Below are 140,183 nucleotides of genomic sequence, written 5' to 3'. Positions count from 1 at the left end.
GCCCGCTGCCAGGTGAGATGCCGCCCGTTTGCTTTTGCTTTTTACCTCAGCGCCTCGGCCGGCGCTCGCTCGTGGAGGGCTGAGGGAAGCCAGGCCAGGCTGGGTAGGCCTCGCGCGGGACTAAAACTGCTGCGTATTTATATATGCAGCGCATCTTTTTCAGCTCCCGAGACATGTACGGGTGAGGAAATGCTGGATTGAATACATTGCATGGCGGGTTGGTTTGTTGTTGTTTTTAAATTAACCAAAGCTCAGTTTTAAAGCAAACTTTAATCTGTGGTGTTGGCTTTTTTATTTGTATTTTTGGGTAATCGTTCTTGCTTTCATTTCCAATACGCAAAAAAACAATGGTCACAACGATATAGGGGAAAGGGGGGAGGGAGGGAGGAGGGTAGTATTACAACAAAATAGCATTATAATTCCAGACTATTGTTCTTCATAAGCGTGTTATCCAATATGTAATAGTTTTTTTCCAAAGGAAACCGTGAGAAGAGGGCGGCTGCTGGTCATGTTGCTTTAATTTTATGTATTCAATAAACAGATGCCAAACTTCAGAAAAAGTTGCTTTGTTTTTTGATAGTGTAGCATTCAGGTACAATTTGTTCACTTTCCATTAAAGCAGTGGTCCAGATCTGCAAATCTATTGCATCATAAGGAGACTCGTGTTACTTCCACACTTAACATTTGCTCTGCATTTCTAGGCACTGCTCCACAATTGAAAGCTTCCTGTCCAAACCGCAAAAACCTGCTCTTTATTGCTGAATCGGAGCAAATCCACTTAAAACCCGAATTGCTGTTTGCTCCGATTTAGGGGTACAGATTGGGTTTTCATGTGGAAAGTGGCAGAGGGGCGGGGGTGCCTGGACACGGACCAGGAAAGTGCAGGGCAAAAGGTTAGTGTGTTGTTGTTTAGTCATTTAGTCGTGCCCGACTCTTAGTGACCCCATGGACCAGAGCACGCCAGGCACTCCTGTCTTCCACCTCCTCCCGCAGTTTAGTCAAACTCATGCTGGTAGCTTCGAGAACACTATCCAACCATCTCATCCTCTGTCGTCCCCTTCTTCTTGTGCCCTCCATCTTTCCCAACATCAGGGTCTTTTCCAGGGAGTCTTCTCTTCTCATGAGGTGGCCAATGTATTGGAGCCTCAGCTTTAGGATCTGTCCTTCCAGTGAGCACTCAGGGCTGATTTCCTTAAGAATGGATACGTTTGATCTTCTTGCAGTCCATGGGACTCTCTCCTCCAACACCATAATTCAAAAGCATCAATTCTTCGGCGATCAGCCTTCTTGATGGTCCAGCTCTCACTTCCATACATCACTACTGGAAAGGTTAGTGTGGATGATCCCAAAAATACATGTGCCATTAACTGTCAGTCTTCCCAATTAAAGTTGATCCCTCCCAGCAATATATTCAACTGGGGCTGCAGCGCTTGTTTTCAGCCCTAGTTTCAAGTGAGGAAAAGGTGGGATATTCAGTAAATAAATGAATTACCTGCTGCCTTGCAGGACATATTTGGGAAAAGAAAAGGCCAAGAAGTAAACCCTACACAAATCCAGAGTGGAGTCCCTAAGGCGGTTGGTTGGATGTCGTCTTGTATACTTTCTGGCAACTCCTGCAGCCAAGCTGGTGCCAAACATATTGTTCTTCTTCTCTTTGTACCACATCAGCAAGGCAGGGGGGGTGTCTTGTCCTCTGGGCAGTCCAGGACCTCCATGCACACTGCCCAGGCTTGTACCCTAGGGAGGTCACTTTGGTGCTGCTAATGCAACAATAAGAATGGGGGGGCAGCAGTTGTTAATTGCTGGTCTCTGCAGCCGCGGCAGGTGCTGTGATTCTCCAGCACTTTGACTTAACCCCCGGAGGCGCACTCCATTTCTCTTGAGACAGATGGATGACAACAAATAAATAAAGTATGAAAGATATTAAAACATTTGCCTTTAGTGGTGTGTCAGTTTCTTTTATGCAGGTTCTTCTCAGAAGCAAATGGCAACTTCTACAATGGTGGGTACTGGTCTTGTTTCAGTGTCCAATGCTTTGAGAGAGATGTTTATTGCTTAACTAATTTTCTCTGTGTGTGTGTGTGTTGGTCTGCATCCTGAACAATTCTGTCTTGTATTTCAGAACTTTGCTGAATTTCTTCGGTCAGAAGCTATCCTGCAATTGAAAAGTTTCTGTCAAGAGTCTGCTTGAATGTATGAAAAGAAGTGCTTGATGGTTTACAAATAAATTTCCAAACAAGGTAGACCTAAAGCCAAGTAAGCTTTCAATGCAAATTAGAAGAGCTTGCAACTAACTCTGGAGCTGTAAGCATTGGCTTTATGTGATCACTTCATGACATTTCCTTGTGTTAAGATGCTGCCCATTTCTGGGTAGGACCTTATTTCAAGTGCTGAATATTCCTTTTTTTAAATGAAGCTTTAGTGATAAGGAGCTTGCAAGATTGAGTTTAATTTTGTGAAGTTGTCCATCAAGATCCTGCTCTGTGGTCATTGGGAGATCCCTCAGAACCACAGGGAGCCCCTCAGAAGGCAGCCATGGAGAAAATGGCTAGAGTGACCACTGCCCTCGGTGGCAATACCATCACTGGACGGACCATGTTCTGCCACCTGGATGCCCCTGCCAATGCCATTAGTGTATGTCGTGATGCTGCCCAGGTAGTGGTAGCTGGGCGTAACATCTTTAAGATCTACTCTATAGAAGAAGACCAATTTGTGGAGAAGCTGAACCTGCGTGTTGGCCGTAAGCCATCCCTCAACTTCAGCTGTGCCGACGTGGTGTGGCACCAGATGGATGAGAACTTGTTGGCCACAGCAGCCACCAATGGCGTTGTCGTGACCTGGAATCTTGGCAAACCATCTCGTAACAAGCAGGACCAGCTCTTTACCGAGCACAAAAGAACAGTTAACAAGGTGTGCTTCCACCCCACGGAGGTGTACATGCTTCTCAGTGGCTCCCAGGATGGCTACATGAAATGCTTTGACCTGCGCAAGAAAGATTCTGTTAGCACATTCTCAGGTAAGGAGTCATTTCTGAATTTGCCATGCCTGACTCTTAACACTCTCACCAATGGTCAAGAGTACCTTTTACTAGTTAAAGGTAAAGGTACCCCTGCCCGTACGGGCCAGTCTTGCCAGACTCTAGGGTTGTGCGCTCATCTCACTCTATAGGCCGGGAGTCAGCGCTGTCCGCAGACACTTCCGGATCACGTGGCCAGTGTGACAAGCTGCATCTGGCGAGCCAGGGCAGCACACGGAATGCCGTTTACCTTCCCGCTGGTAAGCGGTCCCTATTTATCTACTTGCACCCAGAAGTGCTTTCGACCTGCTAGGTTGGCAGGCGCTGGGACCGAACGACGGGAGCGCACCCCGCCGCGGGGATTCGAACCGCCAACCATGCGATCGGCAAGTCCTAGGCGCTGAGGTTTTACCCACAGCGCCACCCGTGTCCCGTGTTTACTAGTTACACCTAGTCAAAAGGCAATGCTATGAGTTTGTTGGGGCTGGGCCAAAAGCAAGGTGTGACCAAATTATTGAGAGAGAATCTGATTTGGCCCTTGAGCCTGAAATCTGTTGTGCTAGAGTATGATTACAAATGGTGAGTGTCATCTAGATGAGCTGCCAGATATGAAACTTGCTAAATATGCTGTCTGTTGCATTATCTTTCAGGTCAATCAGAAAGTGTCCGTGACGTCCAGTTTAGTATACGTGATTACTTTACCTTTGCTGCAACCTTTGAGAATGGAAATGTTCAGCTGTGGGACATCCGCCGGCCTGACCGCTACGAGAGGATGTTCACAGCCCATAATGGGCCCGTATTCTGTTGCGATTGGCACCCGGAAGACAGGTGTGGACTGCAGGGGTTAGAATTCTGCACTAAAATTTTGTTCTTTGTCTTCAAGCATATCCTCATCTGACTTTATTCTTGTGCACACTCCTTTTTTCCCTTTGGCACCATCTCATGTTGTGCACTAGGATTCTCTGTTCTGTAGCTCATCTTTCTTTCTCTGTACCCTGCCCATGGAACATTCTACCTTCCTAAATATGCAGTTTTCCCTTCCTATTTTTAAACATTATTTTAGACAGCCATGGAGAACTTACTGTTCTTGAGATTGCCTTCCTCAAGTAAAAATCTTCTGTGCAGTGCTTTGTTTTTAAGCATTATATTATAGAAATGCATCTTAGAAAACTCAAAGCTCTTCCTCCAAGAGCTTGTTTTTGTTAGTATGCTGTATAAATTATTTTCCTAAATTTGAAATTCTAGGCTAAGAACTGCAGCACAGGTTCTTAACTTGTGGCCTTTCAGATGTTGCTGACGTCTAGCTCCAGTCATTCCTGACTAGGGGCCATGCTGGCTAAGTTTTATTGGAGCTGTAGCCCAACAGCATTTTGGGATGTATGAGGGTTTTGTCATGCAGATAAGAAAAGAAGACACACAGGTGTGTGAGAGCAAGGATCGGGATGTGTGCTTACCCCACCCCTCACTGTCACTGATGACTTCACTATAAGCCCTCAGGAGTAGAGACATGGGGGCTCCAATTCCCATCAGCTCCAGCCAGCATGACTGCTGGTCAGGCATGAGGGGAGTTGTAGTTGAACATATTTGGAGGGCTACAGGTTAGCCCCTCATGCTTTAGCAGTATTGTGAGTTGGTAGCTGGGTATAAGGTCAGTGTAGATCATGTATACGAAAAGTGGTGGTTGCTGAACTGTTTACTGGCCACTTAAGCTTCTCTTCTCTTCATCTAGGGGCTGGTTGGCCACAGGGGGCCGAGATAAGATGGTAAAGGTCTGGGACATGAACACCAACCGGGCCAAAGAGATATACTGTGTGCAGACAATAGCCTCTGTGGCAAGGGTCAAGTGGCGGCCTGAATGCAAACACCACATTGCCACATGCTCCATGATGGTGGACCACAACATCTATGTGTGGGATGTACGTCGGCCTTTCATCCCCTCTGCCATGTTTGAGGAACACAAAGATGTCACCACAGGGATTGTGTGGCGTCATCTCCACGATCCTTACTTCCTCTTGTCTGGCTCTAAGGATAGCACTCTTTACCAGCATATCTTCAAGGATGCCATCCAGCCTATTGACCGGGCTAACCCTGAGGGGCTTTGTTACAGCCTCTTTGGAGACCTGGCTTTTGCTGCCAAGGAGAGCCTCATCTCCTCTGATTCTAACCGTAAGCGTGATCGGCGCCATCCTATCTTCTTCAAGCGCAAGCTAGACCCCACAGAACAGTTTGAGTTCATCTCCTCTTCCAGTGCCCTAAGTGTATTTGAAGCGGACACAGAGTGCGATGCTGGTAGCATGGACTGGTTTGTGCGGACCGCCAAGCAGTATGTGCTGACAGGGAGACCGCTGGCAGAGCTGTGTGACCATAATGCCAAAGTAGCCAAAGAGCTCAAGCGCAACCAGGTAAGGGCTCCCTTTGTGCAGGGGTTATTCGCTTATACTTCGGTAGATTTGGGGAGGGGGCAACAACATATCCTAGTCCCAATGGGCACCCAGGAAGGAGATGCCGTGGTTGACTGTATTGGAATCCAAACCTTCAACTCAGGGTACAAGAAGTCACTTTGCTGAAGTTGGTGGCCTGTGATGAAGCCAGAACACGGGCCTGAATTAGAGCCTTGAGTCAAGTGCAGGGAAACTATGGCTTTTCTGATGTTGAACTCCCAGTTTCCATCAGCTTCAACCAGTGTGGCCAGTGGCTGAGGATAATGGGAGTTACTGTACAGTAACACGTGGGGTTCTATTCAAGTAACTTTTACTTAGAATAGGCCCATCGAAATGAATAGTCAAGACTAATTTTAATTCCAATGAGTCTGCCTTGAGTGCAATTGATGGAGGGCCATAAGTTTCCATTCCTGCCTTAAGTGGCACAAGCAGAATGTGTAGTGAGCAGAAGTCTATACTTGTAGTATTTTATAAGAGATCTTACCAATCCAGAGATACTGTACTTCCTACCAGTTGCCGATCAGAAGGTCGGTGGTTCGAATCCCCGCGACAGGATGAGCTCCCATTGTTCGGTCCCAACACCTGCCCACCTAGCAGTTCAAAAGCACGCAGTTCAAGTAGATAAATAGGTACTGCTCCAGCGGGAAGGTAAACGGCATTTCCGTGCGCTGCTCTGGTTTGCCAGAAGCGGCTTAGTCATGCTGGCCACATGACTTGGAAGCTGCACACTGGCTCCCTCGGCCAGTAAAGCGAGATGAGCACCGCAACCCCAGAGTTGTCCGCGACTGGACTTTACTTTACCAGTTGTAGAGGCTGATGTTGCATGTGTTATTCCTCTGCTGTGAACTAAGTCTCAGTCCTGAAATTCCTGAGAGAGAGCTAGGAGTTTCCTGGCATGTAAAGAGGAGTCAGCCCCTCTCCCATAAGACATTACCTGAAATTGTTGTGGTGGTGTGTGGTGGCCTCCAGCCCAATACCTCACTCTTTGTGTCTCATTTGCCTCTATTCCTTTTCTTTAGCTGAAAGATGTGGCTGTTGATAGTTTAACTCTTTCTGTTCTTTCTCTTATTTGTCAGGTTGCTCAGACATGGACCATGCTCCGAATTATTTACTCTAGCCCTAGCACTGTGCCCTCTTCAAACCTTAATCACAGCATTGGGAAAAGTAGTTCCAGCCTTCCACTCATGAACAGGTAAAAAAGGCTTCAGCATCCTTGATCTTGGTTGTGAGATGGGAGGTAGAATGTTGACTGTGGCAAATGTAGGTGGGCTGGTTGCATGAGAGGTCTTATTTACACATTACCAGCACCATTTGCATTAGGTAGAGTATTCATCTGGATAAAAGTGAGAAGACTCACATTTCCACTCTTGAGCTCTTGGAAATAGGGCATACTCCAGGGCAGAAAAAATGCACCTTGCTGATAAGTTCAGAAGTGCTACTGGTCTTTCAGTAGGTTCTCATGTGAGCCGTGAGAAAAATTGAACTCAAAATCTTAATGATACAATATTTGTGTGGTTACTTGATTACCAGGAATTGCAACCAGTGGGGGACTTGGGTGCCGGAATGTAGAAGGGAAGCTGGGAAGCAACAGGTTTTACCTAACACAGATCTGTGTTTCCCTTCCAGCTTTAACTTGAAAGATATTCCTTCTGGGATAGGCAGTGAGTCAAGGATGGAGAGGAGCAAGGGAGAGAACCGACCTGAAAACATCCTCATGGATTCTTCCTCCACACTGATCAATAACGATGGTGAGAATGGTGACAGAGGAGGAACACATACCTTTCCCCCAACCCTGCATAGAAACCTAAGAACCATTTCTCACTTCCTTCTCTGCTTCCCTTTTTTTTTTACTCTTGGATGTCTAGAGAATGAAGAGACTGAAGGCAGTGATGTCCCTGCAGATTATCTCCTTGGGGATGTGGAAGGAGATGAAGATGACCTGTACATGATAGACCATGAGAATCCTCACAGTGAGTGTATATACTCTTGAGAACTGTTGGTCCTTCCTGTTCCCCTTTCTGTGTTGGGTGGAATTGTTTATCTTTCCCTGTCTGCCTTCCCTCTCACGGGTCCATGTTTTCTTAACAGCTGAGGAGCAAGAGTACATCCTTCCCCAGGAGGCCTTCCCTTTGCGTCATGAGATTGTGGACAATCCCTCTGCACTGGATCACTTACAAGACAAAGCAGACTCCCCACATGTCAGTGGCAATGAGGCAGAGACTGTGTCGCTGACACCTGTGGAATCTTTCTCCCTGATCTCCATCTCTCACTCTCTTTATGACAGCCGTCTGCCTGCTGACTTCTTCAGTCCCATTGTCTGTGACATGTTGCTCTTCTATGCTGAGCAGGGGGATGTGCAGATGGCGGTGTCTGTACTTATCGTGTTGGGGGATCGTATCCGGAAGGAGATTGATGACCAGGCACAGGTACCTCCCTGTTCTATATTTTAGGATTAGGATTGGGGGTCATAATAACCAGATACCTGCTGAAAGCTGCACACGCAATAAGGAGCCCATCCCAATCCACAAACACTCCTATCCTGCTGCGCCTTCTCCTAACTGTTGCTGCCTATTCACCTGCCTTCCCCAAGTGAGCAAGCAGCAAGAGATACAAAGAGAAGGAGTAGTAAGCTCTGCACAACTTATCCTCTGTCTCTATCAGAGCTGGTGCTGATCAGGCACAGAAGGAGAGGCATGTGGAATGGGCAGTGGCCATGAGGAGGTCTGGGTCTGGTGAAGGCCTGGGTGGGAGTCTGCCCAGGATCCATTTATACTCCGCCTTGAATTCCATGTTTACTGAAAGGCAGCAAGTGTGTGAAATAAAATAGCGCTCTTCATGTTAATACTTGTGGTAGTATATTAAGTGGAGTTGGTCTAGATTGTCTGGCTATCAAAACACACCTGCCAGTTATTTCCAATTTGACGGGCCAGGGCCAACTTAAAAATATCCATCCGCGGAAGAGGAACATTGAAAGATCCATATGAATTTTGCGTTCTATTTCACCTGCATTAGAAGTTGTTCATAAACTTCTTTTTTAAAAAAGTAGCTGAGTGCATCTTTTTTTAAAAAAAAGAAAAGGCAATATATGAGCATTTCAATAAAATAAAGGGTTTGAGTCTCAAGAGAGAGGTTGAAAGAGATTTCTGGAGACGAATACTGTATGTGACTTGTGTGCAATGCCTTAAAACCCCACAGGAACACTGGTATACTTCATACATTGACTTGCTGCAGCGCTTCCAGCTGTGGAACATCTCCAATGAGGTGATCAAACTGAGCACGTGCAGAGCCATCAACTGCCTCAACCAGGCCTCCACCACACTGCACATCAACTGCAGCAATTGCAAAAGACCCATGAGCAACAAAGGCTGGATTTGTGACAGGTGAGCGGCCAGTGCAGAGACACACTGTGTGCATGTATGCACATATAGAGGTTTTAGTTTTGTGACATACTGAGAATAATTATATGAATCTGCCTTATTCCAAGTCGGACAACTGTTCATCTGATCTGAAATTGCTTACTCTGGTGGAAGTAGCTTTCTGAGATCACAAGCAGGGGTGTTTTCCAGCCTTCAGGACTGGGGATTGAAACTGGGATCTCCTGCACCCAAAGCATCTTAAATTATCTTTCCTCTTTTAAGTAACCTTTCGCATACATACTTCCTGATAAATGAAGCTAGAAGTGATTTTGTTTTCTAGGAGCTAAAAATCATTTTACCACCCCACACTCAGATTACATGAAGGCTTTTGAAGCTAGGTGTTCCTTACTCATTTTATAGGAGATCATATGATGTGACCTATGATAGTGGACTGATTCAAAGAAGGATGTAAAAAAATGCCAGAATGGCCAGTTCTGGTGCTTTATTTTTTAAAAGTGTAAATTTACAACACAATGTGCAGAGCCTCACTGCCTTTACAGATGCGGAATGGACACCACAACAGTGAGAGGTTGTTATGATTTGTCACTGCCGAAGCAAATGTGTATATACATCCTTTATGCACAAAGCAGCATAGGTCATTTTACCCAGAACCTCCCATAACACCTGGCTGGTGGGGCCATAGGTAGCAGTTATCCAAGGCTTACAGATAGCTCCCCTCTCTGGGCCGAGAGCCCAGCATTCCAGGGTCCACAGATAAGCATAGCATTAAAGCAAGCCAATTTGCATATATCAAAGCAAGTGAATATAAACATACATCAGCTCATTATTGCAACAACTACCAATTAATTGTAGTGTTATCTTTACTACCAAGATGGTGTTTGCAGAGCTTCTGGAACATCTCGCCTTTGGTTCAACACAGTGGTATAGCAAAAGTGTTTTTAAAAATTCCTGGGAAACAAAATCACTTCACAACTGCTTACATCCTTTTTCAAGCAGTTTACGAAGTGTAATTAATTAATTTTATAATGAATGATTTTAGAGTGTTGTTTGTACTATTTTATTGTTGTAAGCCGCCCTGAGCCCGGCTTCGGCTGGGGAGGGCGGGATATAAATAAAATTTATTATTATTATTATTATTAATGGAATACAGAAATTTAGAACAGACCTCAACAATTTATGGTACATCAAGCCAACAGAGACATCCCAGACACCTGATTACAACGCAGTTATAAGAAGGCAGCAAAACAGATGTTTTTTGAGCTCCCGATTCATGACTGATATGCTGGTTCAGGGGTCACAAGTTGTGTATATGTGGTCTAGAATGGATCTCTTATCTATACCTCTTGCGAACTTCATGCATCCCAGTAATGCACCTCCCAATAGTGGGGGGAAATGAATTGGTATATAATTTCAGGTGAGCCATGCTCCTACCAGCTGCAGAGACTACAACTGCTTATCACATTCTATTTATTTTTTGTATTTCTTACAATTATATCCTACCTTTGCTCCAAGGAGCTTAGGCTGGCCTGCATGTTTCTCTCACACATGACCATGCACCATTTTATTCATGCAACTAAGTAGGTTAGGATGAGTGAGTGTGATTGACTGAAGCTTCATGGCTGAGTGAGGGACTTGAACCTGGGTCTCCCTACTCCTTCTCCATCAGTAATCATGTTAGCTCTCATTGGGACTCTTATGTTCCAGGATCTGTGTTGCATTTGACTGCAAAGATAAGTCATTTTCTTCTGGTTGATTCATTCTGTGGTCTCGTTTCAGATGTCGGCAGTGTGCCAGCATGTGCGCTGTGTGCCACCACGTAGTGAAGGGTCTGTTCGTGTGGTGCCAGGGCTGCAGTCATGGTGGCCACCTGCAGCACATCATGAAATGGCTGGAGACCAGTTCCCATTGCCCTGCAGGCTGTGGTCACCTCTGTGAATACACCTGAACCTAATGGGAGTCTTTGTCCGCTGGAAAGCAAAACCTTGACGCACTGGCTGCTTAGAACTGGCACTGAGCTCTGTTTATGGGAGGCATTAGAGGCATAGTTGCACAAGAGAACTTAGTGAGTAGGATACTGTGAAGGAAAAGTGACTTTCATTACTTCACAAAAAGCAGTGAAACTTTAAACGCTCAGGCGATTCTTCTTGAAAGCTTGTGGTCACTTACATCCTCCCCCTTTTTTACTGCTGCATAATATTTTTTTGTTTTGTTATCACGATTCTGCACAAACCTACTTCTTAATGAGCCAAGATGGCACCATGAGACACTTTTGAGTTTCATTCCACTTTTTATACTGAATTAAAAGAACACAGTGAACTTTACTGCTTGCTGCTTTCTATAGAGTTCCCGAATCCTTTTGCAGAAATGCTCCTAAAATTAGTGAGCTATGGCGCAGCATCTGAATTTCTTCCTCAAAGAGGAAATCTCTTTCCAGGATATGTATTCAGCTGTATAATTTTAAGCAACATTTAAATTTCCTGCTCCCAGATGCAGAGCATAAACCACTGGCCAGCAAGGGAATACTATATTTGTTACCACTTTTAGAACTTTGTAGTAAATTGCAGACTGATAAAATGCAAGAACTGGAGTTCTCTAAAGATCATCTTAATGAGCTTCTGCAAGTCAAGGAACAAATGGTTATGACTATTACTTAGAAGTAAGTCCCATGATGTTCAGTGGAGTTTACTCCCAGTGCATTAGTTTGGCATATTGGTCTTCCTAGCAGCAATAAGAAGACAAAAAGTACAGCTACATCTTCTGTGGTGGGAGCACCTAATGATGTCAGTGCCTAGTCTCTTGAGGCGATAGGCGATCCAACAGGATCTTGGCCCTAAAGGGCTTTAAAGGTCAATACCAACTTATAAATTAACATAAGGCAAATTGGAACTACTGCACATAATATCTAACAAGTGCCAAGTCAAACCATATTGTTGTTTTCGCCCTGGTCTTTGGTATTGCTATTCTTTCCATTTAATCTGAAACATCAGCCTTCCATGCTACAGGATAGCATAGTTGGTCAAATTCAGATTATTGATCCAAATGATCCCTAAATCTTGGTGCTGCTTGCCTGGCCAGTTATTCCTACCTTATGCCCATGCTGCTGCTCTAAGCTTTATATCTCATACCATGCCCTTAGGAGATGTAAAAATAATCTGTTGGTGAGTTGAAAAATTAAATATGGATTAGGTCAGAAGCAGCCAGCATTCATATCATATGCAAAAGAACTGTTTCAGTGTTCAATATAATGTGCTGCCATTTTATTTAAATGGTTTTTAATATCTCAGGATGTAAATTAGGACAATCATGAACAGATTACATTCTGGTTCACCCTGTTTAAATCGTGGCCCACTGTGAGTCAAAAGCTGTCTACGCATAAGTTTATTTTAAATTGTGTGGGAAAGGGTATCCAAACCTCAGATGCTGCTATCGACTGTGAGCAGGACCACTTTGCTTCAGAGGACAGCCAAGATTCTAGAACCTGGTCATGTCAAGGGTCTCATTATGGGAGGGATTCTGGAACCTCTGAATCAATCACACCCTTTTTCCAAGAGGAGGGTTAAGTGGAAGGCCTGGCAGCTCTTTGTGCTGCCTCCCCCCACCTTGAAAAAATGGATGATGCCTCTGCTTCGGCGGGGTACTCCCACCGCCACATGGAGAGGAAGATGAGTGCGATGGCTTGTACAGTCTTCAACGAACTTCGACTGGAAGGGAAGCTCTGTGACGTGATCATCAAGGTCAATGGGTGCGAGTTCAATGCCCACAAGAACATCCTCTGTAGCTGCAGCTCCTATTTTAGGTCAGTGCTTCAAACAGGCAAGAGTTGGTTTCTCTGGCAAAATTCCCATGAATATGTCTTGATTTAAGGGCTCATTTTATTCAGTAATAGAAGCTTGAGTTCCTGCTGTCTTCAAAGATGTGGTTGGCTGCTGGTTCACCCTCTCTATCCCAGATTGCAGTTGTGTGGAAGTCATAACCACTAATTAGTAGGTTGACAGGCAGTTGAAATTTATTAGTTGTTCATCTGCCTTTTAACTGATCAATTAAACTCAAATAAGTGATCATATTGCCAAAACCACCGAATAGGTTCCCATTTAAATGTTAAATTTAGTAAATCAAAAACTACCAGAATAGGTTTTTTATTTTTTTGTTTTTTTAAACTACCAGAATAGTTGAGAACCATATTGTAATGTAACTTTCATTCTCTGTTACAGCAACATTTAATCAGATTGTCTTAAAAGGTAAATGAGTGTGTTCTTAACTCATGTCCACCAATTAATAGTTTCAGGTTGTGTCTTCAAGTCAAGGGGATGCCAAATGGCATCCAAAAGCATAATTCAGAAGCAGAGTCTTTTATCAAAGCCAAATAAGTCAAGAAGAAGGTTAATGAAATACCACAGGATAGGAATAAAGTAGAAAAGACAGGAGGGGGTAAGATTGTCTAGGTTTCTAATTTGTTTGAACAGTGGATTCCTTAGCAAGGATTTGCTTGAATAATGAGACCCTACCATCCTTGGCTTTTCATGCCCATCTAGGATAAAATACAGAGCCCACGCTTCTTCTGAGTCATTACTGACTTGTATTGGGAGACTCATGGTGCTCTTTGAGCAAACAGGTTTTTTGTTTAATATCTGGTTGGCTCTGTTGAGTAACAGTTTCTGAGATTTTGCTGATACAGTCAAGTGACGGTACTTCTTGCCTTAGGAGCAAAATCTTGTCGCCCAGCAAAATCTTATCAGCCCAGTAGCTAAGGAGGACCCAACTCTTCTAGCCCAAGGAAGTTATCAAATGTGAGCTGGAATATGTTTCAGTTGAGGTATGTAGAGTACTAAAATAATAAGTTGCCAATGCACCAGCATGACTTAAGATCTGTCATTGTCAACAATAGTTTACACTGGCAACCAAGTCCACAGGTTGAAGCCATGATGTGCCTCTTGATGTGCATTCCATCTGTTGCAACTTTTATTTCACCCCAGACTTGATGTTAGACAATCTGGTCTGGATATTTTTTGTTTAGTTTTTATTTAGTCTGGCCTAAAGATGGGTGTGGTTACAGTGTCAGCATTGTAGACAGGTGCTGCCTGTTCATAGGATTTAGTGCAAGGTTGCTCAATCTTGCATTGAATTCCTAGTCAGGCAGGTATGCCCTAAATACTAAAACAGATCACCTCAACTTTCTAAGCATCTGGGTAGGCATGTCTAAACAAGAATGTTTTTAGCAGGTGCCAAAACAAGTACCATGAAGGCGTTTGCTTGATCTCAATAACCAGGGAGTTCCAAAGTGCAAGCGCTGCCACACTAAACAATTGAGTTCTTACAAATGCCGAATGGGTATTACGCGGCACCTGTAGTAGTGTCAATTCCTGTTCAACTTTTAGAAGCAATATGAGGCTTTCTGCTGTCATGAGCACCAAAAAGTTGTGGGGATTGCTATAGAGGTTCAGCGGGTTAGCTGGAGGATCCCGGTGGACCCAACACCATCCCCTTGAGGAACAGGACCCCAAGATGCAACAAAGACCAATGAGAAATAGTTGTGTTCTTTTTCAGAGCTCTGTTTACCAGTAGCTGGAACAACTCAGAGAAGAGAGTATATAATATTCCTGGCATAACCCCAGATATGATGAAACTCATTATCGAATACGCCTACACAAGGACAGTGCCCATCACCGTGGACAATGTGGAGAGGCTTCTTGTGGCTGCCGACCAATTTAATGTGATGGGCATCGTCAGGGCTTGTTCTGACTTCATGAAATGCCAGCTGTGCCTGGAGAACTGTATTGGTATCTGCAAATTCACAGAGTACTACTTCTGTCCGGAGCTGCGGCAGGCGGCCTATATGTTCATCTTGCACAACTTTGAGGAGATGGTAAAAGCGTCTACTGAATTCCTGGAGCTCTCGGTCAATGAGTTTAAAGACATCATTGAAAAGGACGAACTCAATGTGAAACAGGAAGACGCCGTCTTCGAGGCCATCCTCAAGTGGATTGCCCACGATCCCACAAACCGAAAGCAGCACATGGCAGTCCTGCTCCCTAAGGTTAGCCCTTTTAAATATCTTGGGGGTCCATCAGGTATCTAGGACCAGATTTAACTAAATACTTGTGCTAACAGGAGCCAGTGCAAGGACTCCCATTAGTGCTACAGGGCTCCCCCCCCCCCTTCTCCCCACTGTGCCTTCCTCTATAAGCTCTGGGGGTGGTTTGGGAGAACCCCCAAAATGGCACACAGGGAGGAGAGGGGGAATTGTTCCATCTGGCAAGCAGAACTGTGTGAGCTGACAGAACGATGGTAATAGTGTGGTGTTGAATCCTACTCCTTATGTCTCCAGATCTACAGTGCTGGCTAACTTCCCAACCAGCTTCATATAATGGCTGTGTACTACCTTTGGTGCAAGAGGCAGTATGCCTCCTGAATGCCAGTTGCTGGGAATCACAAGTGAGGAGAGCTGTTGCACTCGGGCTCTGCTTGCAAGCTTCCCATAGTCCTCTGGTTGGCCACTGTAAGAGCAGGATGCTGGATTAGACGGGACATGGGCCTGCTCTAGGAGGCTCTTGGGCTGTTATGTATGTCCTGAGTTTCATTCATGTATTTATTATTGAAAGGCTGCTGTTGCTACCAGTCACTGGGAATCACAAGTGGGGAGAGTGCTGTTGCACTCAGGTCCTGCTTGTGGGCTTCTCGTTGGGGCAGCTGGCTGACCACAAGGATACAAGCGTCATGATTTGGGGGAGAGCTGTAGCTCAGTGGGAGGGCACCTGCATCACATGCACAACACCCCACTTCTCAAAACAGTTCATTCAAAAATCAAAATATAAATACAGTAGTACAATAACAATATCCAATAAGCCATGTAGTGTCACTGATACATAACATCGCAAAACTAATAATCAGCAATTAATGCAGCTGGTGGAATCTTCTGTTGGTGATCCAGTGAATCCTTGGCAGCCAGGGTTTCAACCGTCCCGGAGATGCTGCTGAGTCCCAGGACATCAGCTGGACAAGCACCAAACAGTTGCTGTCCTAATGCCTGTACTGCATTAAAATTATTACGTTGGTAGAAGGAGGATTGCTGCTCTCTGGATCCTCCAGTGGCAGCAGTTAATCACAGTAAAAAGAAAGAGTTCGTAACTGGTCTCCTAATTGATTAGGATGTTATGAATCATATCATCAGCTCTGCATAACATAGTTTTTCTTCATGTCATCATGGAGACCTTCACCGTGATCTCACAGCTAGACAGTTAAATGCAGTTTTAGTTATACTCCTCTACCTTCCTGAGAGGATACCACTTCATAATAAGACTCCTGTAACACAGTGGCCAAGGTTCACAGGCTGAGTGATGGTGGGGAAACAGACCTGTCTCATGAACTTGAGAATAACAAGGCAGGAATGTGCCTCATTCCTATTAGGCTTCTTGTTTAGCACCAGTCCTTTTCACTCCCCTCTCTGTAGGTACGCCTGGCCTTGATGCATGCTGAATATTTTATGAACAATGTCAAAATGCATGACTATGTGAAGGATAGCGAGGAGTGCAAGCCCATTGTTATCGACGCCCTGAAAGCCATGTACGATCTCAATATGAACGGACCATCTAGCTCCGACTTCACCAACCCGCTGACGAGACCCCGTCTGCCGTACGCCATTTTGTTTGCCATTGGCGGCTGGAGTGGTGGGAGCCCAACCAATGCCATCGAAACGTATGACGCCCGTGCAGACCGCTGGGTGAATGTCACGTGCCAGCAGGAGAGCCCCCGGGCGTACCATGGTGCCGCCTACTTAAAGGGCTACGTCTACATCATTGGGGGTTTTGACAGTGTGGACTACTTCAACAGCGTCAAGCGATTTGAGCCCGTCAAGAAGACGTGGCACCAGGTTGCACCCATGCACTCACGACGCTGTTATGTTAGTGTCACCGTCCTTGATAACTTCATCTATGCCATGGGTGGCTTTGACGGCTATGTGCGTCTCAACACAGCTGAGAGGTATGAGCCCGAGACCAACCAGTGGACCTTGATAGCCCCCATGCATGAGCAGAGGAGTGATGCAAGTGCCACAACCCTGTATGGAAAGGTAATGAGAATGAAAGTAGGCCACTGTTTATAAAAGGTAACCAGCTGCTAAGGCTGACAGGTCACAGGGATAGATGTGAAACTTTAGGGGGGTTGCCTCTAAGAGAAGAAATTAAATATTAAGGGAAGATTAGGAAACGAGGCTAGACTGATGTCCACAAGGCCCCTCACCATCCTGAGCTGCTTTCTAAACTACAACTCTTTTCCAGCCTTTGTTCCTTTCTGTAAAGATGACAACAATACAGATAACAATTCTTAAATAGCTTAGACATCCTTAAATAGCTTAGAGCCCCAGTGCAAAAACCTGTCCAGCCTTTGAGATCATCCCTTCTCTGCCATCAACTGAAGTAATAAACATCTTTATTTTATTTTCAGTAGCAGATGAAAATCTGTCTAGACCTTTTAATGCTGTATGTATTTTATGTTAGATTTTAAAAACCTTCAGTATCTGTTTGCAATGCTTATTATTGTGATAGTTTGCTTGGCAGTATTGTTTTATTGATGGATATACTTTTTTATTGCTTATATTGGTTGCCGCTCTGGGAACACTGTCAGATAAAGAGCAGAGCAAGATAAATGGTGGCAACTTGTGGTATCTTAAACCCTAACAAACGTATTATGACTTGAGTGGTTATGAATTAGAGCCCTACTTCATCAGACACCATAAGACTTTCATTGTTTTTGTACAACAGCTATGTCTCTGGAAATGAAATGAAATAAATAAGCACTTGAGATCTTTTTTAAAAAAGAAAAAAGATAACAGTAAGCACTGCCAGCCACACATGCTTTTTCTAGTGAATCTCACAGTCAGGCGTCCTGTGAACCCCATCAGTTTCGGTGCAGTATCCATACTTGAGCAGTTCCTCTGATATAGGGTCATAAACTGAGCACGAATATTTAAGAATCTTAAATAATTTTAAGGAATAAGGCTGTAACTCAGGGGGTAAAGCATCCATTCAATCCCAGGCATCTGCAGGTAGGACTGGGAAAGACCTCTGAAACCCTGGAGAGCCACAGCTAGTCAGTATAAACAATACTGAACTAGATGGACCAATAGTCTGTTTCAGTGTAAGGCAGTTTCCAACGTCCTTTTAAATTTGGCTTCTTGTAATCCCTGTGTGATTTCTGCCACGTCTGGCTGGAAGCAGCCCACCGGCCACATAAACTGACCTTCCAGGTGCCAGATAAACCCAGCTGGCTTTGCAATGTCAGGCAGGCTGTAACACAGAATGTCTATTAAGCTGCTGGTGTACCATCATATTAGGCATAAAAGGCAAGTTGTGCAGACCTGCTCTAACATCTTAAGCAATGAGAGGTTATCCAGCCAGATATTCCAGCAGGAAAAGCAACCTTGGTTTCTGTTACTATAAACCAGTGATGAAAAATCTGTGGTCCTCCAGCTGTTGTTGGACTCCATTGGCCATCATCCTTGGCCATTGGACATACCAACTGGGGCTGATGGAGTCCAGCAACATCTGGAGGGCCACAAGTTCCCAAATCCCGATACAAACTTTTCAAGTGTATCCAGGGTAGGAGCTGGTGTGGGTTTGGTGGTCATAGTAGAACTATGGAGAGTAAGCTTCAAATCCCTACACAGCCACAAAGCTCACTGAGTGTCCTTGTCCCGTTCCCTCTCTCTCAGCCTAACATAGCCTCACAGTGTTGTTGTAAGAATTGCATGGGAGGTACGTCGTACATTGCCTTGAGGTGCTTGGAGGAAGGCCAGGATTAAAAAATTAATCACACTTAACAACAGTCATTCCTTCTCCCAAGGAATCATGGGAACTGTAGTTTTACCCAGGGGCCTAGGAAGCCTGTGAGAATTCTCAGTGCTTTCACCAAACTACAATCCCCAGGGTTTTTTTGGAGGATACAATAACAATTAAAAAGCCATCAAACCAATATGTGTGTAAAGTGGACAGGGCCAACAATTCTCTCTACAATGGCACCAAATTTATTTCAACAATATTTTCACAAACCTATTTTTTGCTTTCCTTTTTTAAAAAAGGTCTATATATGTGGTGGGTTCAACGGAAATGAGTGCCTGTTCACAGCAGAAGTGTATGACGCCAAGATTGATCAGTGGAGCTTGATCGCACCCATGAGAAGCAGGCGAAGCGGCATTGGCGTGATAGCGTACGGAGAACACGTCTACGCAGTAAGGCCAGGGTCCTTTTGTGCCCGTAATGGCAGGCAAGCCTGCAGCACCCTTTGGCGGTAAAGTCGTTGGAACAATGCTTCCCCCCTTTGGTTTGGTGTAGACCAAGTCCTGGCCAAGCTGTTGCTCATGAACTGTATATATTTAAGGAAGTGAATAGGCATAAAATGGCAAGAATGCTGTATCTTAGTGGTCTTCTGAGGGGTGTGGCGATCTTTTCAGCCTGGTATCAACACCAGGCAGCTACTGGGGTCTCAGTGCCTGGCGCTAAGACCTCCAAGCTGCAGCCTGTCCTGGTGGTGATGGCAGCAGGGCCTTGTGTTTGACACCCGTGGTCTACATTGACTGACTCTGCAGGGTTTCAGGCAGGGTTCCTTCTCAGTCCTACCTGGAGTTACCTGGGGTCTTCTACATGCAATGCAGATGGCTCTAGAATCCTTCTCCTGATTGCTTGTAGCCTATGGAATAACCATAGTTGCAAGCAGTTGTACACCAATTTAAGCATTTAGAGTGCTGTATTGGTAACCCATACAGCAACCCTCTATAGCAGGTCTTTGCTTTTATCCCACAGTCAATTATGGCTACAATTGTAGTTTGTATATAGGCCATCTAGTGAGTCCATGCCAAGGTGTAATTTAAAGTAGGGAGTCAAATGCCTCAGTGAAGTCTTCTACTGGAACAATTTGTGTTGATTTAAACTAGTGCTATGCAAGCTTTCAGTGTGCACAGAAGACTTGATCAGATGACAACAACTCTCTTCTCTGGTCATTGGCCCCTATGGCAGCTTCCCTCTTGCGCCATCTTGACCTTTATATTGGGCAATAAAATGTCCTTCTGCACCAGCCCTGATTACTGCTATTGCATGGAACTGATGGGAGTTTCGGCCCAGCATCTGCACGGTGCCTCCTTGATCTACCTGGATCAGTGGCTTGACCTGGTGTGAAGCAGCAGCCGCCACCTCCTCCTCCTCTAAATGACTCCCTGTCTTTTTGCTGCCTCACAGGTGGGCGGATTTGACGGAGCCAACCGCCTTCGGAGCGCAGAAGCTTACAACCCCATCGCCAACACCTGGAGGACCATCCCAACCATGTTCAACCCTCGCAGCAACTTTGGCATCGAAGTGGTGGACGACCTGCTCTTTGTGGTGGGCGGCTTCAACGGCTTCACGACAACGTTCAACGTTGAGTGCTATGATGAGAAGACGGACGAGTGGTACGACGCCCACGACATGAGTATCTACCGCAGTGCCCTGAGCTGCTGCGTGGTGCCAGGGCTGCCCAACGTTGGGGAGTACGCTGCCAGGCGGGACAACTACGTGGGGTCAGCTCAGAGAGATGAGGTCAAGTACTCCTCATCCACAAGTACACTACCTGTGTGAAAAGCTCTCCTTGACTAATAAAGCCCTCTAGCAAGAACTATATGCACAGGTGGATTCACCTTTTTTCTCCCCCTCCACCTTAAGCTGTGAGACTGGTCCTTGTGGGTGAGCTGGTGACATATGTCCCTCCCCTGCCCAGGACCTTAACCAATCCCATTCTTTTATCCTTTAGGAAGTCATAGAGCTGACCTATAGGATATGAACAAAGCTGTTGAGAACAGTGATGGGATTCAGAGAAGAGCCACGAAGGGGAAAGAGGGATTTGCCATTGTGCTGCTATTGCGCTGACACACAAAAAAGAGTAGTAGGGGAGACCTCTCAAGGCACTCGGAAATGTTAAAAGGCATGCAAAGGCTACTACTAGGAAAATGTTGATTGTGGGTTAGTCTTGCTTTATATGTATCCAGTGATATAGTTCCTACCCTCCATTCTGCCAGATGAAGAGCCATTTGTAAGTAGAAAGCTTGCATATTACTGCTGCAATAGAAGCTGATCCAATAAAACCCATTAAGCCAGACTACCCATTTTCCATTTCTTATTCAGAACAGCAGTAACAGACCTTGCCAAGCAAAACAGGCATTCCACAAGATGTCCCTGTTACAATCTGTAGTTTTCTTTAGACACTTGGCTTACCTAGTTGCACTTAACAGATTTTATTTTTTAAATTTCAAAATATAATAATTTTGGCATGATGTGTAATTTCTTAGGAGAATCTTAATAAACAGAAAAAGTATGGAGCACTGAATGTTTCTAATAGTTATGCCAAAACATTCCTAGGAATGTGCATCTGCCGCTGAAACAGCAACCCTGCGCTCTGTCTCCTCTTCCCTAGCAATATGCATTGCTGCAGCCTGTGTGACCTCCCCATCATGAGTAGGTGGTGGAGTTGGGCTATATGTGCTGGCCCTACCGGCTGTATCTTCATCCTCTGTCCTTCCACTCTTCCCTCCAGACCTCCACGCCTTAGACAGGAAGTCTGATTAAGTGGGGAGCTTGCAGGTGCATATACCATTCCCCCCTTCAGACCTTCTGCCCAGTGCATAGAAATGGGCTTTCATTGGGTCTATTCTAAGTAGGACTAACATTGACTATAGAATCTAATAACAGATCAGCAAACACAAGTATGGCATTGTCACCCCTGCATGGCTGTGGTTCTCTAATTTCATGCATAGGTTTTTCGCATCACCTGTCAGCTGATTCTTTTAGCACAGCAGGAGAAGGGTTTTTTTGTGACAGGTGGGGGGGGTTCCTATTTCCTTCCCTTCAGGGCCTGGAAAGGACTACAGAGCTTGTGTTTCAGTTGGTTGGGCCCCTGAACAACAGCTCTCTGCTTAGAGCAAGGATAGGGAATAGGTGGTCTTGCAAGTGTTGATCAAGCCAACGTGATCTATGGTCAGCAATGAAGGGAGTTGAAGTCCATCAACATCTGAAGGGACTACAGTTTCCCCATCCTTGACTTCAAACGGTGGGAATGCCCTGCAACATTTTGCTGCAGGCCCTGCTTGTAATACCTAGTTCTCTAAAGAGACCTTCTGCAAGTTTAGCTTTAGTTCATCCTGCCTCTTTTCTTCAAATAGCACCAATGCAAGCACAGAGTGGTCTTCCTACTGCAGTTGTTAACGTTCTAGGTGACACGGCACACACTCGTTATTTGACGCATGCTTTTGGGAATTGTAGTTTAAAATATCTGGAGTGCTCCCCCTTGGAAAGCTGTTACAGATTGTAGCCTTGGCCTTTTGCATCATGCCCAGGAACATCTTTTTTTCTCTCCTGCCCACACTTCTGGCTTTGTGTAATATATCTTAACTGAGGAAGACTTTTGTGAAACTTGAAAGCTTGCTCTCTTCTGTGTTGTGACTTTTTGTCTGGCCCTACTAAAGCCAATGGGGGAACATTTTAGTTTCCCAGGACAGTCTGCAGCTGATCTGAAGGTAACCATTACTGGGAAAAGGAACTTCAAAGGCAGACTGTGAAGCCTTTGAATTGCAGTATTTCAAGAGGTTCAGTGCTATCACTTGTGGGCTGAAGGACTACAGCTACCTGCCCACTATCCCTTTAAAGCACATTCAAGGCACATTCTGTCCTCAAATAATTCAGGGCTCTAGTTTATATCTCACAGAGTTACAATTCCCAAGAACCCCTTAACCAACTACAGGGTCCATAATTTTTTGAGGGGGGGAAATGTGCTTTAAAGATAAAGGCTGTGCACACACTATATCATGCTACATGTCTTAAATGAGTTACTGATGAAGGATTGTGCTATCAAATATTTTGGGTGAGAATGGTTTGTTTAGGTTTATTGCATTTTTAATTGCTTGCCACAATTAAAAGCCTCCAAGTGATCTACAGAAAGAATAAAATACATAATAAAAATGTGTAAGCATCCAGTCACTGGTACCCGAATGTCCACTGCAGGGAGGGGGAGATGTCTTTGCTACCAAAATGATAAAGTTGGTTCCAGGAAAGCCTCCCTGGGGAGAGCACTTCCTACGCCTGGGGATCTACTACAGAAAAGGTTTGTTCTATCATTGCTACCCTCTAGACCTCCGTTGGAGGAAGCATGCAAAAAATGGCATATGACAATTTCAGGGTCCCTATGGATTCATAAAGGGAATGGCAGCTCTTTGGTTATAGGTGTTCTGAACCATATACGGCTCTAAACGTCAATACCAGCACTTTTGAGACCAGAAACAAATTGGTGGAGAGTGCAGTCAGACCAGAACCAGAGTGAAGCATTCATGTTTTGTCCCCATTAACAGCCTAGCAGATGCTTCCTGCACCAGCTGTTATTTCGAAGCCGCCCTCAAAGGCAGCCCCATGTACAATGTGTTGCAGTAGTCTAACCTGTTAATAAGGCAATTGTCACCACCTGTACTTTTCTGTGCTTCCTTTTCCCTCTGACCTCACTTTGCAATCCTCACAAACATGTATATTTGTACCTTCATTCATCAAGTTATACCATAAATGTGTTAGTCTTAAGAGATCCCAAAACTATTTGATTATACTTCAGTGTTTGGATTTCTCCCCCTACTGGGCCAACACTTGTTGTTTAGTTGTTTAGTCGTGTCCGACTCTTCATGACCCCATGGACCAGAGCACGCCAGGCACTCCTGTCTTCCACTGCCTCCCGCAGTTTGGTCAAGCTCATGTTCGTAGCTTCGAGAACACTGTCCAACCATCTCATCCTCTGTCGTCCCCTTCTCCTTGTGCCCTCCATCTTTCCCAACATCAGGGTCTTTTCCAGGGAGTCTTCTCTTCTCATGAAGATCTGTCCTTCCAGTGAGCACTCGGGCCTGATTTCCTTAAGAATGGATAGGTTTGATCTTCTTGCAGTCCGTGGGACTCTCAAGAATCTCCTCCAGCACCATAATTCAAAAGCATCAATGCAAATTTTATTTGAATCACAAATTACCAGGAGGTGTGCATTAGGAAAAACAAGCCCACATTGAGGTAACCTGACTTTGGGCTTTCCAGTCGTGGCACATTCTAACACGACGAGCTCTCCAGCAGGGCAAAAAATATGTCTGGTTGGGGATGCTACTTTCTCTTCCATACAACGCCACCCTCTCTGGTAAGAGTACAGAGGGGGAAATCATGTGCGTCGAGAGAAGAAAGGGTGCGCGTTTCAGCTGCAATGCTTTGTGGGTGATGTAGTCTTAGCCCTTGTATCCAATACCAAAACAGCCGGCTTTCTACATTCTTTTGCGGGGGGGGGTTCTCCCTTTGGCTTACCCCTGTGCCCTCTGTGCCTGCTGGGTAATGTAGTCCTTCCTCCTTTCCTGCGCTGCTACAGCTGGGATTAATTTTTGCACATTTCCAACTTGGAAAGCGGCCAGCGTCGCGAGAAATAATGGTGGGTGTTGCCTGGCTAGAAGGTTGAGATGTTCTCACGGTGAGGACTCCGTTTCCCGGAATAGCTGCAACGTACGGACTACAATTCCCAGATCCAAAGGGGCGAGGAAGAGTTGCCCGTTCCAGGGGGCTTGGCGAGATCTCCCAAGGCACGAGCGCCCGGCGCGGTAAAAGGAATGCGAGGTAAAGCGGGAGGGATGGAGACGCAGGTGGGTCGAGCAGGTGGAGGGATGCAGGGAGGAGAGAGGCGGGCGGAGCGTCTAGAGACCGTCTGCTCGCCATCAGTCCGATGAAGCCGCTTACGTGTCTCTAAGGAAGAGGAAATGCAGCGCCGGGAGTTGCGCGGGGGCAAACGAGGATACAGATTTGCCTACAATTTGCAAGTAGCAATTTATGCAATTTATGCATATATATGCAAATTTAGAAATAATTGCTGTAATTTAAACCAGGGATAAAACGCATCTCGCCATAGTGGGGGGAGACTGGCCAGGTCAGTTGTCTGCCTGCTGTCTGGGGATGGGCAAGTTCAAGCCCTCCCCACACTGCTCTTGCTTCTGATGGGCTTTGGTGTGTTTTTTTTTACCTTTCAGCTGCAATGGGACCAGGCAGCCCTTCAGCAGAGGGCTGTCCTTTGTAAAGTAGGGGACACACACACACACTATCACAATCTGAACACTCTGGCATGGGCATGAAAATGTAATGCACTTACATGCACTTTATAATTTTACATCATTTTGAATCCCCCTCATTATGGGGAAAGGAAAGGTGTTAAGCAGTGTACTGAAGCAGCCAGAGTTGCTGGATGAGTATTTTGGAATGATCCCCTGAGGTGGCCAGTTCTCATGCAACAGTGATCCCATGTCCAATCTTATCAACCACCCCTTGTGGTACAATATCAGCTGAGAGGGTTCACCTTCCTTATGGCCTTCCTTATAGCAAGTTTCGCAGCTGAGTGTAGATATGAACCTGGATCTTTTAATGTGTAAAAACTGCTTCCCGCACTCTACCATTTTCTAGATGCAGCTGAGCACCTGGCCTTAAAGCGTTTTTCCTGAAGGAGGTTCCTCTCAAGATTCCCCCACTGCAACCTCAGCCTGCAAAGGATCACTGCTTGGAATGACAGATGTGTAGGATTTTGGAGCAGATGTTACCCAGGGGCCAGTGCTTTTTGCTCTTCCCCTTTTTGATGCTCTTCCTTCTGCCTGGATATTTAGCATTGCAGGACACTGATGGAGGCTGGTGAGTAGGTACACAGTCAAAAAATGGATCAGTGAGATCCATATATAATCCCTTCATGCATGAACTCACATTTTGAAAGGTTCCCTTCCTCCTGTATCACATTTTTGCCTCAATTTCAACCAATGCCCTGTTTGTTTGTTTGTTTGTTTGTTTGTTTAATTCGTTCATTGTTGCACAGTCTCCTTTCCCTGCTTTAGGGCCGTGTCTTTATTTGTTGTACTTTAATTGTGATCACTTTAGCATGTTACTGTGTTAATAGCCTTGAGAACTGTGAAAGCAGGACCTGTAGAATGTAGAAACAAATGAGCTGGAGCTGGTTTTCAAGTGCTCAGGTCTGATTCATTCAGGGGGAGTCAGAGAGGGGAAGTGAGAGTGGGGGTGTCAGAGAATAGGGGGTGTCGGAGGGGAATGGGGAGTGTCAGGGAGAGAGAGAGAGAGAGAGAGAGAATGCTCTGTCTCCACCCTTTGTTGGTTTGGCCTTGCCCCCACCCCAGCATAAAAAGACCAGGACCCTGCATTCATCATCTGAGGCCCTTCTTCATGTGCCTCCTCCACAAGAGGTCTGGCAACACGAAAACTGGCCTTTTCTGCAGTGGCCCCCCATTTGTGGAATGCTCTCCCCAGGGAGGCTCACCTGGTACCTTCATTATACACCTTTAGGTGGCAGGTGAAAATGTTCCTCTTCAACCAGGCCTTTGGCTGCGTAACACTCTGTGTCCTTTTAAATATGTTTGGGGGAGGGGAGGTTTTTGTTTTGTTTTGTTTCTGTTCTTGGTTTTTATTATGTACTCTGTGGGGGGGGGGGCAGTTCTGTATTTTTATGCTGTGAACCATCCTGAGATCTTTGGGTGAAGGGTGGCACACACATTTATATATATATATATATATATATATATATATATATATATATATATATAATAACAACATGCTGCCCCCAGAAAGATTACCCTTGAGAGAATGAGGCCCTCAGCTGTAAAAAGGCTCCTCACCCCTGCTATAAATGGATATGAAAAATATCCTGTATTTTAAGGACTGCCTTTCTCCACTCCTTCTCCCCTCAGGTTGACAAGCAGCCACTCTGCGTTATTGGAAGAAGACAGCTGTACCATTGAGAGGAGGGACGCCACGCTAACCTACTCCCAGTTCATTGAACAGTAAGTGGCAGGGGTGCAGATCTGAAGGCGCAAACCATCCCCCGACCCAAGCTAGTTCGTTAAGAAAATCCCCAAACTCGGTTCCATGGGTGACCCTGGGTCATCTCTCTGCGGTAGCTTTTCTTAAAGTTTTAAGTGTCTATACGCTTATCGCATTTATAAATTTTAAATTTATTGTTGTACATTGTTTTAAATGTTTGTTTTCCTTCTGGGATTTTACCCCCAAGTGTGTTTTATAAGCTGATCTCCAACCGTAATAAATTATCTTTCTATCTAAGTGGCAGGGATGTTTTTTCTGCTTACCTGATTTTGTCATCATCAGAGGGCTGGGGGGGGGGTCCACATTATTGGAAAAGGAGGGAGGGAGAGGTCTGTGAGATTATCATCTTCATTATACCTGCACCTTCCTTCGAAGGAGCCAGGGCAGCAAACGTATCAATAGATAATTAAAAAAAGAAAAGAAACAGTGCAAAACAACCTTCTAAAAAGAAGTCTATAACTCCTAAAAGCAATCACCTATTCTTAGACTCCTGCCAACCTAGCAGTTCGAAAGCACCCCCGGGTGCAAGTAGATAAATAGGGACCGCTTACCAGCGGGAAGGTAAACGGCGTTCCGTGTGCTGCGCTGGCTCGCCAGATGCAGCTTGTCACGCTGGCCACGTGACCCGGAAGTGTCTTCGGACAGCGCTGGCTCCCGGCCTCTAGAGTGAGATGAGCGCACAACCCTAGAGTCTGGCAAGACTGGCCCGTACGGGCAGGGGTACCTTTACTTTATTCTTAGACTAATAATTTCAAGGTTGCCAAGGCAAAAACCTTAAAATGCCTGGCTATCCATCCTTTTCCACATATACACAAGGTTATCACAGGTGACCTTTTTGCTGTTTATGAGCAGCACAGTCCTCTGCATGCCTGCTCAGAAGTAAGACCCACCGAGTTACCCACATGATACCCTGCTCTATTCCTTGGGCAGCATCTGAGATGCCACAGGTTCCCTGTTCCTATTATAAATATAGTGTTGAATCTTAGGGAACTTCCAGAATGATGTGTTGGCTGAGCATTCGCCCTGATTTGTTTGCCGGGAGATTAGAGGATGTTGGCTATTTAATTAGCATTCGTTCTGATCTGTTTGGTGATAAGCCAGATAAGCAAATGTTATCCCATACTTTCCAGTACATTTCCTCATCGCTTTGCTTATCTCAAAAAGACTGAACTTCCTCAGGTCTGTTCCACAAGACCTCCCAATCAGCTATATCTGCTCAACACGAATTTGCATGCAATTGATTGAATTCCAGCCAGGAATAACGACAGGCGTGTCTTTGTTGTCGTTATGGTGCCTCTTCAAAATCTTCCTTTTTCTCCTTGGAAGTGGAGGTTCTCATCCCCATCTGCATCTGTACATAGGAAGCTACTTTATGTCTAGTCAGTTTCCTTGGTTCATCCAGCTCCATATTGTCTACACTGGCTGGCAGTGGCTCTGCTGGGTTTCAAGCAGGGGGCATTTCTAGCCCTCCCTGGAGATGCCAGTGGGATTGACCCTGTGACGTCTTGCATGCAAGGCCTTCCCATTTGACATCAAAATGTTTTAATACAGTGGTACCTCGGGTTACATACGCTTCAGGTTACAGACACTTCAGGTTACAGACTCCACTAACCCAGAAATAGTACCTCGAGTCAAGAACTTTGCTTCAGGATGAGAACAGAAATCATGCTCCGGCGCCGCAGCAGCAGCAGGAGGCCCCATTAGCTAAAATGGTGCTTCAGGTTAAGAACAGTTTCAGGTTAAGAACAGACCTCCGGAACGAATGAAGTACTTAACCCAAGGTACCACTGTATATGCAATTGCTTTTTTAAATGTAAGATTGTTGGAACTGTGTTTTTATTGTTAAATCGCTTTGAGATGTTTTATAGGCAGTGATGCATGAATGAAACTAAATCAAGAGCTCCCTGTTATATACAACAGTGGCTGACATTGGTGTCTCAGATTTCAGTGGCACCTGTGCAGTGCCAAAATCTGGCAAGCCACCCCCCCCTCCATCTCTTGCCTTCTGTTGGATCTCATAGTTGTGGCGCCCCCTGCAGCACCCCAGAAGCTCTGCACCCAGTGAGATCGTACTGGTCACTTTCCCCTAGATCTGCCTTTGCATACAACAGCTGTACCTGTCTTATTTGCTTCTTAGGTATGCCTTCTCTCGACCAGTTATACTCCAAGGAATAACAGACAACTCGGTGAGTGTCTCCACAACTGCACATTCAGCTAAACATTAGAAAGATGGCTCCCAGTACGTTTCCGAGCACAATTCAAAGTGCTGGTGTTGACCTTTAAAACCCTAAACGGCTTCGGCCCAGTATACCTGAAGGAGCGTCTCCACCCCCATCATTCTGCCCGGACGCTGAGGTCCTGTGCCGAGGGCCTTCTGGAAGTTCCCTCATTGCAAGAAGCAAAGCTACAGGGAACCAGGCAGAGGGCCTTCTCAGTAGTGGCGCCCGCCCTGTGGAACGCCCTCCCATCAGATGTCAAAGCGATAAATAACTACCTGACATTTAGAAGACATCTTAAGGCAGCCCTGTTCAGGGAAGTTTTTAATCTGTGATATTTTACTGTATTTTTGTTTCTATGGAAGCCGCCCAGAGTGGCTGGGGAGGCCCAGCCAGATGGGCGGGGTACAAATAATAAATTATTATTATTATTATTAGAAAGAAGACTTGGTGCTGGCCCAATTTCATAAGCTGGATCTCCAAGGTCTCAGGCATGTGTCTCTCCCAGTCCTGCACCCGGAGATCCCCAGGGATGCATGCAAAGCAAACAGATGCTCTGCTACTGAGCTGTGGCCCTTTCATTTAGGAACACAGGAAGCTGCCTTATTATGTCAAAGTAGATCATCGGTCCATCTAGCTCAGCACTGTCAATGCTGTCAACAGCTGTCCAAGTGTTCAGAGCGGTGTTTTCCCCCAATGGTATCTGGAGATGCAGGATTTGAATCTGGGATCTTTCGAGATTCCTTCCAACTCTGATTCTACTCTTATCTCCTTCTGTTACCTACAGGAGTTCCAGGCCCAATGTACCAAGGACAAGCTGTTGACCAGGTTTGGGGACCGCCCTGTCCGTCTTAGCACCGCCAACACCTATTCTTACCGCAAAGGTGAGGGCAGGGTGGCCAAGATGCTTTCTGGAAGGAACCAGAGTGGGCTGGGCTTGAGCCTGCAGAAGGCCAGCTGCTCCACTGTGAATGGAAAATGGTCAGTAGTTCATAGGTGGGGAACCTGTGGCTCTCTAGATGTTGTTGGACTGCTAAGTCCCATCATCCCCAGCCAGCAGGGCCAGTGTTTAGAGGTGAGAGTCTCCTCCATCTCTGGTCTCATGCCAAGTAGGACAGCTCTTTGGGGGAGATGCATGCCCATTGGCTGCATTCAGCATCACTGACTTCCTTTTTGCAGTTGACCTGCCCTTCCAGGAGTATGTGGATCAATTGCTGGAGCCGCAGGACCAGACCTCTTTGGGGAGTGGTGAGTAAGGCTTCCCGCAACACTAGAACTCGGGACCAGCCGATGAAGCTGAGAAGACGCTGGAAGATTTGGGACAGATGAAAAGAAGGACTTGCTCATGCAGTGCCTAGTGAAACTATGGAACTTGTCCCCATAGGAGGCAGTGAGGGCCAGCAACTTGGATGGCTTTAAAAGAGGACTGGGCAGATTCCCAATGGCTACTAGCCATGGTGGCTCAGCTCTGCCTCCACTTTTAGAGGCAGTAATGCTTCTGAATACCAGTTGCTGGAAATTTCAGGAGGGGAGAGGGCTCTGGGGTGTTCACATAGGCAACAGGTTGGTCACTGTGAGACGAGGATGCTGAACTACATAGGTCATTGGTCTGATCCAGCAAGCTCTTCCTATGGTCTTTGGTACTGTTTTGTTCTTTGAGCCTAAGGGGAGAATATAGGGATATCTCAGATGTCACAGGAGAGTTGGAGCAGCCTCCTTGCTCTGCCTTAGCCTCCTTCAGCTAATACTGCCCCTCAATGAATCCTAGCTGCCCTGTCTGTCTGCTGCCTTTAGTTTTTCCTGATGCTACACAAACCTATTTTGCACCCAATCCAGCCACTTTGCCCATGCCCTGACTTTTCCCTTGCCAGATAGATGCTATCCTACTCTAGAATTGCTTCCCCTGCTTTTTAACCCCTGCCTCAGGAGCTGAGCTCCATCCTGCCATGCAGTCCCTGGTGGGTCGTATTCAGGGGCCGATTCCTTGCTTCCCCCCTCTCCTCCCTGCACAACTGGCAGTGCCACCTTTTTGCTGTTGAGACAGCAAGGCTCCACTTGCTGCTGGCGCAACAGGAAGGCTAAGCTTCTCTTCTCAGCCCAGCTCTTTGTTCAAGGGATTGAACATGTCCCACCGTCATGAAAATCCAACAGTTTGCTTTCGGAACAGGACACAAAATTGGTTACAGGATGTTTTTTCTGTTAAGTAAAGGTCTGCGGTTGTGCTCTCTCTCCTCCTTGCAGAAACCCTCTACTTCTTTGGGGACAACAACTTCACGGAGTGGGGCCCTCTCTTCCAGAAGTACACTCCGCCACCGTTCCGGATCCCAGGCACCACTGGAGCCTACAGTTTTGGGATTGCAGGTCAGTCACTGGCGCATCAAAGGGATGGAAAGGCAGCCGGCACTCGGGAATTGTTATTCAATGTGTGCTTTGAAGGGGCCTGATCCTCACCCCGAGCCTACTCATGTAGATATTTTGCCCCAATTGCTCTGTTTATTTTCATTTTATTTATACGCCACTTTTCTTCCAAGGAGGTCAAGGTGGCATGCATCTTTCTCCTCCCTCTCCATTTTCTCCTCACAACAACCCTGTGAGGTAGGCTAGGCCGAGAAGCAGTGCCTGGCCCAAGCTCACCGGGTTTCATGGCTGAGTGGGGATTTGAACCCTGGCCTCCCGGCTCCTAGTCCAACACTCGAACCACTACACCACACTGCCTCTCAGGCTCTATTGGGGTTTTCATTTCTGTGAATTTCAGCTGGTTTCAAGGCAGACCCCAGGCCTTCACCCTCGATTTATTTCTTTAGTGGTCTTCCATAGGGATAGGGAAACTCAGACCTTGGGGCCGAATGTGGCCCTCCAACACTCTCTGTCTGGCCCTTGGGACTCTTTCCAGGTCATGCCCCTTCCCTCCAGGCCATTCCTCTCACCGACGCTACTTTGCACTCTCCCTGAATTTTTTTGCCTGGCTGTGGAATGTGTCCTTGAAGGCTTCTTGCTTGCTTTTCTTTTAATGGTCATGGGATTCCGGGCATAGCCTTTCTGAGGGAAAAGTGCCAGTGAATTGGTTATCTTGCCACCTGGGCAGAGAGACGGCTGCAGGATTGCTCAAGGTCATAGTGGTGCAGCAAAACTCAGCAGCTGCAGCTGTGTAGCCCTAACAGTGGGTACCCTCTCCAGTGCTGGAAAGTGCTTGGCTAAAGGAGAAATCTACCCTCCTATATCGAAACCTTACGGTGTGAAGAAGAAAACAAGAACAAAACATCCAAGTCTGGTAATGGGAGCAGAGAGAACCTGTAGCAGCAGCAAGATTATTCCCGTGGCATTTGCTGCCATCAGCCTTCCTCTGAGACAAGGGAATGGTCTGAACACCTGGATCCTACTCAGCCCAGGTTGGAGGCAAGTCCTTGAGTTTCGTAGCAGAAGAAAAGCAAGATATGTAGCTCTTGCATTTACAGTGTAGTGTTCTCCACCCCCACCTCCATTTTGTCGTCACAACTCCAGGAGGCAGATCTTTTAATGTTGTGTTTTAATTGCTGTAACCCGACCTGGGACTGTAGGGAGATGGGCAGGTAATGAATTAACTAATAATATCAGTAAACGGACTGAAAGCCAGTGGCTGGCCCAAGGCCAGTCAGCAAACTTCATGGTGGAGCATGGATTTGAACCCGTGTCTCCAAGGCCCTAATGCAACACTCCAATCGCTGCAACCACACTGTCAATCAGAAATATAGTCTATAAGCAGCCCAGCCATTTGGTACCGTGAATCAGCCTGCATAACTCAGTTGGTTAGAGCATGGTGCTGATAATGCCAAGGTTGCAAGTTCGATCCCTGTAAGGGTCAGGTGCATATTCCTGCATTACGGGGAGTTGGACTAGATCAGAGCTTTCCAAACTGTGTGTCGTGACATGTTAGTGCAGGCATAGGCAAACTCCGACCCTCCAGATGTTTGGGACTACAATTCCCATCATCCCTGACCCCTGGTCCTGTTAGCTAGGGGTGATGGGAATTGTAGTCCCAAACATCTGGAGGGCCAGAGTTTGCCAATGCCTGTGTTAAGTGTGTCGGCTGCAGTGTGTGACACGAGCGCTCCCTGCGCTCCTTCCAGGACTGGGAAGGAGTTAGTTTAACCTCTGGTTTGCTAGTACAAGTGTCTAAAAAGTGTGTCGCCAACATGAAAAGTTTGGAAAGCTCTGGACTAGATGATCCTTCCAAGTCTACAATTCTGTGATCCATGTCTTGATGGTAATGCTCCTTGAAAAGAAATGCTAATTTCCTCCCTCCCCCCCCCCCTTCTGCGGTCATTTGCAGGCCCCGGCTCGGGAGTCCCATTCCATTGGCACGGCCCAGGTTACTCAGAGGTGATCTTCGGCAGGAAAGTAAGTGCTTCGGCTAGAGCAATGAGAGGGGCTGGGATCGCCCACCTTTGCATGGTCAGCCTGCACCTGCTAGGTGGTCTTGTTCGAGACATCAGCCGTGGGTGGGGTGGGGTGGGGGGGCTCAACTGGACTGGATGCTCTTCAAGAGCCTGTTCACCCACCATCTGGGTGGCCACAGGTTCCCCATCCCTTTTACTGTTCCTGCCAGCTAAGCCCTTCTCTCTGTCTCCATAGCGCTGGTTTCTGTATCCTCCAGAGAAAATGCCAGAGTTCCATCCCAACAGAACAACACTGTCTTGGTTGTTGGATACATACCCCTTTCTGCCGTCGTGGGAGAAGCCGCTCGAGTGCACCATCCACCCCGGAGAGGTGAGTCACAGCTGTGGCCCGTTTTCCAAAGTTCCGGCCCTTGCCTACATTACTCTAGGGCCAAGTCAAACTGTTGGTCCATCTTGCTCAGTGTTGCCTGCACTGACTGGCCGTGTTTCTCCAGAATTTCAGGCAGAAATCCTGGCTGGTGCATATCTACACAAATTGCTGCACTCTAGGGTGGCGCTGTGAATTAAACCACAGAGCCCAGGACTTGCCGACCGGAAGGTTGACGGTTCGAATCCCCACGACGGGGTGAGCTCCCGTTGCTCGGTCCCTGCTCCTGCCAACCTAACAGTTGGAAGGCACCCCAAAAAGTGCAAGTAGATCAATAGGTACCGCTCCAGCGGGAAGATAAATGGCGTTTCCGTGTGCTGCTCTGGCTCACCAAAGCGGCTTAGTCATGCTGGCCACATGACCCGGAAGCTGTACGCTGGCTCCCTTGGCCAATAAAGCGAGATGAGCACTGCAACCCCAGAGTCGGTCACGACTGGATCTAATAGTCAGGGGTCCCTTTACCTTTACCTAGCCTTCCACAAGCTTGTGTGGCATCTTTGGTCAGGTGTCTTGGGCCCACTGCTGTCACCTGCTCTGAAATTGGCTCTGCAGCCTCGGAAGGTTGACTTGGATTGTTCTTTAGGAGATCTGCTTTGTCTCGGACTGCTTGCTTAGCTTCCACTTTTGCTTCAAGTCTCCAGTGTTCTTTCATTGCAAGGAAGCTAAACGTGATAGCACAGTCCCCTGAAACCTCTCACAGCAGGGGTGTGTAACAATAGGGACTTTAGCAAGGCATGGTGTTGCCAGGCCCCTTTAGTCCTTGCTTTGTTCTCTCCCTCTCCTCTACCTTCCCTATAGGTCCTGTACTTCCCAGACCGATGGTGGCATGCTACCTTGAATCTGGACACCAGCGTTTTCATCTCCACGTTCCTGGGTTAGCAGATCTGCATGGTGGCTCCTCCTTGGCCTTCTTGCCACTACTCCTGCGATGGTGTACGAAGAAGCAGGATTTGTCGACAACATTTGGGGAATCTGGGGCTAGTGATGGTGGGGCCACCCCAGTCTCTCATTGGATCATAGCACAGAATTAAGGAGAAGGCAGGTGGTGGTCTGCTAGTGGACTTCCCAATGTTTTGGACTACAACTCCCATGATCCATGCCCACTGACAATGCTGGCTAGGGCTGATGGGAGTCTTGATCCCCTCCAGATGTTTGGACAATGTCACCTACCCCTCGTCTGAAAGATGACTTGCTGTAGCCTTTTCTAATCTGGAACCTACTAGAATGCAACTTCCAATAGCCTTGACCACTGGTTCTGTAGGCTGGGTTTGATGTGGAGGGTTGTTGTCCAACATAATCTGGGTAGCCATGGGTTTCCCCATTCCTGGGTAAAAAATGGACAAGATGATGATGAATCAGAAATTTCCAGTGACCACCCTTTGTAATAGGCAGGTCCTCTAATTATAGCCTTACATTCCAGGAAGGAAATGTGACTTCCAAATGACTTAAGAGTTGAAGATTTGAGAGTCCTCAGAGGAAGTTAAATAGGCTGTTTGCATGTAGTCACCTGTGATAAACAACAGTAGGGTGCTCTTTACAGCTGGATGCCCATTTATTTTTTAAATAAGCCCTATTCCTATCTGGTTTAGCTGGTGCAAAAAATTAAGCTGGTGATGTTGTTTCTCTTTCTTTCCCACCAGCTGGGTCTCTGCTAAGAAAAGCTTCACTGGTGAATTTCTGCCTATCAGGCTGATGTTAGATAGGGGAGTAGGGCTCACCCACAAATGCAAGGCTTGGGGAAACTCGAGTTTTTACAGATCTTCTTTGTACCACAAAAATGTAAGCTATTCCAAGTTTTCCCCGTTGATTCCTCTCGTCTTCGCTTCCTGCCATGAAGCCCCAGTTCCATTTTTTGTCTGTCATTCATCATCTCTGGCAGGGAACCTCTGGCCCTCCAGTTTTTCATGGGCCTCCCATCTGCATTGCCGATGGTCTGGGATGATGAGAGAGCTCCAACTCAGCAATACCTGGAGGGCCACAGGTTTCACACTTCTGTCCAAGGCAATCAGGGATCACATCCAATGCACTTGCAGAGGTATAACTCAGGGGTGAGGGGTCTTGTGCCCTCCAGCTGCTATTGTGACTCCTCCAGCTCCATCAGTTCCAGCCAACATGGTAAGCGGTCAAAGATGATGAAAGTTCTAGCCAAATGACAGCTGGAGGGCCATGCATTCCCCAAGCTGCAATTTAGTGCTTTGTGGACAGATGCTGCCTAAATGGTTTTTCCAGCCACATGAGACTTTCCAGAAACACGTTTGCCTCTGAAGTTCACTAGTTTGCGATAAAGGCAGACTCAGCCCTGCTTCTGATGCCAATTTGGATTTGCAGGTTTAGGTCACTCACATGCGTTCATAGGAACATGGGAAGCTGTTGTCAGGCTGTGTGCCCAACCAGCCCAGGATTGTTGAGTGATTGGCAGCAACTCTTGATCAGTCAGATAAGAGCCTTTCCCATCAGCCCTTTTAACTGAAGGTGGCTGCCATGGAGTTCCTACATGGCTTCTCAGCTTGATCATGGTGCTCATCAAGTGATAAACTGCAGGACCAGAAGGGCCTCCGCCGTTCCAAGAAGGCAGTTTATACCAGGGGTTGTGAACCTGTGGCTAGCCAGCTACCGTTGGACTCCCAACTCCTAGCAGCCCCAGCCAACATAGCCAATGGTGAGGGGTGATGGGAGATGGAGCCCAACAAAATCTAGAGGGCCGCAAGTTCCCCAGATGTGCTTTACCCCTCTTCAAATTAAATTAGATCTGCTAACACCATTTTGCTTCTCAAAGTTTTACCTTTTTATAAAAAAGAAAAAGGGTTTTGTTTTGCAAAGTTCTTGGAACAAAGGCAGCAAGTGGAACATTTGCCAGCAGAGTGCCCCCATTTTACAGAGAACAGCTGGGCTACATGTGTGTGCTTGTATGGGGGAAATCTCCGCAATAGAGATTGAGAGCCTTCACTGTCTGCATTTGCTGGATGGTCCTTGTTGTTCATGCTGACCTCCTAGGAAGAACAGTGGAGGGATGGGCAGGGAGTGGATGGGACCAATTTCCAAAGAAGTGCTTTTGAAAGTTGAGTCTGGGGTCACGCTGAACTGTTTTTTCTTTGCAAGCGATACAAAACAAATGCAATTGTTTCTTGAAAGCAGTCAACTTCGTTTTTGGATTTAAAATATGTTTCAAAAACCTGAACTGCTTGTAAAGTGGTCTTCATGTAGTTTTATTTTGGGAGGTGGGATGGGGGGAAGGATATAAATGGGGAAATACATGAAAAACAAGAGAGGCTGCACTGCTAAGGTTTGTGTGGGCGTTTTAAAGGAATGCTTTCTCCTTAATTCTGATTTCCAAGTATATAGTAAACAGGTTGTGACTGCTGGAGGTAAAGCTTTCTAGACAGGCAGTTCTTTTAATAATGCAGAATTGCATGTGCTTTTTTTGCAGCAGCGATGGGGAACCAGTGACCCCTTTGGATATTGCTAGACTTCAGCAGCTCCAGCCAGCACACACAGTGGTCAGACATAATGGGAGCGCTTGCCCAACAAAACCGGGAGCGCTTTACAGAAGGGGTGAAAAGGATAAAGAGATAGGGAGGGCTAGTAGATGATGCCTACAAGAAATTCCACCCCACCTTCCATTTCCATTTGCTTCATAGAGTGTAAGAGCAAACTCATTTCCCCCCACTGAAGCACAGTCAAAACAACAGCACCCGGACCAGAGAGGTAGCAGCAGGTTTGGGGGAACCCCATGGATTGCAGAAGTACAATTGTACCCCCCTCAAAAAACCAAAACGGCAGTGGGCACAGGATGCAGACTGCTGAGGGGGAAAATGGGACAGTGGGAAATGTAATGGAGGCCCCAAAAGACAGTGTGGCTGACGGGCACCTGTAACTAAAGCCTGTCACGCACTGCAGCAGTTTGTCTCAAGTCTCATTCATAATGTTAGTGGGGAAATGTGGGATATACCGTGGTACCTCAGGTTACATACGGTTCAGGTTACAGACTCCGCTAACCCAGAAACAGTGCTTCAGGTTAAGAACTTTGCTTCAGGATGAGAACAGAAATTGTGCTCTGGTGGCAGCATGAGGCCCCATTAGCTCAAGTGGTGTCTCAGGTTAAGAACAGCTTCAGGTTAAGAACCGACCTCCGGAACGAATTAAGTACTTAACCCGAGGTACCACTGTACATTAAAAGCTGGGAGATACCTACCACACTAACAGCTAGCCAAGAGATCCACCTTAAACAGAAACTGCCCTCGCCCACAAAACCACCACCCTCCTCAAAATTTCATGCTCAGATATTTATTTACCAGTGTAACCAAAATTGGAGAGATTGCATGTTAATCCCTGCCCCCTTTTAAAGGACCAAAACTCCCCGCAATAATATGCTTCAAAATATCCCTTTGTTATTAGGGAGGAGTTTTAAATAAAACAACAAGAAGAAGAAGGAACTTTCAGTGGTTTAATGGGAAAACAACTACCTGGAACGGAGCCGGGGGGCTCAGCTTCCCACACAAGCAGGTGCTTCCCCCAACCAAACCCAAATTCCAGTCGTCTGTATAATAATTATTAGATCTCTGTGCCCACCTCCACCACCCAGCCCCAAATATGTGGCTATTTATTTACAGAGTAAAGAGGCCAAACAATAAAAATAAACCCAACTATCCTGGGCAGGCAGGAAAATGGAACGACGTGGGAAGGGAGGGGCGAACCTAAAACTTTGTACAGAGAGAGAAAGGAGTGGGAAGAAAGCTCAAAGCCAAGCTGGGGGGGGGGGCTGGGGAGAACCGGGGGGGGGGGGGCAGTCTAGCCCCTTCAGCTTGTGGCTTGCCGCAAAGGCCGAGCCCAACAACTGCAGCATAGTCGAAGTGGGAAGGGATGTGTGTGTGTGTTGAGGGAAATGTGTCCATCTGCCTGGAGGGCTGTGGGGTGCAGTTTGCGGGGCCGACGTGGTATCCTTCATGTGCCACTGTGGGGTGTCTGCCCCTCACACAACGCATTTCGTGGCCCTCAGGGAAAGTGCTGCTGCGGGCCTCCCTCTTCGCCTCTCTTCTTGAAACAGGGCCGGTCTTCCCCGCCACCTCAGAGCCAGGCCTGAGGCTCCCAGATTTGCCCATGTTGGAAAGCGGCCTGGGACCAAGCCGACGCCAAGGAGGCTTTTCTGCAGCCCTGGCCCACCCCAGGGAGGTGACATACGGGCCCCGAGCTGGCACAGGATGAGGCGGCCCGGCCAGCCGGAGCAGGAAGAGGAGGGAAAGCGAGACAGACAGTGAGTAAGGCATGGCGCTGGCCCAGCAAGCTCAGAGAGCCAGTCTCTAGCAGTCCGGTGGCCTTGGCTGCCGCAGCTGGGGGACGCCACGAGGAGGCTGCAAGCACAGCCTCTCCCCTGCGGTGGTCAGTAATCTTCTACCCAGCCGTTTTCCGATATGAACGCGTCTATCACCTCCTTCATGGCAAGGTTGGGGATCAGCTGGTCCTGGGTCAGGGGGCTGCGGGTCACAGGGTCAAAGTGGCCGACACGCTGGAAAGAACCCAGAAGAGAGTCAGTCAGGCGGCTGCCCAGGAAGCCTCTCGCGTCTCCCCCAACAAAAATGCTCCCGCCAGCCCCCAAATGGTCAGATTAAGGGCCCCCTCTGCCCCCAAAATCTGTTGCATAAGGCAGCGTTCCCACCCTACCTGGATTGAAATCAAAGACATTTTTTTAAAATCCCTAAAATGGTTTAAGGGTGTAAACTAATGTTTCATCAGAGTAAGCCTGCTGAAATGAGTAAACCTAAGTTCTGTTTGTTCATTTCAACAGGTTGACCCCAAGCATTGGACACCAACCCTATTTTTTTTTAGGCCTTTGATGACCTTTCAAAAACTATGTCCTCTCTTTCATCTTTGAAACGACTGGAGGTGCAATTCTCAGAGGGAGGTGAGAACTATCTGAGGGCAGAGAGCTCTGCTGCATTTGGATCGCTGCACTGTGGATAACAGAACGATCCCATCAAACCTGGTGCAAAGTTGGGGCAGAAGTGCCTGCGTTCTTCAGAGGCCTCCTGGAAGGGTTCCTGGCCAGAGCAGTAACTCATCCAGAGATACTGCAGGCATTCTCCAGGGACAGGCACTTGGGGCTCCTGCCTTTGCTTACACAAGTGAAATATTTCTCATACCACCTTATTATCCAACACCCATGTATGCGTGTGGAGCTCCTTGACACAAGATTGGAAGAGACACACCCTGCTCCAATCAGGATCCCCTCATGGGGGGGAACTTGACACATGTACAGCTACATTAGAACTCTTACATTAGAACTCTCTTGTATTTGCTCTGGTCTTGCCAGTCGGGTTGGTGGGGCACTGAGGCTCACCCTACCAAACCAGTCCCCTTGTCCAGCCCCCTCCCTTTTCCTTCCAAATACAAGCTGTGGGGCTTAGGAAGCTGTTGTTGCATTTGTTCTATATTAGGAAGTCAATGCACCTCCCCTTCTGAACCCTGTCACTACCATCACGCCTGCGCAACCATCGTGCCAAGAGGCCTGAATTACCTGGAGGTGCTCTTCAATGTCTTTCCTGTCATACGTGATCCCGCTGGGCGTGATACAGGGTTCTCGCATCAGTTCAAAGCTGATCTTCCCACACAGGTAGTCCGGGATGTCACGCTTCTGGCTCAAAGGAGAAAACCAGAGTTAAACTTAGGCAGATTTCAAGTAGGGAGGGGAACCCTCTGGCCCTCCAGCTGTTGGGACGCCCAACTTCCATTAGCTCCAGTCAGCGTGATCAATAGTCAAGGCTGATGCGAGCTGTAGTTCAGCAACATCTGGAGGGGCCACAGGTTCCCCATCTCCTCTTATAGGGTATGTGATGGGTATTGGGTGGAACAGCGAGATGGGGAGTGGAGGAGCTTGGCTTCCAATTCCTGTTCAGCTACAGATGACCTTGGGCCAGTCATTCTCTCAAACCTTTTGACTATTTAAAAAGGGACCTCCAATAACATAGCAGCTTTAAAAATTATTTTAGCATAAGAATTTCATATAATAATGTGGCTAGCAGGCACACACTCTTATTTCTCTCATACGAGGGAATGCCTCTTGAAAGAGAATGGTCCCTGAGACATGTGGGCACATCATCTAAAGTCAAGCTCGCTCTTTTCTAACAGTCAAATTAAATCAACTATCTGTTGTTTGGTTCAGACAAGTGTGCAATGTTTAATATGACTGAATTAGCAGTGAAGGCAGCTCACCTTAGGCAAGGTCATGGGGCCGCTCTCGAGAGTTAAGATTCTGTTTTCTATGAACGTTCTATTTATTGTATAGGTCCAGTTTTTCAGGTATAATTCGTATTATTTTATGTATGTATATTTTATGTTTGTGTTTGGCTATATCCTGTATTTGGCTGCCTTAACAATAAATTTGATCTTAACAGCCTGAAATAAGTATGTTGATGATAATATTCTGTCCTTCTACCAAGAAGGCACCCAGGGTGACAAACTTATCTTATATATATGCATTCTAAAAACAAATTCTAAAATCAGTTAAAAACATTTTCTCATGGGTCAGTGCATCTGGCTGTTAACCAGAAGGCTGGTGATTTGAGCCCCCGCCCCCCCCCCCGGGAGAGCTGTGGGCAGGATTCCTGCATTGCAGGGGGTTGGACTAGATGACCCTCAGGGTCCCAACTCTATGATTCTATGATCTAAAGGTTGCCATAAAACAGTGTCCTTCAGCCATCGAATCCCTGGGCAAACAAAAATGTTTTCAAATTTCTCCTGGAAGTTAATAATGATGGAGACAGAGGGCATTCCACAACTGGGGGAGTTAGCACTGAAAAGGCCCTGTCTCAAGTCAGAGCCACACCAACAAGGCTTCACTGGCCGATCATAGGATCTGAGAGAGCTGATGTACAGATCTACCCCGGTTGGGCCAACCAAAAGTCATGCTACTAATCAACTTCAATTAGGGGGCTCCAATGAACTTGGATGAATTTGAACTTTGAATGAAACATGAACCAAATGAGTTCATTTTGTATAGGGACAAAAGTTAACTGGAATTTGTTCCCTTTTTTTTTTGACATGTCAAACTCGTCCCTTTTAAAAATGAACTTCCCAAGCTGTCTGGGAACCCCCATGAACACTGCCTTGGGTTCCATAATAGAAGAGTGATGGAATATAAAAGCTGGGGAAATACGCAAATGGAGCCGAGGAGCATGGCCCTCTGCTTGAGCTTGCCCTCACCTTCCGCTTCTCATCCACCTGGGAGAACAGCTCATCCATGTCTGCTAGGTACTTTTCCTAAAAGAGAAACAGATCCCTTAGCAGGAAGGAGCAGAGGCTCAACGCAGAAAGCAGGTGGGGGAATTAAGCAGTTAGCTATAGATGGGGCAAACAGTCATATCTAGATGATGAACGCAGACAAACAAGAGGGACAATTGCACCTCTTTATAAAACAGCAGTTCAGGTCAAGTTTATGAATGGTCCATAGATCTCCAAATTTACACACACACGGGGAAAAACCTAAACAACACATTTTCCCATTGTTAAATATTTGAACAAGTACAGAAACTGAAACCTCTTAGCACTTCTGTAAAAACAGGGGCAGGAGAAACCTGTAGCCTTCCGGATGCTGTCAGATTCCAACTCCCATCATCCCCAACAGCAGTCAGAGATGACGGAGTCTGACAACATCAGGAGGCCCACAGGTTCTTCCACTCCTGCTGCAAAAGTTGCTTACAAAGCGTTTTAATTTGGGATGCAAACACTGCAGCCAGCTCAGTTAAGCCAGCCTGTGTATACATCCCTGAACAGAACAGGAAGTCCATGTGCCGCTCTAGACACCTTCCTTGGGAGCAAACAAGAGACAGGTATGTCCGGTTCTTCCGTATCAGTACAAATTGCGCAATAGTAACCTGTTCCGTACAGTTTTGAACTCGTGTTCCTAAATTGCACGTGGAATGCTGTGACACCTTTCTCCTGAGGATATCCTGGACTTTTCAACAGCTCCCCGTACAATCCTGCTAAGTTCCCTCTGACTTTCAGCTGTGGGGGACATCTCGGGGCCAGGGAGCTGGACAGCAACCCAGGTGGGGCCTCCAGTCCTAGGACAGGGATTTACCTGATCTGTTGGGTTGCAGCCAAGATTAGTCTTACTCAGAGTAGACCCACTGAAATTGAGGTTTTTAAACAGCAGTGGGGTGGCCATCTGTCAGGGATGTGGTTTCTGCATTGTAGGGGGTTGGATAGCTCAGTCGGTAGAGAATGAGACTCCCGAGTGGTGGGTTCGAGCCCCGCATTGGGCAAAGGATTCCTGCAGTGCAGGGGGTAGGACTAGATGACCCTCGTGGTCCCTTGCAGCACTACAGTTCTAGAATTCCATCATAAACATTGAATAGCCACTTCAATAGGTCTACTTGGAGCAAACGTTTAGCAAGAGACATCCCACTGGCATTTCTGGGACACTGGCAGTGTAGAAAACGGCCGAAGGGTCCCGATTCCCTTGCTCCTCCCTCTGAGGTTGAGGTCAGAGCAGGGCTGAACCCTGGCAGATCCCCCCAGTTAATGGAGGCGAGGGACAGATGTCTCACCCCAGCACAGCTGCTGACACCAAGCAGTGACAACCCAAACAAAACAGTCAACCGAGGGCCCTTAGATAGGCTGAGCCCGGGCAAAGATTGACAAGGGTCCTCACGTGTTTGGCTTCGATGTTGGCCAGCTGCACGCGGCTGCGACTTTCCTCCACGTTCTCCTCTTCCTGCGCCCGTCGACATTCATCCAGCTCCCTAAAAGAGAAGTGGGGATTGGGCAACTTCACGGAGCTTGGCAAGGCTATCTTTTTTTTAAAAATTATTTCAAAGCCAAAAAAATTTACAAACATCAAATTCAAAATCCATATTCATTTTCTAACAGCCTATTACATAGATTACCTAAATTAAATTATATCTAATTGCTCTAGGCTTCCCTTTGCTATATGTAAATACAACGCAATTAGCAAATTATATTATAAATGATATCATAGGTTCCCATATACCCCCCACTCCCCTTCACCCATGTGTGATCTCAATATTTGACTTCTCCCATCTTGTTGTGTTGTTATAATTTAATAATTATTCAGTTGATTCTATTATTATTTTCTTGCTTACCCCTGCACGTTTTACACATTCTCTATTAATATTTCAATTCCAGAACCATATTTTTTCATGTATTCCTTCACTCCATCCCACTCTCTAATTATTCTTTGATTTGAGTGGCCTCTAATAATTGCCATCAATTTTGCAATTTCTACAAACTCACAGAGATTGCTTTGCCATTCTAATAGTGATGGGATTTTCTCCACCTTGAGCTTGGCAAGGCTATCAAGGGCTACCAGCCATGATGGCTATACCCTGCCTCCACCACTGGAGGCAGTAATCCTTCTGAACAGGAGGGGACAGGTCTCTTGTCCTTGGGTCCTGCTTGCCAGTTCCCACAGGAATCTGGTTGGCCACTGTGAGAACAGGATGTCAGACCACTGGCCTGATCTAAAGTACCAGTCTTATGTCACTTATCAAGAAACACAGCGATCGGGAGAGGGAGGTCAGAAGCCACTGCAAGTTGCAGGAAGGCACTGTCGCTCGGGGTCACAGCACATGAAAAGGTTTCAGCTTCAGTCCCTGACACCCTCAGCTTAAAAAGAGCCAGGCTCAGCGGCTGATGGGAAAGAACCTCATCTCCCTGAGAAGCCAGATAGCTGCTATCAGTGGGAGGAGACAACTCCTACGACTTCCGAGGCAGCTTTTAAGTCCTTTTCACGTTGTTGTGAAAGACCTGCTTTACTTTGGTTTCACTCTGTGCCACGTTAGTCTGTTCTAGATTTCCAGTTTTTACTTCTACTTGTAAACCACTCATCAGAGAACTCTGGTGACGGGCACAGAAATGTAGTTAATAAGCAAGCTGTGTGGGGAAGAGGCACTCAGGCCCACGGATGAATATGGCCCTTCAGACCTCTCAATCAGGCCCTCAGGGCTCTCTACAGGTGACAGGTGGGGAACCTCTGGCCCTCCAGATGTTTCTGGACTACGGTTTCCACCAGTCTTGGTTACTGGCCATGCTGGCGGGGGCTGATGGGAGTTGTAGTCCCACAACATCTGGAGGACTGAGGATCCCCACCCCGCCCTTGCTCATTCCATCTCCCCCGGGCCACTCCTTCACTGATGTGCTCTGCAAGGTCCTCAAGGGCCTGGAAAGGGGCTTTGGATTGTGACGGTGCATCTTGCTTCCCTGGATGGAGAGCTGGGTGTCCCGGTGGATGTGTAAAAACCTCTGGCTTCTGGGTGGCTGTAGCGCAACCTGCTGTACAAAGGCTATGCATTGCATCCATTGCTCTGCCCACCCCTGGCATACGGCCTCTGAATGCTGCCCAACAAAGGAGTGTGGCTGAAAAAGCTTCTCTACCACTGCAGTATATAAAACAAGCTATGCACCCAACACACACAAAGTCCCCTTTGTTCTTCAAGAGTTTCTCCACCCATATCTGCCATCACTCCCTCCCTTTCATACTCTCTTCTACCTCTCTTTCTCTGCCATGATGAGCTTGGTGAGATAGGAGTGCAACTCGTTTTCCTGGTTGATCCGCTTCTCCTCAATGTTGTTCCAGCGCTTCTTCTTCGCAATCCGCAAAGCGCTTGGGATGTCGTCCCCAAAGTTCAGTCGCTGCTCTTTGGCTAAGTTGTAGGCTGGAGGAGAGGGGAATATATATCAAGGAGGAGGAGACGAAATAAAGACCTTGCAATGCGGTGTGCTCTATGTGGGCCTGTACCAAAGGCTCCAGCTGGGGCAAAACTAGGCTGTGTTGATGGGGACAGACCATTGCTGGCATGCCACTCTAGTGCTCCAAAGTCTGCACTGACTGCCCATACACATGAACAAACCTGAATGACTTTCAGGTTGATACCTCACTCTTTCCTTCTTTCTCAGCCCTGTGGATTGCTCAGTAGGTACAACAGGAGACTCTTAATCTCGGGGTTGTGGGTTTGAGCCTCGCATTGGGCAAGAGATTCCTGCATTGCAGGGGGTGGACTAGATGACTCTCATGCTCCCTCCCAACTCTACAATTCTAAGGAGGAAAGAAACCTTGACTTCTACTTTTAGTCAAACCAACCAAACCTTTGATTGATCCTATGCCCTTTTAAAATGTGTTGGGAGGCTGTTACAGGGTTGTTTTTGTTTTGATTATGTATTTTGTGGTTTTATATTTTGATTTTATCCTGTGAAACACTCTGAGACTTGCGGGTATAGGGCGGTATATAAACTTAATTAATGATTATGGTGATGGTGGTGCCTGAACTGAGGGAACTGAAGCTTGTTTAAGCTGTGGTTTCGGAACAAGCCAGACTGGAAGCATGGCTTGGTCCTGGCTCATTCTACGAAAACAATATGAACAAACCACAGTTCCTGACTGCGTATAAGTTGGATCCCTAAAGGCTAGGCCCCACAATTGCTCTCAGGTCAAAGACATGTGGCTGTTCTAGACTCCCTGGCTAAAACTGCTATTCAAAGACAAAGCTGTCCTTGCCGGATTGTTAAGCGATACAGAATTCATTTCGACTTGGGCAGATGCCTGGTTCAAACCCTGGCAAAGGCTGGGAGAAATCCCTGCCTAAAATCCTGGAAAGTGGCTGCCAGTCAGTGTAGAAAGTAGTGAGCTAGATTGACCAATGGTCTGGCTCAGTGCAAGGCAGCTATGGTGGATTCTATTCAACTGATTGGTCAACTTGTGACCACCTTGCACTGAAAGGCGGTACCTAGAAAGACACACCCCTACCCACTCGGCTAGCCTGGAAACGAGAGCCAGCTTACCTCTCTGAAGGTTAGCAATGGCCTCGTCGTAGTTCTCCATCTCCATCTGGCACTGCCCCAGGAAGAAGTGCGCCTTCACGGACTGGCTGTCCAACTCCAGGGCATGCTTACAGTCAGCCAGGGCCTTGTCGTGCTGCTGCATCTTAAGGAAGCATAAGGCGCGGTTGGTGTAATAGACTGCCACTAAGGGATTCCGGTTCTAAAAGAAAAGAAAGAGAATATAAGCATGAGGGGCCAGATGGGAGACTAAAACAGCCCTCAAGGGATCTATGGGAGAAGGTGAGGCCCCAGATTCAATCCCTCCAATCGCCAAGCAGGACTGGGAGAGACCCTCATCTAAAATTCACAGGAGAGCCATTGCTAGTCAGGGTGGCTTAGATGGGCCATTGCTCTAACTTGGTATAAGGCAGCGTCCTGGGTTTCGGGTTAATACAGCCTTTTCTTCATGAGGACTAGAAACTTACTTTTTTTGTTAGTAGACATATCATAGCCCAGAAGCAGAGCACATGCTATACATGCAGAAAGTTCTGGGTTCAAACCCCAGCATCTTCAGTGGGGGGGGGGGGGGAATCTCCAGAGAAATCCTAAAGGAGCCACTGCCAGTCAGTGTGGGCACTACCAAGCTAAATGGACAAACAGGGCAGCTTCATATCCTTGGAAGAAATAATTTTCAGGCGGGTCTCTACTTCTTAAATTATTATTATTGTTGTTGTTTATTACCCACCCTTCACCCTAAGGTCCCAGGGCAGGTTATAGAATTAAAACACAACATTAAAAACAATTGAAAACACCTTACAATTTCAAAAATAAGGAAAGTTCTAAAAATAGACACCTCAAGTGTCAAAAGTCAGTATTAAGAGGTGTTTCTTCAGCATTCACTGGGAGCTGTATATTGAAGGTAACACACACACACTTCTAGGGGAGTAGTGCAACCCCATCCAGCGCAGGCCACCTCTCAGAAGTGAGAACTCAGGGCACATGACACCTCTGTCTTTTCAGGATCCAGCTTCAGTTTATGGGCCCACATCCAGCCCATCACTGCCTCCAAGCACTGGCCTAGCACCTCAACTCCCTTTGCTGATTCAGATGGAACCGAGAGATAGAGTTGGGTGACATCTGCACTCCCCTCCAAATCCCTGGATGACAGTCCGCAGAGGCTTCACATAGATGTTAAATAGCATGGGGGACAAGAGGGAAGCTTGCGGGACACCACAGGACAACTCCAATGGCGCTGAACAGCAGCTTCCCACGACCACCTCTTGGAAACAGCCCTAGAAGAGTGGAACCACTGAAGTATGGGGCAAGGCTACAACGGCTACAGAATGAGAGGCAAGTTCCGTCTTACTGATCTCTCAACTTGGACCAGGGAGTGGTTTAAGGACATTCAGATTTTGAGTTTGCCCCACCCTGCAAAGAGTAGCGTTTTGTCTTTTTGTTTTGTTTTGCATGGGCAGAGTGCATTTCCTACATTCCATTTAGAATCAGAGAAAGGGCTGCCAAGTCTAAGCCATGGCTTTCAAAAAGGCTTAAACCCCAGTATATCTTCAAAGAATCACCGAACTGTAGAGGTGGAAGGGATCACAAGCGTCACCTAATCCAACCCCTGCAATCTTCTGCCCTACATGGGGCGGGAACCCATGACCCTAAGATTAAGAACCTCATGCTCTACTGACTGAGCTGTCCATCTTGTCTGTGAGGTTGTATCATTTGAGCAGCTGATTATTTATCATTATTTCTCCAGGCAGGCGACTACCATTAAAAAAAAAAGTAGCATGCAGCAGCTTAATCTGAAAGGTAGATCACAGGACTCAAAACAGTGAAGAGAACTGTTGCAGATCTCAGGGAAACCCCTGGAGACAGAGTGATTGCAACCAGAGAATCATGTCTTCTGAGTCCCAATAGAAATAATGTGCAGCCACATAAGTGCCACTAAGTGCTAATTGTTAAATGTGCACCTGTGGTGTTATCAGCCTTGCTGCATGGATAGGGGCACATGTAGTGAAATCTGGCTGAAGACAACCTAAGAACTCATTTTTAATTCCTCAAACAAGGAAGGCAGGTCCTTTATTCAGAACTGTCCAAAGTAGGAAGGGTTGAGGCTTACAGAGAAGGGTGGCTGGCAAAAGGTCGCCAAGTGAGTTTGCAGCGAAAAACAAGTCTGGAGGTTCAAACAGGATGCTGCTTTATACTGAGTCAGACCATGGGTCCATCTAGCTCAGTACTGTCTCCACTGACTGGCAGCAGCTCTCCAGGATTTCAGGCAGGGTTCTCTGCAAGCCCAACCTGAGGATTGAAATTGGGGCCTTCTGCATGCAAGCAAATGCTGTACCACTGAGCTATGGCCCTTTCCCACTTTGCGTGCTTCCTCTCTGTCGCCTCCCAAATCGATGCCAAAGGCAGCATGCTCTCTGTCCATGCTGAGAAATGCTGCCTTTCCTCACTGCCTCCTATCACACATTACTGGAGATAAAACTGAGCATTCAAATAAGTTTTTTTGGCAGGGGGAAGAGAAGGATGAGCTTTGGCACAAATAGAGCCCTAGTCACACATCCAGGTTTGCTTCTTAATGTCCACTGTCCTCCCTACCTTGCCCCTGTCAAATCAAGGGCCAGAATCATAATCTGCCCATGCTGAGAGAAAAGTGCCCTTGCCACTTTTCCCTGCGTTGCCCCTTCACAAATTATTTTTAGAGTAAGCCTATTCAGGCTCCAATTGAACTCTGGCATTGGCACCTCCCAGTTTATCTCCTCTCCTCACCTCACCCCCATCTGTCTCAAGAGGGCAAGCACTCTGCTGGTGCTCAGAGGGCCATTTTATTTGGTCACACCTCCCTTCATATCTCGGAGGAAAAGGCTCAGCGATCCAAAGGACACTTACCTCCTACACCACGATTGCATCATCTGAGTGTCCTCCTACCCTGCAGTCTGACACCAGGCTCTACACAGCATGCACTTTGCCCATGTTCAGAGAGCTCTTTTCTTACTCCCCTTCAGCTATTCTTGGGGTAAACCCAAAACACTGGGGAGCGGCTGGGAGGCTCCAACTGAGTCTTGGTCACCCTGCAGCTTGCTTCCTATGCCACCATACCTGAGAGCAGGCCCTCTGCCCATGCCCAGAGAGGTATTCTCTCCACTTATCATATATTCTCCCAGGATAAGGCTCACGGGCCTGAGCTTCCTCCTCCTGCTCTCGCTCCGCCCCTCCAACGCTCCGCCCAGCCTCTAAACAACAACACTCAGCACTCGGTCCATGCTCAGAGGTACACACTCCCTATCTTCACGACCCGCCCCCCTCCGACTCAGGATAAAGTCCGGGGCCTGAGCTCAAACGAAGCCCCCTCTCGCCCCCTCGAAAGCGAGACCAAGCCTCTCAAGTGAGCGCACTCTGCCCATGCTCAGAGGCCACTCCGTTCCTCCGGGCCCTCTCGCCGTCCTCCTCCGCCCGCCCTCCCCCCAAAACAGAGGCCCAACTCACGATGGCCCGCCCGTAGCAAGCGGCGGCCTCCGGGTACTTTCGGCTGACGAAGAGCCGGTTGCCCTGCTCTTTGTACTCCTGGGCGCTGCGGCTCTTCTCCGGGCTGCCGCCCCCGAGGCCGCCGCCGACCAGCCCCACACCGGGCCCGCCGCCCGTCAGCCCCGCGCCGCCGCCTCCGCCGCCGCCCTCCTTCTCCTTTTCCTTCTCCTTCTCCTCCTTCCCCTTCATGCCGCCCAGGCAGAAGCAGCCGCAGCAGCCGCCGCTGCCGGCCCGCCCGGAGGAGCCCGGCGGGCACCGATCGCCCCGGCCTCGCCGCACCGCCACAGCCCGGCCCGGGCCCCGATCGCCCGCAGCAGCAGCAGCAGTAGCAGCAACACCGCCCGCAGCACAGGCAACGCAGCCGGGGAAGGAGGGCGGGCCGAGCGGGAGGAGGGGCCCGCGCGAACGGAAAGGGCCGGGCCCAGGCGCCGGAGGAAGCGCGGCCCGCGGTGCGAGAGCGCCGCCTGGACCCCGGCCGGACGCACGGCGGCGCCTTCCCGAGGGGCGGGAGGCGGCAAACGGCCACGATCCTGTGAGGGGGAGCTACTCGCGAGCAAGGCCCGTTGGCTGACCGAGGGCTCCCGCTTAGGTGAGGCTAGGCTAAACCGCCGCCGCTGCTGCTTCTTCCTCCCAAGTTAGGTTTACGGAGCGGAAATGAAAGCCCCGTGGATTCCAGCAAGGGCTCTTTACTCCATGAGTAAACCCCTCAGGTCGGATCCTGGCTCAGTCCTATAGTTAAATAGGAAGACCCAGAAGTCCCGTGATGCCAGTGAGTCTCCTCCTAAGTATGGCTTAAGGCTGGGGTAAGTAAACTTAACCCAGTACAACTAAGGGGAAATGAAAGCCCCTTGGATTTCACTGGGGTTGTTTACGCGGGGAGGAAACACCCACATCACCCCGTTTGGATCCGACCTGTTGGAAGATCTCATGAGTTCTGGCATTTTAAGGAGGTCGAATCCCAAGAGCCAGCCATCCCCTCAGGGTGGGTCCCAGCTTTGCCATGATTAAGATTGGAAGACCCAAAATTCCCACGATGCTTTAAGTTTGACTTACCCATTGGAAAAGACCCATATATCCTGTAGTTTCCGTGGGACTGATATCCAGGTAGGTAAACTTAACAAACTGCTGCTATCCTCCTCCTCCTAAGTAGGTTTACGGAGGGAAATGACAGCCCTGTGGATTTCAACAGGGCTGTTTACTTTGGGAGTCAAGCCCTCAGGTTGGATCCTGTCTTAGTCATAATTAGAGAGGTCCTATGATTACAATGAATCTGCTTATAAGAATGGCTTACGGTTGGATCCATGCCATTGGAGAAAACCTCACACAAGTCCTATGATTTTAATGAGGATGCCAGTGAGCCTACTGAATGGCTTAAGTTTGGATCTGTCCTGTTGAAGACCTGTGATTTCAGTGGGGTAGCTCACTTTAAAACAGTACTGCTATTCTGTGTAGGATTTCAGCAAGGTGGTTTACTCGGGGAGTAAACCCCTCAGGTTGGATCCGGTCTCAATCATAATTAGAGGGGGAAAGACCCATAATATGCACTGTGATTTATATGGGTGTTTGTATGTGTGACTAAAGGTAAGTACTACTACTGAAAGTAGACGTATAAATTAATGGGCCTAAGTCATGTCTAGTAGTTGTAATGGGTCTACTCTGAGTATGACTACCATTGGATACAACCTGAAGTTGGATCTCCACTTGGTTTACATCCTTGGTCAGTAAACTGCCACCTTCTTCCCAAGTAGGATCATTGAGGAGGGAACCCCATAGTTTTCAGGGTGAGGTCACTTTCAAGAATGCAATCCTTTTTTTAATTATGTTAAGGATTTTTTAAAAGGTTAAGGCCGCCTTACAGTACAATGGCCTCTCTAAGTAGCTGGTAAACAAAAAGCAAATAAAATGCCTGCTCCAATAATATAATCTCAAATAAAATACACAATAAAATAGTAAACTGCCATCAGGCATTAAAATAGGATCTAGTTACTGAGAGGTGTAGGCCCATCTAGAGCTCCTTGGGAAAAAGGTGAGGTGTAAACGCTGCCATTATTATTATTATTATTATTTTCTCCAAGGCCCTGCTGCTTAGTTCCCTGCTTTTGTTTTTGCCTTTTGTTTCAGGAAGCCTTAAATGATGGTGCTGGAAGGAGGACTTTATGGGTGTGATGACCCTGCATACTGGAGAGCGGTTTTGAATGTCTACCAGGATGTGGTCATGGCCAAAGCGAGCAAGCAGGGGAAAACCATTGCCTTGGATAAATGGTAAATGTTTTCAGCAGGTAGCAGAACACACCTGCTACAGCAAAGAGCTTCTGGGGGGGGTTCCCTCTCTCATTGTACATTCAGTGAAGCAGAACACTGGAAGATTTGGGATGCACAAAAGGAAGGCCTTCTTAACACAGCACATAGCTAAACTATGGAAGATGTATAGCGATGGCCTCCGGACTTTTCTTATGTTCTGATGCTTCAGTTGCAGCCTTAACACTGTGGTGATTTTTCATAACTGGCAGCAGAGCTGGAGAATCTTAAGACACTTGTTTCTTATTCGCCCCCTTCATATTTTTATCACTTTGTTTTATGTGTATCCTTACTTACCCCCTCTGATTTTTATGTCGTACTGAATGGACCTCCTGCTAAGATTATTTATTGAATTGCGAATTTATTGAATTGATATTCCACCCTTCCTTCCCAAGGAACCCAGGGTGGCAAACAGAAGCACAATTAAAAGCAAAGCAAAAGCATTCTGAAACAATTACAATTAATCCAATCTAAAAGCAGTTTCTGTTAAAAACATTCCTGTATCCAGTGATCTCAAGGCTGCCAGGAACAGAATTCTTTAGCCACCCAATGCTTGGGTAAACATGAATGTGTTTAAATTCCTCCTGAAAGCTGATGATAATGAAGACAGGCACACCTCACTAGGGAAGGCATTACACATTCAGAGAATCGCCACTGAAAAGGCCCTTCATGGGGGCAGCAGCAACAGGGCCACCAAGTCCCCCCCCCCCCCGCCAGTCATACAGTCCAATATGACTTCTGCAGCAGCGCAGTGCCAGTCCCCAGAACAATGAATTGGACAAGTCTGTGGCCTCTGCAGTTCTTCTCTTTTTGTCTCTTGTGAGCTTTGCCCGAATCAATTTAATTGAAGAAGGGGGAAATGTGTTTCTCCTCTCTGATCTTTTCAATGCTATTCAAAACCATTTTATTGTTTTTACTCCCTTCCCTGTGTTACCATTTGCAGGTATCAAGAGGAGCTGCCAATTGCTGTTTCCGGGCGGAAGGACAAACACTTGACAAAAGAAGAGCTGGTGAGGCTGATGGAATGGAAGCTTTCCGTAAGTAATTCTGCCAGAGTCGGTTGCCGTGTGGAGCAGAGGCAGTATGGACCCAGGGGCGTGATAGTGCGTAATCACAGGAACTTGCAGCCCTCCAGATACAGCTGGACCACAGCTCCCACCACCCCTGCTCACTGACCACGCTAGCAGGGCCTGATGGGAGTTGGAGACCAACAGCAGCTGGAGGGCCACGTTCCCCATCCCTGTTTTAGAAAGTCTACCCCTCACTTGCCCCATCTGCTCATGGAAGTTAAAAATAAAATAGAAATATTCACTGACCGTTTAGGTAACGGGAAATGCCTGTGAAATGAAATAACAGTAATCCCATTATAATAATGGTAATATCTTTTTACTTTTTGGACTTTATAATCATTTGTTTCCAAAAGGTCTCCAAGAGACTTAAAAAAAAACATTTAAAATCATCAGCATGAATATACTATACCATTAACAGAACTCATACAGAACACCTGCAATTCCTCTTTATATTTTACACACACAAAGTGCCCCAATAACAGCAAAATAGCACCAGCTCAGTTATTCAGAAGCCGGGGGGGGGGGGGAGCAAGTCTTGGCACTGCAAAGCTGCAACACAATAAAGGCGACTGGCAGACCTCACTGGGGAGAGCATTCCATAGCGTAGCTCTGTCCTGAGTGAGCATATGAGAGTCAGAACTAATTTTAAGTTAGCAGTGTAGGCACAAGTGGAATGACTGCCTTCTTTCTTCCCTGCAGAGAGGCAAGTTTCGTCCCCGACTCCTGCAGCTGGTGGCCACTAACTCCAGCGAGATGGTGGAGAGCTGCACCAGAAACGCCTTCCAGCTCCTCCCTGACGTAGCAGCTGCCATGACTGAGCTGTGCAAACTTAAGGCTGTGGGGCCCGCCACAGCATCAGGTAGGAAAGGCCCTGAAGCCTGCAGCTTTGTTTATTTCCTGTATTTTTTTGCCTACACATTTTGCAAGGAGTTTGAGCAATGATGGTGCTCTTTCATTCACCCAACGTTCTCATAACATGATCACAGCAAAACATTTCTTCTTGAAGGGTGGTAGCTCAGTGGAGGAACATCTGCCTTGCACACAGAAGGCCCCAGCTTCATGTTCCCACTCTGAAACCTGGAGATCTGCTGCCAACCAGTGTTGGCAATACTGATCCAGATAGACCAGTGGTCTGACTCTGTATAAGGCAACTTCCCTTGTGGAAGAGCATTTGCAGAGACAGCAAGGCCCCTTCCATTAGCCTGGCTCGAGTGCTGCCTGGGTTTTCTCAAACACTTGTGCAATCATGTGATTTTTTTCAAACCCATTTGCCTCCTGAAGCTCCCCCACCTCTCTGCCACCAAACTCTTGTGCAGTGCAGAGGATTCTGGGATGATGGCCTGCCAGGTCTCCTCAGCTGAAAGGGCACTATAGAACCGACACAACAGTCTTCTGTGGCTATACAAGGCAAGGTAGCACCTGCTCCACAAGAGGGAAGCCACCCTTCAGAGAAGCTTGCCTGTCACTGACGATCTAAGGAACTCTGATTCTTCAGAACCTGAATTTCTCTCTCTTTTTCTCTTGAATTTTTATATATTTAAGAAAGGGCAGGCACTTCTATAACATACAAGAAGAAAGAAAGAAAGAGCAGTTGAATTAAAATTAAACATACAAACATAATGCAAATTTGGATCACTTCATTCACAACACCTGAAAAGAATTATTATTATTGGGAGTGGAGGTAGTAACGTTTTCCCCCAACATGTATCAATACAAATGTTAGAGAGAGACAGAAATAAACAGTGGTTTGCCTGTTTGACAGCATGTGTTCCACAACTTTAAAAAAGAAGATGAGAAAGCCCGCAGTGTGACTGCTTCTTCATAAGCAGGGATTCCATGCTACTAGAACACCTGAATAATTAGTATCTGGATCTTGCATGTTGGGCTCTATATTTTTTTGCACACAACACATACATGTTTCGTGAAAGAACAAGAGGGCGTCCCACTCTGCTCATGTATGTCCTACACAGAAGTAACATGAAGAGGGCTCAAATTAATAACAAGAGCTTCCCTCATTCCCCACCTAACCTTGCCTAAGGCCGCATCTGCACCTTACATTTAAAGCTGTTTCATACCACTTTAAACAGTCATTATTTTCCCCACAAAGCATCCTGGGAATTAGTTAAGGGTGTGGAGAGTTGCTAGGAGATCCCAATTCTGCTCGCAGAGCTGCAATTCCCAGAATTCCATGAGGAGAAGGAATTGACTGTGAAACCACTCTGGGACTGGGGTCTCCTAACAGCTCTCAGTATCCTTAAGAAACTACAGTTCCCAGAATTCTTTGGGGGAAAACCATGGCTGTTTAAAGTAGCATAAGGAGGTAGATGGGACCTAAACCAAGAATGTAGCTGCCTAGTCCACCCTGCTCTGCCTGAGTGGAGTTTTGTATTCCAGATGGCATATTCTTGTCCCATGTTTATTACAGACTGCTACATATTGGTCTAAATTTTTTGCTTGTTTGTTTAAGCTTTCAGCCAGGATCCACGGGGTTTAATCTTGTCAAGCTGTATGAGCAGCAGCAGCGGTGGTGCTTTACAAATAAAAATAATTCCAGCCTTTTGAGGGCAGGGGTGGCTAATCTGTGACCCTCCAGATGTTGTTAGGCTACAAGGACCGTCATCCCTGACGGCTAGTCATGCTGACTGGGACTGCTGGGGGCGGAGGAGGCTGCCTTATACAAAGTCAGATTTTGAACATCCCAGCCACACAAAAGTCATGCAAGGAAGAGGCATTATGATTGCAGCTGAAGGAGGCACTCCAGCCAGACAACAGCACTCGAGGGCGGGGCATGGCCTGAGGAGGGGACAGTGAGACCTGGATCCTTAGGGGTCATGAAGGGAGGATTCAACCTGCTTTGGATGGAGGTGACAGGAAGGAATAAGATGGTCCTACTCTGCATAATAAGGGACGCGGGTGGTGTTGTGGGTTAAACCACAGAGCCTAGGACTTGCTGATCAGAAGGTCGGCGGTTCGAATCCCCGCAACGGGGTGAGCTCCTGTTGCTTGGTCCCTGCTCCTGCCAACCTAGCAGTTCAGAAGCACGTCAAAGTGCAGGTAGATAAATAGGTACCGCTGCGGCAGGAAGGTAAGCGGTGTTTACATGTGCTGCTCTGGTTCGCCAGAAGAGGCTTAGTCATGCTGGCCACATGCCCCGGAGGCTGTACGCTGGCTCCCTCGGCCAATAAAGCGAGATGAGTGCTGCAACCCCAGAGTCGGTCACAACTGGACCTAATGGTCAGGGGTCCCTTTACCTTTACCTTACTCTGCATAATGCAGATTCTTCTACTCGTATTTCCTTCTCTTTAAGAATCTTGTAGCTTCGGAAATACCCCGAAGGTGTTGAGAGCTCAAGGTGCATGTGTGACATTGCTCTCCCGCCATCTTCCCCAACATCTGCCTTTGCTCCCATTGCAGCGATTCTGACTTCTGGAGCCCCGGAAGCAGCTGCCTTTATGGCTGACGAAGCAGTAGAGTCTCTGCCAGGCCTTGTCCCTGTCCAGTACACCCTCAAGCACTACCTGCTCTACCTTGATGGAATCCAGAGCTGTGTCAAGAAGCTAAACGAAGGTAAGGCGGGAGAAGTTGGGACAGTGTGCACACTTTGAACAGGTGGGGATGCCTGCTGGATGAGGAGGGTTCTCCTTGTGAGCTAGAACACTGAACATACAGACTTCCAGCTCACAGAAACCTTCTATGTGCATTCCATTGCTACCATATATGCCAGGAAAAGACCCTTCCTCTCTACCCACCAATAGGATTCTGTCTCCACCTTTAAAGCCCCGCCTCTTCACTTAAAATAATAATTATTTAAAAGCTCAAAGCCAAGTCAAGTTTCTTCTGGTTCTGCAGTTATTTGTTCCTGTGCGTTTCTGGCTTTCTTGCCCAGTTCCCATAGAAAGTTGCCTTATGTTGAATCCAACCATTGGTCCCTTTAGCTCGGTAGTATTTCTTGGGGAAACCTTTTTCAGTCTGAGAGCCATATTCCCTTGTAGACAACCTTCTGGGGACTGAGCCAGAGGCAGAAGTGAGCAGTGCTCACAAAGGGCGTGTTTCCTTCTACACACACACCTCTGTCCAGGCAAACAGGAAGCCAGATCACAGCTCAAGGACAAATTCCAGTTGTGCAGCAGAACCCAAGCAGGGCTCAGGGCAGGGCCAGTGAGGGGCATGATTTGGGAAGGGGCGCTGTCCCCCAGTCTCAGGGTTCCTACATCCTCAAAGCACACAGCCCAACCGACTCCTCGTTCTTGCTCCATTTCCTAGCTGATGCAGAACAGGCCTGGACGCCTCACCGTGTGGAGATGTGCCTCTGGGCTTGGGCCATCGGCAGCAAGCTGCAGCTGCCTTCGTTGCGGGCTCTAGGCGGAGAGACAGCAAAGGCAAGGGACGGGGCAGAAGCAGGCAGGCCTAAGAAGAAAAGGAAAGCAACATGAAAAATTCCAGGGCTGCAGCTTTAGAATCGACCTTTGTTCCTTGGTGCATGAATACTGAAGCTGAACTACACACACACACATGAAAAGGCTGTGCTGTTATCCTGGATCTCCAGGACAAATCGCCAGGAGAGTCTGCACCAGTGATCATTCAAGACCTTTGAATCTCTGGAGCAAATAGCGTAGCTGTGGAAAACTGGTCTTCCCTCTCAGGACTCTCTTTCACTGTCTACAATGTGGAAAATGGCAATGGCAAAATGTAGATCAGCCTTCCTCCCCGCCCACCCCACCCCAAATAATTCGAGAATGGTAAGTCACTCATAAAACAGATTGGGCATCCTGATGTTAAGCTTGTGGTTTATGGCTGGAGCCTCACAGCTGCTCAGGATCTGGGATGAGCTTTATATTTGTGGGTGGGGAGGAGTTTTGCCTCCAGTTTGACGACTATCTAGTGATTATCTTTCCATGTAATGTAAGATTTGGCTGACTTGTGTCGTCAGGAGCAATTTGCTGCTTGGGTACCACCAGGGGGAGCACCTCCACTGGAAATGCCCTCCCTTCTAAACTCCTCCCCTCGCCTGCAAGCATTCTGTAAGATTGTGGTCTACTCTAGTCTACTTTGAACGGATTAATGGATGAAAGCTCTGCTATCCAGATCCTCTGACAAGTAGGGAAGTGGAGGTGTTCGACTGACTATCCTTTTTGCCTCCCCAGCTCTGTCACTGCTAGTGAAATAAACACAACCAAAGCACAATTTATTTTCAGAATCTGATTTTGCTTTACAAAATCAAGTTTTATATTAGCAAAATAGATATTTAAGCTATTAACAACAAGAATTAAATACATTCTCATCCATAGTCTCCCCCTCACACTCTCACACACAGTGAATATGAGATATGTGCCCAGCTGCATTACAACAGAGGAAAGCTATATTTCTGAATATTATCCTAGCATTTCTCATTGTAGTTCTTTTCCAATAAAGTCCTTATTTTCCTACAAATTTACTTGTTGTTCCTAACAACCTAAGAAGTGCCTGGCTGGCGGATCAGGCCATTGGCCCATGTTCTCCCAATGGTCAACTAGAAGCCTTCCAGAATCCTGCCAGCTGTTCAAAATATGATCTTCCGAAACACATTAATTTGGATAGACTATTGACCATCTCCATTTCTGTGACCCTCCTCTGACTTCTACACCCATTTTGCTTTGCGACGCAGGACAGCGGTAGGTCCTTCTGTAGCACCCTCTAAATTCACTCAGGGGTAGGGTGAGGCCCAGCTGGATTGGTGCCTTGGCCAAGCTGTGTGTGAGAGCCCCTCACAATCTGCCCCAGAATCCTTTGCACCTCACAATAGTTCCTCAGCAGATGTACAAAGGATCCCTTGCCTGAAAAAAATGGGAATAGCGTGTGGTGTTTTCTTTGACTGGAAACGGACCCCTCCCACGTCAAAAAGGCAAACCAAAAAAGGGGGGGGCGCGAGTTGAAGACTCTAATCCTGAATGCGTTTCCCTTGAGAGTTAGCCTCGTTGAACTTAATTCTGAGGCGACGGGTTTATAGGATTGTGCTGTGAGGGTTCTCTAAAATAGGCCATGGGCCCTTCAGGCAGTGGTGTGCAGCCTCATTTTGCTGGAGCCCTTGGCCATGGAGTGGAACCCCTCAGATATCTCTTCTGCCATGTCGAAACGTCTGGCTTTCCCCCCCTCCCCGTGCCAAGGGTTAGCAAAGCTTGCTGCCGCAGCCCAGGAATTTGCCTTCTGGCTGGCTTTGTGCTGGCTTGAGTTTTTCTGCTCCAGTAATTTTTCCTTGGATGCTTAAAAGTCCCCGTGCCTGCAATCCCCCGTTTTCTGTCCTTCGCACAGCCTGGAGATTTTGCTCTTGTTTTTTGAGTGTGTGCTTTTGTATTTCTTTTGCGAGTCCTGGGTGGGGAAAGCTTCCCGAGAGCAGGAAAGGAAAGTGAGAGTGAAATGCTTTGCCAGTCGCTGCTGGGGAATGGTCTTGAAATCACAACCTGAGGGTGCCCCCCCCTTCAAGTAGCCAGCCCCCATCTGATCCTCGTGCACTAGGGTTGGTTTGGCATCTGTCGGTCACGGGAGACAATGGAGGAGCATGCCTCTGGGAGTGAAGAATTACAGCGTCCGCTATGGCTATAGGGACGGATACAGGAGAGAGATGTTTTGTTGCAGGTGGGGCAGATGAAGGCGCCTGGATGTGCTGCTGCAGATGCATCATGGGAAGCTCTGTGTCCCAGGGAATCTTCCCTTTGTGTTAGTGAGACTTGCACAGATTAGCTTCCCAATAGACTATTGGACTGGCTATATAAGAGCCAAACCCAGCATTTAGTTTCCATTTCTGCCCCCTTTAAAGAGCAACACATCATTAAGCCTCAAAGCAAATACTTAAGTACCCCAAGAGCAAAAAAAAAAACCCAACCTCTGGTGTTGAGGGCTGACAGCATTGGCACTAAAACAAGAGGGGGATATTGACATCCACTGGGGAAACACTGAGGTTTTGCAGAACAAAAAAACCCCAACCGTCAACCCTTAAAAAAAAAAAAAAAATCAGCAGCCCATTTTAGAAATCATTCTAAATTGTATTAGGCATCTCAAAAGCCATGGCTTGCCAATGTGGATGGACTTCTGCATAAAACATGGAACTGAATCTCTTGGAGGAAGGTCTTAACTGTCTGGCTGGAGTCCCAAAACAGAAACACAAGTCTTGGGAAGCGAGTTTACACACGGCAACATTCTGTTACAGGTCTGGCATGCTGAGTCCTAAAATAATTGAATGGAAATTTGTGCTGATTTAAAATAAATAGGTAAGAGCACTTGTGGAATTTCATAGTCTGGGGTCCTCATTGGGAAGGACTGGGGGGGGGGGGGCGACCCAGAAGCTCCTCTGCCGTCAGCGATCTTGCAGCTTCAGTATCTGGGATGCTGCACTGCTTTCCCCTCCCAGAAACGGGGCAGGGCCTCCCCACAGAGCGGCATCTTGCCTTCAGCTCAGCTACCGTTGGAGCTGCAGTGTTAGTTCCAGCAGGAGGCTTGGCGCAGGGAAAGCCGGGGTGCTGCAAACATGTCAACACCGGGGGTTGCACTAGTTTTTAACACAGCGGAGCAACTGACCTAGTTTTGAGCTAGCAGAAGTGTGGCTCCCTCCACCCCTCAGGTATTGCTTCGCTGACACTTTGCTCCCAGCTCTCTTCCTATCACTCTTTCCAGCCAGGAACCCCGATATCCAGCGCGGGCCTCAAGCCTGCTGTGCCCAATTTGCAAGCAGGTGTCCCATGACCTCTTCTGCGCTTTGTTCATCCCTTATCCATCGCATCCTGGTCACTGTCTCTTCGAGCTCTTGCCGTAGGGACAGAGATACAGGACGATGAAGACAAGAACGAGCCGTCTTAAGAACAGCTTCTTCTCTAGAGCGATCTCGGCCCTGAATGGGAAGCCCGGACTTTGAAAGTCATCTAATCTCCCTTGCTGTATTTTACTATATTTTTTAATTAGTGTTTTTATGGAGCAGCCAAGTAATTTCGTTGTCCCCGAAGGGGGCAATGACAATAAAGATGATATTATTATTATTATTATTATTATTATTATTATTATTATTATTATTATTATTATTATTTTGGGCCACTCCACATGTCTGCTGTCACTGAATACACAGCAGGCTTCCCTGGAGTGAGCTGCTGCTGCTGCTGCAATCAGGGTTGCCCATTTCCTGCTTCCTCTGCCACCGAAATTTAACCCTCTTAAGAGCGTAAAAAGATCCCTCTGGATCGGGCCCAAAGCCCATCTAGTCCACCATCCTGTTCTCACAGGGGCCAACCAGGAAACATATAAGCAGGACCCGAGTTCAACAGCACTCTCCCCTCACTCTGTCTCAGCTCTGGAAGGCCAAATGCAGCCCTCTTTCTAAGGACCTAGGGACTATCCGCAGGCCACACTTCCTTCCTAGCCATGCCCCGGCCACATCTCTGGCTTGCCCCAATTCACAGCCTCCCAGAAGCTTGTGGCCTAGCTCTCATATTGCCTCTTGCTCACCTGGATGGAGGATTGAGATGCAGGGTGAGTATAAACCGCTCTACTTTGCATAGGTACAACAGTGGTGCAAATGTTGCTCCGTCCACTTTTGGCTCTGCTCCCACCTGCGACTGGCATGAGGCCCCTGGAAGGCGGACCAAAAGGGAATGTGGCCCTCTGGATGAGAAAGCTAGCTCACCCCTGCTCCACCTGGCACACTCTTGAGCAGGGGTCAGCAAACCTTTTCAGCAGGGGGCTGGTCCACTGTCCCTCAGACCTTGTGGGAGACTGGACTATATTTTGAAAAAAATAGAAATGAACAAATTCCTATGCCCCACAAATAACCCAGAGGTGCATTTTAAATAAAAGGACACATTCTACTCATGTAAAAACACACTGATTCCCAGACCGTCTGCAGGCCGGATTTAGTAGGCGATTGGGCCGGATCCAGTCCCCAGGCCTTAGCTTGCCTACCCCTGCTCTTGAGTGTGGCTGTTGAGCCCCTTCCACCAGACATGCAAAAGTCTCAACTGTAGAGCATGATGGGTAGGATGTTTTCCACTGTTAAAGGCCCCGTTTCGTTATTCATTCATCAAAAGTGCCTTGTTCTTGGCATTTGCGTTCCTTTTTCTCCAGCTGTTGTTTGCCAGCATCTTTCCCTCTGCCTATCCACCCTTGTCAGCATCTTTAAAAGAGACCCCTCCTCACACACCCGCAATTAAAGAAAAGCTGGGGACTTTGCATGGGGGTGGAAAGAGCAGCATTGAGTAAATTATTCACAATCACATCAAGCAATTAGTTTGTCGCACTGAAATGCCGAGCCACACACATAGAGTCCCTGAGGATCCCCCAAGGCATTACTTTCCTTAATCCTCGCTGAGAATCGAAAGGATTATGTGATGTTGATACATTCCGTTCCCCATCCGTCCCCTCTTGCTTCCCACTATGGTGGCTGCGTTTTGTTGAGGGGAAATCAGAAGCAATTAACAATGTTGTTCTGTTTTGAGAAGGATGCCGCAGATTAAGGTATCACAGATCCCAAAGGCCCAAGACTGTGTAGGAAACCACAACTGCGTATGCGCACAGAGAAAGCTGGTTGATCCCACATTAGATCCCAGGTGCATCTGGACCAGCGTTGTGAACGGTCAGAATGAGAAACCTCCCACCAGACGTTTATTTATAAAAAATAATTGGATACCTTCAACTGCTTTAACACATTGTTGTAGTATTGTGGGGTCAGTCAGAATGATACCTGTGGGTCCCTTCCCAAACCTGTGATCTGTGAGGTTACAATCTGTTAGAGACCGTTTCTTGAGCTGGCCAGCCAAGTACCTCCATTTACATATCCAAAGAGCTTGCCCTGTTGCTATAGAGACAAGTGGGTGGGCCTTTTCCCCACATCACCTGCAATTGCAGCAGAGTTCTCAGTTATTAGAAGTTCTGCAGGCGGGATCTGCAACAAAATCTTGCAGTGTGGAGCACTCCTGTTCATGATTCTAGTGTCTCCATTCCACCACCACCCTGTTTTATTTCCCCACTTCCCTCTAGCAGTCAAGAGGCAATGATCAGTTACCATGTCCAGTCCTTAATGGGACTGGGTTTGTGGAGGGTGTGTCTTTTTCTAAAAGGTTTTTTGTTATTGTTCTGCAATCCTCAGGGTCTCCCCACCCTGAAGTCTGCTGATAGAGAGATGCAAGACAGCTGCATCTTATCTATGTAAGTAACGTTATTCACACTCGGATCATCAAAAGTATAAATGATGATGATGATAAGTGGAAAGGTTTATACTAGAGGAATGACTCATAATTATAGAATGGGCTCCAGTTTTTTAGATACAGTGGACACAGGTTGTGAACGTGATCTGTGCGGGAGGCACGTTCGCAACCCGCAGCGCCGCGTCTGCACATGCGTGGAAAAACCCGGAAGTAACCCGTTCCGGTACTTCCGCGTTCGGCACAGTGCGCAACCCGAAAATGCACAACCTGAAGCGTCTGTAACACAAGGTATGACTGTACTGGAACAACACCAAACTCCAGTAAAATATTCACAGGGATATTTTGGCTATTTTCTGGGCTGTGTTAAATGTAAGCCTATGGGGTGTATTAGATATAGTTAAATTGCATCGTGAAATTAGATTCAATTTCATTCGGTTGCAATGGATGGTCTTTTTTGTTTTTGTTTTACTTTTTCTAAATAAATCTGATCTGAAAAAGAAGATGTAGATCGCTTCAGTGCATGAAAGTGGTATTTAGCAAACACAGTTAACAGCTGCTGGCAGACTTATCTGTCATCTAGACCGGTACTGACTATCGTGATTTAGGGTTGCTGCCTTTTAATGGACAGATGTTCCTGCTCCTTTTACAGCCTTGTGACGGGTAGGAAAACCAGCAAGGGCAGATTTTCTCTCCCCACCCTCCACCCCCCATCACTGCCTCTCCATGTTGGGAAGTTTGAATGGCTTTAAGTGAGGATCAGACAAATTAATGGAGGATAAGTATCAGGGGCTACCAGCCATGATATTCTGCCTCCACTGTTGGACACATTATGGCTCTGAATGCCAGTTACTGGGACTCATGAATGGGGAGATTGGGGTCGTTCTCAGATCCCACAAGCATCTGGTTGGCCACTGTGAGAACAGGATGCTTGGCTAGACGGGCCATTGGCCTGATCCTGCAGGCTCTCCTTAAATTCTTAAGCTTCACCCAGTGCTGTGCCAAAACTTGTCCCAGGAATCTTTGGGGAGAGCTGTGACTTTGAAGAGGTATCATACTGCTTTAATGTATAGTGCAAATGAAGGCTATGTTATGGGTGTGTTTTGAGGCTTTTATTCGGTTCCAGTTTTTTTTAATTAAGTTTTAAAGTTGGACTATGGTTTTTATTATTGATGCATCTGTTTGGGTGGGGGAGGACCTTCTCAAGGAAGCTTTGTGCATTTAATGAATAGAACTTATGAAATCTACATTTTAAAAAATCAAATAACAGGCAAACCTGTATGAATGTACACAGCAGTAACCCACTGTACTTAATGATAAAGGTAGCTCAGTTATCATTTTGGGGCCGGGTACTTCTACCTATACACTATTCTTTAAGGATAAAGTCAGTGTTACAAAACCTTGATTAAGCCCAGCTGCCTTTCCCATCAGCCACAAAAGCTGTTGCTTACCCAGTGCATGTAAATTTATCCATTCTCTTCTCAACCATCATCAATAAAAACATAGGAACTACAGAAAGAAAAAGAAAGAAAGAAAGAAAGTTGGACTGTGTTTTAAGTCGCTTTGGGTTACTTCATATTTTTGTTTTTTGTTCTTTTTGAAACCAGCTAAGAAATAGAATACATTCGAATAAAACCGGCACTTACACCAGACCACATCCCGGTGTGTGCAGTCAGCTGAGATGCCCTGTGTTTTGTTTCCCTTTCCCGTAACCTCGCTGTGACCCGATTGCCACTTTCACCATGAATAATTAGGTCTCTCCATTCTCCGGGTAGCTGTTAAAAGTCAGAGGGCTGCCAAGTGACTGCTGCGCAGGGGGGGAAAACCAAAGCCTCTCTCATCCGAGTGGCAAGGGCAAAGGGGAGCTGGCAGCCAAAGGTCACTCCAGCCTCCTCCTCCTCCTTTTATTCGTACACTGTCTTTCCACAAAAGAGTTGTGCTCAGAGCAGCTTTCAGCATGAAAGCAGCGGTACATCACCGAAAAATCAACAGACGCAATAACAATATCATGATAACAGCTATAATGAAACAACAACATGCAACGAAAACAACAAATGTACAGTGGTACCTCGCAAGATGAAAAATTCGCAAGATGAAAGAGTTTTTTGTTTTTTGAGTTGCTTCACAAGACGAATTTCCCTATGGGCTTGCTTTGCAAGACGAAAACGTCTTGCGCCTTTTTCTTAAAACCATCAATGCATTCCTATGGGAAACCATAAATGCATTTCCTATGGGAAACCGTGCTTCGCAAGACGAAAAATTCACAAGACGAAAAAACTCACAGAACAAATTAATTTCGTCTTGCGAGGCACCACTGCAGTAACATTGCACCTCCTAGAAATAGAAATAGCTTCTGTGCCCACTACAAATTAGCTGAGAATGCAGTTAGTCTGATCAAATATCAAGGTCTCAGCTTCCTCAAAGGGTCACTGTCCCTTTGGCATTACCCTTCGGGCAGCATCAGTGCTTCCAAAGGCCAGAGGTGTGGTAGTTGGACGCACTCCTCCCATGATGTTCCTGCTGATGCTTCTTCTACACCATGCAGCTTCTCAATAGCCTTAGGTCTGATTTGACAGTGGGTTGTATCCAGCTGCATTCTATGTTCCTCCTGGAACATCATTTGCCTTTTCATCTAAAGCAGTCTCTTCTGGGCCTCTTTACATACCTTTCAAGAGGTTTTCTGCATGGGGAGGTTCCCTCCCCCCTCCCAGTGGTTTTCAGGGGTTCATCCTTTATTACATCATTTTAAAATACTTTTTATTAATTAAAAAAAACTATGGAATTCAGCAAATGTATTTGACCTACAAGCAAATATGTTTGATAAAGTGACTTAGGGCATTACCCGCTCTGGGATCCCACAGCTAATTCTCCCCTGGTCTCCATGCTGGCCCAAATAGGACTAATTTAGCCAGCTAACCCTGGTGATCATCTAATGTTTATTGGATGGAATAAAATGATTTTTGAATTCTGAATTCACGTTTTATACTGTATTTTATGCTGTTTTTTGTTGCATCAATTAAGTGTTTTTGAACCGGGAAGGGCGGGGTATAAATAAATTATTATTATTATTATTATTATTATTATTATTATTACTACTACTACTACTACTATTATTCAGAGCCGACCCATTGAAATCAGTAGACCTGAGGGTAGGGAGCCTGTGGCCCTTCAGATGTTGGACTCTTGTTCCCATCAGCTGCAGCTGGCACGGCCAAAGGGCAGGGATGGGAGTTGGAGCCCAACAGCATGTGGAAAGCCAAAGGTTGCCCTATTCCAACCCCAGGAGGTGTGTTTAGATTTGCAGTCTATGGGCCAAACTAAATCTAAGCAGACTATTTGCATCAGAAGGGATGTTAGTGGGGGAGGCATGGTTGGTTTGAGTGCAGAAGGCTCAGACTGTGAAACTCCCTGCCACAGGAGGCTTTTGTGTCTCTTGTAGCATTATATATCTTAAAAGATATCCCAGTTCTGTTTCTTATGTAGGGAGCTTATGTTGGTTCATGTGGCCCTCTCTTCTTCCTCTTCTTCTTTTCTTCCCCGCACATATCCTAAGCTCAGCAGTGCCCGCTCAAGCCATGGACTCCGCCACAGGATGATGCTGGCAGTGTATGGCTTTGTCAGCTGCCCACTGGCTGGAGGAGTAAACAGAAAATCTAGCATTAGCAGGCTGAGCACTCCTGACACCAGCAAAAGAAGGAACTGAATGAGGATGACGCAGCTGGAAGAGGCAGAAGCTCTTAAAGGTGTTGCCCTCCTGCGCAGCTCCCAGCCAGGTAAAGGAGGGCAGCTTCAAGAGAACCTCATACATGGCAAAGGCAGTCATTTGCCCATTATGGCCTTTCCATCTTTCATACACTGAACCAACCTTAATGGCTAGTCCCCATTGGGACTGGTGGGCTGGAAGGCAGGGAGCCCAACAGTAGGGGGCGCCAGAGCTAATGACAGGCAGAGCCAACGAATCCTAGTTTTGTTCCTCCTTGCTGAGTTCCACAAGGGGCAACACTGAAAGTGAGGAGGAGGAGGAATCTGGCAGCCAGACAGCCTCCTCCCGCCACATGGGGACCCCAAACTGGTTGTAAGAAGTGTGCACACACATGAAAGCTCAAACCAATAACAAACTTAGTTGGTCTCTAAGGTGCTACTGGAAGGATTTTTTAAAAATTTGGTTGTAAGAAAGAAGGCGGGTTTTTGGAGACCTGCTGAGAGTAGACTGAGGTTGGTGAGTCCTTTGCCCTAACAAACCAATTGCTGCTTCTACCTGATGCATTTTAGGTCCTTTAGAGCAGGAGATAACAAAGACAATAGTATTTTGTGTCAGTGTTATTTTTTGGGTTATTTGGTTATCTCTTTTTCCTATTCTGTAATCCGCCCGGGAGCTAGTGAAGACTGGGCGATAAATATATGTAAAATAAAACCATGTCAAAAGGTGGGAAGCCCAATTAGCTCTTTGGCGGAAAGGTGGGATATAAAAGGAAAAATAAAATAAATGTACTGCTTACATTAAGTAGTGAACGACAAGGTAAATAAAGTACTATTTGTCAGAAACTGAACTGCAGTGGAAAAGAAACAGCACCCATCGTGACACAGAGAGGTCAGGCCTTGCAAGAAATCTGGGGCAGGTGTTTAGTGAAAGCCGGAAAGATCCAGTGCTGCTAGATTGAAATGTGACACTCTGCTCCCTAAAACCCTGCCATTTCCCTTTCACCACAGGTCTTCTCATGTGTTCTCTGGTCGCCAGGCTGTCTTCTGCCTCCTTCTGGAAAGGACACTTTCTGCCCTAGGTTGCAAAGCTCACCCCTTAAGAATCCCAGGAGGTGGGGAGTGTGTTTCAAAAGGGCGCACCCCCCCCCCCCGCCACTGTGGGAGCAGGAGAGTGTTTTTATAGATTCCCAGCATCTCAGACATCTGTCTTAGTTGGAATTATTACCTGTCAGACCGCATCTCAGAAACCCCATATCATGAACCCTGTTATCTTCCTGGGTCCACCCACGCACACAGGCAAAATAAACTACAATATTTTTTTTCAAAAACAACAACCCATCCACATGGAGAGATGCACGCTGTTTGCTCACACTCCCACGCATATCACAGCAACTGCAGCTGCAAGGAGCAACACACAGGGTTGGGGCTTGTTTGACTGGCATACTTGTGTGTGCAAAGGAAGGCCACCAAGATACAGAGGCTGCAGCTCCAAATACTACAAGCCTGTCTAGTGCTGTAAATTTTTTTGATTATGTTGTGTGTGTGTCCCAATAGATTATGGGGGCGTAACCCATTATTGGTGATTCAGGGGGCTGTTTCAGTGCAGGACTGCAGAAACTCAGACTGGTGATGGGGAGAGAGAAATGGATGTGACAACCAGTGGCGTAGCGTGGGTTGTCAGCACCCGGGGCAAGGCAAGTAATGTGCGCCCCCCCCCCGCTGCACTGTCCCTCCCCCAGATAGTCCCTCGCTCTCTCTCCGCACCGCACTGCACACCTGGCACCCTCCCCTCCACAGTGGGCGGCGACCCGGCGGCTCGGATCGGATTCGCACAGCCAGCACTGCAGTGAGAGAGAGTGAGTGAGCCAGGTAGGGGCAGAGAGCTGCGAGTGCGAGCGCGCCCCCCCAGATGTTGCGCCCGGTGCGGCTGGCCCCCCCTGCACCCCCCACGCTACGCCACTGGTGACAACAGGTCACATCCATTTATCTGCACACCTCTGCCCCCCCCCCCACTACTGCCATGCGGCCCCCACAAGATTGCTCATGATGGAATACTGCCCTTGGCTAGAAAAGGTCTCTACTCCACTCCCCAATTGTATACAGGACTTCCCACTCTTTTAGAAATCTCCACTTCTGGGTGTGTTTTTTTAATATATTGCTGTGGATAAAGCCTGAAAATGCACAAGCTGCACTTGCTTAAGCAGACACAGGCAGAAGGTGTCTCTCTATCTCCTTGTAGATTTCTAGGTAACATGGAAGTAGATTGGCAAGGATTTCCAACTCCCAGTAATGGCCAAAAGAAAAACGAACACTCCCCCCCCCTAAATTAATATTGCTGAAATTAAGAAAGCTGATGGGACCTAGAGTGGCTTTTGGTGCAGAGGGACTGTGATTCAGTTCAGTTTGGATACTTTCCTGGAATCATGGCAGGCTGAAAAAAATGTCACTATCCAAGAATTCTCCTCTGCACAGCTTCCTAGAGACAAAGCTCTCTAAGGGCTCTTCCGGGTCACCTGTTTATTAAGCATTCACCCATTGCTTGCACAAAGCTGAGACGGAGGTCAAATTATATCCATTTTTTGTTGAGCAACTGTCCCGATTTGTTTGTGGCAAGCTTGTACAACAAATGGCCATATTCACACCATTTAAAGGACTGCAATGCCATGTCAAACAGTCACTGCTTCCCCGAAAGCAGCCCGGGAACTGAAGTTTGTTAAGGGTGCAGAGAGGAGATGACTACTCCTCTTACAGAACTACAATTCCCAGAGCTCCCTGTGAAGAGGGATTGACTGTTAACTCGGGGAGCTGTAGTTCTGTGGAGGGAATAGAGGTATCGTAACGAGACTCAGCATCCTTAACATACTACAGCTCCCAAAATTATTTGGGGTAGCACAGCTGTTCAAAGGGGCACCGTAGTGCTTTAAATGTATGGTGTGGATGTGGCCAGGGAACATTCATAGTGATTTGCTTTTGTGGGCATTTGCATACCTTCGCATTCATTCATCCCACACATTTCAATGTATTTCCTTGTTACTTTTCTCATCTCAAAAGGGTCATCTTCAGGCTGCTGCTATTTTGCAGGAGGTATTTTATATATACCATAAGGAGATTGCAGAAGGAGGAAATCAATATATTGCTTTTTTAACCCCTCTCCCTTTTGATTTCCTCCTTCTGCAATCTCCTTATGGAAAGGGGAATGCCGTAAAGCACTTTAGGCCCATGAGAAAATGTGGGGGAACTCTGGAAGGAGAGACGAGAAAGACAGGCAGATGGTGTGCAAAATATTTATTCATACTTCTCTTCTCCCCCCCCCCCTTTTCAAATCAGACTTCAGATCTGGGTAGTAGTGCATTTACTTGTAGCAAGCTCTTTCTCCCCCTCCCCCCCCGAAATTCTCCTCCCCCTATTGCATGCTCACCCCTGCCTGTTTATCTTTAGACTTCATCTCTCCGAAGACAGGTGCATTTCCATTCGTAGCGGGACGGAACAATTTCAGCAGCCTGGTGCAGCAAGATCTGGGGTGCTGTCACAGGCCACGTGCCAGAGATCTACTGCTCCCACAGTGCAAAACGAAATAAACTCGCTTCCCAAATGGCACCCCTTGCGACAGGAAGGCACGTTTTGAAGCCAGCTGGAAAGTTTTAAAATTAAAACACCCAGGAACCCTTCCAGGCCTTAGCAGAAGGACGGTGGAGCCCATTAGCTGGCCTTGAGGTGTTGAGGGCTCCACCAAGGGTTTTCACCAAGCCCATCCCGTTTGGAGGATTCCTGCTGGAGCACCCTTAGCAAAAGCTGCCTGTAAATGGGGAGGGGGAGGGTTCCATCTCAGGCTGGGCAGAAGACTAAGAGAGCTCCACTCTCCCACCTGCTCAGGCTCCCCGCTTCAATCCCCAGTGCAGTTGAACACTGTCAAAGGTCCTCATAAAGGATCGGAAGATCAATCTAGGCCAAGGATGAGTTAACTGGCCATCTGGAGGGCGCAGCTGACCTCCTCAAGCAAATTTATCCAGGCTCCATGTGGCCTTCCCGTGTCTTAAGCCAAGACTGTTCATGCTCATTTAAGAAAACGGAAAATTTTGTTCAAAGGTATGGCACAAGACAGACCCTGCTTTCTCTCTCTTTGGGTTTTAAGTGGAGCTCTCCTCCCCCCACCCACCAAGTGCATTTGCTATTTTAAGAGCCAGTCCACCCATTCAGGTGATCGGACTTCATGGCAAAATATACTTCCAAGCCTTTCTTCCCAACTACTAACTACAGCACAGAACGCCGCACCTTCCCTGCGCACGCACACATACACACACTCCTGAGAATCCAGAAGTCGGCTGTCCCTGATCTAGACCAACCCCTGCTCTAGAAACCAGCTTCTGGAAACACAAAACCTGTGGGCCTGCACAGGACCGATTGCTCAGTCACTGTTCCATCGGGACCAAATGGGCACCTTGGCAATACAAGGGGGGCAGAGGCAGGGTGATGGAAGAAAGGCAGGAGAAGGAAGCTGCCTGAACCCCATGGACTTTGCAGAGATATTAGGGCCTGGAGTTCCATCCGGGAATCTCCTTTAAGGCCAGAGATTCCTCAGCGCAGAGAAGACACATTTATAGAAACATAGGAAGGTGCTTTGACCCTTGATTGTTTCCTTAAATGATCATAATAATGCACGCAGACCTGCACACTGGTGTGGATTGGTGTGGACCTCCTGCACACTCTCACACACACAGGAGCATAGGAAGCTGCTCTATATACAAAGTCAGACCATCTAGCTCAATGTTGACTATACTGATTGACAGCGCCTCTCCACGGTCTGAGACAGTGCCATCCTTGGAGGCGCCAGGGATTGAACTGGGACCTTTTGCCTGCAAACCACGTCATCAAACACTGAGCGATGGGAGGGTGCTGTATTTCCCTCCTTACCTACAGAAGAATCCCAAAACCAGACCTCCAACCACAGGTTAGATGGAAGGACTCCCAGGCCAAAGAAAAGGTGAACCCCCCCACCCCCCATCTCAGCCCCTCCCCGGTAAAAAAAACTGAAGCACAGAGGTGTTACCCAAGGAGATCGCAGAAAAACCAATTCCAAAGCAAGGGAACGAAGGAGGTTACAAAGCAAACAAGCCAACAAACCCAGCAACTCAAGAGCACAAGGAATGATCTGAAGGCATCGGATGCAGCTGCATCCATCATCACAGACACAGCTCTGCCGGAGGAACACAAAACTCTGGAATAGACACGGGTAAAGGGGCACCAACCCACCAACCCTCCCTCCCCCAAAAGAATACATAGACTCTCATGCCTATAAGGGGATCTCTGAGAACACAATTGCTAAGGGATCTCCCCCCACCCCTCTTTGGAGCTGAGCTGGGGGTGGACACAGAGGGAATTCTAGGGAAAGGGGTGGCAGTTTGTTCGTTCCTGGGTCACAGGTTGCCCCGTTTGCCCTCCGGCCTCTTCCCGCAGGAGCCTAGCACGGGTCCTTGCTAATCTTGTTTTTGGCATCCGGCTGACGCATCGCTTCGGAGACGCGGCGCGCGGTCGCTGGGCTCCTGCGCTCCTGTGCGCCAGGTCAGCCCCCTCCCTTTCTCTCCGGCGATGTCTGCAGTTTTTGGCACTTCCAGGGCGGGTGTTGCAGAGAGAACTGGGACCGGGAAGCGGGAGGGGATTGCTACGGGGGAGGCGGGATCTGTGCCCCTAGAAGGTCGTAGGCGAAGATGTTCCAGAAGACGGCAAAGACCAGGAAGGTGGCGTAGGAGAGAAGCACCACCCACCAGCCGCACTGGTCCTGGAGGTTCTCCTCGTAGCTGCGGAGGATGGTCAGGCCCATGCTGATGCCCACAATCGCCCCTGCCAGGTGGGCCATGAAGCTGGGCTGGGGGCCCGAAGAGGGCAAGGGGGGAGAGAAACGCAGCCAAACGGCCCGGCCCACCTCAGAGCTCACTGCGAGGGGAAAGAGAGACGAGAGATCACAACGGCTCGAGTCCCAAGCTTCTAGTCCCTTTGAGGCATGTCTCTCTGTCATTGCCCCTCCCCTCCTTTGGTATGTACATAGTGCCTTATAACATTTATGTTAGAGGTGTCCATGTCCCCCTCCCGAGCAGTTTCAGGGTTTAATTGGGCCCAATCCAAGTCAGGGTAATCTGGGGCTGACCCAGAGTGGATCCGGGCCCTTGCACAGTGTTTAATTAGGGTTTCACACATGGGGTCAAGGATGCAGGAGGAAAGGCCTGTGTCTTCCCCGCACCATGGAAGTCCCAACCAAGAGAGACCAGTATACTTACTGCACACCAGGGCTAACACCATGCGCAGCAGTTTGTAAGGGCAGCGCATCCCTGCCCAGTTCTATGGAGAGAGAAACAGAATTAGATTTTTTTTCCTGCCCATAGCTTCTTCTCCTGATACCTTTCTCATCACACCCCCTTCCGTAAGAAGAGCCTGCAGGATCAGGCCTACGGACCTCCTGCAGTCTGTTCTCGCAGCGGCCGACCAGATCTAACGTAAAGTGAAATGGTATCATAGAATCATAGAGTTGGAAGAGACCACAAGGGCCATCGAGTCCAACCCCCTGCCAAGCAGGAAACACCATCAGAGCACTCCTGACATATGGTTGTCAAGCCTCTGCCTAAAGACCTCCAAAGAAGGAGACTCCACCACACTCCTTGGCAGCAAATTCCACTGTCGAACAGCTCTTACTGTCAGGAAGTTCTTCCTAATGTTTAGGTGGAATTTTCGCGTCCACCAATATTTACATCTCCAGGAGCTTTCAGCCGGATCCTGAAATTCTTCTTCACAGATTTGCCCTGGAATGGCACTGCTCAAGGGAAGCATACTTGGACCTCTGTCATTGTCCAAGGCCACCGTGAGGCTGAACGACCCACCTCCCAGGAAGAAGGTGACGACAAGGGGAAGGCCAACCAGGCCCCAACCACTGGCCAGAGAAGGAGCAGCCGCAGGGATCTGGCTTCCTTGCTCGCTGCCAGAAACAGCACCCAGTGACACCAGCCAGCTGTCCCAGGACTGTAGGTCTGAGGAGGAGCACACTCTGTCTCCATCTGTTTACCTGGGGGGGGGGGCTGAGAGGTTTGGATTTTGGGGTTCTGTTGTGAGTCACTTGAAGGGTCATTTGCTTAAGGTGGATATATTCCAAATGGCTACATAAATACTTGGTTTAGTTTTTCATGACACCGTTCTGTTCTATAAACCCCCCTGCAATCCTTGGATGAAGTGTGTGATATACTTTTAATATAATTAAAATAATATTTTTTATTTGTCTAGCCAAGTCCTGGGGACAAGAGGCAGGTATCACCACGTTTGGCAGAATGCCAAGGCATGAAAAAGTACAATTCATTTCAGAAAAGAAACCATAGAGAGGGTCAAGGGAGGAACACCCACGCCCAAAACACAGCTCAATGAGGACTGAGTATGCTCAGTGAACACAGAGTGCAGAATGTCTGCTAGGGAAAATGAGAAACAAACAGAAGGTCCCAGAAAACAAGGAGGAAAGTCGAGAATGGAATGGAGTACAGTGGTACCTCGGGTTACATACGCTTCAGGTTACATACGCTTCAGGTTACAGACTCTGCTAACCCAGAAATATTACCTCAGGTTAAGAACTTTGCTTCAGGATGAGAACAGAAATCGTGCTCCAGCGGCATGGCGGCAGCAGGAGGCCCCATTAGCTAAAGTGGTGCTTCAGGTTAAGAACAGTTTCAGGTTAAGAACGGACCTCTGGAACGAATTAAGTACTTAACCCAAGGTACTACTGTATTCCTGAGGGGTACTGGCTGGCTGGCTGGCTGGCTAGAACCCAGGAGCCACATGGCACGGCAACATTTTGTTGAAGATCTCACCACAGAATCACCATATTGAAGCCCACCAAGCGCCCATCAAGTTCCCCTCCCCCATTCAGTTCAAAGTGGCACCCCACTCACCATGACAACGTTGGCCAGGTGAGCGGAGCAGAGGGCGTAGACTCCCCCCGAACCTCCAACCAAAGGTGCCCTCATGTCAGTGATGGAGACGGTCAGGGAACCTGAAAGGGAAATAGGGAGGAGAAAAAGGATGGAGTTGGGTAGGGGCACCACAAACAAAAGGATTTTCATTGCCTCAGCAACTTGACACGCATTTAGTTGCCAGCAAAAATGTAGTCTGGACACCCCTCAGTAACTCATCAACACCCATGATCCTCTCCCTGCAACACCCTTGCCTGTCCAAACCTCAAGGCATTCTTCACATTATTTATTATATTTTAATACCACATTTTCTTCCAAGGAACTCAAGGTAGTGTGCACAGTTCTTCTCCCCACTTCATCCTCACAACAACCCTGTGAGGTAGGTTAGGCTGAGAGATAGCGGCTGCCTCAAGGTAACACAGCTAGAGCTCCATGGCTGAGTGGGGATTCGAACCCTGGTCTCCCAGGTCATGGCCCAACCCTCTAGCCATTACACCACACTGGTTCTTCTTGAAGGACTGCCTTCTCCAGCATGAAACCCTTTCGCACCCCACACATTAAACACCTGAACAGTCGTGGCTACCCCCAAAGAATGATGGGAACTGTTCTCCTAATTGTTCACTCGGAACTCCTAAGAAACTAAAGGGACCCCTGACCATGAGGTCCAGTTGTGGCCGACTCTGGGGTTGCGGCGCTCATCTCGCTTTATTGGCCAAGGGAGCCGGCGTACAGCTTCTGGGTCATGTGGCCAGCATGACTAAGCTGCTTCTGGCGAACCAGAGCAGTGCACGGAAACGCCATTTACCTTCCCGCTGGAGTGGTACCTATTTATCTACTTGCACTTTGACGTGCTTTCGAACTGCTAGGTTGGCAGGAGCAGGGACCGAGCAACAGGAGCTCACCCTGTTATGGGGATTTGAACCGCCGACCTTCTGATTGGCAAGTCCTAGGCTCTGTGGTTTAACCCACAGTGCCACCTCTTTAGAAACTACAGTTCCCATAATTCTTGGGGGGGGGGAGTGAACCATGCCTGTTAAAATGGTATAAAGGTCTTTTCAACATATGGTGTGAATATGACCCCCACAGGGTCAGCAATGTGATGCCCCCCCCCCAGACTGCAACTCCCATCATCCCTTGGCAAATCTGGCTGGAGCTTATGAGTTGTAGTCCAAAACATCTGGGGCTTCCCTAGGTTGACAGAAACAAAGAATGGAGGAAGGGGGAAAACAAAAGCCTGACATGTTTAAACAATTTCAGATGGGTTCTCCTTGAAGATCTGAAACCCACCCACCTTCTTGGGTTTGTGGAGGGGGAAAAATACCAGCCTCTTCTGGACAGGCCTTAGCAAGCTGTGAAATGCTCTCCCCAGAGCCCACTGGGGGCAGCCCGGCAGATTGTGTTCCTTCCCTCCCTCCCCAGATGTACTTTGCTGAGACAGCAGCTTGGGAGAGGAGAGCCAGCGACTGATGAGGAATTGTTCACCCTCCATTTCGCTCTCCCTTCCACCACCACCACCCCGCCTCTCCAAAAAAGACATGGATGGGTGAGTAATTCCAGCAGCTGCTCTAATTGCCCAGGGGCTCAGCAAACAAATAAATAAATAAAGCTTGCAGTGACAGCCAATAAATACTCTCCCAAAGCACCGTAATTTAGAGCCTGATGCCTCCCCGCCCCCCAGCTGTCCTGGACAGGGACCACGTGGGATTTGGTCAGACTGGACTCTCGGGCAGAGACAGTGTGCGATAATGCAGGGATCTTTCTTTGTGTGTGTGTGTGTGTGTGTGTGAAAGAGGGAGAGAGAGAGATCTACAGCCAGGGGAGACAGTCTAAAATTTTGGGGGATTTAGATGCTCCAGAGACAGAACTTTGGTTCACAGAGCGCTGTTTATAAACTGTCTTGAAGGAAAGGAGATGGAACCAAAATGAAACCCCAACAATGGGTGTGTGTGTGTGTGTTGTGTGCTGTACCACAATTTAAGGCCTCATCTGCACTATATGTGTAAAGCAGTATCATCCCACTTATGGCTCCCCCCACCCCAAATATCCTGGGAACTGTAGTTCGTTAAAGGTGCTGAGAAGTTGTTAGGAGACTCCTGTGTTCCCCTCACAGAGCTACAATACCCAGAGTTCCCTGGGAAGAGAGAATGACTGTTAAGCCACTCTGGGGATCCTCAGGCTTGAGGACTGAGTGTGGCCCTCCAGGCCTCTCTACCTGGCCCTCAGAACTCTCCCCAGGCCCCACCCCTCTCTGGCTGTGCTGAACAACTCCCAGAGGGTCCTGGCCTGGCTGGAATGTGCCCCAGCCTGGAATGTGAATTTGGATGATGGAAGATGGAGACAGGGGTGTTCAGAGACTAGCCTGCTGCACAAGGCAAAAGGTACCCTTGTGGCCCCGCCCACTTTTGCCTCTTGCCCCTCCTACCCCTGGTGCAAGGCCCCTTGGAAGGTCGCTGTAATGGTTCTAGGGGTTGCTTGTGTGTAAGCCGGTGCAAACACCTGGCTGGGTTGCCTGAGTGAACCTTTTCTGTCCGGACAGCCACTCACCCGTGGCTGTCTCAATCGCTGGCAGAATCCATCAGTGGGCGTTTCTTAAACTTCTTCCAGCAAAGAAGCTCTTTGACACCTAGTCTCCTCCTACTCTCTCTGCGCAAGGAGGGCGTAGGCAGCGGAGGACCTCTACTCTCCCCGCTGGTCCCCGGCAAGGAGTCATGGGACCGCCTCGCCGCTTCCCCCATCTGCCCCCCTTCTCCACTGGTGCTACGCTGATTCTCTTCCCCAGAAGATGGGCTGCCTCTCCCAATCGATGGATGCTCTCCGGAATCCCTCTGGATTTTGCTCTCTCCCTCCGGCACTGATGGCAGTTCCCTGACAGTCGCCCAGCAGGGAATGTGGCCCTCAGGCTGAAACTTCTCCCCCACCCTGGCCTAAGGGCTAACAGATTTATGGTGTCCAGCAGCGGGGCTTAGAGAACAGTGGAGTTGCAAGCCGTGCTCCCTCACCTGCCAGAACTCCTGCGAGGTAGAGGAAGCTGATGCGAAGGATACCGTGGACCATCTCTAGGGGTACCCCGATCATCAGCTGCAAGAGGGCGTTGAAGCCCAACTGCTCCAACCTGGAAAGAGACACGGAAAGGCAGTGAGCTCAGCAGCCAAGAATCCCAGCAGGGGACAGACAACGTTCAGCTCACCTTGCCAGAAACGATGAGAGCTAGAAACTTGCCGTGTTGCTCCCTCCCCAAACCCTGTGATGTTCTCAGGTCTCGGAAGCTCTCAGGCCCAAACGTCACCTCCTCTAGGTCTGCAGGTGCCGTTTGCCCAAACGAAGGAGCCTCTCCTGCTGCCTCCAGAACCCAAAGGAATCTCACAGAATTGTAGAGTTGGAAGGGACCATGAGGACAATCTAGTCCAACCCCCTGCAATGCGGGAATCTTTTTGCCCGACGTGGGGCTCAAACCCACGACCCTGAGATTAACTGTCTCATGCTGCACTGGCTGAGCTAACCTGCAGTGGCAGTGGGCTAGTGCCCCCTGCCCATAGACCCCTCCCCGCCCCCATCTGTACCCACATTGCAAAAATACGGAGTCAGCTTGCTCACTTGCACATCTCTCATCCAGGGAACGTTTCTCAGCTCAAGGGCCACGCTGCCAAACCAGGCAACCTTCTGGGGGCCACATGCCAAGGGTAGGCAGAGGGCCTAATGCAAATTCCACCTTTTACACAGTAGGCTAGTTCCTACACTGACTCACTCACTCCTCTCTAGCCTCCATCATAGAAATTGAGAGGCACGATCAGAGTTCGGGGGCACATACCAGCCAGGCAGAAACACTCAAGAAAGGGGTGGAGCAGGGCTGGCAAGGGGCGTGGCTGCAGAGGGGGAGTGGCCTGCAGAGCAGTGGCGTAGCATGGGGGGTGCAGGGGGGCTGGCCGCACCAGGCGCAACATATGGGGGGGGGCGCTCGCACTCGCAGCTCTCTGCCCCTACCTGGCTCACTCACTCTCTCTCACTTGCCTTGCCCCGGGTGCTGACAACCCATGCTACGCCACTGCTGCAGAGAGTTCCGAGAGAGAAATAGAGAGGTTTGGAGGGCTGTATTTGGCCCCTAGGCCTGAGGTTCCCGACCCTGGCTCTGCTGGAAGCAACGAGGGGCAAGACAAGGCAGACACTTACCCCACATGCATGAACATGTAGGTGAGGAACCTCCAGGCACGAGCGCGGTGTCCCGGGTGGTACACGAGGGGGCTCTTCATGTACTCGGGGTGGTATGTCTGCAGGACCCACTTGTTCAGCCGGGCCCCATAGCAGAGGAATACTATGATCTAATAGAAACAGGATGTGGGGAGGTTATTTAGGATGCTCTACTATGGTGTCCAAATGGGTGTGAGGCTGTCCAGCACCTTGGCAACACCCAGAGATAAAGTTGATGAACCTGCCTCCCCTTCCTATGTCTCTAGTCCTCAAGAAAATAGCTGAAAATGCATTAAACAGGTTGCGTCTAGGCTGGAAATGAACAGGAGACCAGAAAAAGCCACACAAAGCAATACAGTGGTACCTCGGGTTACATATGCTTCAGGTTACATACCCTTCAGGTTACAGACTCCACTAACCTAGAAATAGTGCTTCAGGTTAAGAACTTTGCTTCAGGATGGGAACAGAAATTGTGCTCCGGCGGCACAGCAGCAGCAGGAGGCCCCATTAGCTAAAGTGGTGCTTCAGGTTAAGAACAGTTTCAGGTTAAGAACAGACCTCCGAGGTACCACTGTACTGGTCACTAAATTATTCTCCTTTTTAAAAAAAACAAAGCAATATGCTGGTCCTCAGGGTTGCAAATATATGACTGCAAGAAAGAAACAGGGTGGGGCCAATGCCTAGTCAAATCTCAGGTGTCCAAATAGTTGGGGGACGCAGAAATTGTTGGGGTTCAGCACCTCCCCCACCCATGAGTAGGCAAAGCAGAATAAGTTGTGCAAAACTGGAATACAGTGGACGCTCAGGTTGCAAACGTGATCAGTGAGGGAGGCACGTTCACAACCTGCAGCGTTTGCAACCGCATCTGAGCATGCGCGGATTGCGATTCAGCGCTTCTGCGCATGCGCAACTGCCAAAACCCAGAAGTAACCTGTTCCGGTACTTCCGGGTTTCAGCAGTCCGCAACCCGAAGAAACGCAGCCTGAAGCAGCTGTAACCCAAGGTTTGACTGTAAACGAGATCCATTTGCAGCATTTTGTTTTATATCAGCAGGAATTCTTTTTATACATATGATCAAAACACAGGTGCATGCACACAAGGAGAATTCCTCTAGCTGCAGAACCTGGCGTCTCCCACAAGACTTTCTTTAAAAGTTTTAAAAGTTAACCAGGGGCTGCCTCTTCCCCCTAAGAGGAGGGTGCCCTCCACTGGCACTCGGGCGAACAGCAGATCACCTCTCCTCCCACCTGGGTCAGTGTGACGACTGCCATGAAAACCGGAGGGGGGCAGGTGCGGTGCTGGTAGAAGTACCACCTCCGGTCCATCTCGCAGGGAAGGATCTCGTAGGCCACGTAGCGCACAAAGCGCTTGTAGAAGCCCAGTCCCGTCTCGTCCAGGAGCCCATCGCGGGGAAGCGCCCTCTGCCCGTTGGCGATGGCTCGCTTGAAGCTGCTCGACCGCTTGCTGCTGATCTGCAGAGAGGGGCCACGTCATGCAAAGAGGCAGGAGACCCGCTCCCTGGAGCTCTCGGGGCGAACCAGCCCCCCAGGCTCCAGCTCTCGCCACCCCCACCCCCCAGCCAGCCAGTAAATGATGCTCTGTATTATTGCCCTTTGTCAGCACTGCTTAAAGCCTCCAGTCAGCTGCTAACCTTGCCTTGCAAATATATCCAAGAGAATTACTATGAGAAACTGGCAGCAAGAGATGGAAAACAGCCTTACAGACACCCCTGTTAGGTAGGTCAGTCCTAATACCCTTTTGTCACAGATGGGGAGCTGAGGCTAAGAGAGAAAGGCTGGCCTGGTGAGTTCGTAGTTTCAGAAGATACTCGAACTAGGAGACACTGGCTCTTAAAAAAAAGGTGGCTGCCGAGAGTTTTACTCCTGCTTCCCAGCTAAACGCGGACTGGCTTAAGGGAGGGAGACCCCATGTTTGGCCAGCAGGGGGCACTGTGGGGCCTGACCTCCCACCAGCTTCCCTGGTGCTTAAGGGCAAGCTCAGTCCTTTGGGGCTGCATGATGAGCACCAAAAGACCTTGCTCAGGGAGATGTGCTGCATTCAGGAATTGAATTGCAGGTCACACGGTGTGCAGACGGAGCCTGCCTACTAATGCCTTCCTCCTTGCCTTACCATCTTGGCATTCAGCTGAGCCAATTAAGGAGAAATTATTGACTATTAAGTATTCAGAACTGGATAGCTGGTGCAGCCTAAATGCTTTTTAACAAAGAACTTAGGAAAAAAAGAGGAGAATTGGATATTATCCCTTTAATTGGACTCTCCCTCCCCCTTCGCTATCCAAGATTACAGGAGGGCGGGGGATTCTACATATACTGGGTCTTTCTCCTGTGAAGCTTTCCCCTATAGGAACCCACAGGGTGACCTTGGGACAGTCTCTATCTCTCAGCCTAACCTACCTCGCAAGGTTGTTGTGATGGAGAGGGAGATCAGTGGATATGTCTGACTTCTACAAAATCTTACTGGCTTCAAAATTTGGCAAAACATTTTGCTCAAGCCAGGCAGGCAGGCAGGCAGGGAAAGCACATTCGAGTGGAAAAGAGAGGCATGAAGTTTTATAATTATATTTAGGCAAAGGTAAAGGGACCCCTGACCATTAGGTCCAGTCGTGGCCGACTCTGGGGTTGCGGCGCTCATCTCGCTTTATTGGCCGAAGGAGCTGGCGTACAGCTTCCAGGTCATGTGGTCAGCATGACTAAGCCACTTCTGGTGAACCAGAGCAGCACACGGAAACGCCATTTACCTTCCCGCTGGAGTGGTACCTATTTATCTACTTGCACTTTTGACGTGCTTTCGAACTGCTAGGTTGGCAGGAGCAGGGACCGAGCAACGGGAGCTCACCCCGTCGCGGGGATTCAAACCGCCGACCTTCTGATCGGCAAGTCCTAGGCTCTGTGGTTTAACCCACAGCACCACCCGTATTGCATTTATATTGCACCTTTCCTCCAAGGAGCTCCGGGTGGCTGACATTGGTTCTCTTCTTCCTTATTTTGCTCTCACAGCATCCCTGGGAAGCGAGTTAGGCTGAGAGACTGTGACTGTCCCAAGGCCCACCCAGTGGGCTTCAATCTGCAAACCATCATTTGCAGGGAGCGTTTGTTACGTCCAATACTTGTGATGTTAGACAGGCACCTTCATCCTACATCTTTCTTTGCTCAAACAAGCTTACCTACAAAAAGTCTGCTTTTATTGCTCTTTCCAATTAATGCTTTGTGTGAACTTGCTTAGTGATTCTTATTTTATCTTAAGAGGTATAGGTCAGAAATCCTGCAGAATCACAAGCGCTGATGCAGCCACAACTACGGTGGCTGCCAGGACTCATGCCACTGACCAGGTCTACCAGCTCCTGATAGCAGATCTGTCCCTCGTCGTTGCTCTGTGCCAATGCCACCAGCATCTCCAGTTTTGCGGGGTCCAGAGGCAGTTCATGGCTGTGTACCAGGCTGGCAAAGGTCTCCACGCCAATGAAACCGGTGTTTTCAGGATCAAGCTGTTGAAGAATCAGCACTGGGCATTAGCGACAACGAATAAGCTGGAAATCAAGAGTGGTGATCCATCTCAGCAGGGCTGTTTATTCTGTGCAAGGACAGAATTTGATACTGGATGAAGAATTCCGTATCCCTAAATTATTGCTGGTTGGTTAGCTCCCACGCCCTGACAACCTCAAGTTCCTAGCCATTTTTTTATTATTGCATTTATATCCCACCTTCCCTTCCAAGGAGCTCATTGTTTCCCACCTTCTGCACAACAACCCTGCAAGGTAAGTTACAGGCCAAAACTGTGGCTGTATTGGCAAGGCAGTTTCGTTTGTTTTCCTGATGTTTCCCTGTTCTGCATTACATTTGAACTTTCACACCATGTAGAAGTCACTTTGGGAAAACTAACGGACTACAGTGCTTGTTTAGAGCTTAAAGGTAAAGGTAAAGGTACCCCTGCCCGTACGAGCCACTCTTGACAGACTCTAGGGTTGTGCGCCCATCTCACTCAAAGAGGCCGGGGGCCAGCGCTGTCCGAAGACACTTCCGGGTCACGTGGCCAGCGTGGTCACGTGGCCAGCGTGACATCGCTGCTCTGGTGAGCCAGAGCCGCACACAGAAACGCACACAGAAAAGCCGTTTAGAGCTTATTTCTGTGTTATTTTTGATTCCAGAAAAAATCCGTTTGCAGCTCCCTTGACCCGGAAAATTGTGGGAGTAAAGTGGCAGAATTTTGGGGTGCTATACCAGCATAGAGTTCTTCCCTTCCATTTTCAGGGGGCAATCGTGGGGGAACAGAAATAGACACATGCAGAAAGGGTGGAGGTGTTAACGGAGAAAGAGGTGAGCTGCGGTGTTCACTGATGTTCGTTTTTCTATGTCACAACGTGCTTACTTGGCGTGAATGAAATTTAGAGTGACAGGCTAGTATATCGGTCAAAAAGCCACAGTTCCATGATGCAGCAGGTGCTGCAACATGAAAGGGACATTAGAAAATGGAAAAGAAGCTTCAGCATTATAAGCAAGAAAACTAAGGCAATATACCCCACATTTGAATGCACCCTTTGGCTGGCTTCATGACTGAGTGGGGGTTTGAACCCTGGTCTCCCAGTTCCTAGACCAACACACTAACCACTACACCACGCTGACCTGGGGCTTGGTTGACACTTTCAAGCCTGTGACCGGAGCAATTTTGCAATCCAAAACTTTGAAGTTAAGCAGGGGATACATTGAACCCGGTGTAATTCTGGCTTCAACATCCTGCATAGTTCCTTGCCTGATTCAGTAAGTAGCAGTGATCCACAGGTAAAAGGCAGGCAGGCAGGCAGGCATTGAACCAGTAAGCAGCGCAGTCTGAGTCTTCATAGAATTGTAGAGTTGGAAGGGACCCCAAGGGATGTGGAGGTGGCGAGAGTGCAAGGAGATGAAATCTTAAGGATGAGCAAAAATAAATTTGATTGCCCTAACACACTTCGAAATGCATTCCTCCTTCACGTGCCCTTAAAAAACAGACCACTGTGTCCTCAACCGTCCTCTGTAGCCAAATGAATCTATTATTCAAGATAAATATAATCAACTTGGCTCATCTGCATAATTTGGGGCGGGGGAGGAAAGAATTTGAGACAATGCAGAACTTGGATTTTTACACACACATGCGCGCGCACACACACACACACCCACAACAATCAATCTTCCAACCGAGACATTAACGCAACAGCTGAAAGTGCCTGTTGCAACAGTAAGCCAAAGAATTATTTTAACAAACAGCTCAATAAACAGCTTTTGTTGAGTAACGCTGTGCCAAAAATCTCTCCTGACCATCTTCCATTTGCATTTGAAAATTACCAAACAGAAGATAACATTCTGGGGGACATAGGAAGCGGCCTCATACCAAATCAGACCATTGGTCCATCTAGCACAGAGCTGTCTACACTGACTGGCAGAGGCTCTCCAGGATTCCAGGCAGGGAACATTCCCAGCACTACACTGAGAACCAGGGCTAGCACTGCTAACCAAGGCGATGACTTCATGAGTTGGCTTCAGTAGATCTAAACATGTATGGTAGTTGGTTTCCGAAAGGTTTCTGGGCACTGGTCAACTCACTTCTCAAAATCAAGCAACCTGCCTCATATGCAGTGTTGAAACCCAAATTGATTCCCCCCTTAAGCATTTCATGAGAATCTCAGCTTCATTTATTTGTTGTTGTTTTTTAATGGTATCTATCTGCTTAGGCACCCACCCCCCTAAAAAAGAGAAAATGCATATCCATAAAGGAAAAGCAAAAGGCTGTATAAAATTTTCTTGCGCTAATCGGAACAGCTAACATATATGTGCAGGTGTACATTTTTACAAGAGGAGTGTAATTTATAATTTAAACTCTGTTTGAAATACATCTCCCCATTATGGAAAAGACTGTGACCACGTGAGCTGTGTGCCCGATGGCTCAGTCTGCTATCCATGTGTTCAAATCATCGATGGGCAACTTCGCAGCCCCTCCTGCTCTCCTTTCTTAAGGTTCTTTAAACTAAACTTAGACTGGGCGGCCCTTCTGATAAGAGGACTGTCTGCTGCAAAGTAGGACACTGTGGAGACATGACTGAAAGTGTCTCTGGGGGCCATTATAGTCTCCCCAAGGCATTTCTGCTAATCAACATGACTAACCCACCCTGAGATGTGTGGCTATTTTTGTATCTGGAAAGAACTATTTTCCACTTGTAAGGCCGTCTTCAGGAATGTCAAGAACTGCTGAATGAGAGAAAGAGAGTTTAGGGAAACAGGCTGTCATGCGCACCCCAATCTCTGAGTAGCAAGAGACTCCAGAGATTCCCACAATTACCCAGGGCTTGGATCCCTTGGAGTGAAGGTCAGAGGAGTCTGTGTTGTCTTTGGGGTACATCATTTACTTACATATATCTGTAACATGAGCATAGGACAGAGGGGCTCACAGCATGAGCGCTTCAACAGATCTTACCTCCCCATTGTTCCCAGGGAGATCCCCAAGCCATAGCGCTGGGTTCACCACACAGCAAGACAAGCCTCTGCGTATATAGCTTCTAGCATCAGCCAAAAATGCACGAGCGCACACACACAGAGAGAGAGCTCTCTTGGCATATTTTTATCCCTCCTATGGCATCCAGCCAGATGAGGTGGGAAAAGGCCCAGCCACTTGTCTCTATGGCAACAGGGTAACCTCCTTGGACATGTAAATGGCAGCACTTAGCTGGCCAGTTCATGCCATTATCTTACAAAGAGTCTGGTCTGACTGGTTCAGCAGAGTTTCCCTTATAGATTCTAACCTGATACAGGATCATAGGTTTAGAAGTGACCCATGGTCACCCCCTGACTGACACCCCCTCCCCAACCTATAACACTATATAATTTTTGTGCACATCTGATGAAGTAGACTTGAATCCACAGAAGCTTATACCACAAAAAAGTATATACAGTGGTACCTCAGATTACATACACTTCAGGTTACAGACGCTTCAGGTTACAGACTCCGCTAACCCAGAAATAGTACCTCCGGTTAAGAACTTTGCTTCAGGATGAGAACAGAAATTGTGCTCCGGCGGCGCAGCAGCAGCGGGAGGCCCCATTAGCTAAAGTGGTGCTTCAGGTTAAGAACAGTTTCAGGTTAAGTACAGACCTGCGGAACGAATTAAGTACTTAACCAGAGGTACCACTGTATAATAAAATGGATTAGTCTATATTGCTATTTTGTTCTATTGGTGGGAGCGGGGGAATACACACACAAAATAATCTAAGGTGGAAGGTTTAGCCAGAAAGAAATGCACCCCTCAAAAACCCTGCCCAGGGCATCCAAAGTGCCCACGGTTCCAAGCATGTGGCAGAGCTAGTAAAACAAAATTATTCTACACATTCATTGTCTTTGCCATTTTATCCCCCCAGGGAAGAGAAGGCACAGAAAAGAGAAAAAGCTGGCAATGTCATTGAGAAATGGGCAGGACAGGGAATGTGTGGGGCGGGAGGGAAGGAGGAACACACAGAGAGAAATGTCATCAGGTTTGAGCAGCAGGAAAGCACTCTGTCCTCGCCTGCCCATCTCCCAGCACAAGGAAGTCCTGGCTGGTGAAAGTCAGCTACTAGTAGTTTTCAGGGTCCAACAGCATGCAAGGGCATCTGAACTATAGCTATGCCAAACATGTGGCTGTCAATACCTGGAAATATATTGCCAAGGACAAAAACATGCTCTGGGGGCAGAGGTTGCCCCAGGCTAAGAACAACCCTTCATTTTGCTAAATGCATTGCAAGCCGTGCCTTCCCCACACCGCAAACAAGAATTGGTCCCTCTTGTGACGTGGTGGGTTGCGCTGTCTAGTGGTGGAGCATTTAGCAAGGGGGGTGGGGGAGAATCCATTGCATCTTAGGAGCCCTCCAGACTGTTTTGCTAGAGGGATTTGGTTGCAACAAAAAAATGTAGGTTTGCACAATTAAAGTGGGTTAAAAGCGCTCCATCATATCAAATCTACTTTGAATAACAAACAGGCTTTTCGAGGCTAGAAAAGTGATGGGCCAAATGCCAAAAGTCTGAGTAGGTCATACAACTCCATGCACTTTCTCTCTTGGAGGGAGCATAACCTGAGCAAGCCTTGGGCTCACTTCCCATACCTAGGATTCACAGCGCCTCCACCTTGTCAGGTTTCAGCTGCATCTTCTTGGGCCCCATCCAGTCCATTATTGTATCCCCACTGGTTCAGCACTTGGACAGCGTCCCCTGACTCTTCTTTGCCCAAGCAATTGAGCATTACTGTTTCTACTGAACCCAACAGAACTTTTTTTAAAAAAATCAAAAACACACACCTTCAGGGATTGTAAGCTGCTGCTCTATTCCGTGCCTGCTGTTTCATTAATTCTGCATTTATGCCTTTAGGGTTTGTTTGCAACTGCTGCCATTACAGTCTTGCTGCTCTGTTTCCTTGCCATGTTGTTGAAGGCTGTTTGTTTTTAAGGTTATAATGTTAGCCACTTTGGAAAATTTTCTCTCAGTGGAGAAAGTGGGAATAAAATACCTTATAGTACAGTTGGCGGGGCCTCAATGGGCCAAATTCAGACTGCCAGGCCTCTCTCTCTCCAGGCCAAACCTGAGTTCCCCACAACCATCTGTGAGCCTCATCTTTCCCCCCCAAGCCACGCCCCTCTCCAGGCAGACACCCTTTCCCCAGGCCACACCCACTTATAGACACACACAACCTTTTGGAGGCCCCACCCACTCATCAGACACACCCTCTTTCCTCAAGCCACACCCCTCACTGCCCCTGATTTGCACCCTGCTTGAGTGTTTTTGCCTGGCTGGAAAGTGTCCTTGAATTCTGATAATGCCTCTTGCTTTGGAGGATAGAGAGGGCGTGTGTCTGTAGAAACCAGCCTCCTTTACACAGGTAAAATTGACATCCCTTTAAAATTTGCATTTGTGGCTCCACCCAGTTTTGCCCTGGGCCCCGCCCACCACCGGCATGTCCCCTCCCACCAAAGTTGCCCAGTAGGGAATGCAGCCCCAAGGCTAAAAAAGGCTTCCGTGTCCCTGCATTACAGCATGGAATGGAACATGAGAAGGGTGAGTCGCACCTCAGCACTCCTGAATCTCCTGCTTAGGGGCTGACCCTGCTACAGTGTCTTCTCTTGATCCTGGAGGGGCTACCCTAACCCAGAGTAAATTCCGGGATGCTGACAATTAAAGCCCCACTGCTCCTAGCAGCTGCTTTTCCTCTCTCCCTTGGGAGGTCACTGGGGGATAGTGGAAGCCGTTCATGTGGATTATTTAGGTCAGCATATTATAAAGCTAGTCAGCTGCCCCTGTTGTAGCCAGCTGCTCTTTCCTCTCTGCCTTGCCCCGGCACAGCATCGCCCAGCGCATGCTAACCACAAAGTACTGTAACTTACACGAAACTTGCAAGTACAGCCACGCACGTTCCTGCATCGCAGTTCACAGGCATGTTGTTCAGACTCCTGCTGGAGAGGCACTGCCGGTCAGTGTGGGCAATAGTAAGCTGCATGGACCAGTGATCTGACTCACTATAAGGTAGCTTCCAGTGCTCCTACAAGAAGTTCACCCTCTCCCTTTCGCCACACATAACTTCTTGTGTGAGTCAGGCACATCAGGTAATCTTTGTGTCCCTCCAGACTTTGTTAGAGATCAGCACCCAGCACTCCTGATCATTCACCGTGCTGGCTGGGGCTGATGGGACTTGGAGTCCGACAACATCTGGAGTGCCAGAAGTTAACTGCTCCCTGCTTAGATTAAATACCCAGCTTCATGGAGTTCTGTGCTAACACAAAACTCCCCCCCCCCCAAAAAAGTGTGCTTTGAGAGGACTGAGCTCAGGTCATGCAGTAAGTTATCTTCATAGGAAGGAGAATAAGGCAAGCTCATTCCTCCCCTCGCATCAGCCCCTGTGATGGAATAAACCAGGGAACAAAGCTGTATTAGATCAGCTGAGTCAGCTGCATTTCTAATTTTGTTTTGTTTGTACACAAGCTTTACTGTTCCCATTTCACAGTTGGGAATACTGAGGAAGAGCTGTTATAAACTTGTCCAAGTTATAATTCTAAACCTACTAGGGAAATAAGCCCCATTCAACATGGTGGGAGTAAACAGTGCTTAGAACTGCTATTTTCATTGTGCAATCCTACGAATGCTTCCACCGAAGTCTCACTGAATTCTGCACTTCTTACGCCCAAGCAAGTGTGCATAGGATCTGCAGTCCCAACTATCCTATAGCAAAGATTTTAATTTATCTCCCAGAATTCTATGTGACTCTCACCTTAATGATGGTGTGAAGCCCTAGCTGTGTTGCTCTCCAGTTAATGGATAGAGACTGTAGCTGAATGGTAGAGCATCTGCCTTGCCCCCAGAAGGCCTCTGGTTCGATTTCCGGGTAGGGCCTGGAGAGCTGCTGCTAGTCAGTGTATACAATACTAAACCAGATGGGCTGAGGGTCTGGCTAGGGCAGCTCATGTGGTTTGTGGGTCATAGTATGCTGTCCAACTAATATAAAATCTGGGGCTCATCTACTGGTCCAGAAGCAGTAACGACATACTCCAGTTTTCACCACCAGGTCAAGGCCACTTGTTCACATTGAGATTGAATGCAGTCCCATAATAATATTACAAAGAGCTTTCAATAAGATCATAAGAGGAGCCTGCTGGATCAGACCAATGTTCCGCCCAGCCCAGCATCCTGTTCTCACAGTGGCCAACCAGATTCCTACGGAAATCTCATAAGAAGGATCAGAGCGCAACAACTCTCTGCTCCACAACAGCACTCAAGCATTTCACATCCATTATGTCAGCAACACTTACAACAGCCCTGTGAAACAGGCTGGTGGTACCCATGTCCCCATGCTGCTGGTGCAGAGACCAACAGCATGGTGACTCCTCAGCCCACCAACTGAACTCTTAGCCAAGGTGCCATTTGAAGCTGGGGCTGTTCTGGGCTTTGCAGTCACTGCTTTGAGCCAAACCGTTATGCCAGCGCTCAGCTCAGGAACAACAGCAGATCCCGGCAGTTCTTATGAAGGGATCCTTCACAGACAGCCAAACAAACGGTCACTTTGACAAAACGAAATATGCCATGAAGGTTTGTGGGGGGTTTTGCCTGAGAGGCCGCTGACTGAACTGGACACAGGGGTGACAGAAGTGACAGAAGCACAATTGGCCCAGCCTTCAGCAAGATAATTTCAGCTGCTCTGAAGACAAGGTTTTGAGTTCCTTGCAAAGTCACCAAAAGATAGCTCAGTCAGTAGAGCATGAGATTCTTACTCTGAGGATTGTGGGTTCCAATGCTATGATGGGGAAGAAATTCCTGTGTTGCAGGGGGTTGGACTAGATGACCCTCGTGGTCCCTTCCAACTCTACAGTTCTATGGTACCCAAGAAGGCAGTGGTCCCACTAAGACTCAGAGCCCTGATTCCATCAGTGGGGAATCCACAGATCCTGTCATGCTGCAAACACATTTTTGTTCCCCTGCCAGGCATACTGCCCTGGCGTTCAGCCATGTCAGTGGCCGTGTTGTGTAGTGGTTACAGCACCAGAGCAGGACCTGAGGGACCAAGGCTCAAATCCGCACTCATCCTGAGTAATCTTGGGCTAGGCAATCTCTCTCGGCCTAACCTATCTTGCAGAGTTATTGTGAGGATAAAATGGAAAGAGGGAAGAACTACGCACACAACCTTAAGCTCCTTTAAGAAAAGGTGGGATATAAATGCAATAATGAATAAATAAATGAGCACCCCATCTAATTTTCAGTACAAACTCGTGCCAGTTCTTCCTTGGTCTCAGACCTTTAGGCTGGATAGGCATGGGGCCAGGGCCAAAGGCAACAGCAAAGATGGGTTACCCACCAGCAGCAGTGATTCAGCCCATGAAGGCTGGCTCTATGCTCTCTGGATCAGCGACGGGCAGTGCTGGAGGTCATATTTGCACTATGCATTTAACACACTCTCAGACCACTTTAAACAGTTATGTTTCACCACCAACACCACCACAAAAATATCCTAGGAATTGTAGTTCATTAAGAGTGCTGAGGGTTGTTAGGAGACCACATGTAGAACTACGGTTCCCAGCACCCATAACAAACTACAGCTCCCAAGATTCTTTAGGGGAAGCCATGACTGCTAAAGTGGCATGAGAGTGGTTTGAATGCATGGTGCAGGTTTTCACATTAGGTGACCTCTGGGTCACGAAGCAACACGATAAATGGCAATAGCAAGATCCACAGATCTGAAAGCTGGGGGTGGGGCAACACCTGTCTAAATCTCCCACCACACCAAATAAAAATAAATGAATGAAAATTCCAGGCAAATCCCTTATGGATCCATCGTGAAATAACCCACCACCATCTAAATGGGCCCCTGCCACCCTCCATTCGGAAGGTGCTCATGGACGGCTCTACCTAGTCCTCACCCCGCCCATGCCTGCCCATTTCTTTCCCCTCCCTCCAGCACCCTGAAGCTGGAGTATCTCCTGGTTGGCACAGCCACACGTGGCCCGGCCAAAGCGATGCCAAGGCAAGCAGCGGGAGGGCTGGCACCGTGCCCGCCCGACCCCACACCAGCAGCCGGAGGAGTCGCTTTTCCGGGGCACTGCAACCTGTTTGCCCAGCTGCGACCCCCTCCCTTCCACGAGATGCCACTGCCACTGCCCGCACCCCATCCCCGCCGCCCCCTTTCCTCCCCACCCCCACCCCCCCATGCCAAGGGGAGCCTGCCGGCAGCGACGCTGCCGTGGAAACGGCGCCTCATCCCGCCTGGCTCACCTGCTCCTGGATGAGCTGCAGCAACGAGCTTCTATCCATATACCTGCTGGGCTGGACGGCGGAGGGAGAGGACGACAGCGGAGGAGCGCGAGGGCGCACGGGCGGCGGCGGCGGCACTGGCACCACCGGCGGCTGCCTTGCCTTCTTTCCCCCGCCGGGAAGGCGAGCGAGCAGCAGCAGCGGGACCAGCAGCAGCAGCAGCCCGGGTTCCCGAGGCGAGTGGCAGGCAGCGAGCCGGGCAGGCGGAGCCTAGGGCAGCCCGGCGGGGCGGGGAGAGGCGAGGCGAGGGAGGCGCCCGCTGCGCCTCGGGCGGCGCGAGGGAGGGCGTTGCGCAGGAGCGGCGGCCGGGCGGGCAGGCAGGCAGGCAAGCGCCGCTTCTCCTCGCTGCTGCTGCTGCTGCGAACAGGGACGGATGGACGGGCGCCCGGCGCACGCAGCAGCAGCAGCGCTGCAGCCCCCTCTGGCGCCCTCGCGAAGCGGCGCAGGGAGAAGAGGAGCGCGCGGCGGGCCACCCGGAGCCGCAGCGGCCGGCGGCGCCCGCGAAGCGAGGGAGGGAGGGAGGCTCGCACGGACCCGCCTCTTTCTCCCACCCGATTGGCGGGGAAGGGATCCCAAAGGACAGGAGCGGGGTGGAGAGCCCTTTCCCCCCTCCTTCCAGCCCGAGGGCCGTATTCCCTCATGGGTAACCTGCCGCGGGCCACATGCCGGCAGAGGGCAGGACCAGAGGCGAAAGGGGGCGGAACAACAGGTGCAGGCAGTGCCCGGTAAGGGGCGTAGTCCAGCCAGGCAAAAAACAGAAGAGGAGGGGGCCATTTCTGCCAGCAAGAGGAAGGATCACACTTTAGGGTGCGATCCAGCCAGGCAAAAGCAGGTGAGGAGGATGGAGAGCATTTCTGGAGGCTTAGGGAGGTTGCGTGTGGCCTGGGAAGAGTCCCAAGGGCCAGATACAGAGGCCTGGAGGGCCACTGGTTCCACATCACTGTTATAGAACATCTGGAACTAAGAAGTGTGCATGAACACGAAAGCTCATACCAAGAACAAACTTAGTTGGTCTCTAAGGTGCTGCTGGAAATTTTTTTATATATATAATACGCTGTTTATCATCCACAGGGATAGAAAGCAGTCCTTTACTCATGCCTAAGGGCTTGTTGCTTGAGCCCAGTGGGGATCCGGGCATCTGTTTCAAAAGTGGTTTGCTATGTGGCCCAGGGATGGGGGTGGAGAAGGCTTGAGTGCCTGACGCGTGTAGGGACCAAGTTTAGATCCTGGCCACAATATCGTATTAATATTAATAGGGCACGCTTAAAAGGTTTGCATACATTATTTTCCTAGCAATGCACTACACAGTGCCAAGGCAGAATTAGGGCAGCGGGACCTGTTCCTCCACACTGGGTGCTGAGCCTTGGGGGTGCTGTAGGGCATAGCAACTATGCTGTAGTGAATTGAGCAGAATGGAAGACAGTAGGCAAGAGGGCACTGAATTTTCGCCTTGCACAGGGCACTGCTGAAATTTGAAAGATTGTAGTCTGTCCCTGCACAGTGGGCCAAAATGGTAGGTGGATCCTGCAACAAAATGTTGCAGCATGTCCTCACCTCCTAGCAGAAGTGCTCCTGTTCAAGATGCCATCTATTGTGCCTGCCACCAAGATGCTGCTCTTATCCTCTTCCCACCCCTCCAATTGGCACTCAATATTTCATGGCTACCGACAAGTAGGAGAGCAGTCCTGGCTCCCCACTGCCATGATGGGGAGCTCAGCATCCTGGAGGGAGTTAGGAAAATTGTGGGGAAATGCACTGAAAAGTGTGGGATGAGCAAATGATCAACAGGAAGTGGTTTGCTACGTGAACACCCTGCAAGAAAACCAGGATGAATGTTCAGTAAAGACTGGACACAGTCTAACCGCCACAAAAGCAAATCAGGAAGAATGCTGAATAAACAAGCCATCTGAGAAGTGCGATTTCCAGCAACCATCCTAGGACCACCATTTCCCCACCCCTGTTCAAACCATATTCACAATATGTAGAATGTAAGACACCAATTTTGCAAAATGCCTTTGCATGGAGGGAGTGTGGCTCTTTCAGGGAACACGTTGCATGTTCTGAATATCCCCATTTGCACTGAAAAAGAACCTCACCAAAGTTTCTTACTTCCCTCTGTAGATGTTCGCAACAGGACTTAGGGCAAGGGTTGCCAAATTACCTGGGTTGGCGGGGAGTGTCCTGACCTTGTCTTGTACCGTTTCCAGCAGCTAAACTGTGGAGAAATCAGATGGGGAAGGTTTTAATGCCACTACGAAGATATTCCTATATATACACCTGCATTATAACCTGCTTATGCCTGAACGTCAGCTGTGTGGTTTAAAGGCATCGCTGCAAGAGCTGGCTGAAAAGTTGGCAAGCCTCATCTTAGGTGGCGAACTGGAAAAGGTCCTACTGTGAGGCAGGGAAGATGCATGGGTGGGTGGCTCAATAATCATTCCACTGGGCTAATGCTCATCTGTCTGGTGGAGATAGGAGAGGCTGGCAGCAGCTGGTTAGCAGGTCGTGAAAGCCATGGAACCAAGGAGCCTGAATATTCATCTCTGCCCCATACATATTCACATCCTCTGGGGAATGAGGAATTGTGGGCAGGAAGGAGAGCGACTCCATTGCCTCTCTGCCTGAAAAAGTGTGCTGAAGACCCAAGGGTGGGCAAAACCTCAGGGGGAGAGCATCCATACATCATGCATAAGGTCCTTCCCAACAGATTTCCAATTAAAGAATCTCGGGTAGCAGCAGAGCAGGAAAACTAGATGAGACCTGGGAGGTAAGATTGCCTGTTCCTGTTGCTTTGACAAACAGGGCAATCTGTAATTTGATATTTTGACAGGAACTAGAACCTCCAGATACTTTTTTTTAATATTATTTGGCATTCATTTATTATATGTATGGTATGTAATACAACAAATACATTTCATTGTGTTTTTAATATTTTGTTGGGAGCTTCCCAGAGTGGCTGTGGCAACACAGTCGGATGGGCGGCATATAAATAATAAAATTGTTGTTGTTATATATACAGCAGAAGTATCATTTCCCAGACAACCATCGTCACAAGCCAAACAAGTCTGGAACTACACCTGACAGTCAAATAACACCAATATACTACCTATGTATAGGGACGCGGGTGGCGCTGTGGGCTAAAGCCTCAGCGCCTAGGGCTTGCCGATCGAAAGGTCGGCGGTTCGAATCCCCGCGGCGGGGTGCGCTCCCGCTGCTCGGTCCCAGCGCCTGCCAACCTAGCAGTTCGAAAGCACTCTTGGGTGCAAGTAGATAAATAGGGACCGCTTACTAGCGGGAAGGTAAACGGTGTTTCCGTGTGCGGCTCTGGCTCGCCAGAGCAGCGATGTCACGCTGGCCACGTGACCCGGAAGTGTCTCCGGACAGCACTGGCCCACGGCCTCTTGAGTGAGATGGGCGCACAACCCTAGAGTCTGTCAAGACTGGCCCGTACGGGCAGGGGTACCTTTATCTTTACCTTTACTGCCTATGTATATGAAGATGACTTTTAATTATTGCTTTTTTTCTTTTCTTCTGCCGGACTTCGTGACTTAACTCATATGTAACTGTGCTTAGTCTATGTACCTATTTTATGGTTTTGCGCTTTTTTGTAAAAAAAATAAATTCATTACTTCCCCCCCCCCAAAATAATAATCAATAAAACAAGGATACAAAAATCAAACCACCATCTAACATTATACTTCTAATAAAAAAATTCTACTATTTTATAAACCTCAAGGCTTCCTTCCACCCCCTTCTACTGGAAACTGAACCCTGAGACTCCTGGAGTCTCTTGCCGCTCAGATTGGGGTGTGCATCACAGTATACACAGCGCAAATAAAACCGGCCAGTTGCGGCCTACTCTCGCTGTAGCCCCTTGGCGCCAGTATTATCTGTGCAAATATTCCCTTTTCTCCTCGCAGCGGGCTTTCTCTGTGTGTGCATGGGTAAGGGCTGTCCCTGCCCCCTCTCTCCCCTCCGGTCACCACCTTCCGACATGGGATTTGAGACTTATTAATACACGGCTTCCCGGCTGCTTCTGCATGTTGCTGCCTCAGGCGGAGAAGCCCTGTTTAGATCTTCATTAAAGCGGCAGCAGAGACAGGCCTCACGGGAGGAGCACGGCCCACTTCTGATCTCCCCCTCCCCATCTTGTCTTCCCAGTGCTGGCTGGGAGAGACCGTTGTCTGAATTCCCAGAGAGCCGGTGCCAGTTACTGTGTACAATACTGAGCTACATGGGCCAATTGTCTTGACTCAGTAGAAGGCAGCTTCCTATGTTCCTGGCATGGCCTTCATATTATTGATATTGTCAGCAGAGCCCAACACAACTAGTACTAGAATTGTGGGGAGAAGGTGGGCAATTCTACAACCCCAGGCTGCTGACTTCCCTCCATTTTAGCCAAATCTATGCCCATATGGTGGCATTGTGGGTTAAACCACAGAGCCTAGGACTTGCCGATCAGAAGGTTGGCGGTCCGAATCCCCGCGACGGGGTGAGCTCCCGTTGCTCGGTCCCTGCTCCTGCCAACCTAGCAGTTCAAAAGCATGTCAAAGTGCAAGTAGATAAATAGGTACCGCTCCGGCGGGAAGGTAAACGGCGTTTCCGTGTTCTGCTCTGGTCGCCAGAAGCGGCTTAGTCATGCTGGCCACATGACCTGGAAGCTGTACGCCGGCTCCCTCAGCCAATAAAGCGAGATGAGTGCCACAACCCTAGAGTGAGCTGCGACTGGACCTAATGGTCAGGGGTCCATTTATCTTTACGCCCCTATAGATTTGGTTTTTTAAAAAAGACAGATAAGGGGTCACTCCCTTAGGTGATTCAAATCCTTGTAAGAAATCCAAACAGCTGTTCCGTTAAGACCAAGAATAACCAAACTTGTGCTTGAGTTTTGTGCAAGCAAATCAGGAAGAATGCTCAATAAACAGGTTACCGGGAGGAGCCTTGCACTGCTCAATGTCATGTTGCTCTCTGTCAGTTCAACTAGCAACCTAGTTTAGCCAGAAGCCAAATAATCAACAGGTTCAAAACTCACTTTGCTTCAGAACTCAGCTTCTTGCTCCATTTGGTACTGGATGAGGCAGCTGTGAGCTTTCTGCTTCGCCATACTGCCTGGTGCCAGAGAGTGAGCTCAGTTGTGTGGGTCTGAGATTGTGCATGGACAAAGCACCAGACCTGCCCACGACTGGGAATGGCAAAAACGGGGGAAGGAGTGTAGAGAGATAGTTTCTCCAGTGAAGTCAGAATTCAGTTTTCTCCATGTTTTCACTGGCTTTTCCATTGGTGATGCTTGTGTTAAGGAATGCTGAGAATGGATTCAAACACCAGTGAAATTCAACCCCCACACCCCAGCAAAGGCCGACAGGCTAAAAATATTTGCACGGGATATAAATTAGATGCATGATCTCATGTTTATGTTAATAATAAATATGATAATCTTTGTACCTGGTTGAGACTATTAAGATCCTAATGACTAATGAAAAAAATGTAAGCACCCACACCATTGTTGCGGAACCATACACCTTAAATGTCAAACTTTTGTGCGTGACACAACACAATGTGTTACCAAACTACGACTTTGTTGTATTTGTTCGGCGTTCACTTCCAAAAACATAGAAATGTTACTTCGCATAATAAGATGAGACTGCACTGCCATACTGTCAAAGTGCAGAAGTGAATTTTGGTAGAGTTGGAAATACTCGGAAATCTCCTGTTTTAATTCCAGTGTTGTATTGATGGGATTGTTTCATTGCCTATTTTAATTACTGATGCTTTGAATTTTAAACTATGGAACTCACTCCCACAAGAAGTAGAGATGGCCACAAATTTGGATTACCCCCAGCAGAGAGATCTCAATGATCGGGAAGATTTCGAGAGGCTCAGCCAGCCATTAAGCTATCCTGGACTCAGGTTGTAAAGGGCACTTTGCAAATTAGTACAGGATCCATGAACCTGGTCCATAATGGTAGCTATGTGAACTGCCCTGAGACCTCCAGGTAGAGGGCGTTATATAAATTCAATAAATAAATGAATAGTGCCAGCTCTGAAGCACCAGACTTGCTAGAACGAGATGCAGTAAAAAAAACAACAACCCTTCACATTAATACTGTGAGATCCCCTGTATACAGCCGAGCTATTGTCATTGTCCATAAATCCAGGCTTCTGATGGCTGCATGATATGCCAGGGGAGCCGGTGGGGAGGAGGACTCAAATCAGGTTCCTAACAGCAGCCTGGCCCTGCTATTTGCCTTGACAGCAGAGCCAGATCCGTTTCCGACTTTGCAAAACCTTCTCCCTTAAGCACTGGGCTTCGGAAGCCTTCCTTAGGAAGTGTTCCAGCGCCAAGCAACTCTTGTTCCCTTCGGCAAGGCTGCTGCGAGCTGTGCTCCTGCTGACCCCTTTGGAGACAGAAATAGCCACACAGTTAGCGAGTAAGAGAGAGAGAGAGAGATCTGCATTGCAAGGGACTGCGAAGAGAATAGATCAAAGGAAAGATGGCTAAGCAAGCAAGGAAGGAAGCACTGCGGGATGTGGGGAAGATGGCAGAAGAAATCAGGGAGAGGAAAGGAATAGGGTGGTCACTTGTTCATTCTCCTCAAAAAAAGAAGAAAAGGGGATAGAGTCACACAAAATTGTATATCCTGATTTGTATGTAAAGATGCAAATCTAGAAAGCATGGCTATAATTTCGGTAGAGATACATATTGCAACTTGTGTGTGCCCGCTCAGTAAGTGGTCCAGGTATTCACACTGAATGAGCAATTTCTGGCTCTCCCCCCTTGTAGCTCTTTATCTTTATTTTATTATTATTTATATAGGGCAGTTCACAAGATAAAAACACAAGTTAAAAACACAAATAAATAGTTAAAAGTAACAAAACAATAACCCCCCCAGCCCATAAACACATTTAAAAGGCTGTAGAATATTAATAAGCCAAAGACCTGGTTGAATAGGAATATTTTCACCTGGCACCTAAAGATATATACAGTTCACTGCCCAGACGAGTGTGTGAAATAATGAGACACGAGGCTTCTTCTCAGCGCTATTTTTTCTTCGGTTTGGGCAAAACTAAAAAAAAGCTCCACAACTGTTGTGCCCAGATTTTCACTTTTTAAAATATGGCTCTGCTTCTTCTCTGCATTAAGAAGTTGTCGCCCAGTTTTTGATTCTGGCAGCCATCTTGGAATCCTAAGGCTCTCTAGTTTCATAGAGTTAAAAAAGGAAAAAAAGGAAAAGGAGGGTGTTCCTGTCAAAGGAGAGGGGGGCAGAACTACCATTAGGCAGAAGAGCCTTGAAAAGTACTCCAAGCCTGCTGGGAGGCTGGGTCTGGCCACCAATTTAATTTCCCAAAATGCCCCAGAGGCATTATGGGAAATCTGACAACCTGCATAATTTTGATGCAACTGTTAACAGACCCTCCAAGTGTCCCTATTTTCTAGGGGCAGTCCCAGTTTTACAGAATCCATCCCAGTTTCTGATTTGATCTCAGAATGTCCCACTTTTCCTTAGGACTGCCCTATTTTCATCGGAGGAATGTTGGAGGGTATTGTTATAGGAATTCTAAGGTCTTAACTATAGAATGAATGTTGATAATTGCACAAGGTAAACACACATACATAAGTACAGTGGTGCCTTGGTTTAAGAACAGCCCTGTTTATGAACGATTCGGTTTATGAACTTCACAAAACCGGAAGTAGTGTCCCGGTTTGTGAACTTTACCTCGGTCTAAGAACAGAATCTGAACGGTGGAAGGGCACCGGTGGCGGGAGGCCTCATTAGGGAAAGCGCACCTCAGTTTAAGGACGGTTTCGGTTTAAGAACAGACTTCAGGAATGGATTAAGTTCGTAAACCGAGGTACCGTACCTCAGTTTACGAACTTAGGTTCAGGTACCACTGTATATAAACTACGTCTAAAATAGTACAGTAGAGCAATCCAAAAGCCATCTTAGCTCCTCTAAAGACTCTCAATATTTCCTCTGCCTCCTTAATCCCCCTTGGCTGAGAACAAGTAGGCAGATAGAAATCAAAGGGAGTTCCTAGAATCATAGAATCATAGAATCATAGAGTTGGAAGAGACCACAAGGGCCATCGAGTCCAACCCCCTGCCAAGCAGGAAACACCATCAGAGCACTCCTGACATATGGTTGTCAAGCCTCTGCTTAAAGACCTCCAAAGAAGGAGACTCCACCACACTCCTTGGCAATAAATTCCACTGTCGAACAGCTCTTACTGTCAGGAAGTTCTTCCTAATGTTTAAGTTCTTCCTAATTCCTGAAGGGATTCCTCTCCTATATTTATGAATCTCCTTGATATTAATTGTCATTGTTTGCCCAGATGCTCTGCACTGAGGGATGTCTGAGGGGTATCCTGATTGTCTCATCAAATGCAAACGTTTTGTGTAAACTGTGTCTGGAACTATGTAAAACTTGCTAAAACCTCAGGAGTATCAACACCTCGGCCTGCCAGAGCCACAGTAACCCCACCTTACGTGTGACGTAATTTCTGGCTGTTTGTAGAGGGAACTGTCCTTCTCCACACAAAAATGCAAACCCTGAAAAAGAGATGTTTCTTCTTGGTTGGGGTCTCTCTTGCCTCCTTGCTAGGAAGAGAGGAAACTCTTGCAGCAGAAAAATAAAGATCTGCCTTGCTTTCACTGCATCCTGCCTCCATCCATTCATCCCTGACCAATCATGGACTTAGGGGACTCAGTCTCTTAGGGAGTTGGGCAGCAAAAGCCAACCACCCCTATTTTTTTCTGTATCAGTTTGGAGTTATGTGACCCCCCAAGCCAAGGAGATAAGTAACTATACAACCTTTAGAAGACATCTGAAGGCAGCCCTGTACAATGGTACCTCAGGTTACATACGCTTAAGGTTACAGACTCTGTTAACGCAGCAATAGTACCTCAGGTTAAGAACTTTGTTTCAAGATGAGAACAGAACTCGTGTGGCGGCAGCGGGAGGCCCCATTAGCTAAAGTGGTACCTCAGGTTAAGAACAGTTTCAGGTGAAGAACAGACCTCCAGAACGAATTAAGTTCTTAACCCGAGGTACCACTGTACAGGGAAGGTTTATTTTAAATGTTTAATGTTTTATGTGCTTTTATATATGTTGGAGGGACGCAGGTGGCGCTGTGGGTAAAAGCCTCAGCGCCTAGGGCTTGCCGATCGAAAGGTCGGTGGTTCGAATCCCCGCGGCGGGGTGCGCTCCCACTGTTCGGTCCCAGCGCCTGCCAACCTAGCAGTTCGAAAGCACCCCTGGGTGCAAGTAGATAAATAGGGACCGCTTACTAGCGGGAAGGTAAACGGCGTTTCCGTGTGTGGCTCTGGATCGCCAGAGCAGCGATGTCACGCTGGCCACGTGACCCGGAAGTGTCTCCGGACAGCGCTGGCCCTTGGCCTCTTTGAGTGAGATGGGCACACAACCCTAGAGTCTGTCAAGACTGGCCTGTATGGGCAGGGGTACCTTTACCTTTATATATGTTGGATGGGGGGGTATAAATAATAAAATTTTTGTTATTATTATGGATTAGGACATCCCATTTTCATTGGAGGGTATGTGTTAAGTGGATGGATGTCACCAGAGGAGTGAAACACCTGCTGCTCCTGCCCTCAGCCACAGCCTCAGGGACAACAAGAAGGAATAGAGAGAAGTCGCCATCCCTGAGTTATTGCTACATTTCTTCACTTTATTTTTACCCAGCTTCCTACAAATGTTAATTGTTTGTGCCAGCAGCACCCATGGACTTGGGGAATGAGCTCTCTGAATATCTGAAGCTCGTCAGCCCTCTTGGCTTTGTGGAGGCGAGGCAATGCCTATTTAGGGGAATGGACTTCCAGTTCCTGAGGTCTGCTGCACGTCTGACTGCAAGCTGAGAGGCTGGTGCTCATAGGGCTTGGTAGGCCGGTAGGCAGGGAGCCCAACAGTAGGTGGCGCCAGAGCCAATGAGAGGCAGACCCAACAAGGTCTAGTTTTGTCCCCATCCTCCTTCCTCCCTGCTGAATTCTACAGGGGCAATGCTGAGACTATGCAGGAGGAGGAAGCGGACAGCCAGGGCCGCCCCCTCGACTGGTTGTTGTAAGAAGGCAGACAGGTGGGGACTGGCTGAGAGCAGGATGAAGCTGGTGGAGCAGTGGCTCATTTCAGTGGCATAGCGTGCGGGGGGGGGGCCCGGCCGCACTGGGCGCAACATCTGGGAGGGGGCACTCGCACTCGCAGCTCTCTGCCCCCTGCTAAAATCCACGGGTTAGGGGGCGCAAATTACTTGCCTTGCCCCGGGTGCTGACAACCCACGCTACGCCACTGGCTCATTTGCTCTAATGGAACAGCTTCCACTGCTAACCGCAGTAGATGGGAAGCAGAGCTCTCTCCCACTGTCTCTGCTGCCAGACCCACTACTGTTTGGATAGTGTGCCCTTCTCCATCAGATTAGGACTCAGTTTAGGTCTCATTTAAATCCGTGTTTTCAGCTGCAACTAAGGGGAACGTACAGAATCCAGCTCTGTGTAACTCTTAAGGACTGGCGTCTTAAGTCTGCTAATTTTCCTCTTTCTGATCTCTTACCTTTTGTGATTTTCAAGCCTGAGGGCAAAGACTGCCTCGTCTTAAATCTGTGTGCTTCGTAAAACAAACTGCAGATGTCTTTAAATTGCCGAGTTGCCTCGAAATCATCCAATATTGGGCAACGAACAAATGGTAATAATTTGCAGAAGGGTAGCCACGCATCAGGTGAGCATCTTCGTCTAATGCCATCCAGTCAGTTGTCTCAGGGAAGCAGGTACCAAGTCCCCCTGGCCAGGATGTTGTCAGCAGCTCTGCTCCTAGGGAAGAATAGTTTTAGGGAGGGCAAAAGAGACAGAAGTGCCACTGACATTGGCTGTAACTTTTCAGAACTTGAACTCGTGCTTGTTTTCCCCTCTTCCCCCTCATTCCCTTTTCCTCATGTGTTTTGTCTCTTTTAGATGGGGAGCCTGAGGGCAGAGACTGTCCTGGCCCTGATTTCTGCAAGCCAGCCATCAAGTCTTTTTGGCTAGAGGATGGGTTGTAAGTGCCATAAACAAACAAACAAACAAACAAACAAACAATAAATATGCTTGCCAATTCAGGATTACACCATGCATCTGATGAGAGAGACTGTGGTCCAGCAAAGTGCTTATGCCACAATACATTTTGTTAGACTTTAAGGTGCCACAAAACTCTAGGGGAAGGCCTGACAGGCAGTAATAAGGCAGATGTTTTGCACCAAAAGGTCTCCTAGGTTCAACCCCTGAAATCTTCAGTTAGGCTAGGAAAGACCCCTTGTCATTTGCTGCCAGCAAATTGTAGGCACTTTTGTAAGTGATAAATAATAATGCTAATACTGCTGTATTTTTAAAACTCAGTTGCTGGTGGTTGTTTTTTTTTGAAAAGGTGTGGGGAAAAAACCATGTTGAGGTTTGGAAAGACATGATGGGAAACTTGGGGGGGAGCTGCACCCCCCCTTCATAAAGCCATTTTGATAGCACAAAAATGTGGCTAAATGTACACCCTGCAGAACAGAAGCCAGACACAAGGAATTTTGTTTTTTTCTTTTCTCTTGCAACCAGCAGGTGCATAAAAATTCATTCTGGTCAACAGTACTCAATTGATAAAAGTCACACGTCTGCAAGAGATTCAGGCTAAGTTAAGAGGGATACAGTGTAGAAAGCTGGCAGTGGTTTGGTGAGTTCCTTGGGTGAGGGTGGGTTTCTCCTGCAGAAAACTTTGCTGCTGCGTCTCAACTGCACACTAGTGATGGCTGGTGCCCATTGGGACTGGTAGGGTGGAAGGCAGGGAGACCAACAGCAGGTGAAGCCAGAGCCAATGACAGGTGGAGCTGCCTCTGATTGGTTGATAAGGAAGCAGGTAGGTGGGAGGTGCCTACGATTAGCCGGGCAGAGCCCCATTTAATAAACCAGCCTCACAGAGCACACATACAAGACACGCAGTGAGAAAAGGAAGAGTGAGAAATGCAAAACTTGCGTATGTAGCTCATGTCTCACTTTTCGCTGCATAGTGAAGAGGGACTCCTGGAGTCCAGAGGAGGGGTCAGGTATATCCTTTATGCCATACAACCGATGCATGCTACCATCAGCAGCAATAGGTAAAGGTAAAGGGACCCCTGACAATAATAATAATAATAATAATAATAATAATAATAATAATAATAATAATAATAATAATAATTTATTATTTATACCCCGCCCATCTGGCTGGGTTTCCCCAGACACTCTGGGCAGCTTCCAACAAAACACTAAAATACAATAACCTATTAAACATTAAAAGCTTCCCTAAACAGATGTCTTCTAAAAGTTTGGTAGTTATTTTTCTCTTTGACATCTGGTGGGAGGGCGTTCCACAGGGCGGGCGCCACTACCGAGAAGGCCCTCTGCCTGGTTCCCTGTAACTTGGCTTCTCGCAGCGAGGGAACCGCCAGAAGGCCCTTGGCAGTGTACCTCCTCAGTGTCCAGGCAGAATGATGGGGGTGGAGACGCTCCTTCAGGTGGGTCCAGTCGCGGCCGACTCTGGGGTTGCGGCGCTCATCTCGCTTTATTGGCCGAGGGAGCCGGCGTACAGTGGCCAGCATGACTAAGCCGCTTCTGGCGAGCCAGAGCAGCACATGGAAACGCTGTTTACCTTCCCTCAGGAGCGGTACCTATTTATCTACTTGCACTTTGATGTGCTTTCAAACTGCTAGGTTGGCAGGAGCAGGGACAGAGCAACGGGAGCTCACCCTGTCGCCGGTATTCGAACCGCCGACCTTCTGATCGGCAAGTCCTAGGCTCTGTGGTTTAACCCACAGCGCCCCCTGCGCCCCTATCGGCAGCAATAGGTAAGGCTAATTTTCCTGATACTGTGGCCTATGCTATGATCTTGCACACACACAAAAAAACAAGACACTGAGGTGGCAAAAGTGTTATTGGGCGTCAATGCTTCCAAGTGCATATGGGGGATTTACATGATTGTTTCTCTCTGTGTGTGTGTGTTTGAGAGAGAGATGGATAGGTGAGTAGGTGAGTGGGTGGGATGTTCAGTGAAGATTTCCCATGTGGAAAGATATAGCCACAAGAACCACCCACTTATTTGCTGAAACGATGCTGCCCATGAACTGTTTTTCAACCCCTCATCTACAGTTTGTGTGAACTAAATATAAGGATCATGCGACACATGCTTTTCAAAATAATTACTTCCTCTCTCTTTTAAGAAAAGGCAGCTGTGGAGACCTCATATCAGCATTGGGATCACAACATGCAGCAAGAGTGTGTCCCCCCTTCCTATCCCACCTCCTGCTGCTTTTTGCCCCCCAGGGGTGCTATATGCATCACCTTCAGGGGAATTAGCAAGGAGGGATATTTAAAGCAGGGAAACGGAGTGGAAAGGGTTAACCCAGGAGTGGGAAATGTGTTGCCCTCCATGTTACTGAACTGCAGCCCCAGTCAGCCCCCCTGAGCCAACACAGCCAAAGTTCAGAGGAGATGGGAGTTGGGGTGTTTGTGTGCAGAGGTCCCCCACTTCTCCATGGGTTCCTCCCCTTGTTCTTTGATCCTGATGAGGCCCCCACTTGGACAGGTGTTTTTCCTAATGCAGAAGGACTGGTGCACATTAAACACGAAGGCTTTTTAAAAAGCAAACTTAACATAAAACTGCAGTTGGTCCTGATGAATTGCACTGATGTGTAAAGAAGGAAAACAGCAGGTGCATATAAAATAACATGAAAATTGCCACTCATACTTCAGTTCCAAAACAGGCATTAGAGAGGGAGACAGACGCTCGTATTGGGGCTGAGGCAGAGAACCACACACCCATTTACACTTTGCCAGCGACTGCATTTTTGACAGGGAAAAGCATTAAATACTAAGAGCTGGCCCTCCTTTTACAAGTGGGAAGCAATGGATAGTATTGCCACCTGCAACGGGATGCTGACTGTTTTCAGGCTACCCAGGCTTAGGTCACAGACAGCATTGATATACCTTGAAGCGATAAACCCAGGAAGCTACAAGGAACTTGGGTGAGATCCTGCCACAAACACTAGCTTGCTACCTGGAATGACGCTCGGAAGAGATGCTGGGTGGAGAGCCACCTGCTATTTACCCCTTTTGGGTGAAACCTTAACAGATGTGTGCCTGGTAGAATAAATAAAAATGCAATGCACTGGAGCCTAGTCTCTCAAGCACCCAATGTTCTTGAATACATTTGGGGTGTTTTTTTAAACAAACATATCTTGAGGGTTGCTTTTCTTTCTTTCTTAGATATCAAAATCTACTGGGCATCAAATATTTATCCAGTGTGGTGGCAGAGATGACAGAATATGAGTATTTCGAGGGTTTGGAGAACAATGAAGCTCCAAGGGTGAAAAAGCACTGTGCTTATTGCTGGCACATCAAAAGCAGCTGCAGTTCAGCGAAGGGCTTCTGGAATCTAAAGGAGGGAAGTTTGCAGTACTTTGCAAGATGCAATCTGGGAGTTAAACGCTTGTTTTTGCAGATCAATAAAAAGACCACCGGTAAATAATATGCTGGATCCTTTATCAGTCAATGAGCAATGCTCAGTGCCATTAGATAATCAGCAACCTATGGACCAAACCCTGGCCTACAAAATCACCGCTTTGCCCACAGTCCAGCCATGACCTCTTTAACCATCACTCTTAAGCCAGGCCTTTCCCCCACACTTAGGCATTTCTTCAAGTTCTAAAGCACCCTCTGGATGTTGTTGGATTTTAGCAACAGCCCAGCACAGAAATTTACTAGGCAAAGCTTTTCCTTTGGCTATTTCCATGCCTCAAAAAGCCGATCATCTGCATGGAAGCCTAGCATTAAAAGGCCCAGGAGCAAGGCTGGCAGAGAGGGAGTGGCAACTTGAGGCTTAGCGCATCATAGCTCCAGAATATCTGCAGACAATTTTGCTGATAGACAAAATGGCAGCACAATATGAGTCACCTAGTGATTGTTTAGGAGAGTCCAAAATGCCATCATCTGCTCTAACCACCACAGACATCTTTCCCAGAGGAAGCAGATCCATGGGATCTCTGTGGATCTCCTGCTTAGTTGAAAAGCATTCCCAGTATGCTTGCAGACAGTCTGTGTGCGTGCGTGCGGTGCTATAGGAAAACCCAAAGTGGACCCTGAATGTCATTCGCACATTCTTAAACAGTGCAAGGCGGCACGTTTTGCACCAAAGAGGGAGGGCTCTAGAATTTTGTTTCAAAACCAGCTGTAAAAGTACAGGCTCGGTCCTGTCTTTCAACATGTTGTAAAACCGCATCTGAAAAGCATGGGCACGGAAGACTTAAGATGTAACCATCCAATTTGGCTCCCTGCTTAAGGTTTTCCCAGCAGAAAGAGGAGCCTCAGGGCAGGGAGAAACAAAAGGCCTGTGGAGCAGAGAGGTTTCTCTTTGGGGCAAGCCAGAGATTTATATAGAGAGCAAAAATAGATTACCGAGAGGAAAACTCCAGTGAAAGAGATACGAGGGTTTCCCCACTCGTTTGACCAAGTGGACTGAGGGAGGGCCTACATGCTACAAGGAATCTGGAGCTGCCACAGAAAACTGGCAGCCCCACAGCAAAGGCCCCCACCCCTCCCACTGTCGTGATGCCATTGTGGTGTGCAGTTCTGCTACCCAACGCTGTGGGGCAGGAATTGGGGGTGGGGTGGGGGACAACACAAACAGCAACGGCGTCAGGTGTGGTTGTGACCAGGGAGCACTTGGCATCTCCTTGGTGAGAGCTGTAATCCAAAACATCTGGAGGGCACCAGCTTGGTGAAGGCCGTGCTAAGTAAACATTTCCTGGATTGATCAGCTGCCTGGTAGATACAGGTGAGCCAGGCTCAGTCGACAGCTGTGTCCGACGCTGAGCACCAGCAGCCGGCTGTGGAGACACTGTGTTGCTTAAGGGAACCATGATACAGTGGGGTCTTCCCACGGCTATACAATCCAACTCTCAGTGATTTTCTAATACTGGGAAGGGCCTTAAAAACATAGACTTGTGTCACCCAGTGAGGGATCCAGCAGCACCATTCTAGGACGACAATTAAAACTGTGCTGATAGCTGCACATCTCAATATATCCTAGTGGAAGATGGCTGGGGGCCATCTTGAAGGAGCTCTTCCAGACCCAAGGCTCTCTGTCCCCCTCTCCCCACCCCATTGCCCTGTGCCACTGCCCCACACTCTCCTTGTTACTCCCAGGGTCCAACGTACTGGCTGTCAAGGCTTCTGGATGAGAGCGCATTACGTCCTGGATGAGACTGCAATACGTAATGCAGCATCGGGAGGAAACTACTGGGAGAGGGAAGGGCTGGGACTGGGGTGCTGGCAGTCACTGGGAAATAAATTGATGTACGTGTCAGATGAGGAAGTTGGCTAGCCTGCCTGGCGCTCCCATTAACACCACTTTAGGCTCTTCTGCGGCTGGCAGTTGGCAAGGGAGGCAATGACAAAGGGGAATGCTTTAAAAGGAGGTTTTGTTTTAAACTGTCCAGAGCGAAAGGGGCTAATGCTGTCCAGTCTCTGAAGCTCGCTCCCTTCTACAGCAGGTGGGAGATGAGCAATGGACATTGTGGTATATTGGTCTTATTGCCGCTCCCCTACCCCAAGCTCTAAAAAAAAACTCAGGCAAAAAAGGGATCTACCTGGAAATCCCCAATACTGGTAAGTTTTATTTCCTTGGCATTGATAGAACGGCGGTTCACAAAGCTCACCTGATATACGAGTGCCTATTTGCAAGCAATCCTATTTGGGGTGGGGGGAGAGGAAACAGCAGAATTAGCCCAGCTGCAGGTGGGAAGAGCTGGGATGGTTTTTGCAAGCACTGTAGATGTACAGGGAATGAATGCCATCACTGTGGCAATAGCTGCTTCTTATCTCTACCTGTATCTTCGTACACATGAACCAGGTTTTTTTTTTGGGGGGGGGGGACCTTTTGGCAACCCAGCTGTTGTTGTACAACATCTCCTATCTGCCTTGCCTCTTGGCTGTGTGGACTGAGACCAAATGGGCAATGCTGTTCACCAATAGCTGGAGGGCAAAAGGTTTCCGGCTCCTGACATTTAATGGTTCACCTTGTGTGGAGCTGGTCCTGACTGCACAGCTCAGTCCAAAGAATATCTTTATTCTATGTGCAGCTTGCATCCCAAAATCATGCAGGGAGAAGGGTTGAGATGGAAACTTCCCCATGTGGAGATAGCACAGGGGAGGAACCCAACGACCAACCCCCCTCGCCTATCATGTTCAGTGTGCAGGGACAGTTGATTATTACATCTGCTGCTAAAAGTTTCCTTTTAAAAAAAAATTATCCGAGCTGTTTACTAGGGATGCAGAAATATGCTCCGTTTACCATGTACATATTTACACAACTATTTTAAAACAAAGGGTAAGTTTTAAAAAGTAGGGCTTGAGAGAGGGAGCCCTGCCACTGCAAGAGCAAACCCTACTGGAAAGAGAGACCTCTTTATCTGTCCTGGCACCTTCTAAACAAGGGAATGTGACACACAAAAACTGCCCTGGTGACACTCTTCCTGATGGGTGAGGAATGGTGGGCCTGTTAAATGATGTGTGCCCTACTATTGGCCTAAACACACTCTAGGACGTACCACCGTTTCCCCATCCTCCGACACCACCGCCACAGCTACCTCTTCCTTCCTAATCTGTTGCTGTCTAAAACAGAAACTGGGACTGCTGAGGAGTACAGCCAACCAGACACAGTGAGGCAGAGAGTCAGGGGGCTTCCTAAACCGCCTTTGGGTCCCTCAGTAGGCTTTTTGGGGGGGAGTATCTTCCTCACAGTGTGGCCCAGAGGAGTTACCTTGGCCTACCCTGGACAACCGGGGCCCTGGGGAGAGGGGGACTTCCAGATTGCCCATAGCAAGAGACCCAGTATAACCACTCAAAATGCAGGACACAGCGAAAAGATGAGAGAGGATAACATGAGCACCGGGAGGCACATTGTGCATGCGGGCAGCATGCCAGAGATCAGACTTAAGACTCCATCTTTTAAGCTACCACCTGCAGCCTTGGTGCCCTTCTTTTGCTGCCTCCTTCTTGTCAGTTACGTCCCAACAGAGGCCTGTGTGCGAAGCTCCCTGATGCAAACGGTGCTCCAAGAAGAATTAAATGTCCCAGAAGCCCTTGGGCTCTCCTGGGATGGAAATAGTGTACCGAAAACCCATCGCTGCAGAAACAAGATGCTGGAGAAGAGGTTGGCTGGACGGTCCTCCTGCTGCTGGAGAGGAACCAGGGACGCAACAGCGCAGACAGCTTTCCTGAGGTGCCGCCTTGAGCTTCCCCCCACGGAGAGAAACATTTTTGTTTTTTTAAAAAGCCATTTAGCTGCAAGACAATCAGATGCGGTAAAAAGTTAAGGGGAGCCTTGAGATATGTCAAGCAGCAGAGTGGATTTCCTAAAGCTATAGCTGGAAGGAAAGCGGGGAGCGGGGGACAGTGTCAGCACTCCCTGAGTGTGGGAAATGTACTTTTTGGGGATGGGAGGAAATGGGTGGAATGAGAAGGTGAGTCCTGCCCATGCCAGCTGGATGACTCTAGGACTATTTCTGCTTTTGCTGGTGCAATGGTCGTCTTCCTCCGACACCACCTTGCCCCGCAGGGAGAGTCAGGGAGGAGGAGGGGGAATCCAGTCTTCGGCAGGGTGTGGGTGTGTATGTGTGTGCTGTCTTCTTCCCCTGGCCTCCATTTCTTCCTGGGTGTGCAAATGAAGCTGGTGTTCTACCTTCGGGTGGAGAAATGGCAGAGGAGGAGGAGGAGGAGGAGGAGCAGAAGGAGAAAGCCCCGCTTCTCCTCTTATTTCACTTATTCTTCGCCATCACCTTGTAGAGTGTGACTCCCACAACGGCGGCGACCGTAGCTCCCAAAGCTACCCGGATCCAGAAGGAGGCGGCTCCCAGGTTGATGTCGTTCAAGTGCCTGCGAGGCAAAAAAGGGAAGCAGCGTTTCAGCCCAAATGATAAACGCAAACTGGGGTGGAGGGAAGGAGGTGTATGGTCATGACTTCCCCCCAAGAATGCTGGGAAGTGTAGTTTGTTAAGTGGGCTGGGCGTTGTTAGGAGACCCCTAGTCCCCAAAGTGAGCTACAACAATGCCCAGGGTTCCCTGGGAAGAGGGACTATTAAACCACTCTCAGGACCCATAACAAACTACACTTCCCAGCATTCTTTGGGGTAAGCCATGACTGTTTAAAGTGGCATCATAATGCTTTAAAGGCACAGTGTGGCCTGAACCATTTCTCTTTATGAAGGCAGAATGTTAGGTTGTTGGGGTTGTTTTTTTAAAAAAAGCATGGAGTCTCGCAAACAAAATACTAAGGGGTCCTTTCCCACAGTCACTCGTTATTTACAGGCCAGGTAGGCTGGGCCAGAGGCATTACGCTAACACTTTGACCTAGCAGGGGTATAAATAGCGTGGCAAGTTCTAAATAATTTGTAGCAGAAAAGAGCCATAGTTGTGCCTTTCTAGGTCATGCTGCTGTGGCACCTGTTCCCATTAATGGAGACCCACATGAAAGGGGGAGGGAATCCAACTTGAAAAAGCAGTGATCTATCTCTGCCTCTGGCACAAATCTTATGCGTTTTCCTAGGGAGGGGAAGGGGGTTAGGCAGGAAGGGTTGTTTACGCTGCTAGTCCTACGGAATACTGTCTGAAAGCCTGAAAGCAGCAGACCATTTAGCAAGCCTAATTTGTCGCTGAGGAGAAAGCACCCCCTTCCACGTAGGAATGGTGTAGGGAAGCACCACTTAGCAAAGGCAAGCGGAGCTATGCTGTGACACGCAGCCTTGCCTTACCAATCCCGACCCTCACCTCACAGCTATCTGCAAGCGCAGCAACCAACACACCTCAAACTTAATGGCTGTCACGTTTCAGCATAAAGTGTCGGGAATGAATACAGGCATTCAGACTTTGTCTGGAGGCGCAAAATTGGTGCAGGACCTGGGAAAGCCGTGAGATATTTGTCCAAAGTTTGGGGAAAGGTAAAATGGTCAGAAGGATGGGCTAGACACGAAGCAGACTGAAAGGAAGCTGAAGCAAAGGGGTAAATGAGGCAAGGTTGTTAGTAATATTGGGAGAGGAGAAGCAAGGGCTTAAGGGGAAAATGGGAGGGGGGAGGCACTCAGCTACAGCTCCCATCCTGACAGCTACATTTTCAGCATCCAAAAGTGATCTATACCGAACAAGACACGCTGGTTGGTAAAAGGAGAGATTTTTTTTTTTAAAGGTCCTTGTAAACAAAAGGATATCATCAGTCACCCAGAGCATTTCGTTCCTAACTTCCCTTCATCATAACATTAATTTTATTGCACTGCCTGCCTTTTCTTCTTCACAGGCATATTAGGAAGATTTAAGAATTGTGGCATAAATAAATAAAGCTCTTAATGCAGAGCCCGAGACTGGCTCAATCTCCCCTGCCCTTTTTGGTTTAACTGGCTATAAATAATGGATTTATCATACTCCTTGGGGAGAAGCTTACATCTAATACCAGCGGGCAAAAAGCAGCGCGTTCCCTCGCAAGCTCCTGGCTTGTTAAAATAACTGACTAGGCCCAAAGCCGCCATCGCAGCGTTGCTCCCAGAAGATGCCGGCTGCAGGGTAAGAACAACAGTGTTGTTCGCCAGGGCCAAATAACGTTCACGATGCTGGGACGGCAAGCTTTTGAGTCACACAGAAATCCTCTTCAGGGTGTGCATTGAATAACAGGGTTAGGGAAACTCACTCAGCCCGAGGGCCACATTCCATTCTGGGTAGCCTCAAGGGCCGCATGCAGGTGATGGCCGAGGCCAGAGGGAAAAATTCATCCAACCAAAGCCCAGCTGCCCACTAAGGAGGACTATAACTAGAAGGAGAACGTTACTAACGGGAAGGTGGCAGCCGTGGCCAGTTTGGCAAAGGCGGCGAGGCTGGGTGGGCCCTGCCCACTGCAGGTGAAGTAAAATGGGGGCGGCAGGCGGTGCTTGTAGCAGAACTCGGCCGGCGAGAGGCCATGTTGTGGCGACGTCTCTGGCAGGTCTGCCTTGCAGGCCACGAAGAGGCAAGGGATCTGCCCGTCCATGTAGTGCTGCTGCAGAGGAGATAGTTAACAAACAAATATCAAGAGAGGCTTTTCTGCTGGATCAGGCCACTGGATCTGGCCCTGCGCTCTGATCTCACCAGATGCCTCAATGGCAAGCCTGCAAGCAGGTCCCAAGCGACACCACACAACAACTCAATTATAAGGGGAATAAAGTTGCTTTGCTGCTGCTAAGAAACCCTTGCTGATCAACTGCAAATTATCCAGAGATCTACCAGTAGATCCCAATCTACTTCTTGTTCACCCCTGCTTGTAGACTTGTCGCCCACCAGTAAACCTACTTGGATGTTCTTGAAAGCACTGGCCAAGCAAAGTGTGCTCCTAACCCCGCTTCCCTGGGAGTAAGCTCCACTGAATTCAATAGGACTTACTTTCTGAGGAGACACAGTTAGGATTTGCTGCTCCTCATCCAAGGGGGGAGCAGGGACAAGGGAAGGAGTACCTTATAAATGCTGGCACAATAGTTGAAAGACTTGTGGTCTGTCACATCGTACAATAAGCAGGCAACATCGCAAGCTGCATCAGACGCCTTCGCAAACTCTGTCTCCACATTAATCTCGTGCAGCTGGCAAGAAATACAGGGAGGAAAGTATATCTGAAGCATTTCAGGACAGTCTTTCTTTTAACATAAAAAATATCTCTCATGTCGCTTCTTCTGAACAAGGGATGGCATTGTTCATTCTTCTTACCAAAAGAAACACACAGACTTCAGGTAACAGATGCACAGGCAACTTGTACACTTAATGATGAATAGGCAATGTTCTTTCAGCTTCTGCTCCCCTATCATTTTCCCCCTACTTCTCTCTCCCTCCCCCCACTAGAATGTAGACTGGAAGCTCCTTGGGGCAGGGACCTGTTTTCTATGTCACTTGTTAAAATGCCATATACATTAATGACAAGAAATAATTATAATAGCTATGAATATGGTAAAGTATATATTTTTTTAAAATAGTTAACAGGAGCCAATGGCAAAGTATTTTATTTACTGCACTCACAACCTGCTTCTACACGGAAGAGTGTCTACCAGAAGTCCCTGGTTCCTGGCCAGATCTGTGCCTGCCACATTAGCTGCTCCCAGACGACTCACTGTGCCCTCTGAAGAGCTACTCTGGGTATCAAAATTGACATGCCCCCCCCCGCCCGCCGCCCACATTTAAGAGAAGACATTGGAAGTAATACCATCAAACTGTTTTGGGAACCCCCCCCCCCCTTCTTTCAAAAGTGGTGTACTATATATAGACCTCCTTGGGAACAGTAATTCAAGAAACGCCTATCAACAGCCCTCTCTGGTCCAGGTGGGCAAACCCACTTTGCAGCCAATGACTAACTGTATCACAGAGCTAGGGGTAGGCAACCTTTTTGGCGCCACAGGCCAGATCCTTATCAGCATAAGGCCCTACGGGCCAAATATGAGAGGTAAGTGGAACATACTGGCTTAAGCAGCCACACCATGCAGGATTTAACACCCCACTCTCCCCTTAGTTGATGGGCAGGAGATTAAACGTTGCTGCACTGACTGCAGGGAACTGGTGTGAACAGCCGCTGCAGTTGAACCTCACTCCCACCCCACCCATCAGCTGATGTCACTGACCCAGGTGGGCGTGGTTTTGAGAAAATGGGCCAAATTGGAACACCTAGCTGGCCAAGACTGGCCCATGGATCAGACGTTCCCCAAGTGTCACAGAGAGAGAATCGCCACAGAAGTGATGTTCGTGTGTACGGATATGTGAATGATGATGTACCTAAGTCTTTTAGGTTAAAGGGGGGGGGGGAACGTTGACATTTTTATGACAATTGACTAAAAACTGACTTCCGTACTTAGGACTTAAGATCAGTGTAACTGAGCAAACTTACTATCAGATGTTTTTCCTGCCCATTGACTTGCACCGTGTTAATTGAATAGAAGGACTCCTTCCCCTTGGATTCCCTTTGGGCCTGGAAAAGGAAGGAGAGGCACAGATTATTTGTATTTTATTTATTACCCACAGGTTCATCACTCAGGAAATAACAGGCAGCAGAGGACAAGAAAAGAGACTTCTAGACTCACAGCCAAGTTCTTCCCAAGGAAGGCTTGCAGGAATGCAGACTTGCCAGCACCTCGGGATCCAATCACTTTGCACAGGAAAACATTCCGATGTGTCTGGCCCTTCTCCAAGTCAATCCTTTTCTCCCGTGTAACTGGAGCAGAAGAAAAGAGGGGCTGGGTGAAATGATGAAGCCTTTCCTTCTTTCCTGCTGCTGGGGACACAGCCTCCAAGCAAGTGTTGTCGTTGCTGGACAGGAGGCAGCTATGATTTTATGGGTGCAATGCTACTGCAATGTGCTCTACGTGGGGCTACCTTTGAAGGTGATCCGGAAACTACAACTAATCCAGAATGCGGCAGCTAGACTGGTGACTGGGGGCAGCCGCCGAGACCACATAACACCGGTCTTGAAAGACCTACGTTGGCTCCCAATACATTTCCGAGCACAATTCAAAGTGCTGGTGTTGACCTTTAAAGCCCTAAACGGCCTCAGCCCAGTATACCTGAAGGAGCGTCTCCACCCCCATCGTTCTGCCCGGACACTGAGGTCCAGCTCCGAGGGCCTTCTGGCGGTTCCCTCACTGTGAGAAGCAAAGCTACAGGGAACCAGGCAGAGGGCCTTCTCGGTAGTGGTGCCCGGCCTGTGGAACGCCCTCCCATCAGATGTCAAAGAGATAAACAACTACCTGACATTCAGAAGACATCTGAAGGCAGCCCTGTTCAGGGAAGTTTTAAATGTGTGACATTTTAGTGTATTTTTGGTCTTTGTTGGAAGCCGCCCAGAGTGGCGGGGGGGGGGGGGGGCAGCCAGATGGGTGGGGTACTACTACTACTACTACTAATAATAATAGTGTACATTGATCACTGGGAGCTGATGCCCATTGGGACTGGTGGGGCGGAAGGCGGGGACAACGGTAGGCAGATCCAGAGCCAATTGCAGGCAGAGCCAACTAATTCTGGTTTCGTTCCCACCTCCTCCCTGCCGAGTTCTACAAAGGCAACACTGAAATGCAGCCGCCTCCCCCGCCCTTCATAACCATTGGAGGGGACAGAAAACCCACAATGCTCAGGCTCATTCTCCATTCAACAGGGAAGCAGGTGCTCGATAGCTCTCGACAGAGGAGGGCAGCAAGCAGAAAGGGCTATAGCTGTGCCAGGACAGAGGAGTCCCCTCTCCTCCCGATTCCAAGGGGCACTGAAGCAGGAATGGGGCCCACCTGTGATGGCGTGGATCTGAGAGTCCTGCTCAGAGAAGATGGGGTAGCCAAGGTAAGCCAGGTGCTCCAGGCAGCGATGGACATCCAGGTAGGCAACCAGCCTAGGGGAAATCCAAACAGAGAGAAGGTTGCCCATTACTGGGATCGCTGGGAGGGCCCGCTGCATGTGAAGCGGACAGGGTGATTGAGGGAAGAGGCAGAGAAGGGCTGCGCTTACGTCCACTGGCAGAGGAATCCATGCAGGGAAAGCAGGCCTTTATCAGTGGTGCATACCGTGTGGTAGAGCTCAGGCCCCCAGGGCATGTAGGGGAATACACTAAAGAAGCTGTGCAGCTCGGCGGGAGAGAGGGCTCCATCACCGTCCTAGAGACACGGAGGGAGAGAAAGAAATGGGCACCTGAGCAGCAGCTCTCCATCGACGGGTTGAGGAAGTCTACCCATTGTCACACAGGGTGGGACCACACGTGGTTAGCAAGATTCAAACAGGCAGTCCCCGAAGTGTCCGTGTTAAATATTCACATTGGTTTTAAATGGCGGGGTTTTTTTAAATTACTCCTTCAGTTTCTAATACTGCATTGCATTGCGATCTGAATTCTACGGAATGCAAATTGTGATACAATGAAGTACAATATGTAAGAGATAAGAGAGTTGTAACAGCTGTAAGCAGGAAGAGCTGTTCAGCAGTGAAATGGACTAAAGGTGGCAACCGTTTTGGTCACAACAGATTGGTCACTGCCTATACTTCAGAAGGGGGTGGACTCTCCTTCACTGGAGGCTTTTAAGCAGAGGTTGGATGGCCATGTGTCAGGGATTCTTCAGCTGTGATTCCCACATTGCAGGGGGTTGGACTAGATGACCCTTGGGGTCCCTTCCAACTCTACAATTCTACAATTTTATGAAAATAAGCAATACAGAAACACAGTCAATACAGCATCTAGCATAGCACAATACGATCGCTACAGAAGGTAGGGGAAAATCATTTAATGGCCCACCGCGACCACCGGTCAAGACCACCAGCTATGTCCAAGTGGTCTGCACGGTGGGTGGGAAGGTTGGGCACTGCTGTTGTTTAAGTGACATCCCTTCGCTCAACTCTGGAACAGCCTACAAGCCTATTTAGGGGCAAGCAGGGCACAAATCAGCCAGACGTGACTCGAGTGCCAATGGGAATCATGCAGCGGAGATCAATGAACTGCAATCCTTGGGGTCGGGGGGTGGCAGCACTGGCAGCAGCATTGTTGTGCACAGCCAAGGTGTGTGTGCTTCTGTGCAGCTCACCTTGTCATGCTTCTCAAACATCTTCTGCAGGAACTGGTAACCAAAGTGATTTAGCTCCGTGGAGCTGTCATGAGGCACCCGGATTCTGAAAGAAAGGAGGGCAGCACTGGTCAAGGCAGGTCCTCAAGAAGCCTGGGACTGACTTTTAAAAACCAAGTAATGCTTCCCAACTTGGTTCACAGGTGGTGCTGTGGGTCAAACCAGAGAGCCTAGGACTTGCTGATCAGAAGGTTGGTGGTCTGAATCCCCGCGACGGGGTGAGCTCCCGTTGCTCGGTCCCTGCTCCTGCCAACCTAGCAGTTCAAAAGCACGTCAAAGTGCAAGTAGATAAATAGGTACCGCTCCAGTGGCAAGGTAAACGGCGTTTCTGTGCACTGCTCTGGTTCGCCAGAAGCGGCTTAGTCATGCTGGCCACATGACCCGGAAGCTGTACGCCGGCTCCCTCGGCCAATAGAGCGAGATAAGCGTCGCAACCCCAGAGTTGGCCACAACTGGACCTAATGGTCAGGGGTCCCTTTGCCTTTACTAATGCTTCCCAACAGGTGAATAATGGCCACCCTCTGAAACGCATGGCTGGAACAAAAGGAGGGGAAACCAAGACTTAGGAATGGAAACCAGTAAAGGACTCTTTCCAGATGGCAACTAAACTTGCAAATGCTAAGGAACAAGCATGGTGGTGCTGGTGGTGGTGGGGGAAATCAGAAGGTGAACACAGAGAATGAGCACCTGCTCAACATGCAGAAGATCTCAGGTTCAATTCCCAGCACTTCCAGCTAGGGCTGGGAATGTATCCTGTCCCAAATCCTGGAGAGTTGCTGCCAGCAATACTGAGCTGTAATGGTCTGACTCACTATAAGGCAGCTTCCTATGCACATGTTCAGAATCATGTATTTCCATATGTCAGTGGTCCCCTCTTTCTCCTTCCCCTTAACATTCAAGAGGGCAACAATTTACGCACGACGGGCAGAGATAGTCGTCTGTCAGCTCCAGGGCATCATCATAGCCAAAGCGACGCAGGATGGTCCACGTAGTCTCATGACGTCCCCTTTGGATGAAGAGCGTATTGAGGAAAAGGAAGCCTGGAAGAGAGGATAGGATTTTGGGTCCCAAGTGCATAGCATGATCAGCAGGCAATGGCAACAGAGATGCCAGAAAAGATGATCTGTAGTGATCTCGCACCACACAGGCAGCAGCTCTGAATCTTCGCGAGATTCGGCCGCTGGGTGCCACTTCCTGGTGCACGCTGAAAGTCACATGACACAGGTGACATGTACCTCTGACTGGCTTGCCCTGACCTCGTCTAGGAGGACGCTGTATCTGACTTTTCCAACTGCTTCCACCATAGGCACCACATACCCTTTGTTTCTATGGTCAGACCCACACTCTGTAACAGGGTTGCAACTAGGCCATGTGTGAGATTTCTGCAGATGGAGTTCCCAGCTAGAAGATCTTGGGCACAGGAGATTCTGGACAAGTTAAATCCCAAACTCTCCTATACAATATTTAATTAATGGATGGAAACCTCAGTCCTGGGGCCCAAGTGTGGCCCATTAGGCCACTTTATCAGGCCCTTAGGCCTCTCTCCAGGCTGCCTAGCCTCCGGTCACACCCCTTACCAGCCCTGCACTGCAACCTCCTTCAGTGTTTTTGTCTGACTGGAATATACCCTTGAATTCTGGCAATGTTTCTTCCTTGCCTTGATGAAACAGAGGGTGTCTGAGTGTGACAAAACTCACTTACTGAACAAAAGGTGACATTCAGACTTATCACTCCACCCACTTTTACCTCTGGCTCCGCCCACTATTGGCAGGTGGCTTCCAGGCGGCTGTCCAGAAGGGAAAGGCTGCCCAGGCTGAAAAAGGTTCCTCATCCCCTGATTTAACCCAATGAGTCTTCCCTGCCTTCTCAGTCGTTCAATTTATTCCCATGTGTAGCAGTAAAAGCACTCCCCATGTTCTCTTTCTGATACTTTTCCTCTCCTGGCGCAACTGCTAAATCGTTCCCCAGCTTGTTCAATCAGAATCAAACGAACACAGACGAACGCAGCAGTGAACAAGGAAGCTCTGTTAAAATGAAAGCTCATTCAAGCAGGAAAACACGCAAAGCAACTGCCTGCAGCCTGTTTCAAACCAACATCAATTTTGCCCTTGGGATATGTGGTCTAAACTGGCTGAGCAGCCCTGGCTTCAAAGGATGCCCCTGAGCTATCTGTGCAGCTCTGCAGTGCTGCTGTCCCTCTTTCTGATTCACCGAGACGGGCTCTAAGATGATCCCCAGAGCTAGGCATGCAAGTTTTCTGCTGGAGTTACCATTGAGGGTCAGTCCGTTGTCCTGGACTCCGTCTGTTGTGTTTTTCCAGACCACCATTTTCACATCTTCCAGAGCCTGGGGTGCCAAAGGATTTCCGAAGCAGGACTTCTACCTCCCAAGAGAAGAAAGAGGGGGCCAAATCAGGAAAATAGGCAGTTCCGATTTTTTTTTTTAAAAAAACCTATTCCATTGGAGCCAAAGGAAGAACCATACCACTTTAGTAGCTACTGTAAGGTTATTACATCCTATATTCAACAATTTCCCAAGTTAGGTAAAATCAGTTCATGCATGGGATCTGACGTTCAATGATTTTAGAATTGCAGCATTTGGGGTGGGAAAGCCAGCACTTCTAGCCTTTAGGAAGACGATAGCATTTATTTATTTCACTTCTAAAGAAACATCCTAATGGGATTTAACAGTAAAAACACCACCACGATGGGTTGTCGCCAACTACCTTTTACTCAAGAGTAGACCCACTGAAATTGATGGACCCAAGTGACTTCATGTCCATTAATTTCAATGGGTCTGCTCTGAGTAGATCTAGCACCGGCTACAACCCAATAAAAACAATTGCAGATTCAATACAGGTCCAATAATTGGTGAAATCTCAGAAACTGAGAAAAAAGAGACCTGCTAAGCCTCTGCTGTTGCACCTTGTCTCCCCACCCAAAATTAAATTATCCAGTATGCACACATTTGCATATAAGTTTTAGAATCTGGGTCTTTCAGGAAAGCTGGAGCTAAGAAACCAAATTTGACAGCCTTGTGCAAATAGCTGCTGACTCAAGCTTTCACCTTGCGAGAAGAATGGAGATGCAAACTCAGGTAAACACTACAGTTCCTTTTCCATTGACTGGAAAATGTGATTTTTCCTCCTCTCACCTGCTTCATGGAAGAGGAACCAGGAGAATTCACGTCTGCAACGTTATACAGTTGGTGAAAGCAGGTTGTTGGCAATACTAGCCAATCCTGCTCCTGCTCAAAGCAGACCCACTGAAAACAATGGACATGATTCACTTAGGGCCATGAATTTCAGTGGGTCTACTCTGTGTATAATTTAGTTGTATGCAACCAAGACTGTTGATTGCCAGCAGCTGATTGTCAGAATAAATTCCTAAGAAGTCAAGACTTAACCTGATGGCAAATTAACTGGATCAGCAAGGTCTGCCCTCCCTCATATGTCTAGGGGCGCAGAACAAATTCTGTTGCCTCTTGAATGGAAACATCGAGGCTGATGCCCAAGAGGATAAATCTGCAGCAAAGCCCGGACAAAGTAGGATGAGGATCAAATGCTGGAGTAGGTCACAAAGTCAGGAAGACCTGGATGGCTGGCCACAGACCCTTGGCAAAATATCCAGTATTGGAGCTATCTTGAATCGAATTAAGAAAAAAATAGAGTCCTTCACCAATCAAAAGTCTAGCCTGGGAGCCATTTTTATTTTTATTCATCAAAATTTATATTCTGCTTGTTCATAAAAACTAAGTGGTTTACAAAAATATAAAACAAAACATTAAAATTATTGATTAAAAACAGGTATTTTAAAATATCCAAAAGCTGATTAAAACCAACAGTCGCTAATAAGAAATCAAACACATGTAACTTCAACAAGTCTGGATAGTTTTGCCAAAATAAAAATGTTTTAATCAGGTACCGAAAAGGGTACAGTGAAGGCACCTCCCTGATATCGATAGGCAGGGAGTTTCAAAGTGTAGGTGCTGCCTATACTTGAGGGCTTTCAAGGTCCACTAACAGCAGAGAATGATGTAAAATTTGGGCCTTAGGGCTGTATCCAACTAAGTTAGAATACACCCACTGAAATTAGCGAACCTAAGTTAGTTGTGTGCATTAATTTCAATAGGTCTACTCTGAGTAGGACAAGTAGTAGTTATACTCCATAGCCCCCACATCTAAGTGATTAAACATTTTTCAATAACCTTCTGCCAAATTTGGGGGTTCTTTTTAAAAATCTGCCTCAAGAATCAAGGAGGCAAAAGCAGATTATGTGAACTGAAATCACTGTCAAATAAAACCCTGCCCAGAGAAACAATCTGGAGGCAGTAGAAGGCTTGCTTTAAGATCTTAGACCATGCTAACATTTCAAATTTCAGTGGGAGGAAATTATGAGAATGCAAAACTTAATATTCACCAAGGAAAAGAAACAGCGTGACAGTTAACGTGACTTTAAAAAATATATTTTGTGCGTGGTTTGTTTTTTTTTAATCCATAGACTAGCAGGAAAAGTGAACATAGATCTGGAGAAAATGAAGGGAACTGGAAAAGAGCCGGACTGGTTAAACTTCAAGCAGAGCAAGAAGAGGCTTGTGATCAAAAGACTTCAAAAACTTAAAGGTCTAAATTTAAAAGGATGGGCATCAGCTGCTGTCTGCAAACAGGACTCTGCATACCTGGCACTAAAACACATCCAGCAACTCAATCATGTGATTTATGTGAATTGTCATGCTTCCTGTCCATAAAATTTATTCTAATTTCTCTTGTCATAAGGAGGTGCAATCAGGAACGCACAGCACTGCTCACCGTCTGCGCTTTTTGATTTCTTTGCTTTAACTTGGTGTCAGGCCTCAGCTTGATGATTAACTGCTCTAATTTGTTTCCTATTTTTTATCTTGTTCGTGTTCTGATGTACTTATTACAGCCTGCTTTTAACCCATTTTAGTGCCGCGGGATTGCAATGTAATGAAGGACGGTTTATAAGTGAGGCAGACAAAACACATTCTTTATTCTGCTATCCCACCTGGCTGCTGAGGCTTTGGCAACTGCAGCCCCCAAATAGGAAAGTATATTAATTGCATCCGTATGGGTGAGAAACTTGCTTAGGTTAAAAAAGCGGGGGTGATAAGAAGAGATTGCTGGATTAGGCCAATGGTCTACATAAACCAATCAGATTGGGAAAGATTATGGAGGGAGGATTTGAAATTCACAACCTGCTGTAAGTTGAAAGAAAATTATATGAAAATAATGTACCGATGGTATTTGACTTCCACAAGATTAGCAAAAATGTACAAAAATGCTACCAACGTATGTTGGAAGTGTAAAGAGAATGAAGGCACATTCTACCACATGTGGTGGATGTGCAAGAAGGCTAGAGCATTCTGGGAAATGATATATAATGAAATGAAAAAAAAAATTAAGATAACTTTTGTAAAAAAAAATGGAAGCTTTTTAAATAGGCATGGTGGGAGAAGAAATACCAAAGGACTTAAAAAGACTGTTTATGTATGCAACGACAGCTGCAAGAATGCTTTTTGCCCAGAGATGGAAGGAAGAGGAAACACCAACCAAGGAAAAGTGGATAGTGAAAATGATGGACTATGCTGAAATGGTGAAAATGCCTGGGAAGCTCAGATACCAAGATGACAGTAAATTTAAAAAAGAATAGTATAAATTTATAGAGTACATTAAGGAACAATGCAAAGATTTAAAGACGTTAGCAGGATTGATATAGGATTGATTGTAATTTTTAATAGGTAAAGGATTAAATAAGGATTTGATTGAAGTTGGATATATGTAATTAGATGCGATTAAAATTTAAAAATGTATCTGTGGAAAACTGGGGAGGAGGGAAGTCCAGGGGTTCAAGGAATCCCACAATTGTATAAATATTGCTGAATTTAAGTTTGAATGATGTTAATGATGAAAAACTGTAGACACACACACACAAACCCCCCCCCCCCCTATATTAAATCGTTTACATAAACCAGCATCCTGTTCTCACAGTGGCCATTCAGATGCAAGCAGATCTTGAGCACAAGAAAACTCTGCTCTCCTGTGGTTTCCAGCAACTGGTAGCAAAATCAAGACAGGAAAGCCGATATTTACCAGAAGCTGCATGGAGTTACCCAAAAGTATGTTCTGCATTGTTTTGTTACATGGGAACATACCTGGAAATAGTTCAGCTCCTCATCGCTTAGGATCTGGTTGTTATCCTGGTCAGACATATTGAAGATCCGAGTGAGGGCCCGTGCGCATGCTGGCCTCAGCTGGTGGTAGAAAAAGAACACGATTTATAAAAGCAGGCCATAGGAAGCACTCGTTCTCCTCTTCGTTGCACAGAATGCCCTGATTACAGGCAGAAAGGACGACGAAATCAAAGCCATTGTCCAGGCAATCTAGGAACAACAGAGAGGGCTGGTGTTCAATGTAGTATTACATCGGGGGATGGAGAATCCACATCTGTCCAGATGTCATTGGACTACAGCTCCCATAAGCCCCCGTCAACAAGGCCAGTGGTGAGGGATGATGGGAGTTGTAGTCCAGCAACATCTGGAGGGCCACAGGTTCCTGAGCCAAACTGGTTCAGAGGTGCAACTTGAGCTGGCACTGTAGGATTTGCCTGGAAGTGATGGAACTCTCCAGTCTAAAGAACCTTGGAAGACAGCTGGGGTCCTCTCTGGGTACAAAACCTATTTGCGGCTCTGAGACGACGTATCCTACCTGCTTCTCCTCTGGGTCGTAGAGAGGGGCTGTTGGGTGCAGAACAGCCTTCTGGGCGTAATAGAACAGCTCAGAGATGTTCTTCAGGTTCTTTGCAGAACACTTGGAGCACAAAGAGGGGAGGGAGAGAGAGAGGCAATTTGAGAGAGGCAGAAAGGAATGCTGAACCAACACAAACAGCACATGCTGGAAAGAAATGCTTCAAGATCTATTTTTCAGGCAGGCCATGGAGGAAGAAGCCCAGCACTAGAAGAAGATGTTATAAACAGGGAAGCTTCCTGTTTAATTTCCACTCTGGAGGGTAACTCAGCAGAGGAAAGACCACTGTCTGTGCATTCCCTTTCAATTATGGTCACATATATCAGAGTACTACAATTCCCATAATGATTTGGGGGTGGCAGTGGGGGAGCGAGAGACCATTAGTCCTTCAAGTAGTTTAAATGACCACCATGGGTCTCAGCGTGCCTTCTCTGTCCGTTGCTGCCTTTAGCAGAGACACTCTCGAGGCCAGACGCCATAAATTCCTTTCTTTATTGCTTTCTGACAAGATTACATGCAGAATAAACAAAACGACCCGTCTCTCACGAGGCGTTGCTCTAACTACTTTCTCTTTTCCCTCTCCCTCGAGACCAACAGAGCCAACGGCCCAGCCCCTTCCGTCTTTCCCTGTGACGTGGATCCCCCTCTCTCTGAAGCACCCCTTCCTCTCCAGACTCACTGCTCCCTTCTCTGTCCTCTGAGGACTCACTGCTAACCAGTGGAGACCTCTCCCTGTATCCTCTGATTCTTTCCTCCCTTGCTGCCTGCAGTTCCCTGACAATGGGCAATTTTAATAAATGCATACATGACATTTAAAACAAAGATCTTGACAGATCTGTAACGTCTTGGATAGCTTTAAAAGACTAGACTAATTCATAAGGATAAGGCTATCAATTGCCTCTACCCACGATGCCTCTACTGTCAGAGAGACTATGCTGGGAATCACAAGTAGGTTGAGGGTTGTTGTGCTCAGATCCAGCTTGCAGGCTTCCCACAAGCGTCTGCTTGGCCATTGTGATAACAGGAAGCTGGTCTAAATGTGCCATTGGCCTAATCCAGCAAGTTCTTTTTAAATTTGTACAGGATTTTTATTTTATTTTTAAATCTGTCCTAAGTCTACTGGACTCAGTCTGTGTCTACTGGAGGAAGTGGGGCATACAAATTCAATGAATAAATAAAATAATAGCAATTCTGCCAATCAGTTTTGTTGGTGACCATGGCAAGGGTGAAGATGTCCTCTTTATCCACTGGCTGCGTTTGGCCTGCCTTCTACCCTCAGATCAGTCATAAAGGCTGGTTTGACTGGTGTCCTAAGTTTCCCAGCCATGTGAAAAGCCTCAGTCATTTCCCAAGGTATGCACATGAATGGACAAAGTTAACATGTGAACTAGACAGTTCACTTTGGCTGCGGCAGTTTTGCCATGATTCTGGCCATAGCTGTGAGCCTTATATACACAACTGTCCAGCTCAAATGGTAAATTTTGCCCAGGGTGGCACAGGGGGGAAGAGGTTGCTGGGAAAGAAAAAACATGACGTGAGACAACCACGGAGGCTGCCAATCAGAGGACTCCTCCCCCTGCTCCACCTCATACGCCCAAGCAGATCCCCACCTCCACGCAGGTCTCAATTTCTGAGAACTGGTTCATGATGGGCAAGATGGTTTCCATGGAGCTCCCAGTCTGCAAGTCGGACTTGTTTCCTACAAGGATGATGGGGATCCTAGAAAAGAGGGAGAAAGGGGGTGGGGTGAGGAGATAGAAAAGGCGTCGGAAACGAGAATGGGCACACAAGCACTGGCTGAAGAGTTTGGAGCAGTCTGCGTGTCAAGGCAAATGCAACAACTGGAGGGGAGGGGGGAAGTAAACGGAGATCTGCATTTCTTAATTTGCTTTGTCCAATTTAGGCAGGGGCTCCCACCCTCAACAGATGAATGGGACAACTGTTCCTGGCAGAAGAGTTATTAAGCGGCCCCAAACCTCGGGGAAGATGCAAAGAGGCTAGGTCTACTCAGTTAGCAGGACCCAAAACTTGGGTCTTTCACACCTGGTCTAGGATTGGCCTCTTCTTCATTTCTCTCTGAATTCCTCACTGAAATGTATAATCTAGGAACAGTTTGCCCACCATATCTTCTGCTTTCAGGAATCAGACCTTAGCCTGCTTGCAGCATTGAATAACTGAAGCCTTTAAAACAGGTGTGGGGAACCTCTGGCCCTCCATATGTTGCTAGACTGCAACTCCCATCATCCAGAGCCGTTGGCTATGTTGGCTGAGGCTGATAAGAATTGTAGTTCATCAACATCTGGCGGGCCAAAGATCCCCCAGCCCTGCTTTAAAAACAGAGGCAGCAACTGGGATCGAGACATGGGCAAAATGTAGCATCCCATCTTGTTGGGTGATACACTACCTGGAACATTTTTCAGCTCCACCATTCACCATTGGGATCCATTTTGTCCGAATCTAGGTGGGGGGAAACAGAAGGAAAAAGCAAGTAAGTGGAGTGGGAAACTATCAGCAATGGCAGCCACAGAAAGAGAATCTTGGGGATGGCAGGGTCCCGTGGGATCAACAGGTTGGCAGGCACCTAAATGCTACACAGTTTGGCCCTGTAGAAAATGCCAGCCCTGCCCCTGTCAATCAACGCATGCGATCCAGGCCACTGTGAGCACGATAAGAGAGTAGGTGCACCTCTAGCAGATGCCCAACAGAGCCAATGCCAGTCAAGAATGTAAGAATGGTCCTGTTGGAGCAGATCAAAGGCCTTCCTGGCCCAGCATCCAATTTCCTGCCTCTGGGAAGCTCACAGGTAAAATGAAGGCCACAGCTGTCTCCTGACTGCAATCCCCAGTAGCTGGAGAGGCACACAACCTCCTATTCTGTAAGCAGCATATAGAGCCCTTATGACTAGTAGCCACTGATAACCCCATAATCTGTGAATGGATCGAAGTTCATCATGTCTTGCCACCCCTCAGACTGCTGTGTGCAACGGTGATAATCAGCAGAGCGTCAGGCAGAAGCACAGCTGCACTTTTGCCAGGCCCTTGTGAAAGAGGGGCAGGAAATCCCAGCCATTACCTTGTCAATGGTGGATTCCTCCGTGACATCGTACACCATGCAGACCACATTTGCCTGTAAAGAAGCAAAAAGGTAAAGCAGGGGAGCTCAAGTCCAGGAATTTTGTTTACTGCTTGATTCTGCCCATTGTATGAACCAATTTGCCAGGCTGCCAACTCAGAGGTGGCATCTCAAAACCACCAAGAGGGTCAGAAAAGCCCTCACTTTTCAGTAACAAAAGTCCAACATCTGAGCCTCCCTGCTCAAGGAGGGCATCGGCCTGCTGGGCTCCCCATGCTCTGTTCAAATCCGACCACCAGCTCAGCTCAGACAGTGCCAACGCAAATGGCTTTTAGGAAAAGGCAGATGGCAGGATCACTTGCCCTTTGGGGAAGCGAGCTTATCGCTTAAGCCCCCAATTTAGGGGGATTCAGATGGGATTCAGCATGGCAGCTCTAAGCCCCCAGTATGTACATATGTATGGATGGATGTATGGACGTACGTACACACACACCGTTGCTGTGGGTCAGGAGAGGAAGGAGATGGCATACAGCAGTTTACAAGCAACCAAAGAGTTAGGCAAACGGTTAACAAAACTGATGACGCTAATCTCCAAATTCGACTATTTGGGATTCTTGCAGTTAACAGGGAAAGTGGTGGGCTCAAGATGAGCCTGAAGAGCAAAATTCAGAGCACGGGCTGTAGGGAACAGGCTGGTGAAGCTGCTACAACAAGCCTCCCCTGCATCCAGAGTTTTCCTTGCTCACCTTGGCAATCTCCTCTTGGAGCTCCTCGTCCGTCTGCTCCGATTCTGAAAGGCAAAGGAAAGACTGTACATTGCTGTCGGGGATCTTTACTGTGCCCCAAAAATACACTCAGGGATGTGGCAGGAATGTGAAGAATGAAACAAAAGCCTTGTTATTTCAGGCCAGTGGCCCATCCAGACACCAGCATCCTGTGGACAACCAGATGCTCAAGTATGACTTGAGCACAGCAGCAAGAACTCTTTCCACTTGTGATTCCCTGCAACTGGTGTCCAGAGACTTGCTGCCTCCAACAGCAGAGGGAGAACCTAGCCATTCTGGCTAGTAGCAACTCATAGCCTTATCCTCTATGAATCTGTCTAATCCCCTTACAAAGTCATCCAAATTGGTGGCCATCACTAGCTTGCTTGCTTGCTAATTTATTTATTTTAAAATTTTATTTATGCTTTTCAGGTTTATACATTTCACCAATTTTACAATCATTTTAACATTTCAAAACTTGACTTCCTTCTTCCTCTTTCTGTGGTTCCTTATATTTATTTTTAACATCTTCTGCATATCCAAATTTACTTAATTTGCTCATTTATTCATCTACTTTAAATATATACTCTTATAAAACTGCAGGTTATTACAATAATCTCGCCAATGTTCTTATCTGTTTTACAATTTATCTGTAAATATTCAATAAACCATTTCCATTCTTTTATAAAAAGTTTGTTATCTTGATTTCTTATTCTTCCAGTAAGTTTCACCATTTCTTCACATTCCATAAGTTTGTGTATCCATTCTTCCTTTGCTTGGACTTCTGCTTCTTTGGCTCATTTATTTATTTAGCCATTCGAATATTTATGATCTGCACTTTCATAACATATATCAAGGCAGCTTACAACATAGATACAATAAATCAATAGATATCTGTAAAACATAATTAAAGACATAGAACATAGCAATAGAGGATAGTTGGTTAAAGAGGGGAAGAATAATAAAGGCCTGGGAGCTCCATGGGGCAGGACCTGACACACTAGAGGCTGGATCCCTGGTGAAGACCAACCGAACTTCCAGAGCGTGGGGAACCAGCAGAAGTGCCCCACCAGGGGTCTCAAAGTTCAACTTTATGCTGGGTGTGAAAATACTTTATTGTGCCTGTTCTCAATCTTCCCATATTCAACTTCACTGATGCCACCCAACTCCTAGTGTTATCAGAAAGGGAGAAAAACATCACCCTAACACCACCCTATCTGCTTTCTCTAGGCCAGGCAGAGTTTTATACACAGAATTCGCAACCACAAGACATGGTGACAGCCGCTAGCTTGGATTGCCTTATGTGACTTTTATCTATTGTTTTATTATTACTTATTCAGTTCCCGCCAGTCCTCCCGGATGAGCCCTTTTAAATCCATTGGGGGGTGAGTGCCTACCTGAGTAGTCCACAATGTGGGTGGGGACTTTCTCAGGCGTGACATCCGCCGGAATTGTGATCTCTTCTGCACGAGACGGCACCTGGGAGGGGGGGAAAGGGAGACGATCATTTCCACATTGTGCCCAAGACAGCCTTATCCTTCGTGGATTTGGCCACGTACAACTTCTAATGTCGGACACAGTATGTCTCTGAATACCAGTTGCTGAGGCTCTCAAGAGGGGAGAGCGCAGTTGCTCTTAGTCTTGCCTACAGACTTCCCATTGGGGCATCTGGCTGGCCACTGTGAGAACAGGTTGCTGGAGGACTAGAGGGGCCTTTGGCCTGATTCAGCAGCCAAGCTCTTCCAATGTTACGCTGTTAATATTAGCAGGTCTATCTTGCAGTTGTAAGCAGGGCACATTCTCAGTGTGCTGAGAACTGATGAAGAACATATGTTTCCATTGCCATTTTTTTTTGGGGGGGGGGAGGATGGCAGTGCCCCAGATGCCCAGAGTTTAGAGAGAGAAGCTCCCTTGTGTAGGTGGATTAGATGAAAACAGAATTTTAGAATGAACTACAAATTTCAGGCCTGCACAGTGTGAAAGCAGAAGCATGGAATAGGCACAGCCCACTCACCCCTCCTGAGAAATGGCACTGAACCGCTTCCCTCCAAATCCCCTTTCAAGCACTCCTGCAGCCCCTTAAGTCTCGGCAAGCAGTGACCTGATCCACTGACCTGACAGCGTCCTGGGGATTGGGGCTGGGGTAGCATTAAGCCGCTTGCCTGGGGCTGGAGCAGGAATGTGGGAATGGTATTTAGAATGATCCCAGCACCTGATTAGGAGACTTACTGCACCAGTGGTGCAAGGGTCAGAGGGGTCAACAGGGGGGCAGGCACCAATGCCATCTGCCTGATGCAGATCAGAGGCCGGCAGGCAGAGGGGAAGTGCGGCCACTGGAGTTAATCAAGACAGCCCTTCCCAGAACATGAGGCAAATGGCAGGGAGGGTGGCTGCTCTTGAGAGTTTTCGAACAGATGGACAATGCTGGGGGCGTTGCATAGACGTCCGCAGCAGTAACCACTCCAGAGGAACCGTCCTGGCCAGATTCTGGAAAGGACAGAAGAAACCAGCCGCTGAAGCAGTTTTTCCCCCATATTGAATTTTCACATTGTTGTAACCTGCCCTGAGACCTTATGAGGAAGGGCAGGTATCAAATCAATGGAGAAATGATAATAATAATAAAAACAGAGCATAAGAACAGCCTCATTGGATCAGACCAGAAGTCCATCCAGCAGGGAGCAGGGTCCATTAGGTGGGCGCTGTCCCACCAGCCTCAGTCTGCTCACAGCAAGCCCCTATGGGACCTGCCTTTATCCTTACAACCAATCCAGGGAGAGGCATTGCCTGCCAGCTTCCTCCTCCTCAGCCGGCTAATTTACAAGCCTGTGTTAGTGATGTAGGAAACTGCCGTAGACCATTGACCCATCTCGTTCAGTACTGTTTACACTGACTGGCAGTGGCTCTCCAGGATTTGAGATGCAGGACATTCCCAACCCTATCTGGAGCTGCTGGGGATTGAACATGGGCCCTTCTACAAACAAAGTGGAGGTTCCACCATGGAGTTAGGGCCCTTCTCCCCCAGATTCTGTGCTTAACTTAAGAAGCTGCCTTATACAGAATCGGGCCATTGGTCCATCAAGTTCAGTACTGTCCCCACTAATTTGCGGTGGATCTCCAGGATCAGGGATGTGTCCTGCTTGGAGATTCCAGGGATTGAACCTGGAACCTCTTGCATGCAAACCAGGTGCTCTGTCACTGGGCTACCGAAGATGGCTCTGGCTTGAAGTGGAGTACGGCAAAAGAATGATTCCTTCCAACTCTCATGTACACACCAGAGCATAGCTTGCCATTTCTTGCAAGCTGCTCATAGCCACTGACTGAGCTGCTCCAGTGCCATGAAAGATGTTAACAATTAAAACTGCTCAGAGCAAAAGGTGTGAAACCATGCAGCTTTTATGGAGGAATCAAAGTGCTGTTTTGCTTTTGTTGTTTGCATGGGAGAAAAACTTCACAAGGAACCACGGCAGGATCAGTTGCATAAACGTTTGCATAAGGGATGGCGATTGTGGGAAGAGGGCCTATCACAGGCCTTAGTAAGTAGCCCAAACGGGTCCTTGCCAAGTGTGTGTCTCTCTCATCGCTGACATTACATGGAGCTCCAGAGGGATTTGCAGCACAAGTGCAAAGATGGAACCTCCCCAAACTCCAAGCTTGCAAGGAGGGCGCAGGCTTATTCATTTGCACCCCACTTTGCATGTGCCTAAGCAAGAAGGAGGGAACCCCAAGGTGTCATGATGGCAAAAAACTTGAATGGCTTTAAAGGAGAATTAGGCAAATTCATGGAGAATGAGGCTCTCAATGGCTACTTGCCAATGGTTCTCCCTTCACTGTGGAAGGCAGTATGCTTCTAAACACCAGCTGCTAGGAATCACAAGTGGTGAGAGCGCTGTTGTGCTCAGGTCCTGCTTCGCATTGGGGCATTTGGTTGGACGCTATGAGAACAGGAAGCTGGACTAGATAGGGCCTTAGGCCTGACACAGAAGGGTTCTTTTTATGTCCTCATGGACTTAACCAAATCTGTGGATTCCTGGCTTAGAAACAGAAGGGAAGAAGGCAGTGCAGGTAGCGGGACTTCAAAGTGAAAACCTGTTGGACCTGTGGTGGGGAACCCGTGGCCCCTTGCAGGTTTGAGGACTCCGCCTCCCACAGGCCCCAGGCAGCATGGCCAGCGGTCAGGGATGATGGGAGTTGCAAGTCACAGCAGCTAGAGGGCCACAGGTTCCCCATCTGCTGTAGGAGAAGGATGAGACCAGAAGGCAGGAGAAAAGTCCAAGAAAGAAAAGGGGCCAGGGGAAAAAAAACTTCTGATATCTCAAGGGCAGAATGCCACTTGGGTGCCACTTGGCTGGCTAATAGGCAGGCAGGGAGTGGTCTGGCAAGGGAGTTTTGTGGACTTTGAGCAAAGGAGCGGAGAGCAGCAAGGCAGCCACAGAGCAGGCAGGCGATGGTGTAAATTCACATCCTGAGTTGATATTATCAGCCGAATCTCTTGGCTGCGTTTCTATGATGAGTCTGGGATTTTTTTACATGCCAACAGGAAAGAAAACCATCTTCCACTCACCTCTTCAGGGAACTCCTCGCCTACCAGGGCCATGATCAAGGAGGTCTTCCCCACCTGGGCTATGAGAGGGAAGGAAGGAGGGAGGGAGAGAGGTGGGGTGGAGAGAAGTAAAAAGAAGAAGATCATTACAAGAACTCTTACCAAGTTAAGGAATATAGTAGCGAGTAACATGGTGGTTATTCCATGTTATCTTCTCAACAGCTGTGCATGTTAATTGAGAGAGAGTGAGTGCACACACCCTTGCAGAAGGCCATCCAGTGATCTTCCCGGCTTTGCAGGAATTTGAACTCAGGCGTCTCTGGCCCAAATCCAACCACCTATCCACTATAGTACACTGGATCTCTGAAATGCAGATGCTTATGTTGGGGACAGATGTGCAAAAGCTTACAGCTTTGCAGGTCACCTGAGAGACAGGTATCCAACAGACAGAACGCACCGTCCCCAGTTTTGGTTCTGTCACATTCAATGACTAGAGGAACTGGGTGGGTGATGGCATCCCCATTCATATCAAAAGACAAATCTGACCTTTTCAGTGGGGGTTGGGTGCATATTTGCAGCTAGAGGATACTACTTCTGCACAAACATTTCCTGAGCTGAATCAAGGAAACCGACTTCTGTATGACAGTGACATGGCAAGTCCATGGTTAGATACAGCGGAGCTCAAATGACAGAGTGGCATCTAGGCCAGAGATGGAGAACCTGTGGCCCTCCAGATATTGTTCAACACTATGACAGGGATGTTGAGAGGATAAACATGGAGCAGCCCCTTTCATGTCACACTTGGGCTCACTGGAGAAAAGGCAAACATGCAAATGACACAAGTAAAGATTTGTTTATTTTAATGGTGCAAGCTTGGAGAGTTTGTTCTCTCTTTCACAGAGAAGTGGATTTGTGATTTCTCTGGTGTCATAGTGACACCAGGTGACAATCCCTCCCACCCACACTTTGCACAGACTTGACAGCTGATTGTTTGATCTCAAGAAGTTCCATGCACATGCTTTGCAAGACCTGACAACCAGCTCATGGTTGGTGCTTCTGCAAATATGATTTCAGATGAGTCAGCTGCTTACCTGTCCTGCACCCGACTCATATAGGGTGTAGAATAGAGGGGCATGGCTTGGCCAAAATGGCCTCAGAGTCCTGTCCCGTCCCATCTGCCCCCTCCCCCACCCAACAGGACAGCCATGTGCCATCAGTTCATCAACATTGCTTGTCATTTATCACATTTATCTCCCACCTTTCCTCCAAGAAGCTCAAGGTGATATACATTCCCTTATCCCCCTGTATCTCCACAACAATCCTGTGACGTAAATTGGGCCGAGGGACTGTGACTGGTCCAAAGTCACCCAGTAAACTTCACAGCTGAGCAGAGATTTAACCCCGGTCTCCCAGGTCCTAGTCTAACATCTAATCACAACACCACACTGGCTCAAATAAGAGGATCACTGGAAATTGCCGGGCAGTGATTGGTCCGTTTAGTTCAGTACTTTCTAAATTGACTGGCAGCATCTCTTTGGGGTTCCAGGCAGGAGACATTCCCAGCCCTACCTGTGGATTGAACATGGGACCTCCTCCATGCAAAGCAGATTCTTGGACCCTGAGCTACAACCCTTCCCCAAAGACACCCATTTGCAGCAGACACTGAGCAGAAATAGAAAAAACGCTAGTTCCTGCTTACAGGCTCACCTTTAGGGGGAAAAAGGCATGCAATAGAAGGGAAAGGGAGATAGAGGGAAAGGAGGAAGCCTTGTGCCAGCTAGTGAGAGGCTAAAAGCCAGTAAAGAATACAACCATCACCTAGGAATAGGAAATTGTCATTTTAAACATAGATATAAGGCTTGGGTAAGCTGCCTGGCTAGTAACTTTTGTGGACTCAGTAACAAGCCAAGAGTATGCACAAGCCACTAGTTGAAGATTAAAGCAGACAAGAAACCGCTAGAGTCCGGTTAAGAGTCAAGGAATAGCACCAACAGGAAATAAGAAAAGGCACTGGGGTGCCGGGGGTTAGGGTTACCTCCCAATCCTTCACCCCCAAAGCATAAACAGCTATCTGTTAGTGAATCTGCTATATCAGGTTTAAATCCACAAAGCCACCAATATATTGCCTCCTATACACACATACATTTCAGAAAAAACTCAGATAATTAATTATACACAGTGCCCCAAGCCAAGATTTGGTATCGTAACTACTCTCAGCAAACAGGAAGCTTTTTAAAGTTATTAATATTTGAAAATGTTGTTTGCAGCCCACACAAATAGGAAAAATTCAGTTTGTTTTAGCTGTCTGCTCCCAGAGAGACCATGGCAGCTCCTAATGCTGTTTTCCAAGACACAGTTAACTTGAGAAGGGAGACGGTGAGCAAGATCCATAGACCTTGACTAGAGTTTCTCCTTCTCATTTGCACCGTACAACATTGGGTGACCAACCTACAAATAATAATAATAATATTTTTATTATATATACCCCGCCTGTCTGGATAGGTTTCCCCAGGCACTCTGGGCTGCTCACAGCATATATCAGAACATATTAAAAACTTCCTTAAACAGGGCTGCCTTCAGATGTCTTCTAAAAGTCAGATAGTTGTTTATTTCCTTGACAACTGAAAGGAGGGAGAAGGCCCTCTGTCTGGTTCCCTGTAACCTCACTTCTTGCAGTGAGGGAACCACCAGAAGGCCCTCGGAGCTGGACCTCAGTGTAAGGGCTGAGCGGTGGGGGTGAAGACGCTCCTTCAGGTATATTGGGCCAAGCCCATTTAGGGCTTTAAAGGTCAGCACCAACACTTTGAATTGTGCTCAAAAATGTAATGGGAGCTAGTGAAGAACCTTTAGGACTGGTGTCATATGGTCTCGGCGGCCACTCCATGTCACCAATCTCTGGATTAGTTGTAGTTTCTGGGTCATCCGCATACTGGTGAATGCCCAGCCCAACCCCCCGATGATTTCTCCCAGCAGCTTTATATTGATATTAAAAAGCATGGGGGAGAGGACGGAGCCCTGAGGCACCCCAAAAGTGAGAGCCCAGGGGTCGGAACACTTATCCCCCAACACCACTTTCTGGACATGACCCAGGAGGAAGGAGTGGAACCACTGTATAACAGTCCTCCCAACTCCTCTAGACGGTCCAGAAGGATGTCATGATCAATGGTGTCAAAAGCCACTGAGAGATCCAGCAGCACCAGGAAATAGCTTCCACCTTGGTCCCTGCCCCACCGGACATCATCAGCCAGCGCAACCAAAGCAGTTTCAGTCCCATGATGAGGCCTGAATCCTGACTGGAAGGGATCAAAGTGGTCTGCATCCTCCAGGCATGCCTGGGGTTGTTCAGCGACCACCCGCTCAATCACCTTGCCTGTTTGTTTTATATCCCGTTATTGTCATCCCTCTGTAAAACTTGCAAGTCAGTGTGGCATAGTGGTTAGAGTGTCCAACTATGACTTGAGAGACCAGGGTTCAAATCCCCACTGAGCCCTGAACCCCACCTTGAGCCAGTCACTACCTTTCAACCAAACCTACCTGACAGGGTTGTTATGAGGATAAAATGCAGAGGTGAAGAAGTGTGTACCCCACCTTGAGCTCCTTGGAGAAAAGGTGGGGTAAATGTAATAATAAATAAAAGTGAGGGGGGATCGGGTCAAGATAGTGATGCAAAATTGTCTTTGTTAAAAGAACTAGAAATGGGCAAGCTGTGGCTTTTGGCCTAATTTCATGGGGGTGGAAAGGAGGGAGGGAAAGGAAAGGGGGCACCAGAAAGAGACAGAAACAAACAAACAAACAAGGAGGGTGTTTTAAAGGGCAATCTCTTACAAATGGCTGAGAGAATAAACATGTCTTAACCCGAGTGAGAAAGGATAATAAAGTGGGAAACAATCAGTACCATCATGCCCTCTTCCTGTGAGCTTTTGTAGGCTGCTAGATGGCATCCTGAAACAAAATGCTGGACTTGGTGGAATTTGATCTGATCCGTAAAGACTCTTCTAACGCTTTAATTTGTGGGCTGCAGGAAAACCAATACCACCAGAATACACCAAATAGTTTCTGTGTAAGAACGCTTGGACTCTAGCAAATTCAACCCAAATTCTGAGCTCTACATTATCCAGGTTAAAACATCTTACTGCATACAAAAATTGAGAGTGGGAAAGATACCAGTTCTCCCATTAAATTTAGAAAAAATGAATCTAACCCTTTGCTTCCCCCACCCCCTTTTTCTGATTACATAAATACTTTGGGCAAGGGACTTCCTTAAGGCCACAATGACTCTCTGGGGTGAAAACAAAACATTTGGGGATGGCTGGATGCAGGGAAGACACTGAGGCCCTGCGGCAGAGTGACTCTGCTCCAATGCCTGAGGGCTATTCTCTCCAAAAAAATAAAATCTACTGCCAAAAAATCCCAAAGGGAAGAATAGCAAAGAAGGATAGAGCAAAACGAGGACACTGACATGCAGTGGACAGCCACACACACCTTTGGAACTGTAAAGAGCTTTCTTTACATTTAGGCAAGACATGGGGAACATGTGGCCTTTCAGGTGCTCTGTGGAGTTAGCAGAGTTTATACTGCTAATATAACACACTCACATCTGCTCTGGCCAATAGTTAAAGACAACGGACGTTGTGGCCCAATAACAGCTGGAGGGCCACGCATTCCCCACTTGTGATTTGTGGAAAGGTGCTGCCTATATGGTCTACAGCCACATGAGACTCTCCAGAGACAAGGTTGCCCCTCATGTGGACTTCACCAGCTTGCAACAAAGGCAGGCTCAGTTCTACTTCTCAGACCAAGTTATATTCACCTCAACAGTTGGGCATACATACTTAGGTCACGCACACATGTTCATAGGAACTTAGGAAGTTGCCTTATTTCGGGTCAGACTGTGTGCCCATCTAGCCCAGGATTATGAACTCTGATCACCATCAGCTGGCAGACAGAGAGCAGCCTTTCTCTCCTATCAGCCACCACCTCCTCTTTTTAACTAGGGGTGGATGCAAAGTCTGTCCTCTGTCACTGAGTTGGTAACAGTGCCTCTCAACTTTAACACGATGCTCATCGAATGATGGACTGCATTATTAAAGGGGCCGCCACCATTCAAACATAGTAGGTTAGACCAAGGGGGGAGAACCTGTGGCTTTCCAGACACGCTGGACTCCATCCCCCAGCAGCCCCAGTCAGCATGGCCAATAGCCAGGGAAGATGGAGAACCAACAATCATGGTTAAGCTCTCTCCTCATTAACCTGAGCTAAAGCCAACCTAGTGAGGCAAGAGATTAACCACAAGTCCTGGTTTGAATGACACAGTAAACCCAGTGTGGACCAGGAGCAAAACATGACAGGGAGCAGCAAAGCAGCTGCAAACTCATTTCTCCAAGCCTATACTTTTTCCTGAAACAATGCTGGTGACTGAGACTTTAGATGAAGTCACAGACTGCTTCCTTCTGATCCTTTCATACTCCTCCTAGCTATGATCCACCCCACAAAATTTGCCCTTTTAATTTTCTTTCAGAATTTCCATAAACAGCAATTGATGTTAAATCTTTACCAATATTCCACTGGTTTTTTCCCCAGTCATTGGGAAAGGACTGCAGCTGAGCTTGTTAATTTCTGCACTTTGCAGTCTCTTAAAACATTCTATTTAAAATATTTGCATTCTGTGTATGTATCCAAAAATACAGTATCGTGCTGATGACTTTATTTTAAGCTGCTTTCCACGTATTTCCCAATCTGCCTACAGTTTCGATTGCCAACAGATTTTGGCAAAAGATTAAATATTACCCAAGAGCCCGAAAGCATCTTAACAACAAACCCACCAGAGCTTGAGTTCTCAAAAGCCAGAGACCAATATGTCAGATGTATAAAGATGTACTCAACAGTATGCTATTGATAACCCTTAGTTATTATTTTGTAATCAGAATAACCTATTTATGATGATGGTGGTGGTGATGATAATTCTCCTTTTCTCCAAGCTGAACCCTTAGGGTGGTTCCAAAATGTCAGTCTGTTTCAGCAAAAGCAAAGGGCGACTGGGGGGCACTTAGGATTGTGTTTCCCCCATGTTTCGTCTACCAGCTTTCATTCCCTCACCTCCGCTCCTGTCAAAACTGCCTCCAAAAGGCTCGCCCCCCATTCTGAAAACCTGCCTTCCAGCGTTATAAATCCATCTCAAGCATCCATATCCCCCAATTACAAACCTCAGAGACTACCCCATGACCTCTGACCCCCTCCCCAACTCCACCCTTCCCGACCTCTGACCCCTCCCTCACCTGCATCCTCCATGACCTCTGACCCCCTCCCCTAAATCCACCCCTCATTTCACTGCACCTCCTCCAGCCATTGGGGTGGGGGGCTTCCCCAGTGCTTACCCTCCCCCAGCAGGAGGATGCGCACATCCCGCCTCATCGCCGTCGCTTCAGGAGCCACCACGACGCTCCCCGCCTCCTGACAGCGCCCCACCCACAGGACAGCAGCGGCTTCCCAGCCCGCCGCCTCCTCTCCCACTTCCGGTTCCGGCTTCCTTCCGTTTGCGACCATAGAGCCGCCAGGACAGAAGGGCGTCAGTGACAGCAGCGGCACCTCTCGGCCGGCGGGCAAAGTGCAGCCAGCGCCTCTTGTTCTTGACGAGCGAACTGGACTAGTGTGAAGGCTGCGGGTGGGCGGGAGCGTAGCGCCACCTAGAGGCCAGGGAGCTTGCTGGGATTCAGCCCCGAAACCCAGCGGTAATGCCGCCTGCGCAGGTAATCGGCGTTTGGAGAGCGGCAGCTGTAGTAATACTGTGTGTTTAATGTGCTAGGATTATTGAATAACGTGATATATTCTGCCAATCAACTAAGCACAGGCTGTGAGATTCAGCATTTTTGTAACCATTCTGGTAAAGATGTTTGCAGAATAAGGGGGCAGGGATTACCTTGGCATGTCGCCAGATTTTAATAGTTCTTGTTTTTATCTGCCTTGAACCCTGACAGAGAAAAGAGGGTAGATACCGTAAATAAGATGATGATGATGAAGGGAACTCAAACATGCATGTGTGTATGTTTATGTTGGGGGTCGGCGCTGGCTGACCCAGATCATCTGAACAGGGCTTTGTACACGAGTCTTTTTGGTCTAAAGTCAACACGTTAGCCACTATATCATATAAAGGATGTGTAGGTTTTTTTCTTGTATAATTTTTATTCCCACCCTTTTT

General features: G+C 47.9%; 7 protein-coding genes and 2 long non-coding RNA genes across 19 annotated transcripts in view; 4 read left to right on the top strand and 5 right to left on the bottom strand.

Moving 5' to 3' along the window:
• WDR24 (WD repeat domain 24) overlaps window positions 1-11,155 on the top strand; it is an 11,350-nt gene extending 195 nt beyond the window's left edge. The window contains exons 1-11 of one of the 4 annotated variants that reach the window (XM_083414109.1): window positions 87-181; window positions 702-893; window positions 1,507-3,016; window positions 3,667-3,844; window positions 4,746-5,418; window positions 6,534-6,649; window positions 7,084-7,205; window positions 7,323-7,427; window positions 7,546-7,883; window positions 8,653-8,837; window positions 10,611-11,155. In XM_083414109.1, coding sequence (XP_083270235.1) covers window positions 2,536-3,016; window positions 3,667-3,844; window positions 4,746-5,418; window positions 6,534-6,649; window positions 7,084-7,205; window positions 7,323-7,427; window positions 7,546-7,883; window positions 8,653-8,837; window positions 10,611-10,779 — 2,367 coding nt within the window. In that variant the 5' untranslated portion in view covers window positions 87-181; window positions 702-893; window positions 1,507-2,535 and the 3' untranslated portion in view covers window positions 10,780-11,155. Of the gene's footprint in view, window positions 900-1,334; window positions 3,017-3,666; window positions 3,845-4,745; window positions 5,419-6,533; window positions 6,650-7,083; window positions 7,206-7,322; window positions 7,428-7,545; window positions 7,884-8,652; window positions 8,838-10,610 lie in introns of all 4 variants that reach the window. The other 3 variants (XM_083414106.1, XM_083414108.1, XM_083414107.1) reach the window with 3 other exon arrangements.
• KLHL10 (kelch like family member 10) lies at window positions 10,622-20,951 on the top strand. Of its 3 annotated transcripts, none has more exons than XM_083414117.1 (5): window positions 10,622-12,630; window positions 14,379-14,868; window positions 16,282-16,899; window positions 18,907-19,056; window positions 20,060-20,476. In XM_083414117.1, the coding sequence occupies exons 1-5, from the start codon at window positions 12,443-12,445 to the stop codon at window positions 20,432-20,434; spliced, it is 1,821 nt and encodes a 606-aa protein (XP_083270243.1). In that variant the 5' UTR covers window positions 10,622-12,442; the 3' UTR covers window positions 20,435-20,476. The 3 variants fall into 3 exon arrangements, with proteins under 3 accessions (XP_083270243.1, XP_083270245.1, XP_083270244.1); XM_083414119.1 differs by having other exon boundaries at window positions 11,294-11,490; window positions 20,060-20,951; XM_083414118.1 differs by lacking the exon at window positions 18,907-19,056 and having other exon boundaries at window positions 11,294-12,630; window positions 20,060-20,951.
• A 3,211-nt stretch (window positions 20,952-24,162) lies between these two features.
• JMJD8 (jumonji domain containing 8) lies at window positions 24,163-36,916 on the top strand. Of its 2 annotated transcripts, none has more exons than XM_083414280.1 (10): window positions 24,163-24,469; window positions 25,304-25,525; window positions 26,587-26,679; window positions 28,857-28,905; window positions 29,723-29,819; window positions 30,115-30,183; window positions 31,177-31,296; window positions 33,245-33,312; window positions 33,547-33,681; window positions 34,537-36,916. In XM_083414280.1, exons 2-10 carry the CDS (start codon window positions 25,410-25,412, stop codon window positions 34,615-34,617), a joined length of 828 nt encoding a protein of 275 aa, XP_083270406.1. In that variant the 5' UTR covers window positions 24,163-24,469; window positions 25,304-25,409; the 3' UTR covers window positions 34,618-36,916. The 2 variants fall into 2 exon arrangements, with proteins under 2 accessions (XP_083270406.1, XP_083270405.1); XM_083414279.1 differs by having other exon boundaries at window positions 24,170-24,495.
• A 1,252-nt stretch (window positions 36,917-38,168) lies between these two features.
• On the bottom strand, window positions 38,169-50,232 carry STUB1 (STIP1 homology and U-box containing protein 1; the record flags this gene model as incomplete). Its single annotated transcript, XM_083414284.1, has 7 exons — window positions 38,169-39,241; window positions 40,250-40,366; window positions 41,935-41,991; window positions 43,385-43,475; window positions 45,242-45,407; window positions 46,531-46,729; window positions 50,005-50,232. 7 exons carry the CDS (start codon window positions 50,230-50,232, stop codon window positions 39,116-39,118), a joined length of 984 nt encoding a protein of 327 aa, XP_083270410.1. The 3' UTR covers window positions 38,169-39,115.
• A 270-nt stretch (window positions 50,233-50,502) lies between these two features.
• On the top strand, window positions 50,503-64,624 carry LOC310664738 (uncharacterized protein). Of its 5 annotated transcripts, none has more exons than XM_083414290.1 (6): window positions 50,503-50,632; window positions 52,165-52,305; window positions 53,285-53,378; window positions 54,111-54,270; window positions 56,826-56,978; window positions 64,224-64,624. In XM_083414290.1, the coding sequence occupies exons 2-6, from the start codon at window positions 52,175-52,177 to the stop codon at window positions 64,229-64,231; spliced, it is 546 nt and encodes a 181-aa protein (XP_083270416.1). In that variant the 5' UTR covers window positions 50,503-50,632; window positions 52,165-52,174; the 3' UTR covers window positions 64,232-64,624. The 5 variants fall into 5 exon arrangements, with proteins under 5 accessions (XP_083270416.1, XP_083270415.1, XP_083270412.1 ...); XM_083414289.1 differs by lacking the exon at window positions 64,224-64,624 and adding an exon at window positions 57,675-58,841; XM_083414286.1 differs by lacking the exon at window positions 64,224-64,624 and adding an exon at window positions 57,675-58,841 and having other exon boundaries at window positions 50,578-50,828; window positions 52,169-52,305.
• A 5,919-nt stretch (window positions 64,625-70,543) lies between these two features.
• Window positions 70,544-93,244, bottom strand: RHBDL1 (rhomboid like 1). Its single transcript, XM_083414115.1, is given in 9 exon segments — window positions 70,544-73,204; window positions 73,546-73,606; window positions 75,196-75,296; window positions 78,216-78,328; window positions 79,384-79,532; window positions 80,649-80,873; window positions 82,748-82,906; window positions 92,210-92,560; window positions 92,562-93,244. Coding segments are annotated over 9 exon segments (2,013 nt in total). The 5' UTR covers window positions 93,144-93,244; the 3' UTR covers window positions 70,544-72,932.
• Window positions 93,245-93,420: 176 nt separating this feature from the next.
• LOC310664753 lies at window positions 93,421-97,531 on the bottom strand. Its single transcript, XR_014505049.1, has 3 exons — window positions 97,238-97,531; window positions 94,367-94,420; window positions 93,421-93,926 (listed from the first exon to the last, which is right to left on the bottom strand). It is a non-coding gene; the product is annotated as an uncharacterized lncRNA (long non-coding RNA).
• Window positions 97,532-103,756: 6,225 nt separating this feature from the next.
• Window positions 103,757-104,607, bottom strand: LOC310664755. Its single transcript, XR_014505051.1, has 2 exons — window positions 104,308-104,607; window positions 103,757-104,248 (listed from the first exon to the last, which is right to left on the bottom strand). It is a non-coding gene; the product is annotated as an uncharacterized lncRNA (long non-coding RNA).
• Window positions 104,608-108,846: 4,239 nt separating this feature from the next.
• Window positions 108,847-139,499, bottom strand: RHOT2 (ras homolog family member T2). The gene is made up of 19 exons (XM_083414116.1): window positions 139,363-139,499; window positions 133,010-133,068; window positions 129,846-129,927; window positions 128,431-128,474; window positions 127,685-127,738; window positions 127,017-127,069; window positions 126,223-126,331; window positions 124,574-124,675; window positions 124,021-124,119; window positions 120,120-120,228; window positions 118,769-118,889; window positions 117,811-117,895; window positions 116,750-116,895; window positions 116,533-116,633; window positions 115,339-115,469; window positions 115,146-115,226; window positions 113,734-113,856; window positions 113,080-113,282; window positions 108,847-111,136 (listed from the first exon to the last, which is right to left on the bottom strand). The coding sequence occupies exons 1-19, from the start codon at window positions 139,397-139,399 to the stop codon at window positions 111,019-111,021; spliced, it is 1,857 nt and encodes a 618-aa protein (XP_083270242.1). The 5' UTR covers window positions 139,400-139,499; the 3' UTR covers window positions 108,847-111,018.
• Between the last annotated feature and the right edge of the window lie 684 nt (window positions 139,500-140,183).

The sequence above is a fragment of the Podarcis tiliguerta genome (assembly GCF_965153285.1).
Source record: "Podarcis tiliguerta genome assembly, chromosome: 14".
Taxonomy (NCBI): domain Eukaryota; kingdom Metazoa; phylum Chordata; class Lepidosauria; order Squamata; family Lacertidae; genus Podarcis; species Podarcis tiliguerta.
This window is presented reverse-complemented; position numbering and strand designations above follow the sequence as displayed.

Coding starts and splice junctions, on each gene's coding strand:
- KLHL10 (XM_083414117.1), top strand. CDS start 12,443: ATGGATGATGCCTCTGCTTCGGCGGGGTACTCCCACCGCCACATGGAG. Junction 14,869..16,281: donor TGGCAGTCCTGCTCCCTAAG/GTTAGCCCTTTT, acceptor CCCTCTCTGTAG/GTACGCCTGGCCTTGATGCA. Junction 16,900..18,906: donor CCACAACCCTGTATGGAAAG/GTAATGAGAATG, acceptor TTTTTAAAAAAG/GTCTATATATGTGGTGGGTT.
- RHOT2 (XM_083414116.1), bottom strand. CDS start 139,399: ATGAGGCGGGATGTGCGCATCCTCCTGCTGGGGGAGG. Junction 133,069..139,362: donor CATCCTCCTGCTGGGGGAGG/GTAAGCACTGGG, acceptor TCCCTCTCATAG/CCCAGGTGGGGAAGACCTCC. Junction 126,332..127,016: donor GGAGCTGAAAAATGTTCCAG/GTAGTGTATCAC, acceptor CCTCTTTTCTAG/GATCCCCATCATCCTTGTAG.
- JMJD8 (XM_083414280.1), top strand. CDS start 25,410: ATGTGTAGGATTTTGGAGCAGATGTTACCCAGGGGCCAGTGCTTTTTG. Junction 25,526..26,586: donor CAGGACACTGATGGAGGCTG/GTGAGTAGGTAC, acceptor TTCTCCCCTCAG/GTTGACAAGCAGCCACTCTG. Junction 31,297..33,244: donor CTACAGTTTTGGGATTGCAG/GTCAGTCACTGG, acceptor GGTCATTTGCAG/GCCCCGGCTCGGGAGTCCCA.
- LOC310664738 (XM_083414289.1), top strand. CDS start 52,175: ATGATGGTGCTGGAAGGAGGACTTTATGGGTGTGATGACCCTGCATAC. Junction 52,306..53,284: donor ACCATTGCCTTGGATAAATG/GTAAATGTTTTC, acceptor TACCATTTGCAG/GTATCAAGAGGAGCTGCCAA. Junction 56,979..57,674: donor TGTCAAGAAGCTAAACGAAG/GTAAGGCGGGAG, acceptor TCCATTTCCTAG/CTGATGCAGAACAGGCCTGG.